Genomic DNA, 114,142 nt, shown 5'->3' on the forward strand with positions numbered 1-114,142 from the left:
CAAAGACAAAGGAAGACTGGGATAACTCGAAAGAAAAAGACAGAAGAAGAAAACAAGAAACAAAAGCAAAAAAGAACGCAAACGCCAGTAGAACCCAGCGACCTCTCATGGCGCAGACAGAAAAAGTCTCGAGGAACCAGAACGGAGAAGCATAAAAGAAAGAATGATAACAAGTGGCTTTCAAAATGGCAGAATAGGATTCCGCCTAGATGGGAAAGAAAAGGGAAAAGTGGAAAACGCCAGAAACGGGGATGCCGAGAAGGGCATACCTTAGCACATCCCAAAGAAGATGGCCAACCAGGAACTTTCAAAAGAATCAGAGCTGAAAGAAGGAAAGAATGAGAAAAAATGGAAATGGGACTTACCAAGATGATGGATACAGGACGTGCTCTGTTTGCAAAAGGGTAAAACAGGGGAACCAACGGTTCCCCGGGAAGACCAAAAACTCCATTATAAAAGGAGGGGATGGGTTGCGAAGAAAGAACAGCGGAAAAAAAAGAGAGAAACACAAAAAAGAAAGAAATTCTCTAGAAAAACTATCAGTAAAATCTGTGGTGAAGAGAAAATACTAAGGGAAAAACAAACATTGCTTCCCGGTATCCTGTAAAAGCCACTATTGCACATACTCGGATTCAACGAGAATCAAACTTTGCAAGTTTTGAAGGCTGAAATAGCCATTCAATGCTGTAATTTTTGAGCTTGATTGAACCTTGTATCACGTCTTAGTGAGCTTTCTGTAATCAAACAGACAATATTAATGAAATATACTTCGTATTTCTCAAGATCCTCTCAGCATTAATTTTTATCGCTTTGCTAATCCTGTTTCTTTCCTACTGAATTTACCTTGTTAATTTCTTTTGGCATTCCTCGATAAGAATATCCTTGCTTGTTTTTTTTTTTTTACATTGTCAGGAGCATCCCCCGTATTCCACTTGATTCTTAAACAGCTCATTAGCTGCGGTGAGTCAAGGCCCGGTTCACCAAATCCCCTTTTTTATTTAGGCCCGGGATCCTTGGGCCTGAGTGTCACAAAAAAGGCACTCTCACAACTTCTTATATCTATGCCCCCCGATAAAGTGTGAAGTGAACTGGGCGCTTAGGTCCTTGAAAGTGCTAATGGAGTTGGGCGTCAACTTACTGAACCAAATTCTCGCGGGACCCCTTAGTGTGGTAGGGAAGGCCCTACACATGATCTCGTCCGCTACTCCTTGAAGGTGCATTAGGGTCTTGAAGGATTCCAAGTGATCTAGAGGGTCCTTGGCTCCGTCGTAGCTTTCTATTTGCGGTATACGGAACTTCTGTGGTAGGGGAAAGGAGTTGACGGACACGATGAATGGTGAATCGATTCGGTGGACCAAATCGTTGAGGTCACTGGACACTCTCCCCCTAAGCATGTTCATCATAAAGTTCATCCGTTCTTTCATCATCTGCATCTCTACGACAATGTGGGGTTGGGCTGTATCAGTGATGGATGGACAGCTTATGTCTTGTCGTTCCAGTCTACTTAGGGCGTTACTACCCTTCAGCCCCCCTTGGTTTCTTCGTTCAGTACTAGTACCTTCTTGGTCTTCCTCTTGGGTACCCATCGCTACGTTCTTCTGCAGTAGCTGTTCCTCTAGGTCTTGGTTTTGTTTGGTGAGGCTGCTGTAAGGGTTTGGACCTGCCTCTCTAGGGCAGTGGGTCACGACTCGTCTCACTGAACGTTGTTGGTGGTCGCCATCGAGCAAGTAAGTACCATGCAACTCTTTGTCCGGGAAGCATTTGTATGGCTTACAAGTCACAGTTTTCCCCACAAACGACGCCCAACTGATGATGCCGAAAAATCACCAATGAGTCACACAGTCCTTGCACGCTCGAAACGATACCTGCACAATAAAAAGAGAAGACTTAACAGAGAGCACAGTGTGGTGTCGGCCAAATACCCTCCGAAAGTCAAGTTAGAACTTTTCACAACTCTAGAGTGCTAGAGCTGGGGTGAATTATTCATACTTGTTTTCTGAGGGTCTTTGGGTTTTTATAGTAGTGTAGAATCAAATCCTATGTTTACCCAACAAGTCTTTTCCATATAGGGAAGATCTTCATTAATGAGCGTATCTTCCTGAATCTTCTTCATATTAGAATTCTATTCATATTGGGATTCTATGGGTTAGGACTAATCGTGAGACGCAAGTCGTTTCCACTTAAGATTTCTTGGAGACCATATAATGACCAATTTAGCGCCACGTGGCCTTTTGGTCTGTACACCCAGTCCGTTCACATCGGATCCGTTCACTTTCAGCCCACTTATCTTGATCTATCAAGCCCATCCAAATGGATCCGTCACCTCTAAATTCCTTCCTCTTCACATATATAGAGGCTCAAATATATGAACATAAAGTAGTGTTTTTTTTTTGGCTGAATAAGTATAAAAAAAAAAAAAAAAAAAAAAAAAAAAAAAGAAGAAGCTAGAGGCACATCCCATCTACCTTCTCCGGTAGTAAAATATGGGCTGGAAGATTGACGATGGACAGAGCCCCAAAGGCTAAACAATTTGTAAATCTAATTACATGTGAAAATTAACAAAAATGAAAGGATTTGTCAGCTACATTAATTACCAATGATGGAGGATAATATTGTAGGGTAGTGTATGTTATTGTATTACACAATTTGGTTTTTGAACTGAAATCGTAACTTCAAAACATGATTTTTTTTTTCAGTTTAAAAAATAATTTGTGTATGGTATGTGCAACAAAATATGTGTAAGAGACATTATCTAATATTGTATGAATTACTTTCAAAGATAATATAGCCTAATCCCAAAGCCTGTGTAGAGGTAACATCTAGAAGTCCGACTCCAGCTTCAACCCATAAAGGATCGGCGTGAACGTCAACACCAATCCATTATCCAAGCATGTGTGCTCTTTTCCAAATGATTTCGACAAACAACAACAAAGTAAACATTGTTGGGCTTCACAACAACATCAAAATTAATCTTGAACCAAGCACATGGAGGGGGGATCAGGTTGGGGTGAAAGGAGGATGTAGTGTTGGTTAGTGAACTCCCAAGCTTGTTGGTGAAACAAAGAAAAATAAATAAAAATCCGTTCATTTTATGAACAAGCATAGAAGTTGGTGGTGAAATGAAGGAGATGGATGCGGTGGTGGGAGGGGAACTCTTGAGTCTTGAGCAATTTGTTTTTATAAAACCATAATTGGTGGCATAGAATAGTGTGAGGTTTTGAGTTCAAGACTTGTTGAACGCATGTATAACTTACCAATAAAAATAAATATTAAGCAATATTAATATAAGACATTTTAAACCTTTTTTTTTCAGGTGTTAGTACAAAAAATATTGAAAATTGTGTATGAGCATAGGTAAAATTTTGCTTTTTACCCATTTCACCTCTTAAACTTGATACACAATGCTAAATGCTTGAAGATGTGTATAAAATCCCATGATTAAGTAGTACATAACATACTCTATGCTAAATAAAAAAATTAAAAAAAAAAAAAAAGTAGATAAAAGGGCAAAAATTGGGAAAAAGAAACAGGCAACCTCTACAAGTGATTAATTCAGCCTATAACTGTAATAAAAAATTAAACCCAAACCATTCCTATTTTCAATCATAAAAAAGAAATTTATTAAAAAGCTCAAAAACAAACCAAAACCTCTCTAGTCTAATGATAACGTTGAGCTCTCAAATTGAGTATGTGATTCTGACAAAGTACTGAAATAGGATGTTTGATCATTTCTTGAAGATGGGGAATGCAATAATCTGTGGTGACGAGAGGAAACTCAAGAAGACAAATAAATTATAGTAAATGATAAAGAACATTATAAGTTAACATGCAAAGCCTAAAGTAATTTTTTTTTATAAAGAACCATATCAAACTCCATTTTACATAGACATATCCTGTGATCTAATGAAGACTGCTCGCTGTCATGAGAGATCTCATCCCCAACATTCTCATCACTCTACAGTTCGATCCCACTTGAAGAGTAATATAATTCAATATACCTGATCCTCCAGCAGGCTAACATGATACATACAAATGCCTACCTATAGTATCCATACAATGCAGATAAATGGAATGGCAAACTAGTCCATGCATAATAATGACAGTTGCACATTCTGTTTGAAAAAGAAGTTGCCTCTTCAGTCAAAAACTTACAAAATTAACCTGCATGCCAACTGTAATTGATACAATGGCAACGCTGGTTAGAACTGATTGCAACATAAGTTAGATAGCAGTGATATATGAAGGCATTCCCTAGTCTCTAAAACAGATTCCCTTCTGTCAATCAAACAAAATCTTCCAATTAAGGGTATCAATCAGTCATCATAATCAAACACTTCCATTTGGGCAAGCACCTTGGCTTTTGATTGGAACCTCTACTTAGGTATAGGTCATAGCAGAGATATTTTATCCATTCAAACCGAAAAATCTGTACCCATATCACACATTTCTGACCTCAACCAAACTGTGAGCAGCTGTTTTTCTTAATCCTATCTCATTCATCATATGTCTCACATTCTCGGCATCTTTCCACCTTCCTGCTGTAGCATAAATTTTTGCCATCAATATGTAATTTCCTGTGTTCTCTGGTTCAAGCTCAAAAAGCCACTTTGCAGCCACTTTTCCTAGCTCAACATTCTCATGTATCACACAAGCACCGAGCAGTGCACCCCAAACAGCATAGTTAGGCTTAAATGGCATTGTCTTGATTAGATCATGAGCTTCATCCAGTCGACCAGCACGACCAAGAAGATCGACAAGGCAAGTGTAGTGATCTGGACGAGGACTCATTTTGTGATTTTCAAGCATGAATTTGAACAAATTAAAACCCTTATCCACCAAACCAGCATGGCTGCATGCGTGCAAAACAGAGGTGAAAGTGACTTCGTTTGGTTTCACCCCAGATTGAACCATCTGATTGAAAAGTGAAACAGCAATCTCACCATGACCATGAACTCCGTAACAAGCTATTATTACACTCCATAGGATAATGTCCTTTTCCTTTTCAGGAACTCCACTAAAAACTTTGTGAGCAGATTCTAAACTTCCACATTTTGAGTATATATCTATCAAACCAGTAGCAACTTCGGTGCTTGAAAGAAACCCAGATATTACTAGGTAACAGTGTATGTTTGTTGCTTGCTGCAAATCTGCAAGAATAGAATATGCAGGAAGGAGACTATTTAAGGTTGCATCATTGGGTTGTAATGCTTCCATTAGCATTTGTTTGAAATATTCTATTGCTTCTCTTGCAAGCCCATTGTGAATACACCCAGAAAGAATTGCATTCCAAGGGACTGTTCGTTTTTTAGTAGTTTTAGCAAACACTCGAAGGCTGAGGTAAATATTTTTGCATTTTGCGTACATGTTAATCAATGCAGTTTCCACAATAACGTCAGACTCAACTCTTTGCCTTATTGCCCACCCGTGGAAGCACCTACCATACTCCAGAGAACACAAACTACCACATGCCGAAAGAAGAGAAGCTATACTCACTGAATTGGGTCTTACCCCATCAAACTGCATCAGCTGACAAAGTGCCAAAGCACTTCTTGCATCACCATTCAAAATGTACCCATTGATCATGGTTGTCCATGTAACCACATCCCTCTCACCCATCTTATCAACAACTAATCGCGCTTCATCCATACTACCACACTTAGCATACATGTCTACCAACGCATTCTTCGCTGCTATCTTCTTCCCCAAACCCTTCTCTTCTACTAACACGTGAACCTTTCTTCCCGATACCAAATCCTTCAAGTAACCACAAGCTGGTAACACTGAAACCACGGTGGCACAATCAGGCTCAACACCCACATCCATCATCCAACTAAAAACCATCATAGCCTCCTTTGCACACCCATTCCGAACATACCCATTAATCATTGTATTCCAAGACACAACGCTCCGTTCCCACTTTGCATCGAAAACCCGTCTCGCCTCCTCCTTCTCACCACAATTCATATACATTGCCAGCAAAGAGTTCTGCACAAACGTGTCCAAATCAAGCCCAGCCATCAGTGTTTTCCCGTGAACTACAAGCCCCACATTAAGCAACAACAAGTCACCGCAAGCCTTGATAACAAAAGGGTACGTAAAGTTATCAGGCCGGCACTGCCCCGAGCTGAGCATTTCAACAAACACGCTAAGTGCATCAAAGGGAACACCTTTTTGTATGTACATTCTTATGAAGATGTTATACAAAAATGAGGTTCGGTGAGGCATTTCGTCGAACAGTTTACGCGCATGGGGGACGTAGCCACATAGAGCATAGGCCGTGGATAGGTTTGAGCGAAGGTGGGTGGAAAGTAGGCCAGAGGTGATGGTGTGGGCATGGAGTTGTTTGGTTTTTGTGAGTGAGCGAATGGCCGCATAGCTTCGCAAGAGTGACTCGCACTGGGCTGCTGCGGTAATAGTGAGAAGGTGTTTGGTTTTTGAGAGAGCTTGAGATGTCATGTGCCATTCATCAATTCAAATTATGATTATGAGCCACTTTAACTTTAAAAATGATAGAATCAAAGTTTTGAACTCCGTTCCGGAACAACAGACCCCTTTGTTCCGTATCGCTCCAGTGCCGGCCTAAACCGCCATTCCGGTGATCTGATCTTTGACGATGAAACAATAAATTTAATGAGCCACCGGCCGCGCCGCTTGGCTCGGTGAGATTAAAAACAAAGAAGAAAGAAGATTAAGGGTCCGTTTGGATACAGCTGAAAACTGAAAATTGAAACTGAAAACTGAAAAACACTGTAGCGAAATAATTTTTAAATATATGAATAGTATCGTGGGACCTATTTTTAATGAAAAAGTTGCTGAAAAATGAAATTTGTGGGTCCGTGAACAGTACACGATGTGCTGTGATTGGTCCAAAAAAATTTGAAAAGTCAAAGTTTGTGACTACTGTTCATTGAACAGTGCATAAACAGTAGCCATAACACCCAAAACGCTCCAAAACGCGTGAAAAAAAAAAAAAAAGTAGACAAAACGCAAACGCAGTTTTTTTCAGCCGAATCCAAACGCTCTCTAAAAATGAGGTGAAGAAGGAGAAGCAATGCTAGTAGCGAGGGAGTGAACGCATAAAGAAGAATGCAATGAAATCACGCTACTGGTTCAGGTATTTGAAATAGGATAAAAAAGGACATTAAAGTCAACAGTGAGATCAAAGTTTGAAACTTGAAAATTATGGCCAAAATTGGAATTTAACCATGATTTCTCAACTATTAGTTAGTAGGCATGGTTTTAAAAGTATATTACTTACTAAATATCTTGAGTCTAAAAGACTCGATTTTGGGTTTATAAACCGAGTCTCAAAGACTCGGTTTTTTATGATCTGATCAGATCCGATGTGGCTTTTTTCCCACGTGGCGTCCACCTGGAAATCGAGTCTCTAAAACTCGATTTATAAGCTGTCCCTTTAAGCATTGATTTGTATGTGACGTGGTGGTCTGGGTGTGACGTGGTTGATTCACGTGGAAGACTTGGAAACCGAGTCTCTAAAACTTGATTTTAAATAGGGGTTTTTTCAAAATTAATGCCTCTCACCCTAACTCTCCACTCTCACTCACTCTCTCTCTCACATAGACCAGTCTCACACTCTCACTCACCCTTTCACTCTCACACAGAACCTCTGAGCGCCTCTCTCACTCACCCTCTCCACTTTCACTCACCCTCTTCTCTCACTCAGTCTCCACTCTCAGTCTCCACTATTTCACATTCATCATTACATTCATCACAGCGAGGTGTACAGAGCTTTGATAAAGTCTCCACTCTCACTCACAGAGTTTTGAGTTCCTTCAGTCTACGCAATCTCTCAAAACTTAAAAAAAAAAAAAAAGGTAAGTTGCTTTATGCAAAGTGTGTTTCACTGTTTGGTTGCCGAGAAACAGTGGGAAAAATCAAAGAAACTTTGGTTTCAATTCGTTTTTTTCTATTTTGGTTTCTGTATTGAATTTCTAATAGAACTGTTAAAAAAGATCGAAGCTTTATCATTTTTTGAGATTGAATTGGTTTGTGGAATCAGATTATGTTTCTGGGTTTGTTTATATTTGCTGAGGATTTAATTTTAGTGCTTTGTTGATCAAAATTTACTTTGATCTAAGTTTGATTTGGCCAATTATGGTAAATTGTTACTAAGAATGGAGAAATTGGATATATATAAATATATATATATATATATATATAATATTTATATACTTGTTGGGCTGCTGAGGATTTAATTTTTAGTTGTTTTTTGGAAAAAAATTTACTCTGATTTAGTGCTCTTTCTCTAAACTTTGCTAGTGTGGACAAAATGCTTTGGGTGTTTTTACTTTTAATTCTTTGTTAAATAGTTGTAATTTCTTTGCTTTATGGTTTTTTCTGTTTTTTTTTTTAATCCCTTAGTACACTGCCTGTGTGCTTTGGTTTCCCTTTTTTTTTTTTTTTTTTAACAATTACAGTAACATTGGCCTGCTAGGTTACTAAGGATTTAATTTTAGTCCTTTGTTGGAGAAAATATACTTTGATTTAGTGATTTTAGAGATGTTAGTAATATATACTTTCTTTCTAAAATCATTAATGTCTAACATGAATGTAAATCATGTCATGTTCAGCTGAACGAAAAAAAAAAGAAAAAAAGAAAGGTGAACTTAATTTGTAGTACAACTATACAGATAAATGATTATTAGTCAAGAATATTGAAAATAAACTTAATTTAAACAGCAGAAAGACAAAGTACATTTTGTGAAGGTTACGTTTGTAGTTTGTACAACTAATACAGATAAGACCAAAAGGGATAATAATTTTGTATCTGTTTTTGACCCAACCACACCTAGCTCGAATCTTTGAGGAAGTAGGGTCCAATGAATGTATCCCAGAGAGAAAAATAGGAAATAGAAATGGTCAATGGTTGTAGTTTTATATACTTAATGTGTGTCTTTAGTCATCAATTGTCTCAACTACTCTTAATTCTTTATTCTATTAGAACATATTTTAGCAACCTCAACCTGAAGCCTTCTTTATTGTTTGGTTTTTTGAAAATTTCTTCTAGTGGGAGCAAGTGAAGTAAATGCCTTAACCAAGTCCAGGAGTTTACCAAGTCTTATGCATGGATTATAGACATTGCCATGCCGATCTTTAATAGTGATGCCTTAACATTCACTTTAGTAATAGAATATATCAAAACTATGCATATCCCTTGTATTGTTATATTGCATTAATGCACCAATGGCCAACAAGACTTTTACCTGGTAAAATGATTAGGAGTCCCGAATTGTATTGGTGTTTTTGGATTTTGAACCATTAAGCACTTATCATTAACTACTAGATGTTATGTATCTAACTAACTCTCACATGGAAGTATAGGTCACTGAGAATTAGTCCCTCTTATTGAGTTTTCATCACCACATTTTGCAACTAGAACTTTCTTTTTTATGGTTTTGTTTTGTTTTGTTTTGTTTTGTTGAATAAGTAAGACCAAACAACAAAGCTACAACAAAACTACATCTTATAAAAAATAAAAAATAAAGACAAAGGTACTCCCCCACAAACTACACAACACTCTGTTTTTAATACTATCTCTTACATTCTTACACAAGAACAATCGATATCCAACATCTCAAGTATTAGCATAAATGATCTCATCCTCTGACCAAGCCTTTCCTCCATGAATTTTCACAGTATGATCAATTCTAATATGATAAAATGACTGTATGTAAACTAGATTAATGAATTTTCTTTTTCTTTGCCACCTATTGAATGCAAATATTGATGGTTCAAGTTTGTGCTTTGCTTTTCTCTTGTGTAAGCTCTCTAAGTGCAAATTAGGCCTTCATTCAAAGTGAAAAAGGATTAGTATTTATTTAAAGTTGTGAAGTACTCATCTTTCATTTGGCTCACTCATTATGTAAGCCACATTTACATGGTAGCTACTACAAGTTGCTTCAAACTTTTCTCCTCATTGTCAAAAAAGCTACAAAAAAATTAGTTTTCTTTCCTTTCTAATGGTTTTTCCCTTCCCCAGAACAAATGATTGTCCATTTTAACCTTGAGCAAGGTGTTTTTAAAATTTTGGAAGTTGTCTTGTTCTTCTGTTTGGTGTGAGCAGAACAGTATTACCGTCTCTATAGGTGTCATCATTCAAAAGTTATTTCTATTAATGTTTCTTTGTTAAGTTGGCTTTCTTAGTTTTAAGGCCTTTAAAAAGTATTCTGACCTGTGGTTGACAATTGTTCAAATTTTGGCTTCAATGTCATTTGTACTAATCTTAGTTGCACTCTTGGATCATTGAAAGTAGATTTTTGACAAAAGAGAGCTGCGGTGTTTTTGCATTTATACTCCTTACTTTGAAACACTAGCCTTCTTGCAAAGGAGAATCAAATGGCAGATTTTAATTAGTATAATTTACTAATTAGCCATGATCATTTACTTGGATCCATTGAGAGTGCTTCAAAAATTGGCAGTAAATTTATGATTTGCAAAGTCTTATTGAAATGTCTTTTTTAACCTTGTAAATTTGTAATTAAACTCCTGACACTTAGATTTCCAAGAACAAATTTTTATTTAAATTAGAAAGGAATCCCAGAATGATTATCTTGTGGAACTTTATCATGTTCTGAAGAATAACTATCTAGAAACTCTTTGAATAACTTTTGCCTCATTTTGCCATCAATTGTCTCTACTCTGATAACCATTGGATACAACGCGGTTTTTTGTTTTTTGAGAATATTTCTTAAATTGTTTTTGTTTTTGTTTTCAATAATGTCTATTACACGCTAATTGCTTATCATTCTTGTGCAATATGGCTGCTCCAAATGCTAGACAGATTGACCACGCACAGCCTAGCCCCATTGACCAGTCGGTGTTGACCTTACAGGCCAAGCATTGGTCAAAAGCTATTTGGAATGGGCAAGTAAAACACAGCACTAAAGATTTAACGAATGTACACGCATTTAATTCATACAATGTACAGGCACTTGCTGTCTTATGTTAATCCATGGTTTTGTTTTGTGCAGGATCCAGGGTCCCTTACCTACCATAGCCATAGTGAAGAGTTGTCCAATCGAGAGCTAATGGTGGACGATCGAGTTGTTGACATCATTAAGGCACTTGGTTTGGAAGGACTCCTTAGGACCCCGGGTAGAGAGATTGACCATGGCCTGATAACGGCCTTAGTGGAGCGATGGTGGCCCAAGACTCACACCTTCCACATGCCACATGGTGAGGTCACCATCACATTGCAGGATGTGAAGGTTCTTCTCGGGCTTCCTATTGATGGTGACGCTATAATAGGGAGCACGCAAAAAGTTTGGGCAAATGTGTGCCAGGAGTTCCTTGGCTTTCAACTTATAAATCAAGAGCATAAGCAACTTACCGGCCAAAGGTTTCTCATCAAATGGCTTTTGGAGCAAGTTGCTGATCCATTGCTGCCTAATACTGAAGAGGATCAGTTGCATAAGTACGCACGATGCTACATCCTAGCACTACTGGGGGACACAATATTCATGGACAAATCCGACGATAGGGTGCATCTAATGTGGGTGCAGCAGTTGGAAGACCTTCGCAACCCATGAAGGTACAGTTGGGGAAATGCTTGCCTTGCATGGTTGTACAGAGATTTATGCAGGGCAAGCGATAAGGATGCTAGTCAGATTGGTGGGTGCTAGGTTCCCCTATTTATGCTCGGTAGTTGAACGTGGCCTGCCAATGGGTGCTTATGATCCTCCAGTGTGTGGTCCATTGTCCCTGAAGAAAGTCTCTACCTCATACACGTCATATACATTATGTGATCAGTATGGAAGCCCACAATCATGTAACTTGATTCTATTTATTTATTTTAAAGGCTTCTAGGAATTATTTATGTCATCATTAAAAAATTTTAAACAGAGGTTCAATATATATGATTACGTTAATATACTCTAATTTTGTGACTGTCATGTGGCTTGTATGTGCTCTGTTTTTTATAAGGACTGTTTCTTATTCTAGTGATATTATTAATTGAGTAAATATCTATAAGATTATCTTAATAGTTATATGTGATTACATTATAATTTTAATCATAACATTATCTTAGTAGGAAAGTTCTAAATATTGATCCCTTGTTCTTGATTATTGTAGGCGGTTGTGGGTCCCAAAAAAGAAAAACAGGCCTGCCCATATCTTCAGGGACAGGTATCACGAGCAAATAGCTTCAATGTTGTCAGGGTAGGTATGAAAATGCCTTGTTTAACATGTTTAGGAACAAGATATACGTTTGGTGAACTTTGAAATATATACGTAATTGCCTAATGTGTTGTGTATTTGTTTTTGAGCTGTTATAGGTGGTGTGGCAGCCGTATGAAGCTGAATTAGAGGACCTTCCGCCGTGGTGTGTTGCAAGGAGGGCCATGTGGACGGCAATGGTGCCGCTTGTAAGTTTCCACCTAGTAGAGAAATATACACCGAATTGTGTCGTTCGTCAATTTGGGATGATCCAAGAAATTCCCCGCAATGTTGACATTGACACAGTGCTTAATGCCATTGATTTGAGGGGGAAGGTCGATGTTGATTGGAGGCGGAAACATGTTGTGTATATCATGGAGTGGGGTAATTGCCTTCAACGGAGTTGTGAAGCAGTGCTTGGTGATATGCCTCCACAGCATGAGTACTTCGACTGGTTCAGAAGGGTAACTCGGAGATTCATCGATGTCCCCGATGCTAGAATGATTCTAATGGTAACTTCTTCATGTCTTCTACATCTTACCGTACTTCTTAGCATGAAACCACTATTTAGAGAACATGATATATGTGGTCCAATGTCTGCTTAGCATCAAACCTCCCTTTTAAAGTTATTGTTTGCTTAAGATTCCTTATAGAGAATTTTGTTGATTTACCTTATAGAGAACTTTGTTGATTTAAAAATCTAATTTGAGATGCTCTAAGGTCATATTTCCTATTTCAGCCTTTAGAGTTATGGTACACATTCTTCTTTCCATTTTTATTATTTTTAATTTTCTGCTTATTTGAATTTTTAATTAGCATTTTTGTCTACACTATCCGCTAGCTACATCTTTAATAGAAAAGATAATTTAAATTTAGTCAAAAGTAACACTTGGTCTCCTTATAACTCAACGATTATTACTAGCAGAACCAATTCAGAACCAACATTTATTTTATTATTGATTGGCATTGTTGATTTGGTATTGCATTACTAATATACTTGGTTTTTCCATGTGCAGATTGAAGGATACGTCCGTTTGTTGAGGTGTCACCCAGTGGGCATGGAGGACCACAAGGACATTACTGATGTGCTGAAGGCAATGCAGGAGATTGGCCGTGTACAATCTCCAGACCCTGAGGCCTCGAATGAGGAGGCAGCTACTCCTACAGCAGCGGCTACTCAGATGCCAAGCACTACTGAGAGCCCAAGCATGAGCACAACTCCTACTGAATGTCCGCCTGTTGCTACCCCTTGGGTGGTCCCTACCCCCGATCCCTCTCCATCCACCCCACACCTATCCCTTAGCCCCACCATCCCTTCAACCACCCCACATCCACCCCCTAGCCCCACCATCCCTCCACCCACCCCACATTCATGTCCTGGGTCTGACATCCATCCACCCACCCCACGGTCTTTTCCTGAGCTGTCACCTATTTCATCCTTTAACCTGGGTATTGATCCAACCCCTCTTAACATGCAGCAGGAGCCACCCTCCCACAATACGTCTACTGGCCCTTCTTCGGGCATCAACCCACCCCATGTTCAGGCTAAGTAAGTTGTTGGGTTACCTGCAGTGGCAGAAGGTCGGCTGAAATGCATATCAAAGGCACCTCCTTGTAGGACAGGGGGCACAAACATGGGCACAAAGCTGGGCTCAAGGCATCTAACAAAGGACATGCAAGACTTCCTCCTCATTATACGAGACAGCGTAAGGTTCAAAAAAGGTAACTCAAATGATACCTTATTCCTTTTTCATATTTCAATCTGCTGTTGAATACTTCATGATATTATTTTTGTTTTCAATACGGTTTTAATGCACATTATTGGAACTAGGTGAATGATATAATTGGGACATTAGTTGGAGGTAGCTATTCCAACAAGGATATTGTTGCTGCTAAAAGGTACCTTGTCAATGACACATGCGTCATTGAAGCTGAGATTGTTGTTCACAAGGTTTTGGATTACTGGTCTTATGACTCAAAGAAGGAGACTGGTTATGTTGGACTTAAGAACCAAGGAGCAACATGTTACATGAACTCTCTTCTTCAGACTCTCTACCATATTCCTTACTTTAGAAAGGTCAAAATGTGTTTCATGTTTCCCTAAGTCACTGTGAATTATGTAAATTTTATATAGATGGAAATACCTTATTTTTGGAATGTTGACATTAGGCTATGTACCATATGCCAACAACTGAAAATGACATGCCCTCAGGAAGCATTCCTTTGGCGTTATTAAGTTTATTCTATAAGCTTCAATATAATAATAGCAGTGTTGCAACTAAAGAATTGACCAAGTCTTTTGGATGGGATACATATGATTCTTTCATGCAACAGATGTGCAAGAACTTAATAGAGTCCTGTGTGAAAAGCTTGAAGACAAAATGAAGGTATATGAGGTTTAACAAGTTCTGCCATAAACATTTATGTTTGTTTCGCTCTTTTAATCCTTGCCCTGTTGGTCCAGGGGACTGTTGTGGAGGGGACAATACAGCAATTATTTTAAGAGTTCATAGATATTTACTCAAGACAAGAAGTAAGCAATTTCAAAATAAACTACTTTGTTTGTAAATGATGAAAAAGATTCTGAGAATTGTTTGTTGTGGTTTCTTTGAAGGTTTTAGGTGCACTAGTTACTCATGTTGGATCTGGTGTTACTTCCAAAGTTTAGTCTGCTTTGGAGACTATGACTCTGCTGGCCTCCAAATTTGCACAAGATTTGATTCCTCTTTCTTCTCATATAACTCGTGCCTTGTTTTTTCTAGATTCATGTGCATTTTCTGAAGTGATCTGTTTCCAAGATTTCTTGATGTCTTCTTTGTTCTGAAATTCAGGTATTTTGAATTACTTGGATGGATTTAGTGTTGAAAATCTGCAGAAGGTATTTTATAGTATTGTGTACTTTCTTATGTAAGTGGTCTACATGACATTGTCTCACTGGCTTTCCTGTTTGTGCAGGTTTATGAGGCTTTTAGCCATTTGGCTTGTTGTATGTTCGATCAAGTGCAGATTCATATGGATCTTCCATTGCAAATAAACTATTGATGATAATAAGGAAGCAGGTACTGTAAAATCCTTTTTGGTATGGAATGTATACATTAATTTTTTTGATCATTTTGTTGAATTTTGGTATCTTTGTTTTGGTTGTATTCATTGTCTTTATACTGTTACTGTTATGTGTTAAGATAAATTCATTGTTCTGCCCCTCCCACTAGGTAGGTTAGCAATCCAAATCTGAAGTACAAGAAGATGGGCTTAATCAGAACTCTATAGATAGTTTCCTGCTTTGGAAATGAAAATAGTGTTTGCCGTGCATCTGCATCTCAAGTTGGACCTAGTAGTAATTCAATTAGAGATATAGAGAGTGTTTGCATCCAATTGATGTTGTTTTCAGTGCTAAAATATTCCAATGACCTAATGATACCTTAATGTTTTTGTTTGTGAATGATTTCTTTGAGATGCAATTAGCATTAGTTTCTTTGGTTTTGTCATGTTCTATATCTTACCAATATATTCTAGATTGTGCATTCACCATTCTTGAACATCATTTCGCACAGAAGTCAAACTGTGAAGAGGCTTTGGAACTCTTGAATACATCTTTGGACTCTTGCAAACAATCGCCCTTACCTTTGATTTTGTTTTATGATGAATTGAATCTAATGTTGGCCAATAGAACTCTTCATCCATCAATTATGGAATAGTTAGTTTAAGTTTAACAACCTGATGCTGGTAATTTAATGCTATATAGCTGTGGGTACCTGCCCCCCATTAATCGGTGTTTGTCCGCTTTGGGGAGCCAGTCCCTCACGGTTTTGTCACAAAGGGGTGGGAGCATAGGATTTTTGCCAGCTGAGTAGTGGTACACTCATGGTTGCTCCAAAAGCTTATAAACCATGAGTGGGAGGGTTACCTAGGCGATGTGGGACTCAGGTGAGCCTAGGTGTCAATCACTTCATGGCAAAAATCCTGTGCTCCCAACCCTTCGTGACAAAACCGTGAGGGATTGGCTCCCTAAAGCGGACAAACACCGATTAATGGGGGCAGGTACCCACAATAGCAATATGGGAAAATAATCTTGTAATTTTGTTTTACTCTTTAAAACTTGTTTGTATGTAGTAGGGTTGGGAAACAAGTAGGAGAGTTCGAATTTGTTTTTTTGTCTGATCTTGAAGTGGAAAATTGCCTTTTAAGGAACCATATTTTGGTTTAGAAGGTGAGTTTTGTGTTGTGATGCAGTGTAATCCTCTTTAACTTGTAAAAAAATTGTGCTGGGCTACTGATTCAAGTATCTTTTCTTGTTCTTTTTTGCAGGTGACTTGTGGATGAATTTGGATAGTGATATAGCTCCTGTTTGTTTGAACATTTTGCCTCTGGCTTCCTCTTCGATGCAGTAATATTTTGGCCATATTCTTCCATGTATTGTACCATTCAAAACTTGTCTAAATGACTGAATGCTAAAGTTGAAATATTGTTGAATGCAAGTCATCTTCTTTACAGATTCTTCCTGCTAACTTCCTTATACTATCCACTATAAGTGCATGGTCCTTTTGGAAGTGGGAACTAACTAGAGTGCTGAACTGCAACATTTCTTTAATTGCTTTCACACTTTGCACTCACAATAAAATTTTTTTAAGAAATGTTGTAAAAGAGTTGGCGGATGTGATTTGTGGTAAAACCAGTAACCCTTGGTTGAAGTATTTGTTGTCATCATGGTTCATCTAAAATGGTTCGGTGGTAGTATAGATGATTCCAGTACTTGTTTCTCACTATTTAAATTTTTTGTACTATATACACTTTGCATTCACCGTGTGCATGCTTCTTTCAATTGTACTCTAGCTTTTACTTAATATTAAGTGATGAGGATATGCTAAGTTTGTTAAGTTACTGAAAACTGGGAAGTTTTTTTTCTTTTTTTGAGAAGTGAAACTTGGGAAGTTGGGAATATATTAGTTCAGCTTTTCCTTTTTATTATATTGTCAAGTTTACTAAGATATCCTTAGTCTTTTATTTTTGTAAAGTTTAAAAAATGAAGGACACTGCCTTGTTTTTTTTTTTTTTTTTGTTAACATCTTATAGAGATGCAAATTTAAGCCTTATAAATCTTTGACTAGTGTAGTGACTAACTGTCTTAGACTAAAAAATAGTTTGAGGGCAAATACGTAAGTACTGATATTTTACTCCCATTGAGGTTAGTTGTAGTTCTATTGAGATTTGCACTATCATATTTGAGAGAGACAGATAGAGATAGTCACATAAAGACTACCGTGTTTTTGTTGTGAAGAAAACAAGATGGCAATGGGAAAAGAAATCACGGGTTGTTCTATAATTCCCTTGGTCTTCATTTGTTTCATCAACAAAAGTGTTTTTGAATCATGGTAAGAACAACAACATGTTCTTGGTTAAACCTTTGCAGAAAAGGATGGTATTGGTGCCTTGAGGAAGGTTATGAAGCATCCTGTGGTGGCTGTTGTGAGTGAAGATTTGGTCAAAGCTGTGCTTATTGTGTCTGTGCCTGCAGAGAAGTTCAAGGTGAGAACTATGGTCACAATGAAGAATAGGAACAAGGAGTAGTTTAAAGATAAATTTGCGAAGCATTTGGATGCTTTCACTGACAAGATTGGAAGGAATATTGTTCTGCAACTTGTCAGCATAGAAATTGATCCAAGTAAGCCTATTTTAGTATTTCTTCTTCTGGGTGTTATCATTTGAGCAATTCTTGATTCAATGTATGGTAATAGTGAAGTGCATATTGGAATGTAAAGAATACAAGCCTAGTCTCAGTGGTCGGGTGATGGATGAAAATCAGATTACACAAGAGCAAATAAAGAAAAACATTTCAAATGCTGTTGGTCGTGTATTGACTTTGCTTCTGCCCAAAAAAAGATTTCAAGTACTCTTATGTAATGTATTGATATTCGAGCCCGACTATACACCTGCGAGAGACTGTGATTCTATTAGCAAATATTTTTCATCATGAGATTGTAATTTAATTAAAGGGCGTAGAAGTACAAGCCCGATTGAGATGTAATCATTTAATATGTTACTATATTTTTGGACTTTCATATTCAAATGCAATTTTACATTTGCAATTATTTACCTGATAGTGACCAAACATATAACAACTTTTCTATTTTAGTAAGATCCATTCATGAAAAGTTATTAAATTTTATATTGGCTGCCAACTTAATTTGCTAGGTTCTATTTTCATGTTTTTACAGTTAGGTTGTATTTTCATAGTTTGGTTTACTGCAAAAAAAAAAAAAAAAAAAAAAAAAAAAACCTCATTGAAACTGGAGTCTTTTACACTCGAGTTCCACAATTAAAAAAAAGAGTAAATCAAGCATTAGAAGCTTGAGTTCCATTTACTACTCGAGCTCACTAGCAACGAGTACGCCAAGCATAGAGTTTAAAATTATTTACGGCCAAATGCCATTAGAAAAATTCCCAGTGGAAATTGTGTCTGAAACTTGATTTACATTTCAGTGGCTTTTTGGTAAATAAGACCACTATAAAATCGAGCCTTTGAAACTCGATTTGTGTTGGTAGGTGTTTTTTATTTTTATTTTTTATTTTTTATTTTTTTTAATTTTAAATATTGGCAGTAATTTACGAATATGCCACCCGAATGGAAATCAAGTTTCAAAGACTCGATTTCCATTGGGATTTTCCCCCTTCCCCCACTTGCAGCAGTAAACCAGTTTTTTTTTTCCTTCCTCTGCAGCAGTAAACCAGATCCAAAACACATCAAATGGGCAATAGTAAACAACTAGACAAGTTGAATGTGATACCAGTGAAAGGGAGAGTACGTCAGATGCAAAAAACTGGATTAAAATAGTTATTGTTCCATGCATTATAGTTCCCCTCTTAGCTACAGACCAGACAAATTTAACCACTACATGAGGCACACAAAAAACATTACTAGCTATCATTGCTTCAAACAAAGCCCCTATGGTTGAACTTGCCAAAGTACTAGCTACTAATGCCAAAGCATTGCTGGTATTATAGGCAAAAGCTGCACAATGGATAGCGAATAGTTCAATTACAACAACATTCAAGTATAAACAAAATAACAACTGAGTTGATACAACATAGTCTACATAGTTGCCTAGCACTACCGATACAACATAGTCTACGTAGTCGCCTAGCACTTGTCCATACCGAAGATAACCACAACTCCCACGTACAATGCCATTCCAAAATCGAGTCTCCGCTCACCTGAAAAACATTAAAATACGGTTGTTAGTTTCCAAATGCAAAGAACAAAAAGCAAAAGAAATTTTGAGCATATTATTGACTAACAACGACAGCATTTGCCTAGTCTGTAGTATTACCGCTTGTCGAAGCCCCACGGGAATTAGGGCATCTTCTGCAGTTATGCCCCTCTTCATGACACACTGCATCGCTGCCTCGGTTGAATCTCTCTTAAGTCTGAATCTTCCCTCCGGCTTCCCGGTTCTCACCGTACCCCATCCATCATTCCTTATTCTTGACTTCACAGGACGACCTTTGGCCCGCAACAGCTATGGGTTAGGCACCCACCGTGGTCCGCGAACGTCCCTCCACAACTTTGACTTTGGCACCACAAATTAATGTGCATATGTATGAATAGTGTTGTCCAAACTGTAACATGGGTCAATATAGCTGGTCGCATCGAGGTGCAGACCTTGAAGAACTTTAATTGCATGTGAACAAGGGATCTTAATGTTTTGCCACTTTCCACAACCACATGTTCTAGCAAATACGTGCACTTCATGACTATGGTTTCCCCTTTCACCTCTATGGTTGTTGTACGGGGTAACCACTTGATATACACCAGTTTCATGATTAAAATTCCTCAGAGTGTGTCCTACAATTTTCTGCGCATTTTTGGTATAGATCCCTATTGCATAATCACTCCACACCTTACCTCGAGAGAGATCAAAAGTAATTTCTTTATGTCGATCGTGGAAATATACAATAAGTTTGCACCAAGTGAACTCAACTATTGCAGCAATGAGCAACCGTGGGCACCTTTAAGTACCCCATTAAAGCACTCGGCGATATTGGTTGTCATTGCCCCGTAACGTCTTCCACCATCATGTGATATTTGTCCAGATCCTCACTTATTAGATATGTGTATGGCATATAGAGTGCAACATGGGGATCATCAGGGTCTACACTCCTCAGTGCATTAATCTCGACATCCTTAATGATTTGCATTATGGACTCAAATTTAGCTTCATGAGTCGCATATCCAGCTTTCAAGGCCAATGCCTTTAAAGTCAGGTCATCAAAGTGTGTGTTGAAATTGCTAGCAACATGTCGAAGGCAATATCGGTGAAATACCCGTAAGCTTCCATCATCACCTCTAAGCCACTCTGCAATGGCGCATTTAATACCTTTATGTCGGTCAAAAATAATGCAAATGCCCTCGTCAGGTATCACATGCCCTATCGAAATCCTGAGACACTCTAAAAACTACCCCTAACTAGGCCCTAACTCCTTGTCCACAACAGTAAAGGTGAGAGGCAAAACCTTTTAGTTAGCATTGGTTGTCATTGCAATCATCAACATCCCTCGATATTTACCATACAAATGAGTCCATCAATATTGATCACTGGCCTGCAATATCTGAATGCAGCAATGCATGGAATGAATGCCCAAAATACATAGTGCAGTAACATAGTACCAACTAGGGGTGTTTGCGGTGCGGTGCAGTGCGGAGTGGTGCAGTTTTGGGTCATTTTTAGCACCGCACCTTATTTTTACGGTCACAAGTGCGGTGCGGTTTAAAGTTTAGCCAAAATCATAACTGCACCGTACGTCATTTTTGCAGTTACATATGCGATGCGGTGTATAAGATGCGGTTTGAATGATTTGAAATTGGTATATATTTCAAAATTTGGGCTTTTTCTACCCAGTCCAAAACTAAATTTTCCTTTGGTCCAAGTTTTAAACTATTGAGCTAGTTTTTCTTTATTTGTGCTGGCTTTCTTAATCAACACTTGCTAGGGTTATCAATTTTTTTTTTAGGTGAAAACTAGGGCTATTAAACTATTAATAATATATTTAATATTAAAATAATTAAATATATTAATATATAGAGAGAGTATGGTGCGGTTTGTGCGGTTTTCTTATTATAAAACCGCAAACCACATTGCACCATATGGTGTGGTGCGGTACGGTGCACTATTACTTGCAGTGCGGTGCGGTTATGCTATTTTGCGGGCGGTTTTAGTGCGATTTGTGTGGTTTATACGGTTTGGTAAACACCCTTAGTACCAACTATGTCCCTAAGTATGGTGTAATAGTTGTACTGAGTATCCGAATCTTGATCCAAGTATGCCAACAACAACTTTCGCAACCTTTTGTAAGACTCATCCCAGTCCCCAAATATCTTAGCAATTGCCTTTTGTTTTGCATCTCATACCTTATAGTAAGAAAGGTCATGATTATACTTAGTATGTATGATCTCCCAGAGTTCATCAATACGAGCAGTGTGATTTTGTCGCAATTTTCCCACAATTTTTGATGCAACAAAATTAGAATCCATCATTTTACCGTCTCTTCATAGGCCAAAGGGTATACAACTGTGTGGACCCACATAAGACATGACTATCCACAGATCATTAAGTTTAGCCTTCATGAATGCCCCAACGTACCACTTGCAGTTGGTGTCAATGCATGTGACGCACAATTTAGTTTTGGTCGACCTCTGAATAGGGGTGTCCAGTGACCAGCCCACCCGAACCCACCCGAACCGAAGGTCCACGGGCGGCTCCGAATCCACTCTACGGTCGGTCACAGATTGGCAAGTGAAAAATCCAAATAGTTCAGTTTGGATTCGGGTTCCAAAATATTTCACCCGAAAAACCCGAACTGACCAAATTATTTATAATAAAAAAAAGAGGATTTGACATCAGTACATCACATGCTAGAACAGCCCATGCCCAGCAATGCCAGCCCGAGACTCAAAGCAAGATTTTCCCACACACCTTCCCAACATGAATATCAGCCGTTCATCTCAAATTAAAATTTAAAATTAATGGTGTTGATGAGAGTAAAACTGAGCTGATATGACCGGTTACAATGACACAATAACCCATTCTAAATCAACAGTTATAATCCAAGATGAAGAGCCAATCTAACGGTGAGAATTAAATACGAAAGATCTGATATCTCTCACTTCCTCTCACGAGTCTCTTCACTCTTCAGTTTTCACTTCAGAGACAGAGTTCAGGTCAGGGGCATGGCTTCCCATTCACGCCTCCTCCTCCCCTTTTCACTCTTCCTCACCTCTTCAGTCTCAGACTCTCAGTTCTTTACTTGCTCTCTCAAACTCTCACAATCTCACACTCTATAAAGTCTAAACCGTTTCTCCAAATCCAAATTCTAAAGAACAAACCCTAGCCGCCTCCAATGCCATTACCCAGTCCCCTCTTTGCCTCCAATGCCTAGCACCGCCGCCGCTGTCCACTCCTCTCTCCATAGCTACCGCCGGAGTCCTCACCCCGTGTACTCTTCATTGAGTCAGTAAGGTAATTTTTCTTTGTTTGTCATCTTTCTTTTCTGTTAGTCTCGTTGGTTTCATTTGTTATGGAAATTAAATGTTAAAATCAAATAAACCCAAAGATTCATACTATGAAACCCTAACTAAAAAAAACTTAGAAACCCTAACTATTTTACTTTTGTTCTTTGTTCTTTTCTTTAATCAATTTTGATCCTGTTTTAATTTTATACAGGATTGAAAACTGACTCCAAGTATCATTATTTGCCCTCAAGTTTGAAACCCATACACCCACGGTTTTCTTCAAGGTATGGTTTTTGCTTTCCTTTGTGTTTAGTAAAAAAAAAAAAATGCAGTGACTGTGCTGATTGTTTGATGTTTCTTTTTACAAAAGGGGCAGAGTAATTTAAATGATAAATAGAATGTTGAAAGGGAAACTATTGAATGTAATTCATGAGAGTTGCATTAATGTGGATTGCAAATGCTTTTGATTTTGCTTTTCTATTAGTTTGTAGCTTTGTATGTTCTATATTGCCCAAATTAGTCAAGGTTTATTTAACATTTTGGTTATAGCATCTTATGGAAGTTTTAGTTTACCTTGCTTTGTTTTTAACACATTTAACACCTGGAAGTTGATTATATGAGAAGATTGTTATGATGTGAACAAGGTTTATTTAACATTTTGGTTATAGCATCTTATGGAAGTTTTAGTTTACTTTGCTTTGTTTTTAACATATTTAACACAAGTTTTAGAACATTTACCTTGCTTTGTATGAGAAGATTGTTATGATGTGATTAGTAGAATGTTGAAAGGGAAACTATTGAATTTAATTCATGAGAGTTGCATTAATGTGGCTTGTAGATGCTTTTGATTTTGCTTTTCTCTTAGTTTGTAGCTTTGTATGTTCTGTATTGCCCAAATTAGACAAGGTTTATTTAACATTTTGGTCATAGCATCTTATGGAAGTTTTAGTTTACCTTGCTTTGTTTTTAACACATTTAACACCTAGAAGTTGATTATAGGAGAAGATTGTTATGATGTGAACAACGTTTATTTAACATTTTGGTTATAGCATCTTATGGAAGTTTTAGTTTACTTTGCTTTGTTTTTAACACATTTAACACAAGTTTAAGAACATTTACTTTGCTTTGTATGAGAAGATTGTTATGATGTGATTAGTATGATCATGCAATTTGTCACTGCTAAGAAGAGATCTGTGATCTTGCATGTCCCTAATTAATTTACTTCACTGAGTTATCTGTGATCTTGCTAAGAAGGGATCTGTGATCTTTCTTTCTAATAATCTCTTTTGATTATATTTATTAAAATGTGTGGTTCCAAGATACTGGTTTTCCTTTTTGGTGTGTGTGGTTATTATTTATTATTATTATTAAAGCTATTAATTATACTTGTTACTCTAGTTTGCTAATATGTATCTTTGTTTTTTTAGGTCATGGAAACCCCCAGTAATGAACCCTCTGTCCAAACACCAGCTACTACAGAAGATGATGGTGTTATTCCCACCCAAGTTGAAGATTCTGCTACCCAAGCTTTTGCTGCTACCCAAGTTGAAGCAGCTGCTGCTTCTGAGTTGCCCCCAGTTCCACCATGCCAAGTGAGTATGACAGCTCCTGTTAGTGGTGCTTGTAGTGGTAGGAAAAAGTCTGTTGTTTAGGGTCACTTTGAAAAAGTAAAGATAGGTGAGGGTGATACTAGTAAAACTAAGGCTATCTGTAATTATTGTCAAAAATCTTATAATGCTGATAGTAAGAGTTGTGGTACTAGTAATTTGTTAGCTCATGTGCCAATATGTCCCAAGAACCCTAATAGAGAAGATCTAGTTAAAGGGCAGAAAACATTAGCTTTTGTACCCAAAAAGGATGGAGAAGACGGATTCCACCTTGTGCCAACATCCTTTTCTGTTGAGGCTTCTAGAAAGGCATTGGCCGAAATGGTTATAATTGATGAGTTGCCTTTTAGGTATGTCGAGGGGTATGAGTTTAAGAAATTTGTAAGTACCTTACAACCTAAGCTTCGATTAAAGGATATCCCATACGTCAAACTGTGGCTAGGGATGTGATTGGCATTTATAATAGTAAGAGAGAGAAGCTAAGGAAATCCTTGAAGAGTTGTAGGGTGTGTCTTACTACGGACACATGGACTTCTATTCAAAATTTAAATTATATGTGTCTGACATGTCACTTTATTGATGATGCTTGGAAATTGCATAAGAGAATTTTAAATTTTTGTCAAGTTGAAGACCACAATGGGGGGACTATAGGTAGAAAGATTGAGATGTCATTGCATGAGTGGGGTATTGATGGGATATTCACCTTGACAGTGGATAATGCTAGCTCAAATTTAACAACAGTTAAATTTTTGCAAAGGGTGACTAAAGATTGGAATGGGGCAGTTTTAGGAAATGAGTACATGCACATGAGGTGTTGTGCCCATATCCTAAATCTCATTGTTGGGGAGGGTTTGAAAGAGATAGATGCATCTATTGCTAAGGTTCGTAAATTTGTGAGGTATGTGAAGTCCTCACCCAATAGAAGTCAAACTTTTAGGAGTTTTATGGAGAGGTTAGGTATGGAGTCCAAGAGTCTTCTTAGTCTAGTTGTACCTACTAGGTGGAACTCAACCTATATCACGTTAGAAACTGCTGAAAAATTTGAGAAAGTGTTCCTTTGAATGGATTTTGAAGATGATGGTTATTCGTCGTACTTTAGGACCAAGGAAGATAGTGGTGGTTTGGGGTCTCCGTGTATGACTGATTTCCAAAATTGTAGGGCATTTGTGACTTTCTTAAGGCTGTTTTATAATGCAACAAAGAAATTTTCTGGTTCATTGTACGTTACTTCAAATGCCTTCTATGATGAGATCTTTGTCATTCAGGAGAGTATTTCCAATTTAGTTAAATCCCAAAACACTCTCTTGAAAAGCACAGCCACAAACATGCAAACTAAGTTTGAGAAGTATTGGGGGGAAAGGGAGAAAATTAATCCTCTTTTGTATGTGGCTGTGGTCTTTGATCCACGAAAAAAATTGAGGTTTTTGAAGTTTTCATTTTCTGAAATTTATGGGAATGCAGTTGTAGAAGTGATGGTTGATAAGGTGAAAGATCTTTTGTTTAAGTTGTATAATTTTTACACTTCTATTCATTCACCAAATGTGCAAGATCAAAGTGGGAGTGAGAGGACAGAATTGGAAAGTGATGCTAGTGATCCATATGTGATGGTTCACTCGCGATATGAACGATTTTTGCAAGTTGAGCAATCTGTAGGTTGTAGTAATGAGCTTGAGAGGTATTTGGCTGAAAACTGTGATGGTAGAAAGGATGCGAATTTTGAGATATTGGAGTGGTGGAGGGACAATTGTAATCGGTACCAAGTGTTGTCTAAAGTTGTTAAGGATGTGCTGGCTGTACCAGTTTCCACTATTGCATCTGAGTTAGCATTTAGCACTGGAGGTCGAATTGTTGATCCATTTCAAAGTTCACTATCTCCTCTCATGGTTCAAAACCTTGTATGTTCACAAAATTGGCTTCAAGCCACAATTCCGATTACTCATCGCCAGTCAAGGGATGATGTAGAGGCATTAGAGGAGGAGTTACTTGACTTAGGTAATATGCTTAAATTCTGAAACTTAGTCTATTAATTTTATTGAATGTCTCATGTATTCAAGCAAAATTTAATTTATTGTGTTTATTTCCTATTCTTTTCTAGTTTTAAATCAACAACCAACAACAAGTACAACAGCAAATACCAGCTCAAGCAAGGGTTCCACTTCAGGCAAACGACCCTTGATTAGCATTGATGATTAATCACTGACTTGGTATGATTCTGCCTTTATAGCCCCCTACTATTATAAACTTGGTTTCCTTACTAGTTGGTCTTGTACTTGTACTAATGTATTGTTTGTTGAATATTTTTTTTTCTATTGTAGGAGGATGGTAATTTATTTTGTAAAGAAGGCAGCATTTTGGGAATATTTTGGAAGCTTTTTTGGCCATATCGCTTTTCTAACTTGTAACAATACTCAACTGTCAATGCTTATAGAAAAGAAATCTTAGTTCATAGGTTTTCTTTTCTATTAGTTATAGACTTATAAACTATAGAGTAGTCATTCAATGTTTTGGAAAAGCTATTTTATGGAAATACCTATGGTATTTGATTGTTGTAATTAATTATATAACTTGGAACATTGTATAACTAGCAAGCTTTCTGCCTTATGGTTTACTGCCCAAAAAACTTGCAGTGACTGCCTCTATGTTACTAAGCATATATATCTGTTGGAATATTGCAGTATAGTATTATTTGTTGTGATTTATTTTATTGCTGGAAATATTATTTGTTGTGGTTTGCAAGTTTTATAGGTGTTGAGCAGTTTACTACCTAGGTGCTTATTGTGTTATTTAACAGATTACATATTATTTTTTGTGTTTATTTTTTGTTGTTAATGTGGGAAAGATTATGTATTGGGATTGATAGGTGCTTCTTGTTTCAGATCACAAGTGATTAAAGAAGAAGAAAGACTTTTTGGTGTGTTGTGTTGATCATAGGTGATAAAAAGAATAGGCCTTATTTGGGCCTTTTTGATTTGTCCTAATTGAAGGCCCAATAGGCCTAGTATAATTAAGCTGGAAGCCTTATTTTAAAATAAATTAAGTAAAAAGGCCCAAAAAAATGAATTTTCCGTAATTTTAACTATGGCAAAAAGTCCGGCCCAATCTGAGGCCCAGACCCGTGAAACCGATGACTCCGACCCGGACAACCCGATCACCTGAAATGTCGGATCCGACCCGATATTCGATCGAATACGGATCCCAAATTAAGGAAACCGATCCAACTGGGTCGAGTTCGGTTTGGGCCCAAAACCGACCCGGCCCGACTAGTGGACAGCCCTACCTCTGAATAATAAAATTTCTATTATCCTTTGTTGCGTATACTATCAATATACGCTTCACCGCCTTTTTATTTGCAAAAGTCAACCATTTACTAAAATGCGTCTCATCTGCACAAATAGAAACAAATGGTATTTGAAGACGTGAAAGATCAACCATATTTTCCCAAGTATTTGTGTAGAATGACTCGACAGGAGGTGTGTAGACAGTGGTTGTATTTGTATCATGCTGGACGCCAATATCATCGTTTGCGTCACCTTCATCATGGTACTCCATATTTTCCTCTTCAAAATTGGGAACGAGTTCATGGTCATCCACATCCCTGTCAAAGTCGCCTTGCTCAATCCTCTCTTCGTACTCATCCATATCATCAAGATTTTCACCATTATTCATAGCATGATCTTCATCTTTGTCTTCCTCCCCTAAATGTGTCTCTTGAGGTTGGAGTGTTTCATCAGTATTAGCGACATGATCTTGAGATGGGAGCGTATAACTTCCCATTGTATACCCTCCCATTGTAGTGCATCCATCATCTAGGGCTGTAAATTGTAAAGATGTAGTTGTTTGTTGCACCTCCTCAGTATCAACTTCTGCAAGCGGCTCCGAACTTACGTACAACTCAGCAGCATTTACTTAGGGCATTTTATGGATCATATTAAACATGATCTGTACATGTTTGTCTTCTTTGATCGTCATATACTCGTAATTTATCCGTTTATGAAGGACTTCTTGTGGATAACGATAAATAATCTTTATGTCATAACAAGCAGGGTTCAAATTCAATTCTTCCATTATTTTCATCTTCAAATCATTCAACGTCTTCAACTTACAACGTATCATCATGTAGTAGCATTCGATATCCGACCCTCTAAATGAGAATTTGTCAATCTCTCCAGGATTGACAAGGGGTCCACCATAGTATACATTTATATCAATATTCTTCAAAGATTGTGAACCTATTAGAGTGTAATATGTTAGTGACATATTTTATCTCTTTCATTTAACATCAATTGCAAAACCTTTTCTATCTACTCAAAGTTCAAAAATTACAACTTGTCACCCCACATTTGCATATACTCACCCCACATCTGCATATACTCACCCCACATCACATACAAACATACAATCATTATCATTTCATACTCAAACAAAAAAAATCTAAAAACAAAACTCACCCTATTACAAAATTTCAAATCAGCTCTAACAAAAATATAAATAAAAATATCAAACCAAACAACAATACAATCATTAAAAACCTAACAATACAATTATACCAACGATACATCTTAAATATATCAATCATTATTTCATACTCAAGCAAAAAAAAATTAAAGACAAATATCAAACCAAACAGCAAAAGAAATTCATGATACATACCCATGATAAAAACCTAACAATACAAATATATCAAAGATTATAATTTCATACTCAAGCAAAAAAAAAAAAAAAAAAAACTAAAGACAAATATCAAACCAAACAACAAAAGTCATGATACATACCCATGATACAAATATATCTTAACACTATATACACTAACACTAGCAAAATCCATTAACACTATATACACTAAACAACCAACAGACCTTTACCTGACATGAGGATGTGCAAATGTGCTGGGATTGTATGAGTGAGAGAGGGAAGACTACAATGAGTGTTAGGATTGTATGAGATAGAGAGGGAGTGAGAGAGAGGGAAGACCTGCTGAATGTGTATGACCCGAGAGACCCAGACAAAAAACCAGATCTGATATAGGGACCTAGACATGATAGCCACCTGGAGTAATATTTCACCACAATTTAAAAATCCAGTTTTTGAGACTCGGTTTCACTTTTAGCAAACCTAGCCTCTAAGGCTCGATTTCCAAGAGGCGTCTATGTGGAATCTTAGAGCATAGAAATTGAGTTTCTAATGGTCGGTATGAAAATCGTGTCTCTAAGACTCGATTTCCAGGTGGACAAAAGTGCCAACTCAGACCTGATCAGAACATGAAAACCGACCCTCTAAGACTCGATTTATAGCCCAAAATTGACTCTTTTAAACTTGAGATGTTATTAAAAAATATAATTTCAAAATCGTGCCTACTAACTAAATAGTTAGGAAAATGGGCTTAATTCCCAATTTTGGCCTGAAAATTAGCCTTCTTGGAAGGGCAACCTTCATGTTTTGCAAATAACCCAAACCAAGTTTATTTTTTTACAAAATATTTGAGTTATTTTTATTATAAAAAATAATATCTCTCATCTCTTATTTAATTTTTTAAAGAATAATAAAAATATGTAATATATATCTGGTGCGGAATTCCAAAATAGTGCACCGATAAACACCAACACCAAAATATTTTGTTCTTTAAAACATTGGATAGAATAACATAAACATCATAATTAAGTCTTTCATGTTCTTAGTATGTAACAAGTATTTATTTTTTATTGTTTTTCATAGTACTTAATGAGTTATTAGATCGATTACATCAACAAATACTTATCATCAATTTTTTTTTTTTTTTGGGAATAGGGACTTGGCACAAGTTTCTTATTCGACGATACAACACTTTATCACTTAAAATTAACTAAATCACACATAAAACAAATGAAATTTATTGGTTTTTTTATTTGATAATAAAGTGTAATTATCATGAAGTGAACGAAAAAGTATTTTGTATCAAATGATACCATGTCATCTGTATCAAAATCCAATAAACGAGAAACGTGTGCAAAAATAACTACCCACTAACACATTTCTTTCAATTGTTAGTGGATTAGTTATTTTTTACTACACATCTCACATTTATTAGATTTTGATACTACTAATATGGTATCATTTGACACCAAATATCTTCTCAAAGTGAACACCATAAATTCAAACTAACCTCATTACATGCGCTTCGCGCTTGCGAAGAAGATTTTTTTTGTCATAATTTTTCATTCATTCCAATTTGCAGTTTACATGTTTTCTTATTAATATTACGTATTTAGACTAAGACAACCAAGCTTCAAAAAATGAACAAATATTACACGTTTATTTTGTAGAAAAAAAAAAAACCTATGTTTTTATTTTATATATATAATTTTTATTTTGAAAATTTAATTTATAAGTGAATAAAGTAATTTGAAAATCAATAGAAGAGTGACCCTACTTTTTAGATAATGTTTGAGTTAGAGTTGTAATTTTACTGTAGTGGCCCTATTTTTTAGGTAATATTTTAGTGGAAGTTAGAGTTGTATTTTTACTGGATTGTCCTTTAGTTTTGTCTCTACTTAAACATAAGAATGTAGAGGCATTTTTGAACAAAAAAAATGAGGATTTCAAATAGGGGAAGCCCCCTTCATTTGGGAGTTCATAAGAGAATGAAATAGAATGGAGTGGAATGATTATAAGAGAATGGAAAAGAATGGAATGGAATGAAATGTGTAAGGACATGATTCGTAACGAACCGTAGCCGTGTTGGGTTCGCACGTAAAAAGGCCCAAACAATATCATTTGTAGAGCATGGGTTTGAAAGGCTAGGCCTTAGTCACCAGGTGATGGGTTTTTCGTGGTGTTCATGCGTGGTTAAGTTTTCTTCACCTCTGGAATCTTTCTCCTGGAGGTGGGCTGGGAGGCTCTGGTTTTTGGCCATTTTTCCCAGCCCCTTCCCTAGGACACTTACTTTCCCTTTTATACTGGCCTGTGTTTGCTGTCCTTCGTCCACGTGTAGGGTCAAACTTTCCTAGACTGATACTTGTCCCATCAGCCCATACCCAAAGTCGTTGGGGGTGGTGGTAAAAGCCAAAGAATGCGGCTCTGTCAGGTGCAGAGCATTGAATGGCAGTAAGGGCAGCTTTCCCCGGATATTTTAGATTTCCTTTCAAACTTAGTCCTATACCGTTTTTGCCCCTCTCTTCGGTGGGACTTTGGGTTTGCCGAGGACTAAGCGGTTCTCGGCGGTATCTTAAGGCTATCCTATACTCTACATTATTGGCCTTGGGCCATAGCTTTCTTCGGCTTGGGCCTTTGGACTCCCTACGAGTAAACGGGCCCGGCCCATAAACTATTGGGCCCCACAATAGCCCCTCAAAACCCTACTGTCCGACCTTTGAGTTGGAAAGGTGGGTTTTGGTAATACCGAGCCGTTATTATGGCTCATTTAATTTAGCCCTTCATTGATGCTGGCGGTTCTCCACCTGCCCAGAAAATATATCGGTTTACAGGGTGTTCCCCTTAATTTACTCTCGACATGCTCCCGCCGTTTGGCTGTCCAAGACGTGCTTTTAATGACTTCCCTTTACGAGACTCATTTACATTCGACGATTCGTCTGATGAGGTGGGGAAGCGGAACGGACACATCTTTGTTTTCAGATTCTTTTGGAAACCCGAACGAATTTAATACCTTCTGTTTTGCCCTTCCTATAAGAAGACAAGTAGGAGGCTATCACTTTCGTACAGAGACTCTTTTATCTTTCTGAGATCTGAAACCCTTAGCCTCCCTTAGCGTTTACTTAACCCAACAGTTATACACCAAATCATAATACGTTCACTATAACGAGTGATGAAGGAACCATACCCCTCCTCAAAGCATCATGTTCTAATAAAGCTCGTAATGGCTCGGTCAGGGCAAGGATGGCGGAGACTTAAGACTTGTCTCACCTTCCTTTCAGCCAAAATCCGAAGCAGAGACTCGTCACGTCAAACTTCCGACTTGACTGAGTCGAGGACACCCATTATCAGTACCAACCGCTCTCTCATGAGCATACCTAACATGGTACCAGTGTGCTAGGAGTCAGGACTGAGGCAGGGACCAAGTGCCCCTGCTTCTTTCTCTCTTCATTCACTGGTGTCTCCTTTCGCCTCTCTTTCTTAGTCTTTCCAGCACCAGATCCATCCTGGCGCTTTTCCTTCTCCCTCTTTTGCTCATTCTTCTTTCTTTTCATCTCTTCCCTCTTCTTCTCCTCCTTCTTTTCATTCATCTCCTCCATCTTCTTCATTTATCTCCTCCATCTTCTTCTGAGGAAGGTCCTTCTCTTGATATGGGCGCTACTGAGGCAGAGTTAGGAAAGACTTCGGAAACGAGTTTAAAAAGAGATCTGACTGTTTACCCAATGTATTGCTTTTTTTATGATTTTGGTAATCTATATTTTGTATAGGCTTGTTTAAGCCCCTCTTTGTACGTTGTAATACATCTTTACATTAATAAAAATTGCTATCATTTTGCTTTACATGTTCTATCTCTATATTCTCGAAATAATAACGCAATGCAAAGATATACCCCCTTGTGAATTCTTTTTATTTTTAAACCGTGACCGACGTCTAGGACCAAAGTCCCAGTTAAATAAAAAAGGTCTTGCTCGGCGTTTATAAAAACAGTCCGGTTTAATAATACTGAATCGAACGAATGATACTTAGGGTTGAAATTCCCATTAGTCAGGAAAAGAAAGGGCATTATGATGAGCTTACTAAGTCGGCCCGGCACAATACCGCCTACCTTAGAATACACTACTTGGGGCCCTAATCTTTTATTGAAGAAAAGTGCGTTATTATGAATTTGCAAGTGCTGTTCGGCGCAAGAATATAGCATTTGAATCGATGACACTTAGGGCCAAAATGCTTGCTAAGAAAAAGATATCACCATAACCTTAATAGAGTTGTTTGGTACAACAATGCCGACCTGTAAAAAACGATACTTACCCCAAAATTGGCCGAGATGGTAGCTCAATGCACGATGCAGTGTAGGAAGTAACCATCTGAGGACATATCACCCACAAAATGAACAGCCCCCTAGGCTACTCAATAGTGACGCGTTTCAACATTTTCTTAACACTCCTATTGGCATTAACCTTTTACAGTTTTTGAGCCGAGGACTGAGCAACTTAGAATTGTTATTAAGTAGCCAACCTTACAAAAACTCAATCTTCTTCTCATCCAAGAAATTGGCTGCCCAGGTAGTTGGTTTCCCCATAGGCTTGAGTCCGAGGACTAAGCAATACCTTGGTTCTGTCCAAAACCTAGTTTTCCTCATCCAGGTAGTTGGTTTTCCCATAGGCTTGAGTCCGAGGACTATGCAATACCTTGGTTCTGTCCAAAACCTAGTTTTCCTCATCCAGGTAGTTGGTTTTCCCATAGGCTTGAGTCCGAGGACTATGCAATGCCTTGGTTCTGTCCAAAACCTAGTTTCTCATCCAGGTAGTTGGTTTTCCCATAGGCTGAGTCCGAGGACTATGCAATGCCTTGGTTCTGTCCAAAACCTAGTTTTCCTCATCCAGGTAGTTGGTTTCCCAGAGGCTTGAGTCCGAGGACATGCAAGCCTTGGTCGTCCAAAACCTAGTTTCCTCATCCATGTAGTTGGTTTCCCATATGGTTGAGTCCGAGAACTATGCAATACCTTGGTTATGTCCAAAACCTAGTTCCCATCCAGGTAGTTGGTTTTCCCATTAGGCTTGAAGTCGAGGACTATGGAATGCCTTGGTCTGTCCAAAAACCCTATTCCTCCATCCAGTAGTGGTTTCGCATAGACTGAGTCCGAGGACATGTCCAAGCCCTTGGTTCTGCCAAAAACCAGTTCCTCATCCAAGTGTTGGTTTTCCCATTGGCTTGAGTCCAAGGAACTATGCAGAACCTGTTCTATCCAAAACCAGTTTTTCCTCCCAGTAGTGGTTTTCCCATAGGCTGAGTCCCGAGAACTATGGAATGCCTTGGTTCTGTCCAAACCTAGTTGTCCTCATCCAATCCAGGTAAGTGTTTCCCCATAGGCTTGAGTCCGAGGACTATGCAATGCCTTGGTTCTGTCCAAAAACCTAGTTTTCCTACATCCAAGTAGTTGGTTTCCCCTAGGCTTGAGTCCGAGGACTATGCAATGCCTTGGTTCTGTCCAAAACCTAGTTTTCCTCATCCAGGTAGTTGGTTTTCCCATAGGCTTGAGTCCGAGGACCATGCAATGCCTTGGTTCTGTCCAAAACCTAGTTTTCCTCATCCAGGTAGTTGGTTTCCCCATAGGCTTGAGTCCGAGGACCATGCAATGCCTTGGTTCTGTCCAAAACCTAGTTTTCCTCATCCAGGTAGTTGGTTTCCCCAGAGGCTTGAGTCCAGTCTGTCCAAAACCTAGTCCAGGTGAGTGTTCCCATAGGTTTGAGTCGAGGACTATGCAATGCCTTGTTCTGTCCAAAACCTAGTTTTCCTCATCCAGGTAGTTGGTTTTCCCATAGGCTTGAGTCCGAGGACTATGCAATGCCTTGGTTCTGTCCAAAACCTAGCTTTCCTCATCCAGGTAGTTGGTTTTCCCATAGGCTTGAGTCCGAGGACTATGCAATGCCTTGGTTCTGTCCAAAACCTAGTTTTCCTCATCCAAGTAGTTGGTTTTCCCATAGGCTTGAGTCCGAGGACTATCCAATACCTTGGTTCTGTCCAAAACCTAGTTTTCCTCATCTAGGTAGTTGGTTTTCCCATAGGCTTGAGTCTGAGGACTATCCAATACCTTGGTTCTGTCCAAAACCTAGTTTTCTTTTGGCGCTGGACCTTGGCTTTAGGGGAGTTAGCTCCCCAGCCAAGCCCCTAGAATTATCCGTGCGATTAACGCTACCAAGCGTAGCCCCTAGAAAAGAAGCATAGCCCCTAGCGGAACTTTACTCTAAAACTCTACAACCAGTTGTCAGAGATGACAAGGGAACTCTCTCGACCCACCGCCTATGCCAACACACAAGCCTTCCCCACAGACGGCGCCAATTGTAAGGACACAATTCGTAACGAACCGTAGCAGTGTTGGGTTCGCACGTAAAAAGGCCCAAACAATATCATTTGTAGAGCATGGGTTTGAAAGGCTAGGCCTTAGTCACCAGGTGATGGGTTTTTCGTGATGTTCATGTGTGGTTAAGTTTTCTTCACCCCTGGAATCTTTCTCCTGGAGGTGGGCTGGGAGGCTCTGGTTTTTGGCCATTTTTTCCAGCCCCTTCCCTAGGACACTTACTTTCCCTTTTATACTGGCCTGTGTTCGCTGTCCTTCGTCCACGTGTAGGGTCAAACTTTCCTAGACTGATACTTGTCCCATCAGCCCATACCCAAAGTCGTTGGGGGTGGTGGTAAAAGTCAAAGAATGCGGCTCTGTCAGGTGCAGAGCATTGAATGGCAGTAAGGGCAGCTTTCCCCGGATATTTTAGATTTCCTTTCAAACTTAGTCCTATACCGTTTTTGCCCCTCTCTTCGGTGGGACTTTGGGTTTGCCGAGGATTGAGCGGTTCTCGGCGGTATCTTAAGGCTATCCTATACTCTACATTATTGGCCTTGGGCCATAGCTTTCTTCGGCTTGGGCCTTTGGAATCCCTACGAGTAAACGGGCCCGGCCCATAAACTATTATGCCCCACAGATTTCATTCCATTCTATTCCCTTCATGTTATTCTTAAACAAGATTACTTACATTCCATTCATTTTCATTCCTTTATTTTAGAATATTTAATCAAGGTTACTTAATTTCATTTCATTCCATTCTTTTCCATTCATTTCCCTTACTTAAATACATTCTATTAAATTCCATTTCCTTATGATCATTCATTTCCATTCCATTCCATTCCCTTATGAACTCCCAAACGAAGCCTAAGGAAATGAATGGAAAAAAAAGAAAAAAAAAGAATGAAATTGAATTAAGTAACCTTAATTGAATGTTTTAAAATAAAGAAATGGAAAGAAATAAAAATGAATGGAATGTAAGTAATCTTATTTGGGAGTAACATAGAGGGAATGAAATAGATTCATTTTATGACAATATTACTATTAGACTCTTATTTTAAAATAAATGGTTGAATATATAAGGGTATTTTTGGAGTTTTAATAAAGAATTCATTAAATCTAATTTCATTCCCTCTTATTCCCCCCAATTTCGGGGAGAATGAAAATTTGAGGTTTTAAGGGAATAGAGAGGAATGAGTATTCCCTCATACTCATTTCATTCCCTCCCACTTAAACTTCCAAACAAGGGAATGAACTTTTCATTCCTTTAATTAAAACTCTCAAATAAGGGAAGGGAAGAATATTCTAGAATTATGTTTTTCATTCCTTTCCATTCCATTCCATTCACTCCTCTCAAACGAGGGCTAAATAGTAGTATAGAGAAGGTCAAATTATATTATATCTATAAAATAATTATAAAACAAAGAATTAGCAAAAAAAAAAATCACTTCATTAAATTAATTTTAATAAGAAATTTCATATTATTATAGATTTTTTGTAACTTTAATTGAAACTAATATCATTTTTTACTTATTAGTTTTATTGCTCCAATTGGGAAGATTGCTGCATGCAATCATGTCTTCCACTGTATCTTTCCCTCTTTCTCTCTAAACTATATATATATATATATATATATATTTTTTTTTTTTTCTAACTCTTTTATTTGGTTGGGTTAGGATGGTGGGTCGGAGGCTAAATGGTTGAGGCAATTGGAGTCATTGATGGTGGCAGCTGAAAATAGCGGTGGCAATGGTAAAAAGGGTGATGAATTTTTTTTTTTTTTTGAGAAAAAAAAGGGCGATGAATTGAATAGTGTTTTTTCAAGATTTCCCTTTTATTTTTTTGAAAAATAGATAGGATTTTGGTCTTTTAAAAAAAGAAAAGATGAAATGTACACGTATTGATTGGATTGGATTGACTATTGTAACGACCCAAAATGATATTGGGTTCGCACGTAAAAAGGCCCAAACAATATCATTTGTAGAGCATGGGTTTGAAAGGCTAGGCCTTGGTCACCGAACGGTGGTTAGTCGTGGTGTTCATACAGAATTAAACTGTGTTCGCTCGAGGAGTCTTTCTCCTTGAGGCGGTCTAGGAGGCTCTGGTTCTTGGCCTTTTTTCCCAGCCCCTTTCTTGGCGCATCAACCTTCACATTATATAGCCCTTCTTGGTTGATCCTAGCCATCCACTTGTTGATCAGGTAGGTGTCTACTTAAGTACTCGTCCCATCAGCTGCCTCCCCTTGCTTTTTGTTAGTTGCGATGACCGAAACCACCCTGTTCAGGCGTCTTTTTTCATTAATATGGTTAGGACGTTTGCGGGCGCATTTAATGCGGAGAGGACGTATTTACCTTGAACCAGTTCCACACCGTACCCCCACGTGGGTCCCACTCTACTCGCCTCTTCTTCAGGGGGCTTTTTGGGGGCAGCCTTCAACGAGATGTTGCTCTTCCATTTGAAGTTTTGGAATGTCGAGGACAGGGTCATCTTCGGCTGTGCCCCCAGGCATTTCGGCCTTTCCCTATTCGTCCTCGGCAAATACCTTCCTCGGCACGGGCCCTAGGCCCTAGTAGAGCATGGACCGGATCATAAGTTCTCTGGCCCCACAACTATCACATATGCTATACCTTTTTTTTTTATAGCTAACAGATAGACATATGCTATACTTGGAATTAAGATTTGGCTTTTTTTATAAATATTTTATTCGAAGATTTGGTTTATATTTAAGGACATGTCAAATAATGAATATGGATGGAAAGGCTAAAACTTGTATCAAACATTAGAGATGAAAATGAAAAATTATAAATATGAAGAAGAAAAATGAAAACATCCTTAAATAAAATGGGTCAAAACTGTAGTTTTAGTCTTTGAAAAATAGTAATATACCAGGTATAACTTTTTTTTTTTAAGAGGAAGAAAAAGGTTTTTTTTATTATTTATTATTAATAAAAAGAAGGGAAAAAGAGAGAGAGTATAATTTAGTAAAACTTTTATCTCATCAAAGCTCGACTTGGATTGGATTTGGTATCCTTTTCAAAAAAAAATAAAAAATAAAAATAAAAATTGGATTTAGTATCTGTAGTACACGGACGTAACCAATAGTGAACACATGTAACGATGGTAACGTGTGCTTTGATAGGACCCAATCTTTGGCCATCAAACACACTTGTACCGAAACTTAAGTTGAGCTTACACACGAAACATGAACCGTTAGATGTCCGAAGATTTAAGCATCGCACGGTCCATAATTGGCGGTATAGGTTTCCCATCCGGAAAAAAGAGCGCAAGCAGAGCGTTATTGGTGTCCTCCCATTGCCTTTGGTCCGCGGCAACACAGACTACACTGACACTACTCTGAACTCTCATTCTTTTTCTCACTCTCTGCTCTCTGCTTAGCAAAGGTAAACTTGAACAGCTTGAATTGAACAACCCAAAATATATATTGTATTTATATTTCTCTTCCATTTGTCACCAACAAAAAAAAAAAGAACTGACTATAATTTTTGGGTTTCCTTTGAATGGTTTTCTCTTGCTCTTTAATGGCAATTATGGTCATTGGTATATCCTTTTGTATTAAGATGAATTCTCTATACAACCATCTGTGAAGAACTGTTTAAGTTTTGGTACCCTATTTTTACCATTGTTATTTTGCTTCTAATTCTTCTTTGCTCAAAGAATTATGACTATTTTTGATTGCCAACCACTTCATTGAATATGAAAGCTTATGACTTTTTTCTTTTTAAATTTATATTCTTCAAATATGGTGTTGTTTTGTAAATGGGTTTTTTTTTTTAATGTATCTATGTCGATAAGTTGTTTGTTCAACACACCAAAGCAAAAGAATGTTATGTGCACTGAAAAATCATGTATGGTATATTCTGTACCTTGTTTTGAGAAACATAATGCGTGTGAATGAAAATTAAAGGGTATCCACTACTATTAGTGTATGATTTATATATGCAACAGGTTTAACAATATAAAATTGAGGAAGAGCCTTCTAGTGAAGCTAAAGAATTGGTGGACTCTTTTGTGGCTTTGGAAGAAGAAGGTGATGAATGTTGTGTTGTTGAGGATGTTGAAGCTCCAATGGTATTGGATGCTGCAAGCGGGCACGATGTGAATCTTGAGTATTCTGAGAGTTTTGTAGGTGGGGTTGTAGAGCCCACATTGGGGATGGAGTTTACTTCAGAGGATGATGCGAGGAACTTTTACAATGCGTATGCTAAGCAAACCGGTTTTAGTATTCGTGTGAACTCATACTATCGTTCAAAGAAAGATAATTTGATTATATCTCGAGAGTTTTGTTGTTCTAAAGAAGGGTTTCGTCGAGAGAGGTGTGGTAAAAGGATAGATTCAGGTGATGACATGAAAAGGAGGCGTGCTAGACCTATCACAAGGGAAGGTTGTAAAGCTTTGATGACTGTGAGAAAACGAGATAATGGGAAATGGTTTGTGGCAAAACTAGAGAAGAACCACAATCATGAGCTAGTGACTCCAGCAATGCGGCATTTTCTTCGGTCGCATAAGCAGGATTTTGATCCCAGCAAATGTTTGAGTCACTCTTGCAGTTCCCCTGGAATGGGTCTAAGTGATCCCGTTAATGTCTTGATTAACGATTCCAACGGTTTTGATAAATTGGTCTTTACTGCACAGAATAGTGTCAATTACATCGGAAGGGGAAGGCTGAGCACTTTTGGGATAGATGCTCAAAGTCTGCTCAGGTTTTTTAAGGTTATGCAAGCTAGTGATCCTGCATTTTTTTATGCGATACAGTTTAATGAAGAAGATCGGTTAAGTAGTGTTTTCTGGGTTGACACAAGATCCAGAATTACTTATAATCGTTTCTCTGATTTTGTAGCCTTTGATACTACTTATCAGGTGAATCAGTATAAAATGCCATTTGCACCTTTTACTGGAGTAAATCACCATAAACAATCAGTGCTGTTTGGTTGCACATTGCTTGCAGATGAGACTGAATCCACATTCATCTGGCTTTTCACAACATGGCTTGAGGCAATGTCTGGACAGCAACCTGGCTTAATCATAACTGACTACGATTCAGCCATAGGTAGAGCAGTCGAACATGTTTTTCCCCAGTCAAGGCATCGATATTGCAAGTGGCATATCATGAGCAAAATGCCTAGGGAAATGGGTGATACATATAGCTCTCTACCAAGAACATTTCAAGTAGAATTTGATAGGTGCATTAATAAGAGTGAGACACCTGATGAATTTGAATCTGCTTGGCCAGTGCTTCTTGATAAGTACAACCTTAGAGGAAATGAATGGCTTCAATCACTTTATCTTGACCGCAAATTGTGGGTGCCAACATATGTAAGAGACACATTCTTTGCTGGAATGTATGCTACCCAGCAAAGCACAAGTGTAAACTCACTTTTTGATGGCAATGTGAATGCAAGGACTACCTTAGAAGATTTTGCAGAGCAATATGAAAAGGCTTTAGACGATCGATATGAGAAAGAAGCAAGGGCAGAGTTTGAAACCTTTTATACGAAACCAGTTTTGAAGACACCACTTCCTATGGAAAAGCAAGCAGCAGACATTTACACAAGAAAATTCTTCATAATATTTCAGGAAGAAGTTTTTGAATCTCTTGCACTTGCTGTCAAATTCACTGGAGAGGATGGAGGAAGGGGCACATATAAGGTAGCAAGATTTGATGAAGAACATAAATGTTTCTTTGTTTGTTTCAATATAGCTGAACAAATTGCTAGCTGTAGCTGCAAGATGTTTGAGTTTGAAGGTGTTCTTTGCCGACATGTGCTTGCAGTGTTTAAAGCAAAGAATGTCTCTATGCTTCCACACCATTATATCTTAAAGCGATGGACAAGAAATGCCAAGGATGAGGCCATTTTGGATGTACAGGGCCATGGTGAAATGCAAGGCAATTCTCAGAAAGGCACGAAGTTGCAGTACAATATTTTGTGTCAGGAAGGCATTAAATGTGCGGAGGAAGGGATGACATCTGACCATAGTTTTAGATTGGCATTAAATGCATTAAGAGAGGCCAGGATTAAGATCGTTGATGCAAAGAAAGATGCCATCAATCCAAAGAAACTTGAAACCATGGCCAGCACGAGTTATCAAGATGAGAACACCACTACTGCCAGTCACGTGGACAGTTCATCAGCACCAATAAATCCCCTTGAATACCTGAAAACTTAAACAAGAGACTCTTCAAGAGAAAATAATATATTAGCACCAGAGCAATCATCAAGCAGGGTCACGCTTTGCACTAGTTGTAAGTGCCCTGGCCATGATAGCAGTACTTGCTTGTGGTTAAAGGGTTCAAGCCAACACACTTCCCTGGTAAGATTATTTTATTCCAATAGAATTTGCTCCATGTTGAATGTGGTATCTGCTCAAATCGTTTACAAGCTAGTTTTTTTTTGGTTGTAGGATAACCAAAATCAGAAAATTGCTTACCAACCAGCCCATGCGGATAGGAGAAGATATTCCTCTGAATTGAAGGTTTATTTATTTTCCCTAATTGTCTAACATGTCAGCCTCATTCCGCTTCATATATTTAATAAAGGTAAAAGATCTTTACGAAAAATTAGCATTGTAGTCTAACTTTTGTAACTTTATTCTTTCAAGTATATGTAACATTCCTATATATAAAAAAAAGGTATATGTAACATTTTTGCCTGTGTTCTGAACTCAAATGCCACTTTCTCTTCCTTAAATAATGGATGGAGGATAAAGTTGTAGATTCAAGATCGATAGGGTACTTGTCTAACTTACCAATAAATAGAAAAGGTATTTGAAGTATCTATTATTGTTTCTTCTGCCCCTGTAGTATGTGTTTTTTTGTGTAAAAAATAAGTAAGGTTTTGGTGATTCTTCTTTACTTTGCAGAGGTCATGGTTTCAGAGTTGGTTTTTTGAGTAGCCAATTGCTTGTAGAATAAGCTCTTCAGATTTTCGCCATTTTTTTTTTTTTTTTTTTGCCATTGTTAGTATCGGATAAGTCTGCTATATTAAAGATGACTTTGTGATTTGACTTGGGTGCTTTTAAATTTAAGCTATTTTTAATCACTAAAAGGTCATACTCCGAAAATAGAACTCTCACTTGTTTAAAAGGTCATACTCTGAACACTGAACTCTCACTTGTATAAGGGCAAAGATAAATAATGGGTGGCAAACTTACTTTAAATTTTTTCAGAGACCAATTTTCAAACTTCGAATCACATCACTTGCCCTGATTTATCCCAAATATTTAGCAAAATAGAGTTGTATATAGTGACTTGATTTATCCTCCCTCAACGATTTAGAATACGTTGTGACCATTGTATTGAATTCTGCACCATCATATACAGAACAAGTGCTCTGCAACCCAGGCCTAAATGAGGTCTTATTTGGTCTTATGTCATGTATTTATTTCTTAATGACGCGTTTATGATATGGCCTCTGCTAGAGGGCATAAATTTGAAGAGACTGTCTTGGGTCTATTATCCTTCGCTGGCAACAGTTCATTCCGTAAGTAAATGTAATACAGGCAGGAAAAAACAATGATAGACTAAAAAAATTGGAGTTAGCTTTTTACATCAATAGTACAAGGAGAATGTAATGAATGACTTGAAATAATGACGGTGTGAGAGAATTGAATTAGTAGACATTACAATTTCAGGGGCAGGTTAGTCACATTGACCAACCTCGGACCCTATTTTTCACAGCAACGGCTATAATAAACGCACAAGCAAAGCCCCAGTTACATGCATCTCTTTCACAATGGCTATTTGATCAATTCTAAACTAACAATTAGGATATGTGTGGAACGCAAAAACCACAAATGTCCACTCAACAGTCACAAAAAACATTGAACCTAACTCCCATAGTTGCCATTTATTTCTCAATTTTCATGGCCCTTTTCTTTTTCATCTGATCAGCTTTTGCCTCCATCTTCACTGGAAAAGGAGCAGAGAATACGAAGTCACCATTTTGATCATTAAAATGCCCTCTAATTTCGTAATCACCTCCGTTTCTTATAAACCTTGCACTGTTTCTTTCCCCATCACTGGTCTGTGGTGATCCTCCATTCTCCGAGTGTGCCTCATCATCATCCTCAGCCCCCTGAGGAAAACCTTTAACTTCTTCAAGTTCACTGCAAAGATTTCCGTCAAGCTCTCCCTGATCATCACTGGAAACACTCTCATCCAAGCTAGCAGAACCATTCTTCCTTGAAATAGGCTCATGGGTGTCGCTAAAAACCCTATACACATTCCCGTTCTCTGCAAAACTCACACTCTTCTTCACCCTAGATTGAACCCCATTTCTTTTCACCAAAACCCCATTTCTAATTTGCCCATTCTTTCCACTAATGACAACTCTAGGGCTTTCCTCCTCTTCCTCCTCCTCCTCATCATCAAAAGCTTGCTGGAACCCCTCAAACTCCACATCATCCTCATCATTTTGATAAGCCCTAGAAAAGCCACCAATCTTTTCAGCTCTAGCCCTCATATTCTGTGTCACTTCCCTCTGCCCACCCGAACTTCTAATCTTAGTGCCCAAAACGCTACCTTTGTTACAATTTGGATGACCAAACCTCATATTCTTCATTGCTTTGAAGGAAAGTCCAGTCCTTTTCACAGCAACCCCATCTATGAACTCCAAGAACCTCACCAAATCTCTGCTAATCGACCTCTTCCCATTCCTAATCATTGAATCCCTACCCTGAAAACAAAACCCACATACTTAAAAAACAAAAAGAGAGGAACTTTGAACAGAATATCAAACAACCAAGAATGATTTACCTGAATGGAGTCAAGCTTGAGAAGCAAATCCATGGCTTTTTGAGAAAGAGTGTCATAATCGAAGTGGGTCTTGCTGGAAATCGAGGACTTGAGAGAGTTGAAGGCAGACTTGATGAGAGCAAGGTCTTTGAGGTGTCTAAGGGTTCTTGATCTACGAACAAGGAAGGCACGGAAATGGGTTTGGATAACACGAGCGGCTAAGTCCCTGAGAGAGTGTGGAAGAGAGTAATGAGAAGAAGAAATGGAAAAATGGTGGAGAGAGGACTCAAGGGCATCGATGCGTTGATGCAGAGAGGAGAGAAGGGGATAATGGGTTGTATCTGGGATTTCTTGGAATTTTTGATGATGTTGGTGTTGGTTTTGAGGATGGAGTTTGTGGGGGTTGAGTTTCATAGATTGATGAGAGTAAGGATCGTGATGGGGATGATGTTGATGTTGATGTTGATGTTGGTGATGGTTTGGTGGGGTTGATTGAAGAATGTGAGCAGCGAGGGCTTGGAGAAGTGGGTCTGGTGATGATGGAGAAAGATGGGGTTGGCTGTAGAAGCAACAAGAGTTGCAGCAACAGGGGGCGGTGGTTGTGGTGGTGGGGGAAGAGTAGCTTTGGTGGTGGAGGTGGTGGAAGTGAGAGGCCATTTGGGTGGTGAGCTAGACAGAGATTTGGGGGGTTTGAGGGTTTTGGTGAATTTGAGGCTAGTGTCTGTCGCGCCGTGCTGTCACTGTGGTGTCCTTGTCTATCTATAAATGTTAAAAGTTAAGGAATAAAGTCATTTGGATTGATCCCAGGGTAAAGGGTCTTTTGGTACAAAATGATCTGATAACTTTGCTGAGATTGCCTTTAAGAGCATTTTCAGCATTTTCATCAGGTGTGTCAAATACTAAATATTTGACATTTGACACATCAAATACCATTATTCAAATCTCATCAGCTATTCTATATGTTTCAAAAATTTGAAACATGCTACAGTACCGTCTGAAACGGTATGGACAACAATGCCAAAATTTTTTATTATTTGTTTATTCATTGGATTCTCTCCCATATATTCACTCTGGCTTTCTCTCTCTCTCTTTTATCTCATCTTTTCTCTCTGCATCTAAGTTCTTCTCTCTTATCAATCTCGTCGAAGCTGCCAATCTCACCGCCAATCTCGCCATTGATCTCGCCGAAGCCGTTGATCTCGTCGGAGCCATAATCGTCCTCCACAGCTCCTTCTTCACTCTCATTCTCTTCCTCTCTCATCCTCAAGCCGCCTGAAGCTGATCTCGCCTAAAGCCACCTCAAGCCACTGAAATCGATCTCGCCTAAAGCTGATCTCGCCGCTGACGTCTCCTACCTGAAGCCGATCTCGCCGCCTGAACTGTGGGTTGTTTGATTTGGGATGGGTTTTGAGGTTTGTGAATGTGGTAGGTTGTGGGTTAGTTGTGGCAGTGGTACTGTGGTTGTAGCGGCAATTTGGTGGTTGTGGTGGTGATTATTGGGTAGTTGTGGTGGTTATTTTTTGGATTGTTGTGGATTTTTTTTTTTTTTTTTTTAAGGTGCCGTTAATGGATGTGGGTTTGTACTGGTGGTGGCTGTCGGTGTTGTTGCGGCAGTGGTTGTTGGTGGCCATTATTGCGGCAATGTGGAGGAGTTGTTGTTGGAGGAATTTAATATATTATTTTAATGTGGTGTAAATATTATTTTAATGTATAGAAGGAAAGAATAAAACATCTGATAAATGAGATATTGTAAAATGATGTGCTAAAATGATAAAGTAGGTTTTTGGTGTGTTAAAATGACATTTTTTATGAGAGAGCTGATGAGAATACTCTAAGGATACTAAAAGTACCATATGTTAAATTTTAGCACCAATACACCCAAAAACCAACTCCATCAAACATTTCAAATCTCAAAAATTTTGAGATACTGCTACAGTGAGATTGTATTAATACAACCTCACTGTAGCACAAATCCTAAACCAAATTTTTTTATTTATTATTCCAACGGTAACTGTGCATGTATTTGTTTTTTATTTTTCCCTTCTTTCTTCTCTCTCCTCTCTCACTTTCCTCTTCCTCTTTCTTGTAGCTTCTCTATTTCTCTCGGGTTCACGGTTTAAGCTCCTCCCCTCTAAGGTTCGTCAGTCAGGAACTTCAAAGCCCAAACGCCTTCGGAGTGTTGCTGTCGATATGGAGTAGAGCTTGACGGCGGGGTGATTTGATTTTGTGGGTTGTAAATTTGTGATTTCGAGTTGTGATCGGCGTGGGTCTGGTTGTGGGTTTGTGATCGGCGTGGGCGTGGGTCTCTGGGTTGTGGGTTTGTGATTTCGGATTGTGATCGGCGTGGGCGTGGGTCTCTGGGTTGTGGGTTTGTGACTTCGGATTGTGATTGGCGTGGGTCTCTGGGTTGTGGGTCTGGGTTGTAGTGGGTCGTGGTGTAGTGGATCGGCGTGATGGGTTTGCTTTTGTGGAGGTTTGCCGTGGTGGGTTTGTGTGTGTGTATGTGTGTGTTTTGCTCGTCGGCGTGATGGGTTTGCCTCTCTGTCTTTCTTCTTTCTTCTCATTGATCTGGGTTTTGTGATTGTGATGGTGATTGATTTGTGATTTGGAAGAGGAAGGTAGTGGCTGGAACCTTTTTTTTTTTCCAGTGGTGGTGGCTGGGATGGATATGAGTTTGCTAGATTGAGATGGAAGAGTGTGAGTTTGTTGGATAGATAGGTGGGTATGGGTGGTTGGTGTTTTTTTCTGGTGGTGGTGGATGGGGTGGGTATGGGTTTGTTGCTTTGAGATTGTCAAGTTGGCTGGATAGAGAGTGACAGAGAGGAAGAGAGAGAAAGAAATATAATTGAAGAATAAAGAAATAAAAAAAAAAGAATATTTAAATGAAATGGTAAAAAATATAGAATTTTTGATGTTGGGTGAATTGTAAAATAAGTTGCTACTCACCTTGATAAGAATGCTCTAACATCATGTGAACAACAGGGAAGACCGATCTGATTCAATAATGATTGGACCTTTGTATAGTCAATGGTTTGATGATCTTACCATTAATGGGTTTTGACCATAAATTAGTTGTGGAAAAATTATTCTAACACTTTGCATTTTTAGATAGGTAGATTGCATAATGAGGGAGTTGGGAATTGTGATTTGAATTACAAAAATATAACATAAAAAAAAAAAAAAAAAGAAGAAGATATTATTAGCATTGAGCTATCGCTATGAGCTAATCTCACTTGTGCCCAAATTATTCTAACATTCTTGAAAGTTGAAACAATGTTCTCTCGTACAAAAGTATATAGGGCCATAAATTGAATTCGTATATGACTTATTATTATTATTATTATGTAATAGGGAGAAGCATTTCTTTTTAGTAATTATTTTGAATTATGTACCTTTAGAATGAGTTAAGAAATATGTTATTAGAGGAGGTAGAGTAAGCTTGACCTGGGTAAGTCATTCCTCTGTACAAGTTGAGGAATATATTTGACACATCATGTGCCTTTTTATCACAAGTGGTTAAGGTTGAATGATAGAAGTCATCCTTTCCGATTATCCCCCTTCACTTAAGAGATGATAATACACAGAAACTGACACTAAGAATTAAACTCAGTCAATGGCTTCCAACCCGATTAAGACCTACTCTATTCCCATTATCTTTTTGTTGCGAATTCTAGTAATTAAATTTGTCTAAAATGTCTCAATTGAAAATACCATAAATTAAGTTACAAGATTTTTAACAATATTAGTTGAATGACAAACAGGAACCATCCTGACTTAGCATCATTCCATTAACACATCCAACTAGTAATGTGTGAAGTGTAGATCAATCACCGTTCATATGTGAACATAAATTTCACAGGCGCGATGCACTTGAACAAACACCTCTCTTAGATCGCCGTCACTCACCAAGTAACATGGTTACAAGTGTGCGGTGTACATGCAGTAAATTAGTTTTTGAGCAAATTGCAAGTACATCTCTTAGATCACCATCAGTCCATCACCGTCACCATCACCAAGTAACATGGTTACAAGTGTGCGGTGTACATGCAGTAAAAATAGTTTTGGAGCAAATTGCAAGTACCTCTCTTAAGATCACATCACCACGTAACATGGGTACAAGTGTGCGGTGTACATGCAGAAAGTACTTTTTGAGCAAATTGCAAGTACCTCGAAGAAATAAACAATGTTCCACTTGTGTTAAGCATACTACGAGTCACCCACAATGGAAATGGATTCCCTGCACCCAAAACTATCATAAAACGCTGCAATAGAGCAATGAGTAATACATAGTATAACTCATATGACACGTGCAGGCCAAATCGGTGGTTGCTGTATGAATTGGATGGTACACAGTTTTGAGTTGCATGGAATCCAAAATACAATAGCGGGGCTCGTGATTTATCAATTTTTCCAAAAGGATAAGAAGTCACTCAGAGAGTGTCTCTCTCAAATAAACAGTCTCTCAGAGTCTCTCTCTCTTTTTCTTCGAGTCAGTGATCTATAAGTGAGAGCGAGTGAAAAAGAAAGAGGAGAGAACAGATATAGCAAATTCGCAATGGCTGTTTCGCAATTCTCAGCAGCAACTTCGACCGGACGATCAGAGGCATTACTAACTCGGTCTGGATTACTCGGTGGTGGTTTGGGTTCAAGAGGCAGCAAATCCAAGGTGTTGTTGATGAGGACATGGATTTCACGGCCTGTCACTGTCAGGCGGTGTTTCTCTGTCAACAGCGTCTCCAGCGACTCCAACCAAACACTGAAGGATCCGATCACTCAAGAAGGTCTCTTTTCTCTCATCTTCAGCTTTCATTTATTAAAACTTTTATGCTTTTCAGTTTCAGATCCTTTTTTATTTGGTTGTGTTTCAGTATTTAGTATTATTTTTAAGAGAGAGAGAGAGAAAGAGAGTGTGTGTGTGTGTGAAGGAAAGGAATAAAAGTGGCGTACACACACTTTAATCATACAACAATGCTAGTAAAGACAGTAAGGCCGTTTGGTACGCTTGTTTAAACAACGGTTTTCAGTTTTTTTGAAAATAGGCGTGGGTGAAAAAGTGTAAAAAATTGCGTAGAAATTCATGTAATACTGTTTAAAAATTGAAATCATGAGTTTAAATACATGTACCAAACACGCCCTAAATTTCACAATTTGTTGACGTGTCAAATTGTAATGAGTGCAACATCATTTTCACAGGATCATCACTGACATCGACATCACTTTTATTGTATAGTAATCGCAACTTGACACATTAGCAGCTGTGAAATTTGCAGAATCTTTAGACTTATCATTAAGAGTAATGCTACATGAGCTGAGTTGATGATTTTTTATTCATTCTTATCTAGACTTATCTAGACCCATCATTGACATCAATTTATTACCTATCATTGACATCTTGCCACCTCGGTAATTATGAAATATTTTTTGAAATTGTTGTGACTCTAGACTCTAGTTACTCTAATTTTAATCATGCATTTGATTTTGATTCAACTTGAGGTGGAAAGCTGTCTTTTGCTTGGCAATAAAAGTGGTGTTAGTGGGTTAATGTGAAAGTGATTGTTCACCAAATACAACTTACCACCACAACAAATTTGTGAACAAAAAGTGCGCCCCTATAGACTTTAGTCATTATTAGGTACTCGTGGAGCAATGCTACCTTTTCCATCACATGAATAATGGGTCCCATGGATTATAGATGAGAACCACTTTTATGTGATAGGAAAAAGGAGGAGTATGCTATGGCGTAACTAATAATATCTAGTGATGGTGGTTAATTTTTGTTTATGAACAGAGACACGCATTCCATACAAGTTTACAAGGTCAGGTGGATAAGTAAATAGCTGCAGAGTAGTGCTCCTACCTCTCACATAATGGTGGGTCCTATGACGCAAAGGGTTTTTAGGTAGGACCCACTTTTGTGTGAGAGGAAGGAGTATGCTTTTGTTGACCTAATAATTTATCATGATGGTGCTTAATTTACTATGATGTAAATGATGGCAGCAACCTTGCTTACTTGTATAAGGCATTTCTCTCATGAAAGTATCTGTGAATTTTGTTTCCTCTACGAAGCTATGCTTGGTATGTCATGTATGGTCATTTACATTTTACCTTGTTAGCATTAAGAAAGGATTGGGACTCACCAGTTGTTGGGTTAGTACCTCAAATCTATAGAAAAATAAAAAGTAAAAAATCATGCTATTTGATGATCTCAATTATCTCATTCCGATCAAACTCATTTGATGTGTCTATTCAATTGACGATGTTTGGGAAAAGGAGTTTACGGGTTAAATGAGTGAAAAATCAACTAATTAAGTTGAATCATTGTTATGTTGAGCTACTAAATGGTGCACATTAATTGGTGCGTTCGGATCCTTTTTTGATGCTGACATGGAAATACGTGATTGGTTGTTGGAAATGTGACATACCTCGTGTGTGTGGTGTCCGCTGGAGAGAGAGAGAGAGAGAGAGAGAGATTTGGAAGGAGATTCCTCTATGGTTTTTATGTATTATATTATAGTAGTTTTGGCATTCTACAGCATAATTAATGGTTGGCATTTGTATTTTGGTTTAGAGGCTTCGACTGCTCACAGTTCATTCACACTAGATGCTGCATCCATTGCCTCAAGTATCAAATACCATGCAGAGTTCACTCCATTATTTTCTCCTGAGCGGTTTGAGCTTCCGAAGGCTTTCTTTGCAACTGCACAAAGTGTTCGTGATGCTCTCATTATAAATTGGAATGCAACATATGATTATTATGAAAAATTGAATGTAAAGCAGGCATATTATTTGTCAATGGAATTTCTACAGGTTTGTTATGTGTCTTCTGCATTGATTCCCACAATTTATTATTCATTTTTATCATTTTTTTTGCTCCCTAACATTTTATTTTTGCAGGGTAGAGCACTGTTAAACGCAATTGGTAACTTAGAGCTCACTGGTGCTTATGCAGAGGCTTTGAGAAACCTAGGACACAAATTAGAACATGTGGCTATCCAGGTCAGGTGCTTTTTTATGGAATTTCCTTTCACTTTAAAATACTTTGTTATGGATTGTTCATTGTCGATTCTGCATAAGTTAAATTCTGTGTTTTTCCACGGTGTTTTTGGTTTTCTGTTTTAAATCTGATTCTAACCAACTTATTTGTCAGGGTCAGGAAAAGCCAATATATGCAACAAAATTAAATGGGTATTTGAAAGTTATGGTGAATCACAGCCATAATTAAATGAAGTAAAACAATAAAGCGAGTTACTAAAATTACTATGCCTAAGTACTCTAATGTAATGGAAACCAGGACTATATATCAACTATCATTTTACATGATTAAAATTAATGGGGTCTAACAAAGTCTTTGTAGACAAGCTTAAGATCACAAAGTGTAAATATAATGATAACTTCTGGGATTAAACCTCTAATTTCATTGCCTGGAAGTGTGATTTCAGCAAAAGAAATTTCGTATTAGTTTAGATGTTTGTTTAAGTTTGATTTCACCAATTCTTGTTAATCAATACCAGACTGAAACCAACCAAAGAGAATCTGAAATTTTAGCAACGGGCTCCTTAATCCTGGATTCCCAGTATTAGAAAATAGATGATGATTATAGCAAAAGAACAATTCTATTTTCTAATAAAACTTGCAGGTGTAGTTGTTTAAAATAGGAATATAGTCTTGGTGATGATTTTTAAAATTGTTTACCTTATCAATTAGAAAGTTCATGGATAATTTTTAATGAATGTGATTTTGATTCTAAGCCTTGTTCCTGTCCTACAAGATTTTCTTGCATTTGCAAAGCATTCCCTAATTGCTTTGAAGACTCTACCACCTACCATAGCTACTAATCTTGAATATTACCTTGTCTGTCATTATTTATCTAAAAGCATTTTCATGAAAACCAGTGAATCTTTGTGTTTGTGTCATGTCAGCTAATTTTCTTTGGTTGACTAATTGTAGGAGCCTGATGCTGCACTTGGTAATGGGGGTCTTGGGCGTCTTGCCTCCTGTTTTCTGGACTCGTTGGCAACATTAAATTACCCAGCCTGGGGTTATGGACTTAGATACAAGTATGGTTTGTTTAAGCAGCGAATTACAAAAGATGGGCAGGAGGAAGTTGCTGAAGATTGGCTTGAGGTATGCTGAATACCCTTTCTTTTCTTCCCCTTCCAAGTGCTTAATTTAGCACATTAGCATTATGTCTTACTGGTTCATTATTTTAATGTGGTTTCTCCTTGTAGATGGGCAACCCTTGGGAAATTGTGAGAAATGATGTCTCATATCCTGTCAAATTCTATGGCAAGGTTGCTTCTGGATCAGATGGAAAAAGACACTGGATTGGAGGAGAAGATATAAAGGCTGTTGCTTGTGATGTTCCCATTCCAGGATATAAAACTAAAACCACTATCAATCTGCGACTTTGGTCAACCAAAGCTCTGTCAGAAGATTTTGACTTATATGCTTTTAATGCTGGGGAGCACACCAAAGCATATGAGGCCCTAGCAAATGCTGAGAAGGTCTGGTTGGATAGTCATCATTGCATAAACATTTTCCTTGATTTTTTGACTACTATAAGTTCACGTCTCTTACATTTTAACATAAAAAATAGTTTGGGGCCATACATGTGCTGGAGATTCTGAAATTTGGGTGATAGCATTTGCAGTGGAAAATGTTAGGTTTTATCTTATTACCAACCTGATACCCAGCATCCCTATGCTGTGTCTCTTTTCAAATTGTGGGTGACTTGACCACCAGTAATGCCTATTTTTGGATGCTTTCTTTAATTTCTTTAATTTTTTGTTTACTACTATGTTAAGTGATGATTGTAGAAAGATGTTCTGTGTAATGATTTTTTTCAACATCAGATTTGTTATATACTCTACCCTGGGGATGAATCAATGGAGGGCAAGGTCCTTCGCTTGAAGCAACAATACACTTTATGTTCAGCTTCTCTCCAAGACATCATTGCACGTTTTGAGAGAAGATCTGGAGCAAATGTAAGATGGGAAGAGTTTCCTGAGAAGGTTGCAGTACAGATGAATGATACACACCCAACTCTCTGCATCCCAGAGCTGATGAGAATTTTGATAGATTTGAAGGGTTTAAGCTGGAAGGAGGCCTGGAATATCACTCAAAGGTACATTCAATGACTGTTCTACATGCACACACTTTGCTATGTTGATTGTGCACTGTACCAGTGGTGGTAATTAGAGGAATTATATACTAGTAAATATTTTTTATGGTAATGAAGTGAATGAGGGATACCAGATCATAATTAGTGGAAAATTTTCCAATTGGTAGTTTTGGGGATTGCTTCACTTTTTATTTTATTTTTTTAAAATAAAAAAATTGCGATAGCTGAAAACTAATGCAGATCAGATTATATAAGAATAGACTTTTTTTTTTTTTTCCTAGTCTACGTGCATGCTGTACAAGCATGTCTACGTGCACACACATGCACTCCTGGATCCCAGTTGGTTGTCTTAACCCATGTTTCCATCCCAATTAGAGAAAAAAAAAAAAAAAAAAAAAATCACAGTCTACGAGATTCTTTGAATGTTTTCTAACTCTCTATTTAGTTTTTGATGCATGACTGAATATCTTTGCTTAATACAGTTTCAAATTTAGTGACTTCTGTTTCTCACATTCTGCAACCTGTTTTCTAGAACTGTAGCCTATACAAATCATACTGTTCTTCCTGAGGCATTGGAGAAATGGAGTTTAGAACTTATGCAGAAACTGCTTCCTCGACATGTTGAGATTATAGAAATGATTGATGAGGAGGTAATGCTGGAATATATACACAATTAAAACCTTTTTTACCTTTGAAACTTATTTATGTTTTTCCTAATTCCTACCATTCCATATTTTCCAGCTTATTCACACCATAGTATCGGAGTATGGTACAGAAGATTATGAATTGTTGGAGAAAAAATTGAAGGAGATGAGAATATTAGAAAATGTTGATTTGCCTTCAGCCTTTGCAGATTTATTTGTTAAACTTAAACCCAAGGAAAGCCCTGTTGTTGTTCCCAGTGAGGAACTTGAAAATTCGGAAGACGCAGTTGACCCTGTTGTTGTTCCCAGTGAGGAACTTGAAAATTCGGAAGACGCAGTTGACCCTGTTGTTGTTCCCAGTGAGGAACTTGAAATTTCGGAAGACGCAGTTGAACCTATTGATGAAGAAGATGGATCTGAAAAGACAGTCAATCAGGAAACAAAAATGGAGTTGCCAGAACCAGTACCAGAACCCCCAAAGAGGGTTCATATGGCTAATCTCTGTGTAGTGGGTGGTCATGCAGTAAATGGTGTTGCTGAGATACATAGTGAAATAGTAAAGGATGAAGTATTTAATGCATTTTTTAAGGTACATATATCAATAGCTTTTTCCCCCCCTTTCTTTGATCACAATGCAATACAGTTGAATGATTCTAGAAAAAAAATGTGGTTATTTTTAGCCAATGTCTACAATATTGTGAAACATGCTCATGTCATTGATCTCTACCCTACAATTTTGGCAGTTGTGGCCTGAGAAATTTCAAAATAAAACAAATGGGGTGACACCAAGAAGGTGGATCCACTTCTGCAATCCAGAATTAAGTAAAATTATAACTGACTGGATTGGCTCTGAAGACTGGGTCTTGAATGCTGAAAAACTGGCAGAGTTACGAAAGGTAATCCACCATAACCAAATTTCTTGCTTGTAGATATGTCTCATCAATGGATCATAAGTCTTGACAGCACTTGGGCCAACTGGCCTTGCTTTGTCTATGTCTTTCCTAATCTTAATTTAGCTCAACTAGGCTCTATGTCTTTTCTTATCTGCCTTAGTAAATGTTGCTTGTAAGACTTTTAAGTCTCTATAATCTAACATTTCATGCTTTTGGAGTAAAGTCATCTTCTTTGTTTATTCATGGGAACTCTCCAGAATATAAACCCTGGATTTTAAATTTCCAACCATATTCTCTATATATTTTGCTATATATGAATGCATAAATAATAAGTGTATGGTTAATTGTTTTCATCTTGCTGCTCCCATGGTACCTATAGTTCCTACTAATCTGAGTACTGTGACCATAATAGTTTACAGATAATGAAGATCTCCAAACCCAGTGGAGGGCAGCAAAAAGGAACAATAAGTTGAAAGTTGTATCATTCCTCAAAGAGAGAACAGGATATTCTGTCAGCCCTGATGCAATGTTTGATATCCAGGTTATTTGCTTGCCCTTGAATTCTTCTCTTACTCAGATTGTGATGAAATTGTGGGAATAAAAAAGATCAGACTAGATGAAAGTAAGAAAATTCAGGAAATGAGTATAAGTTATGTAAACTTCCATAGGCCGACTGTAGATGAAATCTCAAGAAGATTAATGATGAGATACATCAGAGATTATATCCAAATGCTCCAACCAATGCTTTAGCTCAAGGTTCATGTTGTTAACTTTTTTTTCATGGACCGTATTAAAGTCTTGCAATTTTTTTTTTTTTTTCCTTTTTTTGGCTAATTTATTGCCTTGCAAAATAATGTGTGCTTATGAAGGCTTGAAGTTAACCTAAGACTTGCCAACTTCTAAGTCAGCTTGGTGCATGGTTACTAGTTTGTTACTACCACCAAATTTCCTTCCCCAAGTTTCTTAATTTAGTGTCTTTTCTTTTGTTTTTTTAATAACTAAAAAATTCATTTAAAAGGGAAGAAACAAACACAGGCTGCTACCCAAGTACACAGGAAGTATATAATATAAGGAGAAGGCAGAAATCTTTTTTTTCTTCACCCATCCTATAGGTCACTTTTTATTGATGAACCATAAAATGCATTTTATTATTCTTAGGTGAAGCGCATCCATGAATACAAGAGACAACTCTTGAATATCTTGGGGATTGTTTACCGCTACAAGAAGATGAAAGAAATGAGTGTAGCTGAAAGGAAATCAAAGTTTGTTCCACGAGTTTGTATATTTGGCGGCAAAGCATTTTCTACATATGTGCAAGCCAAGAGAATTGTGAAATTTATCACCGATGTTGGAGCTACAGTCAACCATGATCCTGAAATAGGTGATTTACTGAAGGTATGGGTGGTTTGATGCTAAATCTTGTTAAAGTATTTTGTGAACAGTCTTCATACATTAGATTTCTGTCAAAACGTTAGCTGTAACAATTCATGCTTAAGAACTTGGTAGACTCTTAATTACCACAATTCTTACATCATGTAGTTATCATTGTTTAACTGGTAAGTTCGCTTGCTTTTTTGACATTGATCAATATATAGAAATTTCCTACCTTAGCTTCCTTGGTGCTTTGGTGTCTGGGTAATCAGTTATGGTATCAACGGGATACAAGTGAGTTGCTGCAATGCCATGTTATAAAAAGGTATTTAAAGAAAAAGAGACCTGAGGGTTTAGAATAAGTTAAAGATGTAACAACATGTGCTGGAATGAGAGCATGGGGAAATATAATGTTCTTGGATTTTCAGTTTCAAATAATTGATGCTTTCCTGAAAGTACTAATATTTAATGTTAAGATGTTGAGCATTGTTTTCTTCAAAAAATATCTTCTCTACAATCTTTGATTAATTAGAAAATTTTCACAAGACTGATTATTAGGTCAGCTAGAGAATCCATCTTTCTTCGTTCTTCCCTTGTTGGGTGGAAAGGATAGTACTTTGGCTAGTACTAAGGTATCCTTTTTTAATCATTGGTGGACCATAATGAAATAAAAGAAGGATTCTTTTGATGCTTGAGAGGTGAGGTACTATGTGTGGTCAGGTTGAACCCTACCTGCAGCTACATATATGCACATAATCGAATTTTATTGATTTAATTGGATGTTTAGGAAAAAATTACTTTTTTGAAATGTTTGTTAGTTTCTCCCTAATTACAATGTCACAATTGCTGTGTCACTAACCCAAATACTATTTTTTGTTTATATTAGGTTGTTTTTGTCCCTGATTACAATGTCAGTGCTGCTGAGTTGCTTATTCCTGCAAGTGAGCTATCACAGCATATAAGGTACTTCACTTTTCATTCTTAATATGATTATGTAGCTTTGTCTCTTGGTTGTGTAATTTTACTTTTGCTGCATATGGTAAATGATGGAATAGAATGGGGAGTCGGTCTCAAACTTTTTTCCATTTTGTGTTTGAAGCAGATCATTAATGTTATTAATTTTGAGTTAGGCTGGCCAGAATATGGCCTGTTTTTAGTAGCCTATGCTTTATTTAGCGTAGTCAAATCTCTCTAAAATTTGGGCCCTGAAATTGATTTTGGGATGAGCCTAAAGCTAAAGTTATCAGCACTTTACTGACCTGGCAGTTGAACTGGCTGAAGTACGAACTCACTGTCTTTTCAGTTTAATATTTTTATTTAACTAGATATACAATAAATCTGGTTGTAGAACTGGATTTTAGCAACATGCTTTTGTGTTTTGTTTGTTTTGTTTTGTTTTGTTTTGTTTTTATTTTTTATTTTTTTTTGTTTGTTTATTTGTTTGTTTGTTTTTTATTTTATTTTTATTTTTATTTTTAAGAATATTGTCAATTAAACCAGTTGTTGAACTGGATTGAACTGATCACATTGAAAATTATAATTTGTCTGGGATAGAGCAAAGGACTCCTCTATAGTCTGCTCTACCTGAATTGGGCAAATTGGATGTAGTAATTTTCGTGGTGATTTGAACTTGAACCTCATGATTGAATTAGATGAGGCAGTATCTCTAAGTCATAAGAGCTTCCTTAGTAAGATATGATATCTTTTTGTTGAGATGGGTTCAAGTTACACCTGGTATAACTTCATAAGAATTACACTTTTTTAGACCTCATCAAATTATTAATTTCTATCTGCCTTCACTAATCCTGGAATTCTTCACATTCTCTCTCTAAACTCCACCGCCTCCTTCTCCACTGTAAAAATAGGAACTGGGTTTTACTTGTTACATTTGATTGAACTGAACTTGAATTGCTTTAAGAGATTCTGAACAAAATGTTTCGCCTTTTTCATGGCTTTATCTGGTTCCCAGAACTAGTTCATGAAAGAAGACTTTTCTTTTTTGAGTTATATGGAATTATGTTTTCCAGTGGAATTGATTTCGTGGATTATGAGAATTTGTAGGAATTGTTGTCCTGCGTGAAAGAAGGTGGAGGTAAAACAAAAGTTTTGTTTTTTTCGGGTTTTTCAATGATAGTGAATTATATATTTTTCTGAATTCTATGTATTGTATTGTATGGGAACAGAAATGATTATTTGAAAAAAAAAAAAAAAAAAAAATCCCCATGACATGAGAGAAATAGATATGGAAAATTTGGGTTTTATCAACTCTTTGTAGTCAATCTTTGCATCTCAAAGACATTTCTCCACAGGTTCTATATACTTTCTGAATGGATTCCACCTTCTAGCATCACCGACTGCCTGGGCCAAATTATTAACTATTTAATTTGGATTGCTAAACACCCCATAGATCCAAAAAATGGTTTCTAAAAGGCCGTAAAATTACAATTTGGGGAGGATTCTGACATATTAGAATTTTTATGTGCTTAATTCTACCCAACCTTTAAAGTCTCTTGATAAAAGTTGTCCAAATACAATGTTGAAAGACTAGCATGTATACAGTTCTTATTCAAGGAAGAAAAAAAAAAGAGGACGTTACCATCAAAATCATAGATATAATATGGACAAAAAAAGGGCTGAAATGGTGGAGCTACCACCTACCACAATGAACTTTCTATTTTATGCAACACCCGCTATGGCTTATGTTTCTCTTCTGTGATCATCGTCTGCAAATAACATTGGTTTGTTTAGAAAGTGTACAGAACCTGTGGAGAAGAAGATGAATATTGATATGTCCAAGAATTAGGTAATGTGTGAAATAATAACTATTTATTGCTGGCATGTGTTTTTGACCATTAGATCTAATGGTAATCTATGGTCTAAAAAAGGTGTAACTCTTGTGAAATTACATCAGGTGTAACTTGAACTCATCTCCTTTTTATTTATTAATTTTTGCATATACTAATAATTATTGATACTTTGTAATAGAGATTTGTTATATTTAAAAAATCAGTGGCTCAATTGGTGATGCAAAGGTTGAACTGGTTGTACTGAAAACTGACCCTTTCTCAGGTTGATGCTCGATGCGATTATGATAACTATTGCTTAAGGTGGTCCTGATATTTGTTGAAGCTGGGTTTTGATTGAAGTGCAATGAAGCTATCTATACTTTTTCTTTATCAATGTTGTATGTTATGTTTGAAAGGTATAGATGAAATGTAGGAAGCACGGGTAATGAGTACTAAGGGTTTGGGTTTCTAAGATTTTGTGAAATGTTTATTCAAGGTATTCATCAGACTGATTCCAGTTCTATGCTACTGATGCAGAGTATAGTTCTTTCTTCCGTCAAAACCTAATATGTTCAGCACTTCAGTCGTAACAGCAAAACAAAGCCAATGAATAGGAGGCCTGTGGGTTTATTTCTAGAAGTATTGCTTAGTACTGTTTGGAAGTTCCAGTTGCAACAATGCCAATTCTGTACAATTAGAATACAGCCTTGGAATATGTACTGTAACATCTACAATATTTCTTTGTAGTTGCTGGAAATAATTATTTGATAGACCTTTTTTTCAGAACCAGAAGTATATGTGGTACAGATTCTCAAGCACCTTGTTTGTTATTAGTTTTCATATTTTTCCATTGTAAAGTGACTTCTATAAAAGCGTAGTGAGCATGTGTGTGTGTGTGTGTATGAAAGCAAAGAACAAATTTTCAAAGTCTTATGTATTAGTTAGCTGTGTTAGATAAAAATCTCAGAAAACTGACTCTTCTCTTTTTTCTCTTTCCTCTGCGTAGTACTGCTGGGATGGAAGCCAGTGGAACTAGCAACATGAAGTTTGCAATGAATGGTTGCATTCTGATTGGGACCTTGGATGGGGCGAATGTTGAAATAAGACAAGAGGTTGGAGTTGAGAACTTTTTCCTCTTTGGTGCTAAAGCTCATGAGATTGCTGGGCTCAGGAAACAAAGAGCTGAGGGGAAGGTATGTCCCTATAATTACAACTGAATCATTACTTTTGTTGTTTTGGTACTGAACCTGTCATATTGTTTCTACCACATAATAATGATTGCTGGGCTGGTGGGTTAGTTGGTGAAAATTTCACCACTTTTCCTGATTTTAAAAAGAAATGAAGTATCGAAATGAGAAAAAAAGAATTGTTACTTCAGTTGTTCCTGTCTTGGGCACCCTCATTGATATTTGACCTTGCTGAACTCTTGATATAGTTTGTTCCAGACCCACGTTTTGAGGAAGTCAAGGAATTTGTCCGAAGTGGTGTTTTCGGATCTTACAATTATGATGAGCTGATTGGATCTTTGGAAGGAAATGAAGGTTTTGGCTGTGCTGATTATTTCCTTGTTGGCAAGGACTTCCCCAGTTACATGGAATGCCAAGAGAAGGTTGACGAGGCATATGGAGATCAAAAGGTGAGTTATATTTGCAGTTATATGTGCATGACTATATGGTGTGGTGCAGAAATCTATGTGAGCACCATTCATGAAGGACGTTTTTCATTCACTGGGCTCATTTGAATATGTATTAGCTTCCATCTTTGGTATTAAATGACTTTTTTGAATGTCAAATGCTTGTGTGACTCATCTGTCAATTATATTTAACTAAAATTGTTTTATACGTACAATTGTAGAATATTCACAGAAAATTATTGCAAATATTTGGTGGTTGTTCATGTTGCTTTTGGTAATATAAGAAATGCAACAGGCATTTGTGTATAATCTGAAGGCATTTATTATTATTATTATTATTTTCATTCTAATTTGGTTTATGTTATTTGTGCCTAATATCTGTGAATGGTGTTGATTCAGAGGTGGACAAGAATGTCAATCTTGAATACGGCGGGTTCATACAAGTTCAGCAGTGATAGAACAATCCATGAATATGCCAAGGACATATGGAACATTGAACCCGTAAAATTGCTGTAGAAGTGATATATTTATACCATGGTAGAGAGGGTCTTCGCACAGTGATGATGGAGTAAGGTGTAATTCAAATAAATGTGTTATGTAATAAAAAAAAACGAAGTATTTGGTTTTACTTTTGTGCATAAAAGTGGTTCTAGTCGAAGAGATATATTTATACCATGGTAGAGATGGTCTTCGCACAGTGATGATGGAGTAAGGTGTAATTCAAATAAATGTGTTATGTAATAAAAAAAAAAAAACGAAGTATTTGGTTTTACTTTTGTGCATAAAAGTGGTTCTTGTTTACATTGCAACTTTGCCATTGCTCAGCAATATGTTAAACAACTTGATCCTCTGTCTTGACATGGACATGCTGTGAATTTCTTGTATAAAGGTACAAACTTCAAAGCCTACCAACTAGTTGACAGTCATGCCTAGACTAACAAGCTGACATCGGTTGTATTTTAAAATCTTATCGTTGTAATTTTATTGAAGATTTAGATCTTTCTGAGTCTTCTAATATGAGGTTGATGTTGCAATTGCATTAGCTTACAGGTCAGGGAAACTTGTCCCGCCCCTTCTCTGTCTTGCAGAGCTCTTGTTCTTTTGGAGAACACACACAAGTAAGAGGGAATGAAGTTTTAACACAAAGATCCATCACAAATTCAACTCAAAAGTCATGATTAAAAAAAAAAAAAAAAATCAAACAAAGTCCTTATAACAAGACAATAATACAACAATAATACAAAGTCCTAATGTATCAGTAGAATTTTTAATTTCATGAATCGGTAGAATTTTGTTAAATGCAGAAAACATGAACATGAGCAAGGAGCATACGAGGCCCTACAACCAACAAAACTGGAGCTGCTGTTACTCTGCAGAGCTGAACAACAGAACAACCTCCTTGGAACATCTGTGCATCATTTCCAACTTGGACCATCCTAACATAGAATGAGCTAACCCGATTACAACAATATGCCTACTGCTACTCTGTAGAATTACACGTCATAATAAATATTTCCGAGGTACAACCATGCACCATGTACAACACAACATAGAAAAATTAAATTGCCACTTACAACACAACATTCGATTGATTAACTGACTCACAGCTCTTGCATTTAGTCTCCACTCTACTTTTGATATCCTTCTTAATAAGAATCATTATCTGTTCTTCAGAGTAGACCCTTCCTGCATGTAGATCCGGCTGAGAATCAACTCTTGTATCTTCAGTCCCCATGGATTCCCAACTAGCAGCTCTTGCTTTCTCACTTCCATTTTTGACCGTCCCACCTGCTTTCAACCACTCGCCATATTGTCGACCAAAGCATTGTTTTGGAGAACCTGATGAGCAGTGTTTTTCGTCATGCCCAAGCTTTCCACGGTTATAGCAAAAAATGGGAAGCCTTTCATACCGAAAAGTAACCCAACACCCCTCACCTTCTCCGTTTGCCACATACTGTCCTTTACGGATAGGTTTATTGATGGGTATCTCATGAACTTGGCCTGATCTATTTGCATTGATCGCTTGTCTATTTCGATTATGAAAGCTCGAATATGTGTGAATACATGAGCTTGTTTAGACCCCCAATTAAAAGTTACGACTCGGTAACTTTTACACTAACTTAAACTAAGTGCGGAATAAGAGTAAATGCATGCGAACAAACGATAAAACTATTCTAAGTCATATTCATCAAATATCAACAATAGAATGAAAGCTAAAAGAGTAAGGAAGAATGATGCAAACACAAGATAACACCGAGACATGTTATTGAAGGGGAAACCAAAGAACTCGGCGAAAAACCTTTCCGTCGCCCTCCAAGCGGTAAATTGATCCATTACAGAATAAGTTGAAGTACACAAATAACAAAAGACCCTCCAACCTTAGTTTACCCCATGTACTTGAGCCCTCTAAGCTCCTGCTACCAACTGGTTTGACGAAACCTTGTCTTCTCTAACTTTCTCGGATCACGCAATTCAGCTCAATTGCATCTACCAATGATTGGCTTCTTCCAATACTTCCCAGCAGCACGAAAACCTCACTTTACACTCAGATTGGGTGTGGTAAGTGTTTGAACTATTAACCTCTCAAGGATTTGGATATGGAAAGGTAAGAATAGAGGAAAACCACAAGGAAATGTGTAGATGATTGTGGATATAACAATCTCTAACTCTCAAGTGTGTATGCTAGAATTTTCTTTCTGAAAAACACTCCTTACAATATGTGGGTAATGAGGGTATATATAGTGTGGGTAAAGACTTGGTAGAGTAGGAATGACAAAATAGTAAAACAGAATGTTTCGCGAGTATTTTGCAGGAAGGCCTTGTTGATGGCTCATTTTGGGAAGCCCAGTAAAAGGGAGAAGCCCAGCAACATGGGTGGAAATGAGTTGGTAATTGGATAGAAAAGTCATTAAACCTAAGCGGTAGGAATAAAGGATCATAGGGCCATAAAATAAACAAATGGTCCTTAAGAAAGGAAACGAGCCTAAAGGAGCTCGGAAAGAGAGAAGTAGCAAACTCATGGGCAGTATATGATGTAGAAAAGTGAGAATGGGCCACAGTAGATCCGAAGTAATGAAAGTAAAGAAAGTAAGGGATTGACGGAAACTCTATGAGCCCCAAGGATGAAGGATAAAGTAATTGGGCCAGGAAAGCCCAAAGGAGTTAGTAAAATCCCATGGGAACACAAGATTAGAAAGGGTCGAGGATGCCCAAAGAAACTAAATGGGCCAAAGATGCCCAAAATGAAAATGGGACACAGGAGCCTACAAGCAATGTAACCAAAAAGCCCAAGTGACTATACTGAGTCATTTAGAGAAGAATAAACAACAAGCCCAAAAAGGCCCAACAGGCTTGGGTCAAATAATATCACAGCAAGAATAGTAGAGCAGTACGGTAGGAAATGCAAAGACTGCAGAAAAGAGTAAGAGAATAGGCTAAAGGAGGAAAAGCACACAATCAAGTAAAAGCCCAACCCCTGAAGGGAGCGGGCCCTAAAGAATGAGAAGCTAGAAAATGGCTCACGCCATAAGAAGCCAAGGATGGGCGGTAGAATGTGCAGACAAGCCTCTAGACCACGACGAACGCATAAACAGCAGGCATATTTTGGACATACATGGAAGTGAAGTACACATGAGGCCCAGACATCACCAGCCTGTACCCAGCCAATACAGAAGGTGGTAAGGTCATGGGTCAGAGGTAAGAGGGTATGGTCTGGCGGTGAGGAGAGGGAAAAACCTATTATAGGGTTCCTGCTCAGGCTCTTTTGGGTGAAATGTCCTGTTGGGATGACATACCACCCAAAGGAAATAAGGATGAGCCGGGACTACTAAGTGCATGCCATGAGGGACAAGAAGAGAGAGAGAGAGCACCCACACCATAGTAGATAAGAGTGTCACAGCCAGCAAACAAACAAAATAGTCTTCTTTGTCTGGTGGCACGGCCAGTACAGGTAAGTGGTGGTGGCTGAACGACTGGCAAACCAATAAGTGGTCGGCAAGGACACCCAGACCAGACAAAGGTTGTTAAAAGCTAAAATAGTAAAATCTAGTCATAGTAGGCATTATATAAAGGACCATTACCATGCACAGCAGGGAGAGGCAGGATCACAATCACGAACACGGTAATAGCAACCTCTAGGAGAGAATCGCAACAAACAAGTAAACACTGAGAAAGAAATGGAAAAGAAAAGAAAGAAAGGAAAAAACTAGAAAGAATAGAAAACGGAGAGTATAGAATGGCAAGCATGCACCAATAGGTTGTCCTCTCTCTCCCTCTAACAGTCTTGCTCTCTGCCAAAAGCTAAGGATTCTTTTGGGCACAAGCCATTCAGGCCCGTTTCCCTCAAAATGATTAATTTCCACAGCAGGATTTTCCCTGAGAGATTATTCGCATTGAGGAAAAATGGTTTTCCCTCTTTGGTCTTGGTCCTGTGACATAACTCGACACATCAGATTAATCTTTTTCCTTTCTTTTGCTAACTCGTGCCTTACCCATTTATTCCCACTATTTTCTTTACAAGGTGTTCCTTATTATTGTGATTATCATTTAAATTAGGGATTATTTGTTCACTTTATCTAAAGGGAAAAAGTACTTTATTTTATTATTATTATCATGTCTGCTTGCTATAACCTATTCGAAGTAGCTCTACCTGCCATGGACATGTTCTTGGCAAACGAGGCATAGTTTGTGCACAAGTCGGACCAAAGTGAGTTGTAATTAGACCGGTCTCAACTCCCTAATCCAAAATACTTGGGCCCAGTACTGCAGGAGGCAGCCTAGCCCATCATTACAAAAAGGCCCACCACAAGCCTTACCCACGAGACACTCGTGAAAACTCCAGGCTGTCATAACTCTTCGCATTTCAGTCATGTGCTCTACATGTGGGTACTTCGCGGGTTAGCTTTTCGCGAAATCCACTTGATCTTAAATATAAACTTGAGTCTTCACACTCTCTCACGCACAACCCTTACAATTAAAATCCCACATAAATATGGGGAAAAAAAATGATTAAATGGAATTGCAATCAAATTTGGTATGGAATAAAGACCAACACAAAATAGTTGTAAATAACAACTTTACAAATTACCTTGCCTCCAATACCGTGTCCAATTTCTTCTAACATGAGCTCAAAAGGCAATCCCCATAACTGTACCCAAAATGGAGAATGGGTGAAGGCAATATTGTTTTCTACCATCAGCATAGCAGGAGAAGATTGTTGTCGAAGTTCCATGGACCACTTCTTTCAACCCACTCCCCAACTAATAATTAGAGCTAAATTTAAACTGCAGGACGTTATTTCCAACTTCCACAATCCTTAGATCGATCAGATTCCTATTTTCCATGTAGATCTTTGAAGGCCATTTGATTCTGGCTTTGATCAATAAGGAGACGCCCAAATAAGCTTAAAGAGCATTCTTCGTTTATTTCTGGTTTACCGACTTTGGTGATGACGATATCTTCCTCTTCTTCCTTTGTAAGCTTCAATTTGTGTAGGTTGTTCTGTCCACCACTTCTTGTTCCATCTCTAAACCTAGTTACTTTACTACCTATCCAAAAAGATGATTGATTATGATAGGAAAGACCCTTAATTAGGGAGTGAGTGAGGGAGAAAGAGGCTCGCACCATGTCGATTGTTGAGAGCTAACTAAGTAGTGTATTTATTATATTATATTATATATATATATATATAGCATGAAAATATATAGGCGATAAGAAAGTACGAAAGCATTTCGCAGGACCTCAGAACGACGTCGTTTGTAAGCATTTAGCAATTGGAAAATGCTCTCGCTCATGCTCATTCTCATTGTTGAAGTTGAACTTGTAGTAACTGCCAATATTCTCATTCATTCTCACTGTAACTGCCGATTAACCAACCACCTAAACTGCCAAAATCCTTCACCTACTCACTCAAAAAATTACCATAAAAACCAAACACACTCCACACCACAAAATTGAGCAATGGAGAGTAGAATAGAGAAGCGGAGAATAGAGAGAGCAGAAAGAAATGGCGGTGACATTATCAGCACTCTACCAGACTTTCTCCTCATCCACATCCTCTCTTTTCTCCCAACCCCCATTCTCACAAGCATTTTGTCGAGCAGGTGGAAGCCTCTCTGGACTCTCCTCCCAATTCTCAACTTGGACCAGCGCACACTTCTAAGGAATGAACATACTTTCAGCTTTGTGGATAGAGTGTCAAGAATCTGGACTCTTTGCAACGCCATTCCCCTACACACATTGCGCATCCGATGGACCGCTAATTGTCAGCTTTTCTATGTTGAAACATGGCTACGAGCCACCATTCATCTTGCCGTGTTGCAAGAACTCGATCTATTCATATATACATATACGTATTATCAAGCTTTGGAGTTGCCCCGTACTCTCTTCTTTTCTACTACATTAGTAGTTCTCAAATTCAAAGATCAGATTTTTCTCAATCCTCCTCATGATTGTAGCTTACCAAGTCTCAGGATTCTGCAACTCAGCTATGTTAAGTATGCGAACCACAACTCTCTCTCCACATTCCTCCAAGATTTGACCCTCAAGATGTCTGTATCAGATTTGAAATATTAGGACAAAAATGCTGCCAAGTTCAATATCATTGTACTCATAGCTCCGCTCAAAAGATTGCTTTTCAGTTCCATTGCTGACTGTTCGTCATACAAACTCCAAATAAACACCCCAGCTCGAGTACTTTAATTTCTTAGCTGATTTGGGCGGACACATTGTGTTGGAAAACCAAAACCTCCCCAACTTGTTTGAATTAGTGAATGAGTATTCAAAATTATGCAAACAGGATATGGGATTTCATGGGACCCCTCTATAACGTTGCATCCATGGATATGTGGATATCAGCCGCACACGTAAGGGAACATTATATTTTCCGTGCTCTTAACTCTCAATCATTAGTTAAATTGCCAAATACTTAATGATAATATTGTTGTGAGTGAGTTGTGACTATGTGATTCTTACGTTGTCCATGCAGATCCTCTCCCATGCTTGTAATCATGAGGATCTTCCCTAGTTTCATAATTTGTCTTTCTTGAAGTTTCATGGTTTGCTTGAGCCTAACTAGCATGGATGGCCTGCAGTACGACTCTTACTTTCTCGGGCTCCAAAGCTACAAATACTTGTCTTTCAATTGACAGTCATAAATCACTTTCATAGTTTCACACCTTACTGTGGCTTGAAGGAGCCAACAGATGTTCCTGAATGTCTGTCATCACAACTTAAAACTTGTCATTTTAAAGGATTTTCAGGGTGTGAGGTTGAGATGGAACTTCTTAGCCAGATCCTGAAGGAGGCCAAAGTGTTAAAGACAATGAAAATCACTGTTGAAAGTCATTTAAAGTCAAAGGAGAAGCTTCTTATTCGCAAGGAATTAAGGAAGTTCCAGAGGAGCTTTTTGACTTGTCAAATTGCAATTGACGAAGGTCATTTCGAATTTATTAGTCTCTCTCTCTTAATTGGCAAGAAGCAATAGTTTTATGGGAATGCCCATTGTTCTTTGCATCTTTCATTTGAAACTTTAGTGGATTCAAGATAATGAAATACTCCTTTAATTGTGAACTTTGCTCTCTCTCTCTCTCTCTCTCTCTCTCTCTCTCTCTCTCTCTCTCTCTCTCTCTCAAAAAAGAAATGCATAAATTATATGGTTCTTGCTATATCCACTAAAATGCTTTAATTTGGAATGCCCCTATTCAGCTTATAGTTCTAAACTTTGTTGATGTTGAAATGAATCCAGCTGTCATCATAGGAACTCAATTTTGCTTGGGGGTTGTTGATGATCGTAGAGGAGGCTTCTTTTGTTAAGATTCCAATCTTTACTTCTGAATAATTTAGCAAAACGGGTTGGATCAAAAGCATGGGGAAATATAGAATCCTTGGGTTTACATTATCAAATAATTGAAACTAAACATTTAATGTAAGATGTTGAACATATTTTTCAAATAATTGATTAAATTAAACTTCGTTCTTTAAATGAGAGAGTTTTCGCAAGACTGTTTATTAGATCAGCCAGAGAATCCAACTTTCTGCTTATTCCCTTTGGTGGGTTGAAAGGATAGTACTTTTGCTAGTACTGAGCTATACTTATGTAATCATTGGCGGATTATAATGCAATAAAACAAGGTTTATTTTGATGCTTGAGAGGTGAAGTGACTTGTCTTCAACACCGTGTAGTTAGGTTGGACACTACATGCCACTACATATCAGTACATCGCTATCATTTCAATTTATAAATCAATTTACAATCACATTATTGACTTTAATTGATTTAGCTGGATTTTTTTTTGGTGAAAGTTTAGAATTCTTTCTTGAATTTTTTTTGTGTATTTGTCCTTTTTTACAATGTCAGAGTAGTTGTGTCACTAACCCAATACTATTAAATTGTTTGCTTATATTATGTTGTTTTGGTCCCTGATTACATTGTTAGTCAGTTAGTGTTGCTGAATTGCGTATTCCTTCAAGTGAAATACAGTGTGTGTGTGTATACATACTGTATTTCACTTTTCATTCTGGGTTATATAGTTTTACTGTTTCTGCATATGGTAAATGATATATGGAACCAGTAGTCAATCTCGAACCTTTTCCATTTCTTGTTTGAGGCAGATCCTTAATGCGATTCATTTTCAGTTAGCCAGATGACCTATTTACATTTACACGACCTTGACTATCAACTACAGACTGGTTGAATTGAAATCATTTAAGTTAAGTGGCCTATGCTTTATTCAGCATGGTTGAATACCTCTCAATTTTAAGGATGAGCCTAAAGCAACATTATCAGAATTGTACTGAGCTGGTGGTTGAGTATGAAGTGATTTTTTTTCAGTTTGATATTTTCATTTTAACCAGATATGCAATAAAACTGGGGTTCAAGACTACAAGTGATAGCCTAATGGTAATGGCATCCTTTGTGTTGCCTCATGTCTGTGGTTTGAATCCCACCTTCCATTCCCCTATTATCTACCTATCTCAAAAATAGAAAAAAGAAAAAAAGATATACAATATAACTGGTTGTGGAACTGAATTGAAGTGAGGTTTTGTTTTTGTTTTTGTTTTTTTCTTTTTTTAAGAATGCTATCAATAAGAACCAGTTGTTGAATTTTGTTGAATTGGATTGAACTAAGCACCTTGAAATTATAACTTTTCTGGGAAAAGAAAAAAGCAGATAGAGCAAAAGCCTCCCCTCCTCTTTTTGTCCACCCTACCTGAAGTGGACAAATCGCATGTAGTGATTATCATGGCGATTTGAACTTGGAACCTCAAGTTTGGATGAGATGCTGCAGTATTCTAACTCACGAGAGCTTCTTTAGTAAGATATCTTTCTAATACTTATTAATGTTTACTTATATTAATATTACATTTATTATGTGTTAGATATTTGTTATATTAAAAAAAGCAGCGGTGTGATTGTTAAAACTGGTTGTTCTGAAAGCTGATTTCTTCTCTGGTTGATGCTCGGTATGGTTATGAATGGCTTAACCACCACTTTTCCATCTTTTGTCTCAAAAACCCTTCTCAAATCCCTTTAGGAAGCTTGATATCAACATAATTTGCTTGTTAAATCCTTCACCCAATTAGGAAATCTTGAAAGAAGCCAAAAACTCCCTTTTGGTATGTGTGGGTTAGTTATACCTGGATAACTGACCTATTATCATTGTTAATTTTAAAATGGATTTATTATTTTTAGCTGAAGTGAATCAAAGAACACAAGAGGGAACTCTTGAATATCTTGGGAAATGTTGACTGCTCCAAGAAGATGAAAGAAATGAGAGAAGCAGAAAGGATATCAAAGTTTATTCCACGAGTTTGTATATTTAGGGGAAAGCATTTGCTACATTTGTGGAAGCCAACGGAGTTGTGAAATTTATCACTGATACTGGAGCTACAGTAAGCCATGATCCTTATACAGGTGGTTTGATGCTAAATCTTGTTAATGAATTTTGTGAAAAGTCCTCATACATTGGATTTTTGTTTAAGAGTTGCTCTAACAATTACATGATTAAGAACGTGGAAGACTCTTAATCATCACATGTCTCACTTCACATAGTTATTGTTGTTTAATTGGTTAGTTCTTGCGTTTCTTGGCATTGATCAAATATATATGAATTTCCTACCTTAGCAAAGCTCTTTGGTGCTTTGGCGTCTGGTATCAGTTATGGACTTATGGTATTGATGGGCCTTGATACAAGTGAGTCACTGCTATGCCTTGTTGTAAAAAAAGTATTGAAAGAATAAAGAAAATAGAAAGGTTTGAATAAGTTAAAGATGTAACAACAAATGCTGGAATGATAGTATGGGGAAATATACAGTTTTAGGACTTTCATTATTAAATAATTGATGCTTTGCCGAAAGTACTTATATTTGACAGGAAGATGTTGAACGTTGTTTTCATCAAAGAAATATCTTCTCTACAATCATTGATCAAGTAGTACAAGCTGCAATACAACGAGATTTCCTTTGATTCTTGAGAGGTGAGGTGACTTGTCTACAACACTGTGTAGTCAGGTTGGACCCAACCTACAGCTACATATTTGTACATCTCTATCGTATTCAATCTAGAAATCAATTTATGGCCACATTATTTACTTTACTTTATTTAATTAGATTTTTTTGGAAAAACTTAAAATTTATTCTTGAAATTTTTGTTTATTTGTCCCTGTTACAATCTCAGAGATGTGTCACTAACCCAAAGACTGCACTATTATTTGTTTATTTTAGGTTGTTTTCATCCCTGAATACAATGTCATTGTTGCTGGATTGTGCATTCTTGAAAGTGAGTTATCACAGTATATAAGATATTTCATTTTTCATTCTTAATAGGCGAAAAACACATTTTGGTCCCTACATTTTCACCCGATTTCCGTTTTAGTCCCTAAGTTTTTTTTTTACCGCTTTTAGTCCCTCTCCTGGAAAACGCTTCCATTTTAGTCCCTGCCGTTACATCAGAAACGAATATTGCAGACATGGCAAACGACAAAATTAAATAATAATAAACTAATGTCCACGTGGCCTAAATTAATAATAAAAAATATTTTTTAATGCCACATCAGCATCTAAATTAAAAAAATTAATTTATTAATTTTAACTAAATAAAAAAAATTAAAAACAGAATTAAAAACTAAAAATCTTATAAATTGAGATCTAAGTGTGTCTTGAACAAGAACAATAAGAACACAAACTCAGATCCAAGAACACAAACCCAGAAATTATTAAAAAAAAAAAAAAAAACTAACCAAAGCCAGAAATTCGGATCTCAAAGCCAACCCACAACCACCAAAATAAAACCCACAACAACCCAGGCCAAGAAAATCAACCCACAGCCACAAACCCACTAATCACTTTAATAAGCTCACCAAACAAAACAGTAACCCTGGTTAGAGATCAGAGAGACACAACAAATTCTACAAAACAAACAAACAAATAGAAAATAGAAAAAGCACGAAGAAAACGAGAGAGAGATCACGGAGAGAGAGAGACATTTTTTTTAAAAGTTAAAACTGTTGTTCACGCTTCCATTGTAGAGATCGATCGATCGAAGACACTTTGTTGTTTTTTTATTTTTCTTTGTCTTGGCTGGTTTCGGTTGAAAAAGAGAGAGCAAATCTGGGTTCGTGAGAGAGAAAGTGTGAAGGGAAAAATGGGTAGGGGGTTAGAGTGCTGGGTTGAGCGGCAGCGGTGGCGGAGCAACAGCAGCGAAGACTGAAGGCGACAGTGACGGCGGCTTGAAGATTGGTTGTTCTGGGTTTTGCTCGCTTGGGTATTGGATTTAGATAGATGCTTCTATGCTTGTTCTAGGTTATTCTGGGTTTTGAAAACCGATGCTTGAAGATTGGTTGTTTTGGGTTGGTTTAGAACCGATGCTCTAAGATTGGTTGCTCTGGATCTAAGAGGATGATGGTTGGGTCGCGATCTAGAAAGATGGTGGACGACGGTTTCTGGGTGCGATGCATGGTGGACGGCGGTTTCTGGGCGCGATGCATGGTGGTCGGCGGTTATAAGGTCACTGTCGAATGTGACTTTCCATCGTGGGTATAAGTTTTTTTTTTTTTTTTTTTTAATAATTTCTGGGTTTGTGTTCTTGGATCTGGGTTTGTGTTCTTGTTGTTCTTGTTCAAGGCACACTTAGATCTCAATTCATAAGATTTTTAGTTTTTAATTCTGTTTTTAATTTTTTTTATTCAGTTAAAATTAATAAATTAATTTTTTTTAATTTAGATGTTGATGTGGCATTAAAAAATATTTTTTATTATTAATTTAGGTCACGTGGACATTAGTTTATTATTATTTAATTTTGTCGTTTGCCACGTCTGCAATATCCGTTTCTGATGTAACGGCAAGGACTAAAATGGAAGCGTTTTCCAGGAGAGGGACTAAAAGCGGTAAAAAAAAAACTTAGGGACTAAAACGAAAATCGGGTGAAAATATAGGGACCAAAATGTGTTTTTCGCCTTCTTAATATGGTTATTTTGCAGAGTCTCTTGGTTGTGTAGTTTTACTTTTGCTGCTTATGGTAAATGAAGGGATGGCAGGATTCAGTTTCAAAGTTTTTCCATTACGTGTTTGAAGAAGATCATTAGCGTATTAAATTTGAGTTAGGCTAGCCTGATTATGTGCTGTTTGTCTAAAATTTGAGTTAGGCTAGCCTATACTTTATTTAGCATAGTTACAAATTGAGTTTTTAATGATTCATTTATATTAGACTCCTCATATGTTGCACTGTGCAAAAAATATTTATATTGGTCCATTTCTAAAAATATTTCCTAAAATAATACCCTAAATCTTGAATCCATTAAAGTTTCAAATAAAAGATGCAATTTACAATGGGCACTATTGCTTCTTGCCCATTAAGAGAGAATGTCTAAAAACAGAAATATCCTTCATCAAATGCAATTTGACAAGTCCGAGAGCTCCTTTGGAACTTCATTAATTCCTTGCGAATCTGAAGCTTCACCTTTGAGTCTGAATCACTTCAAACTTCATATTTGCTAGCTTTACTGGCTCATCCCAGCAATAGTACAGAGAGGTAGGAGGAAAAAGAGAAGGGGATCAGTTTTCAGAAAGCTTTATCTAACAGTCTACTAAGGCATAAACTTCGAAAATTGTTCTTTGCTTTCAGACACACTCATTGCACATAAAGTAGTCACTATTCGATGGAAAAGTCTGGGAAAATGATAACAAAGTTATTTTGTGTGTGGGTGTGTGTATCAAACAAAAATTCTTATGGTTCTGAAGCAAAAAGTATATTACAAAACTGTTTCCAACTACCACCAAAAAAAGTATATTGTAAATGTTACAGCACATATTCTAATGTTGTATTCTAATTGTATTGAATTGACATTGTTAGACCTGGAACTGTCGAACAGTACCGAGCAACACTTCCAGGAACAGTGTAGATTTTGTGGGAGCTAAGAAGAAAGAACCCAACCTATATTCCACACCAGTATTATAGAAACCTAAACCCTAAGTTAAAACCAATTACCCAAGCTTCCTTCCATTTAATCTAAACTTTTCAAGCATAACTTACATTGGTAAAGAAACAGTGTAGATAAATTCATTAAATCAAAGCCCAGCTTCAACTAATGTGAAGACCACCTTAAGCCATTGTTATCATAAGTCATAAACATACCAAGCTTTAACCCAATGAGAAAGGGTCAGCTTTCAGTACAAGTTTTAGTGTGAGATCACCATTTGAACCGCTATTTTTTTAATATAACAAATATCAAGAATATAATATCCATAATACATGATATAGGTAAAACTTATTGAGTAAGGAAAAAAACATATCTTACTAAAGAAGCTATTGAGCTAAAGCTGTGGTTAAAGCATCTAGATATGATTTCTTCTTATTTGTCAACCACGCCTATCTTGTTTGTAATTAAGCTAAAGCTGTGGTTAAAGCATCTAGATATGATTTCTTCTTATTTGTCAACCACGCCTATCTTGTTTGTAATTTTCCTGAGATTTCATCTAGAGGTGGTCTCTAGAAATTAACATAACATATTGTACGAGTATGATCTCGGGCCCATTGAACTTTGGGCCCTGGCCTTATGGTATAGTACGTGATCCTATGCCCATTGGACCTTTGACCTCGGTCTAGGCACGCTTTAAAGCCCAATTGGGGCCCAAATGATGTAATTGGTCCATCTTGTTCCGAACATATTAGAAACGAGCCCATGCCGATCAAGAATAACCTGATCGGGAGTGTAATTGTCGAGAACATCCAATATTCTCAGCATCCCAGTATTGCCTTAGGGAATATCGTTGCCAAACATTCTTTTGGAGGTTGGAACCAGTTTCAATGCCATTACCACCATTCCCAACAAAGCATCTTCTTATCAGAAATGATGAGACTGGACCCCACCCACACAAGTGAGATCAAGAAGTAATCATAACACCTCCACCCATCTCAAGCTATAAATAGGAGAATAGAATGAGAAGGGTGGGGTTGGCATTTCTGGAGAGAAAGAAGTAAGAAAGTAAGAGAGAGAGAGAAAGCAAATAAATGATACCCAGGAGTGAGTAACACAGAAAGGAGAGTAAGGGTGTTCATTGGGATTAAAGGAAACAATAGAGTGATTTGAGGTGGAACTGCCCTTAGTAGGAAATACTTGGCCCACTATACAAGTAAATTGTGAGCCCAATTCTAAGCCCGGTCCACATAGTAGAATTTGGGTATGCACAATTGGCGCCGTCTGTGGGAATCTCCTATGAAGTTGTGGTTCTGTTGAGACATGCACGGGGAAAATGTCCGGAGGTCAATCAGGGAATTATGTTGAAAGTGGTTTTAGGAGGTCTTCTCGGGGATCCACTTGGTGGGAAAGAAGGCAGAATAGGCACGAAGATAGGGAGTATGAGCAGGAGGAAGGGCAGTCCGGCCTTCGAGAAGGGTCGTTTCAAACATACTGGACAATGTCAGGCGCTTCGGGGCACGATTGTTTTGATAGAAGGGACGAGGAACTTGAACGTTTGTGTAGGTTGGTAAGGGATTTGGAGTTGGAAGCAGGAGGTAGGCGTCAGAGAAGAGACCGTGAGGAACATGAAGAAGGGTTAGCTAGTGTGGAAGGTCGCTATGGAGCGGGGTCCCATCAATCCGGTTCCCATCGACACTGGAATCATTCACAGGAGTATGCAGATCAGGACTTGATTTCCCCATAAGAGAGACGACCCCAGAATGCCGCCATGGACGCTATGAGCCGAGCATTATGCAGAGTTGCTCGATTGCCGTTCTTGGGGGACATTGAACGGGCCCCTATGTCGAGCAGATTTATGCAACTACCATTCAACTCTTATGATGGGAAAATGAACCCGGTAGAACACGTAAGTCATTATATCCAGATGATGTCTTTGCACACTCATAACGATGCACTAATGTGTAAGGTATTTCCTTCGAGTCTCTAGCCCACCACTTTGAGGTGGTTCAATGGATTAAGGAGAAGCCAATGCACAGTTTTGCCAAGCTGATTCAAGAGTTTGGTGTTCTGTTTATGACCTGCAGCTGGGTGCCGCAACTAGTGGACGCACTGCTATCTATGAAAATGGGAGTCAGGGAAACCCTTCGCAGCTACACTAGTCGATATTAGGAGCTGTACAACAAGATTGGCGGGGGCAACGAAAAAATTACAACCAGTACTTTTCAGTTGGGATTGCCTAAGGATTTCGAACTGCAAGATTCGTTGACAAGGAGGCACCCGAGGACGTGAGGCAGTTGATGAGGCATATCAAAGAATATAAAAGCTTAGAGGATGACCAACAGTAGAACAAATGCAAGGCTCTGGTCATAAGCCATCCTTGGCAAGGGCGTTTTTAGTCAAGGCTCCGGAAGGATTTGAGGATTCAAGAGCCGAGTGCACAAGTGGGGGAAGTGAATGTAACGTTCAAGGAGCCGGTGCATAGGATCGTGGATCAAATCAAGAATGAGCCGTACTTTCAGTGGCCAAAAAAGATGGGGGGTGATTCATCGAGGAGAAATCAGAACCTGTACTGTACTTACCACAGAGACAAGGGGCATGCCACCGAACAATGCAGGGTGTTAAAAGATCATTTAGAGTAGTTGGTGAAGGCGGGGTATTTGAAAGAGTTTGTGGTGAACTCAAGAAATTAGGAGGCCAGGTAGGGTACCCGACCTTGGGGGAATCCTCTCCCACCCCCATTGGGAGTGATAGAAGTCATCAATGTAGCTTCAAGGGGTACCATAGTGACCAAGAGGAGAGGGGCACTTGCCATGTTTCCAGTAGAGTGCTGCCCAAATGAGAAACCCTCTAGGAAGAAGTTGAAGCTCACTCGGGAGCCCATTGCCTTCAATAACGACGATCTAGAAGGAATGATCTAGTTGCACGACGATGCTTTGGTGGTCACAGCCTAGATAAATGGTTTTATAGTGAAAAGGGTATTGATAGATCAGGGGAGTGGTGTTGAAGTGATGTATCCTAACCTATTCAGGGGGCTTGGCTTGAAGAATGAGGATCTCTATAAGTACAACACACCCCTGGTGGGGTTTGATGGCCTGATGGTGATCCTAGAAGGGCAGATTTCACTTCCCGTAAATATGGAAGGCAAGGAAGTAATGGTGACATTTATAGTGGTAGCCTCATTTTCACCATATACAGCGATTCTTGGAAGGCCATGGATTCATGCAATGGGAGCAGTCCCGTCCACCCTGCATGTTAAGGTTAAATTCTGCATCAAGCAAGGTATTGCTATAGTAAGGGGAAGCCAGCAAGTGGCTAAACAGTGCTTGGTGGTCGCTGTTAACTGGGAGATCAAACAAAAGGAACCAGTCGATGAGGTCCCCTTATAACAATTACAGGAACCCCAGGAGGGAACGGGGGCTAGTTATGCCGAGGACCTAATAAGAGTAAAGATATTACCGGACGATGATAGGAGTTTCCATATAGAAGTAGGTATGAAGGACGAGGATAGGGTGGAGATGCTGCTATTTCTTGTACAGAACGTAAACGTATTTACTTGGAGCCCGTACGAGGTGCCCGGGGTAGACCCCGAGTTCATAGTTCATAAGCTTAACGTAGACCCATTGTTCCCTCCCAAGAAGCAGAGGCTGAGGAGATCAGCTAACGAGCACGTTGAAGGTCAAGAGGTTGAAAGAGGTAGGGGCAATAAAGGAGGTTTTCCTTCCGGAGTGGTTTGCGAATACCGTGGTGGTAAAACAGAAGAATGGTAAATATAGGGTCTGTGTAGATTTTACTAATTTGAACCGAGTATGTCCAAAAAACCCATTCCCCATGTCGAAGATCAACCAACTAGTCGATACCATGTATGGTCACCCGAGGATAAACTTTCTAGACACTTTCCAAGGTTATCATCAGATTGCCCTAGCCGTCGAGGACTAGGAGAAAACGGCGTTCATCTCCCCTGATGCCAATTACCACTATATCATGATGTCTTTTGGACTAAAGAATGCTAGAGCCACTTATCAGCGGATGATGACGAGAATGTTCAGAGATAAGATTGGGTGTACGGTTGAGGTGTACATTGATGATATGGTGGTTAAAAGAAAATGGGAGGTGCAGCATATTGATGATCTTAAAAAGGTGTTCGAAGTGCTCCGATGACATAAGCTGCGCCTCAATGCTGACAAGTGTGCTTTCGAAGTGGGGGCTGGCAAGTTCTTAGGGTATATGATCACTAACTGAGGAATAGAGGTCAACCCCGATCAGAGTGAAGTTGTAAAGCACCTTAAGTCGCCGAGTAATCCAAAGGAAGTCCAAGTACTGACCGGCATGTTAGTTGCCCTCAACCGATTTATTTCCAAGTTTGCCGACCGATGCCGTCCATTTTACCAGCTTTTGAAAAAGTGGAAGGAATTCTAGTGGAATGAGGAGTGTGAAAAGGCTTTTCAGAATTTGAAGGAATATTTAGTATGAGCACCTATGTTGACAGCCCCAGAACCCGGTGAGGATTTATTCATGTATCTCTCGGTGTCCGAGCATGCTGTGAGTGCTGTGCTGCTAAGGGATCAAGGAGTGAAACAAACTATATATTATGTCAGCAAAACTTTGGTCGATGCCGAGACGAGGTATTTGCCTTTAGAGAAGTTAATATTAGCACTAGTACACACTACAAGAAAGTTGCCCCATTATTTCCAAGCTCATATCGTCTATGTGTTAACTGAATACCCTTTGCAGTCGTTGTTGAAGAAATTTGATTTCACAAGCAGAATAGCTAAGTGAGGGACTCAGTTAGGCTCTTTTGACATTAGGTACCGACCTAGAAGTTCGGTGAAAGGTCAGGTTCTTACTAATTTTGTTGCAGAATTTTCCCCGAGAAGGGAGTTGGAAATAGTTTGTCATGTAGAAGCCCACCTGTGGAGGGTATTTGTAGACGATGCTTCCAGCGCACTGGGAGCCGAGGTTGGAATCGTAATCATCACCCCGGAAGGAATAAAATTGGAGCATTCTTTTAGGCTGGGGTTAGAGCTTCTAATAACGAAGCCGAGTATAAAGCCCTGCTTGCTAGATTGAGAGCTGTTTCGGACCTAAGTGCTAGGGAGCTAGAGGTCTACTTGGACTCTCGATTGGTAGTTAATTAGGTGTAGGGAAGCTTTGAGACCAAAGACCCCCGGATGATGGAGTACTTACGGTTAGTGAAGCAGACTATGGACCACTTTCTGAATGTGAGGGTGGTTCAAGAGGTAAGAGGAAAAAATCGGCACGCTGACTCTTTGACCACATTGGTGTCATCATTGACCGAAGAAGTACCTCGATTAATCAAAGTAGAGCTGGTGGAAGAATCGGGCATCAATGCGGGGGTAGGTGTTTCACTGGTAACAACAGCCGAGCCATGTTGGATGGATCCAATCATCAACTTTTTGGCCGAGAATCGAGTGCTAGCTGATGAAAAAGAAGTAGAAAAAGTACGTCGGGTAGCCACTCGGTATTGGTTGTCAACTGACCATAAGCTATACCAGAGGTCTTTCGAGGGGCCTTGCCTACAGTGTTTGCACCCTAGCAAGATTGAAGAACTCCTAACCGAACTTCATGAGAGAGTGTGCGGTAGTCACATAGGGGGACGTTTATTAGCTCACTGAGCAATGACTCAGGTATTTTGGTGGCCGCGAATGCAAAAGGATGCTACTGGATATGCACGGAAGTGTGAGCAATGCCAAAAGCACTCCACGATGATCCACCAGCCGACTGGGAGCCTAAATCCTATTAGTAACCCATGGCCCTTTGTATAGCAGGGGCTAAACATTGTTGGTCCATTCCCTCGTGCTACAGGAAACTGAAGGTTCGTTTTAGTAGCCGTGGACTATTTCACCAAGTGGGTAGAGGCGAAGGCATTGGCAAATATCCGAGATGTGGATGTTAAGAAGTTTATATAGAGAAACATAGTAAAGAGGTTCGGGGTACCAGAGTCTCTAGTATTGGATAATGGGTTACAATTTGATAGCAAAGCTTTCCACGAGTTTTGTAGCAGTCTCGGCATCAAGAATATGTATTCTAACCCGGCATATCCGTAGAGTAACGGTCAAGCTGAGACCACCAACAAAGCCATTGTGAAAGGGTTGAAGAAAAGATTAGAGGGTGCTAAGGGTAGATGGGTCGAGAAGCTGCCCAACATTCTGTGGGCATACTGTACAACTCCTAGGAGGTCCACGGGAGAAACTCCATTTTCTTTAACATATGGAGCGGAAGCAGTCATACTAGCCAAGATAAATTTGTGTAGTGCCCGGGTTTCAGGATTCGTCCTTATTGAGAATGCAGAATTAATGGTGAGACAGCTAAACTTGTTGGAGGAACACTGGGAATCAGCGACCATACGACTGGCAGAATATTAACAAAAATTGCCTGGAGATACAACAGGGACGTGAGGAGGAGGGAGTTTAGTGTTGGAGATTTGGTGTTTCGATGCAGGAAAGTTAGCCCCGACCTAGGAAGGACCTTATAGAGTTACCGCCATTGCTAGCGTGGAAGCATACTATCTGGAAGACTTGGATGAAAGACAACTTCCCCAGCCATGGAATGTTCACAATTTGAAGAAGTTTTACCACTGACCATTAGTGCGCAGGAGTATGGGTTGAGTATAATGTATTATGTGTATAATATTAAGTAATATGGGGGCAATGTTTGTCCATACAGGTGTATTCATACTTTTGGTTCCGTCATTATTAATTTATTAACCCCGGTCAACAAATGCGAAGAAAACCAAATCTCTATCTATTCTAAAGACTGAAGCCTATTCCCAGTTCGATCTTAATCACCGAGCAGGTGGAAACCTTACATCAAATTATTTTAAGGACTAAAGCCTGTTCCCAGTTCGATCCTAATCACTGAGCAGGTGAAAACCTTTCATCAAATTATTCTAAGGACTGAAGTCTATTCCCCGTTAGATCCTAATCACCAAGCAGGTGGAAACTTTACTTCAAATTATTCTAAGGATTGAAGCCTGTTCCCGGTTCGATCCTAATCATTGAGCAAATGGAAACCTTACATTTCCCGGTTCGATCCTAATTACCGAGCAAGTGGAAACCTTACATCAAATTGTTCTAAGGACTGAAGCCTGTTCCCGATTCGATCCTAATCTCCGAGCAGGTGGAAGCTCCTAATCACCAAGCAAGTGGAAACCTTACATCAAATTGTTCTAAGGATTGAAGCCTGTTCCTAGTTCGATCCTAATCTCCAAACAGGTGGAAGCCTTACATCAAACTGTTCTAAGGACAGAAGCCTGTTCCTAGTTCGATCCTAATTACCAAACATGTGGAAACCTTATAGTAAATTTTTCTAAGGATAGAAGCCTGTTCCCGGTTCAAACCTAATTATCGAACAGGTGGAAACCTTATAGTAAATTTTCCTAAGGACAGAATCCTATTCCTAGTTTGATCCTAATCACCGAATAGGTGGAAACCTAATAGTAAATTTACATATGGACAGAAGCCTGTTCCCGATTAGATCCCGACCATTAAACGGGCGGGACATAGACCCCTATTTCTTCCTAAGGAGAAAATGAATCACTAGGAGAGGTGAAGCCTTTACTCACGCCAACTACACTTGGTCAAGGCCAATTGCCTCCTAGGGGTGAATCTCATTTCCGTTTTATAGTCACTATAAATAAAGATACGGGAAAATTAAATAACATTGCAGAAATTATTCATAAAAATCACCAAATGAATGTCCTGCCATCGTGTCGTGGTGACTAAGTAAACTAAAATAAACATTGATTAAAAGAAAATCATTGTTCTGTCACCACAACTTGGTGACGATGGGCTAACTAAACAAATAAAAAGTATAAAGAATCAAAATAAAAGTAAAAGGGCAAAGGCAAGTTAAACTTCGAAAATCAAACTGCAGGATCAGTGGGCGGGAGTTGGGATGCGCCTTGGCGGGCGGTTTTGGTGCATCCTCGGCTGGTTGAGTAGTTGGAGGTGGCTAAGTTTGGACGTCCTCGGTAGACTAGTCACTAGCGCGAAGGTTGCTAGTGACTTCCAAATCAACTAACTCCACATGGAAGTCAATTGCCTGCACCAACTCCCTTATGCTGGAAGTCTCCTCTTCATCAGCAGGACCGGAGGGATTCTGGACAAGGGAAGAGGGGTTCAGGAAGGGAACTTGGTCGAGATTCCTTAAAGGAGAATCGTTAGGAATCCCAAAAGCTTGCAGGGTGACATCCATCCCTCCCCGAACCCATGTTTCCGAGCTTGGTAAACAATGGGCTCCACAGAGTTTTTAGCATCCGCAAAACCTTCATTGTACCATTTTTCTTCACAAGCTTCCAGAGCCACATTCAGGTCAGCAATTTCATCAGCCTATGCAAGGTTCAAGCTCTCCGCCTCCGCCAGTTTGAGCTCAGTCCCACCCAGCTTCACCTCCATCTTCGTCAACCTCTTCTCTGCTAACACTCTAGCTTTCTCAAATGCATGAGCCTTCTTTTCTGCAGCCTTGGCAGCTTTGCCCTTCTCTTCCACAGTGGCCACAACGACGTCTTTGAGGGCTTTCTCCTAATCAGCATCTTCGGTAGCTTCCTTCAGCCGATCATCCATCACATAAGCTAGTTGGGCGGCCTACAATATAACAGTGATATATGTAAAATAAAAAATAAAAATAATAAAATAAAAATATGTGCAAGTACATTAATGCATGCAAGTGGGAATAAAGTGCGTTACCACAATAGTGTGCCACTGCAGCCGAGTAACCAATGACTCGTCAATGTCGCTCGAAAGAAATGCATATCCTCGAGCAAAAGAAGGCCTTGCACCAAACTCTGAGCAACTTTTCCACCCTCACCCTGCGCCCAAGTTCTGACGCTGGCTGTCATAGGAAGGGGCTCATTGCCGAGCTTGAAAGTGGTTTGCCAACCCACTTCCGGCCTAGAAGAAGATGCGATGTGAGACCCAACCTATACAGTAGGCTGAACATTGCCACCGGGCTCTTGAATGGTGATTACCCCAGACACTCGAGGGGGAGTTCTTGAAGGCGCATCCCCCGAGCCCGAAAGAGGTTGCTCGGCGGTGAGCTGTCTCTTCCAAGAGTGGTGGGGGGGAGGAGGAGGAGGATTTGGGTTTCTTCCTTGGGATTCTTACTGTTGCACTGCTGGACAAGGGCCGGGCACAAAGCGGTTAATAGTCATTGCTCGTTTGGTCACCATTTCGTCCTCTCCGAGATCAGATTTTGCTTTTGAGGAATTTACTGATTCGGCCGCTATTGACTCGGCTGCTTGAACGGGGGATGGATCTTGAGGTCTTTCGACGAGTCGATGGACGGCTCGGTTTCTGGAGACTGTCTTTGCTGAAGTGTCTTTGAGGGGTACTAATGATTCTGCTCTAACTATACGAGGACCAAGGTCCTGAGCTTCACCAACCGTTAAAGGGGGGGAGAAAATTGGGATGCCGTACGTCGATGTGCGATAGGAGAGGGCTGTCCACCAGTAAAGCCTGGCTGAACAACTTCCAGGTAAAATATACTAGATTACAGTCGAGTATTAGGTGGGACGCCCAAAGCTGCCCGTCTGTGTGCACAAATATCTTCTACCTGAGCACAAAATTGAGGTCCCTCACGTGCACAACTTTAAGGTCCAGTTTAAATCTTTTCCCTTCTGCACCAAAACAACAAAAAGACCAGTTAGTATATGTGTAAGTGAAATAAGGAAAAGCATCAAATTTAAAGCAAATAAAAGTACTCGGTATCATCCAACGTCACATGGCGAAATTGGGCAGGAGAGCTCATCGACAAGCCAATTGCCGCTCACCCGGAGGAATTCTCTTATCGAGTTTCTGTTAGAATTGGGAAGGCATGATATGAGCTTTTAAATAGTAATCAGACCTACTATTGTTGCATAAACTATACATAAATTTTATGTCATGGTGGTTTAGCTGCAACCAGTATATTTGGTTCAGTCTACTGACAAAACTTACAACTCAGTAAAAATTGGGGGGAAGTTGGTCGGGGCATAGGCCATAAAACCTAAGGGTATCGAGTATGAGAGGGTTTACGGGAAACCTAACCCCACCCTCTAAAATAGCCATCAAAGGAAAAAAATACTATGTTAGGATTAGAGCGTCTCTGGAGAGCAATATCACCCTCGTGACAGTAGGCAATATCAACATCTCCAAGAACGCCATAAACTGCTCTAAAATTAGCCAAAGACGCTTCGGAAGCGAGGAGATAAGAATAATCCATTCTTAAACTCTAGAGTGAAGAAAAGTCGAAAGAAGAGGAAAGAGTAAAGAAAACTTACTGTAGGCTATAGGAAATGATAATCTGGATTGGAGAATTTATGCACGAGAGAAGTATGCTCAGCAGAGAGGAAGTTGAAGGAGAAAGGATGTAAAGATTAGTATGAGAAATCAAGAGAGACTATTTATAGGACTAAATCATTTAATGAAGAGGAAGGCGGGAAAATTTTTCTGACTTCTTTTTGTAACCCCCACACACGTGGGCTCGGTGACAACCTGGTGTAGCGCTCTTTTTGAGAAACCATTGATGGCCATCTTGTTAGTTTAATAATTGACGATAGGGCTTCCCGAGGAATCACTAGCGCCATCCAAATTGTCCTTGATTCGCTCTCGGTAGCTGGGCATGAATTAAGGGGGGGCTATTGTACGAGTATGATCTCAGACTCATTGAACTTTGGGCCCTGACCTTATGGTATAGTACGTGATCCCATACCCATTGGACCTTTGACCTCGGTCCAGGCACGCTTTAAAGTCCAATTGGGGCCCAAATGACATAATAGGTCCATCTTGTTCCGAACATATCAGAAACGAGCCCATGCCGATCAAGAATAACTTGATAGGGAGTGTAATTGCCGAGAACATCCAATGTTCTCGACATCCCAGTATTGCCTTAGGGAATATCGTTGCTGAACATTCTTTTGGAGGCTAGAACCAATTCCAATGCCATTACCACCGTTCCCAATAGAGCATCTTCTTATCAGAAATGATGAGACTAGACCCCACCCATACAAGTGAGATCAAGAAGTAATCATAACGCCTCCACCCCTCTCAAGTTATAAATAGGAGAAGAGAATGAGAAGGGTGGGGTTGGCATTTCTGGAGAAAAAGAAGTAAGAAAGTAAGAGAGAGAGAGAGAGCAAATAAACGATACCTGGGAGTGAGTAACACAGAGAGGAGAGTAAGGGTGTTCATTGGGATTAAAGGAAGTAATAGTGTGATTTGAGGTGGAACTACCCTTAGTAGGAAATACTAGGCCAACTATACAAGTAGATTGTGAGCCAATTCTATCCCGGTCCACGTAGTAGAATTTGGGTACGCACACCTATATTTCTTGAATATTTCTTACTTTCATTTGATGCTTAACATTTTTATCCCTTCAATTTGGTCACATTCTGAGAAAGATAAGAATTCAAAGGTAAGCAAAACAGCTGGATATCAAACATTTCATCAGGGCTGACAAGATACCTCATTTTCTCTTTGAGGAATGATACAACTTTCATCTTAATTCTTATTGTTCCTTTTTGCTGCCCTCTACTAGGTTTGGAGATTTTTATTATCTGAAAACTATGGATGGTCACATTACTCAAAATAGTAGGTACCATGTGAGCAGCAAAATGAAATCGATTAACCATATAGCGATTATGTTTTTGCCACCAAATAGCTCAAACTGAAAACAACTAAAGAAGTATAGATTGAAATCTCAACAAAGAAGCCCCCTCTAGCACTATCAACAACTCTCATAAAAAATATAAAAAATAAAAATAAAAAAAAAGTACCCACCATGACAGCTGGACTTACTTCAGCATCAACAAAGTTTAGAACTATAACCTGAATGGGGGCTGTGAAAGCAGAAAATTAAACCGAGCTTAATAACTTGGCTAAGAACACAATTAATTTAGATTATGGGCTTATAACAATTCGCAATGGGAAGTTTGAACAAGAATCCAAAATTTATCTCATTCTCACGCAATTATGTTCAAAAAGAAAACTCTTATTCATTTTGTCCTCCTTTTGTTACAATTTTCTACTCTTAATCTTTTAGATGTAGTATTTTCTGTGTGTCTCCCCTTTCTTCTCTCTCTTCCTTTATATGAGTCATCTCCTTCTTTTTTACGTTTTTGTCATTGTCCACCTGGATAACTTCTAGTCATATCGAGCTCTTCTTTCTTGGTTTTTCATCATGAACAAAGCTTTCTAGGGCTTCTTCTTACTATTCAAGCGTTCATTTGAATAACTTCTGATCTTATCGGTCTCTCCTTTTTTGGTTATTCATCATGGCTGGAGACTTCTAGGGTCTTTTTACTTTCAGGCTTGTCCCTCTGCATTAAATGTGGTGATGCCAAGCATGTGACCTTCATTTAATGCGGGGGTTGTTATGGAAGTATCTGGAAATCTCAGACAGCTTCCTTGGTGAAGTTGATCTTCTTTGGTTCTTACCTTGGTAGTTCAAACACTACCTCTAAACTAGGCTAGGACTTACCTTGGTAGTTTGGACACTACCTTGGAAGTAGGCTAGGAAGGGGACTGGGCCTGATCAGTAGGCCGAGGCTCAATATCTATTGTTAGAATGGGCCGATCCATGTTGGATTTGTTTCCTGCTATTGGGCCACCACTTGAAATAGGCCTAATATTCATCCTATTATAATAAGGCCCAATGTTTACCCCAATACTGGGGCCTTCCACGTTATTTCCAATTATAAATAAAAAAGATCAATTCCAATTTTAAACTTCCTTCTTATTTCCTTTTTCAACTTAAAACCTGACCTAATTTCCTCAGTTAAGACTTAAGACGATCATCTTTTATATATTCCATATTATATTTTCAATTGAAAATTTAAATAAACCTTAAAAGAAAATCTCTTGACATTAATGATCCAATTTATTTGAGAAAAGATTTAACCACATATAAAAAACTTTCCCAATAGAAATGCTAACTTTTTTTTTTAAGAGAGTTACAACTTATGGCGTCGCTCCTGGTGATAGCTCTTTATCATTAAACTAAGACACCAATCAGTTTTTAGTATAGGCCAACTTAAATTTGAATTTAAAACCTTAATTCAAATGGAAAGATTTTATCTATAGTCACCCCATTAAAACCTATGCAATTTTCAAATTGAATTTTAAGAATTCAACATTGACTAACCCAATCGTATTTGGAAGTACATTATAAATTTATCAAATGAATTGAAAATAACTAATTAATTTCCCAATACAAATCAAAGCAAACTCCAGATAGAAGGGACACAATCAATACCCAACCCGAACTGAATGTTCAGGTTTCGTTCAACTATGTCTAGTTGGATATCAGGTGGGGACACATACGCTACAATTGCTATTCACTTTTTATAATTCTCCCGCTTCTCTTTTTTTTTACTCTCTCACACGCAAACATTCATATGTCTCAATCTCTCTCTCTCTCTCTCTCTCTCTCTCTCTCTCTCTCTCTCTCTCTCTCAAATTTGAGAGCTGTAGATTGATCTTCAGTTCAAGGTTACTACACATTTCGATCTTTGCAATTCTTTGATTTTGTTCTTTGCAATTCTTTGGTTTTATAATTTAGGGTTTAATTTCATCGACTGTCTATCTAATAGAATTTTATTGATTCTCATATATTGATTTTGGATTTTTTTTTTTTTTTTTTTACATGCAAACACTCATATCTCTCATACTCTCTCTCTCTCTCTCTCTCAAATCTGAGAGCTCCAGATTGATCTTCAATTCAAGGTTAGTACACATTTCGATCTTTGTAATACTTTGATTTTGTTCTTTGCAATTCTTTGGTTTTATAATTTAGGGTTTAATTTCATTGACTGTCTGTCTAATCCAATTTTATTAATTCTCATATATTGATTTTGAGTTTTTTTTCTTTCACTCTCTCATACGCAAACACTCATATCTCTCAGTCTCTCTTTCTCTCTCTCTCAAATCTGAGAGCTCCAGATTGATCTTCAATTCAAGATTAGTACACATTTTGATCTTTACAATTCTTTGACACAGCAGTACAACAGTAGCTGCTGCAGCTGACAGCTACACAGCAATAGCTGTCTTTACATAGCTGGATAATGTCAGCTGTATGATGTCATCTGCTGGAGGAAATATTTAGCAATAAATTCATGGGTTTGGTTGAAAATGGTAAGATATCTTTTATGGGATCTTCCTACTTCTGGTACTGAAACTGGAGCCTAAGGATTTGGGTTAAAATGGTAAGATTTCTTTTATGGGATCTTTGCTACTTTATGTATGGCAACAAGCTGCTGGGATTGAGCATTAATGGGTTAATGATAGCATTTTGGACATGTGTCAATTGCTGGAGCTACTGCTGGTACCTTTTGGCTAAGTTTCCTCTTTAGGAAATATATTTAGTCCATGGTTTTATTACAATACATTTTTAGTATGTAATAAATTAATTGGTTGATACTTGATGAAGCTTTAGAGGTTTAGTTTATGGTCTCTTTATATTATAATCAAATCTTGGAGAGCAAGGCTGACACTTAATGCTAGATGATATATTAAATAGATTTCTTATATTTAGAGATAGCCAATAAGATTTAGCCATGCGCTTGGGCTAGATTTAGATGAAAAAAGTAATATAATTTATATGAAATAATATAATTAGATTATATGATGAACATTAAGTTTTAGGTAAAGAGCAATGAGGAGTTTTATCATTTTAAGTGTTACGTGATATGAGAGACTTACCAGATGTTACCTATTGCATACTAACTTGTCAGAGTTCAGGGAATGGGGAAGACATGCCAAGCAACATGTTTCCTTTATCAACTTTGAACCGCTAGAGTTTTACTGAATATACTTCTTGGCCCTCCAAACCATGACTCCCAAAGTTCCCCCAATGAGACTCATGAGCTTGGATCATGAGTAGAAAATTAGATGATGTTCCATGAGCTTGAACCTTGGGTTTTGATGAGATAATATCGCCATGGGTTTTGGACCATGGGCTTTGGCGTCGTTTTATGTAAAAATTGGGTTTTGAAATAGATTTAACCAAAATCCATGATAATATTGATGTGGTGTGGGTTGCCAATGAAATAAAGCCATGTGGCGTGACAATTTTGTCCTCATCACAAGTCAATTGTGGAAATGGTGATAGTAGATTCAAAAGACTTCTACTTCGTGGAGATGGGAGCCATTGGTTAGATATTCTCAGTTTGAAAAAGTGCAGCAGTTGTAATGGAAACAACTAATTTGTTGCAACGATAGCAAGTCTTAATACTATGGTCAAAATGTTTGCAAAAATTGTAAAATCGTTTGTTGAATTTTCAACAACGATTGTTGCAATAAGAAGACATATCCTTATTCTTCATTTAGAAGCAAAATATGCAGAAATAGATTGCAAAAATGGAATCTATGTGAAAAAACTGGGTAAGGAACACCATGGTTTTAAAAACCGATACGGTGAAAGAACCAGAAAAGGGACTAGTTACCAGTTTTCTGTTGGATTGGGGTCTAACTGGTGGTCAAACCGGTGACATAATAAATAATTTAATTAATAATTTTAAAATTATATATATATATATATATATAATTTAAAAAGATGAAAACCACATTTTCGTCCTTACATTTTCACGCGATTCTACTTTGGTCCCTAACTTTTTTTTTTCACCGCTTTTAGTCCCTATCTTGGAAAAAGCGTCTCGTTTTTGCCCCTACCGTTACATCAGAGATGAAAATTGCACATGTGGCAAACGGCATAAGTTAAAAATATTAAAATAATGTCCATATAAACCACGTGGCTTTCTACGTCAGCATCTAAATTTAAAAAAAAATTAAAAACAGAAATAAAAACCAAAAATTACATTAATTGAGATCTAAGTGTGTCTTGAACAAGAACATAAACCCAGATCTAAGAACACAAAATTAAAATCCAAAAATCACAAACCCAAACACACAAACACAAACCCAGCAACAGATCCGTCAATGCGTCCTTTTTCCTAGGAAAACCACCGCTTTCTAGAAGGTTCACCAAGAGCGAAATCACTCCTAACCGTCCGATTGCGAATTAGTTCTCGTCTACTTGAAAGAGTCGAAGCAGAGCGCATGCCAAGTTCTCTTTCGCCATTGGAGTTCCCAGTCTCAAAGGTTGAACCAGTGGCTTAATCGCGCCGGAGGAGGCTATGAACTCCTTGTTCTCGTCACAAAGCGAGAGATTCAAAATCGCCATGACGCCATACTCTTAGAGCTGAGGATCGGCTGAGGAAATCAATGAGATTAACAACTTAACCGCGTCGGCTTTCACGATTTTTAGCCGATTTTTCGGCTTGTTCTTCGTGATGAGTTTGATCTCCATGGCCGCTTGCTTTTGCTCCTCAATCAAACAGGACTAGAGGTCAGAGACGAGTTGTTGGAAACTTGCTGGATCTATCTCTGTTAAGAAAAATCAGTTGCTGGGTTTGTGTTTGTTGCTTTTGTGTTTGGTTGACAAGGAAGATCTGTTGCTGGGTTTGTGTTTGTGTTTCTGGGTTTGTGATTTTTGGATTTTAATTTTGTGTTCTTAGATCTGGGTTTGTGTTCTTGTTCAAGACACACTTAGATCTCAATTAATGTCATTTTTTGTTTTTATTTCTGTTTTTAATTTTTTTTAATTTAGATGCTGACGTGGAAAGCCATGTGGTTTATGTGGACATTATTTTAATATTTTTAACTTATGCCGTTTGCCACATGTGCAATTTCCGTCTCTGATGTAACGGCAGGGACAAAAACGAGACACTTTTTCCAAGATAGGGACTAAAAGCGGTGGAAAAAAAAAAAGTTAGGGACCAAAGTGAAAATCGCATGAAAATGTAGGGACGAAAATCGGGTTTTCGCCTTTAAAAAATAATGTGAGTTTAGTTTTCGTGTATTAAATTTAGGAAATAAAAATAACAAAATCCACAGCCCATATATAAAATTTTATAACTGTGAAGAATCAAATTAACAATGTATAATATATATTTATTATTATTATTATATATTTAATATTTATATATATATATATATATATATACTAAGTATTGACATGACAAGGCTTTTTGTTTTTACCCTTCCCTAACCTTTATTGAGTTGTCTTGTAAAAGTTTGCTCCTTTTAAGAACTTGTAACGTGGCTCTAGGAGGTATGAGTCAGATAAGACATAGAAAAAAACAAAAACAACAAAAGTGATTCACCTTCCCCTTCTTTTCATTAGTACTTCACCTACCCATTCTTTCAAACTTCCATTTCACCTTTCAAACTTAGTCCCATCCAAAAGCTAAAGCCATTCTTCTCTTTTGTTTTAACTTTGAAGTCTCTTACATTACAGTCTCACACTCTCACTCTCTTGATCTCAGAGTATTTTTGCTGCAAAATAAAAAATTTTAGAAAGTTGATGCTACCAAGGTAATTCATATTCTCCTAAAAAAAAAATCAAAAATCACATTTTAATTTTTAGTAGATTGGTTCTTTACCTCTCTCTTTTCATTGAGTTTTTCTTCCTTCCCACAGTTTTGGATCATCATTCTTATGGGTTTTAGGCTAGATTTGAAGGGAAAAAAAATGCAACTTTTTGAAAAAAAATTGTGTAGTTTTAGCTTTCAACACAACCAGTCAATAACAGGTTCAACCATACCGGTTCCCTGTTTTACAGTTGAACCGGCCGGTTCTCAATTATTTTCTATTTTTTGGTGTTTTTCAGTTTTTAGTCATAACCAGACCGAGTTAGTGGCCAGTTCTTGGTTGAATTGGTTGGACCGGCCGGTCCGGCCCAATTTTTAAAACTATGAGGAACACCTGTATTGCAAAAAGTCAAACATGTGAAAAGTCAACGGTCAACACTAGTCAAAGTCAATGGTCAATTGTCAACTAGAGGCTATCAGTCAACGCTGATGTAGGCGTGCTGACGTAAGCGATGATATTGGCGTGATGACGTAAGCAATGATGTAGTGTATGACGTCAACTAGGGCTTACATGGAGGCTGACGTGGTAGTAATGACGTTATAGATGACGTCAGCATGATACCAAGCGTCGCGTGAGACGCGTGGAGGGAATTTGCCGAAATTTTTACCAACATGTGGAGGTGCGTGGTTGTTCCAATGGTAACGATTCTAGCAGCGTTGAGTAGATTGGTTGACGATCTACATGATGATATGTCTTGTGTCTTAATCGGAGGTCAGATGTGACAGATTCGACTAAAACAATGGTTTTGGCTGAGGAGAGTGAGTTTGTGGCTGCGGAGATTAAACCTTGAGGACCTCTGACGACGGTGGAATAGTTGGGAAAGGGCACTGAAAAGGCTTACTGACTAGAGAAGTTAAGGCAACGAAGAATACCGACAAAGACAAGACTGCAGGACAAAAGAAAGTTAGAGCAGTGGCTCTGATACCATGATAGAAATACTGAATTAATAGTATTGTATTTCACAAGTAATAAAATATACATGAGTGCCTTCATATAGGAGGCAGAGTGTGCAGTACAAGACAGCCCAAGTTTTAGGTTGCGTTTGGCAACATGTAAAATATTTTCCAAGTGTAAAATTTTTCAAGGAAAAATATTTTTGGGAAAGGAAAATATTTTCAAGTGTTTGGCTGCATTATGAAAATTGTTTTGGAAAATGTTTTCAGGTGTTTGGTTGCATTCTGAAAATGCTATTTTTATACTAGTTTCTCACATTTTCTCAACTTCAAAACAAAATTTATAATAGAAAATTTCAATATATAAACTTAAAGAAACAAAAATCAAAACAAAATCATTCGTTAAACTAAAAAATTTGGTCAAATTGAGAGAAGGAGGAAGAGAGAGTGATCGAAAATTGAAGGAAAGAGAGAGGTAGATCAAGAAAGAGAGAGATCGGTCATAGGTGGGTCATGGGTGATTCGATCAAGCAACGGCAGGCTTCAGGTGGCAACGAGATTGAGACGACAAGAGTTTGATCTAAAGGGTGGTGGGGGTGCGATCTCAGCGATGTGATCTGGGGTGCGATCTGGGGTTGGGGCAATGCTATCTGGGCGGTGGTCTGGTGGCTTGGCTTCTCTTCTAGCTCACTGTCTCTACTCTCTCTTCTTGCTCTTTCTCTTCAAGTGTCTGAGTCCAAAAAAGCATTTGAAGGTGAATGAGATGTGTAAATGATTTTCTGGGTCAATAGGCTTATTTAACGGTCAAAGTTTAAGATTTTCAGTTTGACTTTATTTTACATGTGCACCCAAACACGCATCTAGGTATAAAATATTTTCCCAATTTCATTTACTCCCAAAACAAACACAGCCTTAATCTTTAACCATTTCAATCCAAAAAGCAAGGCATCCAAACTTCAATCAACAAAGAAACGCAAAGATAAGAACAGTAAGTTTAGAGGTATAACCAACACTCCTTGGATGAGTTTGGTGATGACCCTCACGGATCACCGTGATTTACGGCAACGACAACCAAGATCTTCCCAAGGACAGTCCTCCCACCATGTGATGTCTCAACGAAAACTGCTGATGAAGACACTTTGAACTAGTTGTGTATAGCTAACAACATAGACTTGAATATTGGATTTGTTAATTTGGGGTCAGATTTGTCCCCCCGCAAGATTGGATTTTCTCCCAAGATGTTTCAATCTCTCTCTAGTATTTTGGAAAGCTTTGGAAAATTAGAAACAAGGCTGTTGGTACATGTGTTTAAACACATGTTTTCAGTGTTTAAAAAATATTACACGTATTTCCAAAAAAACTGAAAATTGTTATTTAAACACACGTACCAAACGGCCAAAAATGTAGTGAAATGATTTTAAGAGATGAAAACTATAAGGTAAATCTTAGTTGTGAAATCAAACGGAGATGGACTCCATACTTTCCTTCCCCTTATTTTATTTTTTTTTTAAAATAGCTTTTCAGACTCTCTTCAGTCCTTGTCAATTTTGAAAAACCTGTTGCACTTGCTGTTTTGTTCGTTTTAAAGCCAACGGCACAATGCAAATAGAGCATGCCCTTCTTTTGTTTGATTTGGCAGGTGAGGTACACTTAGCACAGTGCACGCCTCACACACCAAAACTTTATTTTCGCTGCTACTCAGAAGGTAAAAGTTGGACAAAAGTCACGAAACAGTAAAAAATTCATTTGTGATAAAAACACAGTTGGTTAAAATAAAAATACAAGACTTGGATAATAAATGAAGTAAGAATTTTTGTACGCTTTTTGAAATTGAAATCGAGAACTTGATAAGATAGAGGTGAAGAATAATTGAAAACATGAATAAAAGTAAAATTAAAAGCAAAGTTAAAACAACAAAATGAGAAAGAGACATATGAGAGTTTATGCTCGTTCACTTTATTATTGGGGGATGCATGTGCAAAAAGTATACATTATAATTGAGGAATGAACCAAGGTGTCTAAATAATGGAATTGAATGTAGTGAAGAAAATGAATAAAATGTAAGTAATCTTATTTGGGAGTAACATAAAGAGAAATAAATAGAATCATTTTATCACAATATTACTATTAGTCCTCATCATTTATAATAAAGTGTTGAAAATCTAGGGGTATTTTGAGATTTTTAGTGAAATTTTCATTAAATATAATTTCATTCTCTCTGACTCTAATTCCTCCCAATTTTTAAGGGAATAAAAATATGAGATTTTAAGGTAATAGAGATGAATAAGTGTTTTTTCCCACTTATTCATTCCATTCCATTTAAAAACTTCCAAATAAGAGAATGATGCTTCCATTTTCTCCATTAAAAACTCCTAAAACAAGGGAATGGATGAACTATTCCAAAATGATTCATTTGATTCTTTTTTCATTTAACATTTAGGAAACATATTTAAATTGGACTTGCGCGTTCTCTTCACAACTATAAAACGCAACTTTTTCCAAAAAGTTGCATTTTATACTCACCAAACAGACTTTTGGGCTGGCTGTTGTCAAAACGTGACTTTTTGGACCCAAAAAGTTGAAACAAATGGGCACTTAACCTTTCAACTTTTTTATTTTTTTTGGAGAAACAACCTTTCAACTTTTTTATTCCGTTAACATTTACATCTTTGGTCAAAGTGGTAATTGCACATCTAAATCCAAAAAATAACAGGAACCCTCTCCAACCAGCCCCACGCCAGGATTTGATTTTTAGACTAAGCAAAAACAACACAACATTTTTTATGTCTAAGAGCATTCGCATCAGCTATTTCATAAATATGCCATTTTAACAAATCAAAAAACTTACTTTTTTATTTTAACACACTATTTTACAATTCACTGTTCATCACATCTAAACCCATCACCATACACAAACACAAGCACAGTAATAAACCCACCACCACACACAAGCACAGAACAGTAATAAACCCACCACCACACACAAGCACAGCCTGCCACCACCACCCACAGGTACAACCCGCCACCACCAACAACAATCCACCAGCTACCACCAACTCCCAATACTACTTTAAAAAATAAATAAATAAAAAAAATAAAAATCCCCAAAATCAACACAAATCTCTCAAAAAAAAAAAATGAAGAGATGAATCAACTCCATTTATACAACCCAAATTACATGGAATCAACCCAACTCCACCACCACCCATAATCACATGGAATCCACAACCAAAAAAAAAAAAAAAGGGCCAAACTTACCTACATCTCCACTAGTCGACCTCATCGGTGAGGCCAAACTCCACGACAACGGCCGATCTCAGTGGCAACGATCTACGTAGAGAAAAAAGTAGAGAGAGAGAGAGAGAGAGAGAGAGAGAGGAAAAAAAATAAAAAGAGAGAGAAAGAGGCGTAGAGAAAGTGACAAAAAAAAAAAAAAAAAAAGGAGAGGTTTGAAACTACAATACTCCAACTGGGTTTTTGTTCAAAGAGAAAGTGTGAAACAAAATGGTAGTAAAATGAACACATGAAAGTGGAAAAAAAAAATGAAAAAAGAAAAAAAGAAAAGGGAGAGGTGAAGATACTGGAGAAGAAAGAAGAAGAAAAAGGGAAGAAGGAGTGACAGAAGATAAGGAACAGGCGGAGAAAGAAAGAAGAAAAAAGCGAGAGAGAAGAAAGAAAAGTCATAAAAGAAGAGGGAAAATGAATAAATTTTTTCTTTTTAGCATATTTGTCCGTACCGTTCCAAAGACGGAACGATATTGTTCATGTGTGTCAAATTTTATAGCATTTAGAACATCTTATGAAAGGGGTTTTCTGGCGTTCGGTGTGTCAAATGCCAAATATTTAGCATTTAGCACACCTAGGAATGCTCATCCTAAGTACTTTAGCAATCTACAAAATAGCCTATCCCCTAGATTGCAAGGCTATCCCGTAGATTGCAAAACCAAATTCCAAGTACTTTAGCAGTCTACACGATAGGAACGTAGTACATTTTTTTTTTTTCTTTCAGTACCTTTCCTCCTGCTTCTCGAATTATGGTTGAAGGATGAATGAACAATTCCCGTATTAAAGTGAGCTCTACTCAACAACAACAGGGCCAATGGGACAGATCTCCCTTCCTATCCCATTGTTGCATGCACCAAACCCAGGGATTGGGATTCTTGGGAACCCCACCCCCTCCCCTCCCCCCCTTGCCCTTCACAGGGAACAGTGCCATTAGACAAAATCGATCATTTGCGATAAGCTCCACTCCTAAATTATCATAATTCCGCACATTACTAATCAGGAAACTCTCCATCCAATCAGCAAAGAAAATGCAATTGCCCTTATCAGAACTGAAACCTGGCAAAACCAAATTCTAAAGGAAGCATTTTGATAAAATGAATAATTGAATTCCATTTCTGGAATATTACCATTTGCCAAAATAGGTGGAAAGATAACTCCAATACCTGGAATTCTAATGAGTTCTTCAATCTTTAATTGGTCACCAAATCCTTTTTTACCATAAGAATACTTCATATCTCCGTTTTGAGTTGGATCTATTAATCTGAGTCCTCAAATTGAAACGCCTTCCCTGGTAATAAAATCCCAGACACTACTGAATTAGGTTGAGTAGCAATCTCCCCACTGTTTAACCAGCATTGTTCATTTGTTTGGTCAAGTAAATGAAAGCCCTCCCTCAGAGCTAAACCACCAGCACCTTAGTTACAAGGTAATTTACTCTAAACAATTGGCTTGTTCCTACTCAGAACCAAATCCTAGTCTTTTGAGCATTGAGAATTTGAGATAAGTCTGCTTGAGCTATTGGAATTTTGTACACGGACTGGATTCGCACAGATAAGACACCACCAAGTTTAAGTAGAGCAAACTTCACAAACTCTGGCAGCAAAGAATAGATTGTCTACACAAGACCTAGAAGATATAAGATATTGGCCAATTTCTTGAAAGTATGTGACAGACCTTCATATTATAAAAACAAATGCATTGTTGTTATATCTTTCTTGCACCATCTCTAATTGTTCTAGGAAGCCTCTATCTGAAGGGATCTATGATTATGCTTAATCTTTTCTTTACAGAAATTTTAACTCTCAACATTTGCTCTACAGTGGCTGTAAACTAGGCCGTTTCCTTGACTGCATAGTTTCACTACATAAAATTTGTGTGACGCTACAAATCTAAGAAGAATACAAACTAATTTCCTGTGATGATGCCAACAAAAAAAAAAAAAAAACTCTCAAATATGTGTAACACAATGTTACAACAGAAATTTTGAGCTGGTGTAACAATGATTCAGGATTCAGCTACAAAAACTTGAACAATTCCATACTATAGATTGGGAAACCGACCAGAGCCAGATCCTTTCCTTCGTCGACGTCGCTTCTGTCGAATTCGCCAGAAGCTCAACAATAACAGAAGACCTAACAAGCAACAGCAAAGCAATTAAAAATGACAAAAACATGAAAATATCAAAATTCGGAAATCATAAGTCAATAATGATCACTGACCAGTAACAGCAACTACTGCAGGAACAAGCCAATGACTAGCAACTAGCACAGGCATGTCAAGCTGCAAGAAGGAAAATGAGTTAATCATGTGTATGTAAATAAACAGAACTAAATAGAAAGATAAAAGAGCATCTGACCAATGTATTTGTTTCTTACCTCGCTCTTATTTTTCACAGATGGCTTGGGTCGCCTCAAATTGGAATTGCCAACTGTAGAATTTAAACCTCTCCCCAAATCAAAGACTGGATAACCAGGCAATCTTCTGTTTCTTCCTCTAACCTGTAAGTTGTAGCCCTTTGTCCCCCATATTTCATATCTGGAGTCACTCCTACAGACCAATTCCTTTCCCACAACAGCAGAATATGTTGAGAAATTTACATCAGTTCTGCGAGAAGGTAATTGGTGGTCTTCTACATAGAGGGCAGCATCTTTTTTAACTGAATCAGCGAAAAGCACCGAATCTCTGATGTTCCCACTAGTGTAGTCTAATATTTTTCTCAGAAGCCAATAACAATTAGTAACCATATGACTGCTGTCCAAACAATTGGAGTCTCCATATACTGCAATGCGACCTTCACCAACATCTAGAAGGCCAAGAATGGGAGAGTCCGCCTGCCATTGATAGACACCACATGTTAGTAATGCATATAACATATATATATTCACAAAAATATAAATTGATGCCTGTATGATGGAGAAATTCCATGGACTTTTTGAAATGATCAAATCAAATATTGGCTCAAAGCCAGCTGAACTTAATTTTAAATTTATTTTATATCTGACCCTAGATTTTAAGAAACCAAATAGCAAAATTTCTTATTGTACATGTGTGTGTGAGAGAGAGTCTTTTGGAGCATAACACTCCATCCATTCAAGTCAATACATGTGGCAGAATAATGTGTCCATACATTTCTGTAAAACAAATTTTAAAAAGAAAAAATAAAAGGGAGGGGGAGGATCATACAGCATTTCTTCATTTTAATGGCACTAGCCTTTGTGCTCCATAATGGAGTGTTTTCTGTTAATTCATCATTATTATTGTCCCACTGTTTTCAACTATTGCATTAAGACTGAAACACTGCATTAATAAAATGGTTCGACAGCTAGTGACTTGAAGAAATATAAGCTTTAAAACTTCAATTCAAGTTTCTACCACCAACATCTTTCCACTCTTTTCCATCAATGAGAGTGGAGATGAAAATAGAAGCTACTTGCATGCTCACCTTGGTCATGCCAGAAGTCAACAATACATTTTGAGTGGCCCCACTCTCCGAGCTATCCAGGAAAGGAAAGCTGTGCACAAAACCACCTGCAGGAAACCTCGCAATATCTGTTCCAGATGCATATCGACTTTGCTCACCGTCAATAGAAAAATCACCATTCAGAATCTTATCTCCAAAAGCAATCCCGAATGGAGCCAAAAGATCATTCAATGCTGGAACATTTGCACCTCCAGTAACTGGAGTCCACCAGCTGCGTGTGTTATCATCAAAAAATCTCATTTTGACCATTGTGTCCACATTATACCACTCAGCAAACACAGCCAGCCCCAACCCAGTATTAATGACATCATCCCTCAGTTTTTCAATCTCCTCCTCAAAGTACTCATCTTCAAGGTCTACCATCAGAAGTGTTCCATATTGGCTAGCATCAAAGCATGTAAGAGGAGAACCAAGAGTTTCAACATGGTATCCCGCATCTCGTAACATGTTGAACATAATGTGAAAATTTGTATGCAGGTGATCTCCATGCCAGTCGAGAATGTCATTACGAACATCTAGAGAGTCTCTTGGTATGTAACCAGGAGGATACTTGATACTGTGGAACTGATCCCATAAAATTCGTTTGGATCTTGGTGGTGTTGGAACCACTTTCAACTTTAAATGAAGCACACATGTACTGATTCGAGGGCTCTTCTCTCCTTGAGGTGGACTGTAAACCTGAAGAGTGACATTGCCTTCAATCTCTCCAGAAAACTGGGAACCTTCCTCCTTAATTTGCATGTGAAGTGCTAGATAACCAGTCCAAGGCCAGATGACCTCCGAATATGCGAAGTGAATGCTTAAAAGATTCCCTTCATCATTGGAAGGATGCCACATTGGGGGGCTTTCAACATAGCCAATTACACCCATCCCATTAAGAATAGTGGCATTAAAGATGACAGGCATGGCACCTGCATAGAGTGGTTGACGACAAAAAGGCCAGGAGTACGGGCAATCTGTATAATCCAGAACACCAGGAAAGATGCTTGCCCGCGGTTGGTAGTTCTTAAGGATTTCAAATGATTCTAACCTGACACAAGTTAAGAACTAGAACTTACAACAAGAAGACAAGATATATTGATACTTCTGTAAGCACACATATATATAAGAAATGAAAAGAATATATATAAATGATAACACATGCACAGCAACAACTACTAGCCAAGAAACAAATCTGCACATAAAACAAAGGGTCCAGCTAACTAGGAAAACTTACAGATCAACTCTGCCTGCACCTTGCTCATACATATTGGGACCTGATAGCTTCGCAGCTCCCTCAACCAATGCTTGTTTCATGCTGGCTGGATTTAAAATGTCTTGCCGACTGCTTTCAGGGATGACACTAACAAGCAAGCATACAACACCAGCAACCACAGGACTTGCCACACTAGTGCCTGATAAACTCTTACAGCCAGTACTAATCTTGGATCCCATAATCTCCCGTCCATATGCAACAACATCTGGCTTCACACGACCATAACTGTAAAGGCAAAAGTTACATAGTTAAAGCTTTGCACACTCATCAGCATAAACAAAGCAAACACATACAGCAATGAACTAGACTGAAGTTCCAAATATAAAATTGCAAGTCTTGTTAAGAGAAGCACCAAGGACAAGGGACAAGTTATGGCAAGAACAGTCAGTATCAGCTGAACAATCAGTATCAACTTAAAAAATTAAAAAAAAAAAAAAAGGGGGGGGGGGGGGGGTGGCTGGCACAAGGAATATTTTCTATGAGTAAGCAAGGACTGAACCAGTTAACAAGCAGGAATCTAATTAAGATGTGTTACATAACCAAGAAACCTGATGAAAAGAATGAAAAAATATTTGATTAAAAAAGGTCATGAGTGGGTGAAAATGCAACTCTCCATTTTAGGAGAGTATCATTAATTTGTCAAAAGGCCCAGCATGTCTGTGTCGGACACAGACATGAATGAGACATGCCTGCCCATGTGTCCATGGAGTGTTTGGCAAAAAAAAATTTAATTGGACAAGGCTGGGACATGGCATTGAACAAAATTGAATAAGAAAAAGGATTTTTGACATCCTAGCAAGATCTGAGACATCAATAGCCTTTGGGGTTGTAAACAATTGATATTTCTCTATTTTTGTCACTCTAGAATGATCATCTCTATTTTAGAAATATTTTCAAATGTTTTAATAGCTATTACTTATTTTAAAAAGCTAAAATAAACATAAAATATACCTAAAAATTTATAAAATATACATAAATATATAATATTTATTTATTTATTAATTACCCTACCCCTGATGTCTCGCATCCTAGTTTTTCAAAATTTGCCGTGTCACCTCATGTTTGTGTTCATGACTGTGCTTTCTTTTATAAGTTTCTATCATGTCCGTTCCAATAAGCTACCATACAATATAACATGGACCCGCTCACTAATATGGAACCCCTATATGGATGGTGTTGGAGGATGATGGAACAGCACAAAAACTAGAAGTTCTTTTAAAATGAAGAGGGGATCCTCACACTAAAATTGGTTTTTCACTTTTTCTTAACTGGGTAAAATTTAGAATAAGTTACCTGAGCTACAAAAGCTTAAATCCTTCAATAAAGTTTAGGTCCGATAGATGTACAAATTTTCACCAATAGATAATAAAATAATAAATGCTAAATCAGAAAGCAATTTAGAGGAAGATAGTACCAGCACAGCTTTCAAAAATTTAACTTTTGCTTGCATAATTGGCAGGATGTCCTTTGCATGCAATGTCAAGTCACTCTAAAATCCAGACAGGAAGAAGGGAGGAAAGGGGAGGAAACCAAAATGATTCCTGGACGCGGGATGGCTAACAGTAAGATAATCAGTAAAAGATTAAAGAGGCAACCTAATCTATATGTATGTCCAGTATATGAGCAGCTAAGCTGCAACCACATAGGTTTATAGGCTTGGTTCAGGAGCAAGTCTGTTGTCAAATACATGCAACAACCCCAGTCATTATACATAAAAGACTAGATTGTCTGATCCAGTCCGTATACATCACATACTTGATTGTGTAAGTTTACATTATATCTTCCTCCATAACTAGAAGCAGAAGAAATACTACGTTCAACCATGTAGACCCAATATAAATTTACCCCATAGGCCATAGCTGCCAAATACTTTTAGTATTGCTAAACAGGACAGAACACACACACACAAATAAAGAAAAGGGAAAATAAAAAAGAGCAGCGACATTTATTTTAACCACCCAACAAAAAAGAAATAATATTCCAGACACATTTAAGTTCTAAGAAATGAATTATTATACAGTACCCATGAGGAATCTCCCAAGTACTCATGCCACGTGAGGAAAATGAGGCTATGTGGTCACTGTAGTCAATGCCACCAACACCAATGACATCGCTTTGGTCTGCTGGATTGTTTAAAGTGCCATAAAGTGGTCCATCATTTCCAATTGCCGAGACCATAATTATGTTATTTGCTGTTATTTCCCAAACCTAGAGAGCAAAGTACCACATAGCCATGTGAAGGGAAAATAAAAGTGAGTCACAACGATAAGTTTTAACAACCAAACAATGATTTGAAAATTGAGTGGTTCCAGCATTTTGATGGAAGCAAGTGAATTAGCAGGAATTACTTTGGCACAGAACAAGGCATGTAAAAAATAACAAGTTTTTTTTTATAAGTGATGAAGATGATATGATTCTGAAATTCTTCAACAGTAGGGCAAATTATGAATTCCATATTACCTCAAACAGAGTAAATAAACCATGCAGAAAATAGGCAGAACCAATTATTAAAATATTTTCCATTACCTTACAAAACAAAGTAATATATCCCCCCCCCCCCCCCCCCCCGCGACCCTTTTTTTTTTCTCCTGAAACCTATTATGTCTATTAAGTCATACAAATTCAATAAGCCAATGATGTCTTACCTTCTCCACAAAAGGGAGATCCAAGTAATCAGGTCCACCTATGCTCAAATTTAGTACGTCCATATTGGTTGCAATAGCATAGTTGAACGCATCAAGGAACCATGATGTGTATGATACCTGCAATAGGCTGAATAAAAGTTTCTCATAGTCTTGCCAAATTTTCTTGAATAAATCAAATGTCAGACAAAAAAAATATAGTTAAAAATAGAGCCCAATACACATATGAAAGATTTCTCAATTTTGTAAGCATTTCAAAATCCAACGGATGAACTACAAAGCAGAATGTGCATGATAAATATGCATCTTGAAACCAAATATAGAGGATAGAAAGTGAAATGTAAATGCAGCTTCAAGTCACAACAGTGTAGATGGAACACTAAATATAAGAGCACAAAAGCAGTAACATATGTCCAATTTGCATTACCTGTGCATCAGTAAACACGCGAAAAGCATAAATCTCTGTATCTGGAGCAAAACCGAGACACTCTGCATCTCCACCAGCAATAACACCAGCAACAAATGTCCCATGTCCAAGATTGTCATTTAGCGTATCCTCATTGGTCCAATTTGTTCGCTCCTAAATACAACCTCAAAATTTAGTAATCAACTCCCCTAAAGCCTCATTAAGAAGAAGTACATTTAAAGTTTCTAGCAAAAAAAAAAAAAGAAAACTACGAAACACTAGATATGGAAATGCAGAAACACAAGAATACTCCCAACACATTCATCCAACTGGCAAATGGCAATACCTTGATATTACGAAAATGTGGGTGATTAGCTCGAATGCCAGTGTCAAATATGGCCATTTTAACCTTAGCACCAGTATACCCTTTTGACCAAAGGGCATCCGCTCCAAACAAGGAAGTGACTTGAGATCTCTACAACAATAAAATGGATCACAGAACATTAAAAAAAAAAAAATCAGAATTTGAATAGAACATATATCTTTCTTCCACATTAAAATTTAGAAGCTCATGCATCCACACATATAAACGCCACAACATATAAACTTTTACGAAGTTGATCGGTGTCGCTCTGGAAATACAATATCGATTGCACATACCAGAACCATATAAACTATCAGAAGAATAGAACGAATGCTCCATATCAAATTTCAGACTCTTCATATCTTACAACCAAAATATCGTTTTAAAAATAAATAAATTTTTTGAAAATTTTATTTCTTCCCTTTCCCTCAATTTTCCCACGAACCAAACAGAAACCAAAAAACGAGGATAGGACAAGAATTACCTGCATAAAAAGCTGGCGTCCCCATCTAATCGAAGAATTGCTAAACGGGGAATGATACTCGCCCTCGCTAAACGACATCGCTGTGAAAATTTTCCCTGGTCGCTTCTTCCCATCCACGAAAGCACCAACTCTAGCACTAGCCCCAGCCCTAGACCTAGACCTAGACGTAGACTTCGTCTTCTTCGCAAGCAAATCCCTCCTCCTGTAGCTAAAATCCGCATTCACATCCTTCACCAGCCCCAACCTCTGAATCTCCCCGATCACACTCTCTCTCGCGGACTCCTGGATCGAGACCAAGCCGAAATCGGTGGGGTACTTGGCGGCCGGGTTGTTCCGCTCGATCCATTTCCAGCGGTCGGATCGGATCTTGGACTCGAGATAAGCCCTGTGCTCCTCCGCGGGCTTGTATTGGAGGAACCGAACGATGTAATTGTTTCGAATCGGAGGGGATGAAATTGAATCGGATTGTGAGGAATTTAGGGTTAGGGTTTGAGATAGGAAAATGGAGGGTTTAAAATGGAGGAGAGAGAGAGAGATTGAGATGAAGAGGAAGAGGAAAGAGAGTGAGAAGGTAGAGGAAGAAATTGGGTGAGCGATCATGGCGGAGAAAGTGTTATGGATTATTCATGCATTGATTTATTTTTGGCGGGAAACAATATCCCACATCGAAGATTTTTAGGGTGGTATGGTATGGAATGGGAATTCATAAACTGGTTGGTTAACTCTTTATAGAAACAGAAACAGCTCCAAGAAACAAGACCCTATTTTTGCGCGAAGCTTTGGGATAACGGGAAAGAAAACGTTGACTCAAAAGAGCTTTAGGATGAGTCCCGGCCCTGCCACTGGGCCAATTGGGCCATTGCCTAAGCCCCCAAGTGGAAGGGGCCCAAAATTTTGAAAAAGAAGGGGTTGAAAAAAAAAAAAAATATATATATATATATATATATATATAGTTTCAGATGAAATTTTCAAAAATTTGATATATCTTTGTGACCAAGAACAAATTGGAACATTCTTGTAGACATTGGTACCCCAAAACATTCTTTGGTCTAAACAAAGTCAACCATCCCAAAAATATCATCATTAACCTCCATACGAATAAAAAATCAATTGGATAAAATGTAAATCCGGTCTAAAAAATTACCCACAAAACAATCTCAAATCAAAATGAATCAAAAATCTCAAATCCCTAAAATTTACTCATACATTTTCTCTCTCTCACTCTTGCTTTCCGCCTCTCTCTCTCTCAGCTAGATGATGATAGTTTGCAAAAATACTATCTTAAACTTGAATCTTTTCTCAAACATGATGTTTATTATGATATTGATGGTTTAGATTTATTTTCAAAGTTAAAAGTTTTAAAAGAAATTTTACAAATAAAATCATATACTCCAATTGACATACTAAATTATATAAAAATGTTAGATTCATTTCCAAAAACATGCATTGCTTATAAGATTTAACTAATAATACATGTTACAGTTGCTTTTGCAGGAAAAAGTTTTTCAAAATTAAAATTAATAAAGTCATATCTAAGATCGACAATATCTCAAGAAAGATTAAGTAGATTAGCTATACTATCGATTAAAAATGAGATGTTAGAAGAACTTGAATACAAAAATTTAATTAGTCAATTTGCATCTCAAAAGGCTAGAAAAATAGATTTTAAATAAAATATATTATAATATAAAAATATTAAATAAATATTAATTTAATTAATACATAAATATAATAAAAAAAGCATCGTTTTAGTTCTTGCCTAAGGCCCCAAAATGTTTAGGGCCGGCCCTGGGATGAGACTCGAGAGACAAATATATAGAGATAAAGAGGAGAAGTTTCGAGTGTGCCAAGACGTGGTTGAACGGCATTAAATACATTATGTTATGCTTATGACGGAACCTGGAGGTACTGCTTATTAGCATTCAAGTGAGTGTTGTGGGAGCTAACGCCTTATAACTGAATTGACACTTCTATGCATGGGAAGAAGGTTTGAGTTATAGGTTAGCAACATATTGTAATTATCTTAAAAAAAAAGTGTAACCCATATATTGTAATTATCTCTCAAAAAAAAAAGTGAGTGTCTCGGGAGGTTTTTTTTTCATTTATTATCATTTTCAGAACAATTTCGTTAGATAGCATGCTTATGAAACATATTTGTAAATTAGTATTTCAAGACTAAAATCTCCTATCTAAGGCTTGAGTTCCAAAAAAAAAAAAAAATTCTCAATCTTAGCAAAAAACAAACCCAATCTCAGCTAGTAGCCGACAAATGCTACTCACCGTTGAGATCGAATCCCTCAAAAAAGGTTCACCACCATTGGTTTGTGTTTTGATTTAGGTATGAAGAAATGGGCATTTTTTTATTTTTGGGTTTAAGTGTTCGAGAAATGTATTTGGATGCTTAAGAAAGGGGAAGAAGAGATTTGTAGAAAGAAGGAAGAAGAAAGCTAGAGAAAGAAGGAAGAAAAGAAAGAAGGAAAAGCTAAGAAGGAAGAAAGCAAGGGACTCGAGTTCCTTCAAGCAACTCGAGTCCCACAAACTCTAGGTGCTACTTTGCAAAATAGTTTGCAATACCTGTTAATTAACGAAATTATTAGTAATTTTATGTTAAATGGCAAAAAAACCTGAGTGTCAAGATTGGATGGTGTTTTAATTAGAACCACAATTTTTATCACAACTTTTGACATAACTTACTCACGTGGCAAGTCATTAGTAGTGGAGTTGTGGACTTACTCCGACACTTACAGCTTGCCACATGAACATGTTGTAGTAAAACTAAAAAATTATGGTCCTAGCATTTTCCTTTTAACAGTTAACACTATTTAAAAACTAGTGATGCTTAAATTTTGGAGAAATAGTATGTACACAACATTTTTACAATAAATCATAAGTAGCAGGATGTTATTGAATGTCACTAATGGATAACAAAGTAATTTTGGAGGTAAGTTCAAATTAGAACTAATAACAATTTGCTAACTAGAATTTGTAGTGAAAGCATTATGAAAATGTTGTGCAGGTAGCACTTGTCTAAATTTTGTAATGTTAAAGAAATTTGTTCACTTTTAAGTATAAAATAACTCATTTAAATTTTCTTTTTATTTATGAGTTTGAGTTTGGTGAGGATGGAGTGTAAAATCCATATTTTACATCATCCAATAAAGATTGCCACATAAGCATTTTTACTTAACACTCTGTTTGTTTTGGCATTAATATTTTTTGGAAAATGATTCATTTTTCATAGAGCATTTTCTGGAAAACTATCTCATTTTCCGGTGTTTGGTAACAACTTTAAAAATGGGCATGAGAATGTTTTCTTTTGTTTGGTATCCACATTTTTTATAACATTTCTTGTATAATTTAAAACATGTATAATATGAGTATTGTGTAAACTCATCTAATGTAATCGATATAAACAAATAATAATAAAAAATCAAGAATGAATTTGGTTTTCAAACTAAAATTTTGACAACGAATACAATCAAAATTAGCTATCCTATTTTCATGATTTCAAATACTCATCTTGCTCATGTATATGAACAGTAACGTAAATAATATATATAAACCATACTTCTCATAATTCAAAATAACCATTATAACCTTAAGTTCAATTTTAAATAGTTCAAAATGCAACATAAGCCAAATAATTTTATTGGCAAACTAATCTAGTACAAATAGTTTGATAAATATACCAAAAATTGTTATAGAAGCGTTGACCGATCTTTGAGGAGAAAAAAATAAATAAAAACCTTATTAAAGAACGGTGTTATAGAGGGGAGAAGAAATAGGCAGAAAAAAGAGAAGAGAGGCAGATAGAGAGAGAAATCTATGGGAAGAGAAGAGGCCAAAAGGGGTGATAGTGAGGGTGTGAGAAGAGAGAAAAAACAAAAGGAGGAGAAGAAGTGAGAAAGTTTATTGTGAGAAAGGCTGAATGAGTGAAAGAAAATATTTTTTCCTAGGTCAGAAAAAGATAATATTTATAGGAGCTATACACTGCGTGAGAGAGATTGTTTTCCAATTTTTTTTTTTGGAAAACAACCTATAGAAAATAAGCCTTATTTTTATAAGAGTTTTCCATTAACTAAATATAGTTTTTCATTAACCGATTTTTTTTTTTTTCTCTACCAAACACTGGAAAATATAAAAAAAACTATATTTATAGAAGATTTTCCAACGAAACAAACAGAGTGTAAAACTCAATAGTTTCTACCATAACTAATAATACCACATCAACCTTTCCTTTTTTTGTGTCCGCTTCTAATAATTGTTCTTTATTATAAAATCAAGACACTTCTTTATCATTAGACTAAGACACCAATTGGTTTTTGGTACATTCTATCACATTTAATAACACCACATCAACTTTTTACTTTTTTTGAGAGAGAGAGAGAGAAAGTTTCAACCTATAGCATTCGCTTTTAATGATTACTCTTTATTATCAAACCACCTAATAAAACCACATCAACTTTTTACCTTTTTTTAGAGCACCACATCAACATTTTAATTTTTTTTAGAGAGAGAGTTTCAACCTATGCCGCTTCGAATGATTGCTCTTTATCATTAGACCAATATGCCAATTGGATCGAACATCAGATCTTTTATTCGACTACAGAAGATTTTACCTGTTGAGCTAACATCCTACGACATTAACTCTTTAACTCTTTAAAGGCCAAGAGCAATACAAGATGAAGGATTAGATCTGCAAAATACATCAAAAGAGCAATATTTCAACATTAACTCTTTAAGGCTCCATTTGGTTGGAGTTAAAATGAAAGGGATAGAAATGGAAGAGAAAATGTTGTTTTCTCTTGTTTCGTTCAAGAGAGAAAACATGAAGGAAAGAAAACAAAGTGGAAGAAAATCACTCCGAGCCCACAAATTTTTATCCTTCCGATTTGGAAGGAAAACTGAGGAGAGAAGGAGAAAACACGCTCCAAATATTGAATTACTCATTTATCCCTCAAAGTTGCTATCCAAGTTGTTTCCTCAAAAAGAAAAAAAAAATTGCTATCCAAGTCAAGTAGGTCATGATTACTTGATTAGCTTTTGGGCAGAGGGCATCCTATACTATATGTGCTAGTCCTAGATCAACAGGTAGAGGATGAAACCCAGTCAACGTGTTTTGGTTTTTATTTTATTTTTTTTATGGATCAAATTGTTTTGTTTTTCTTATTTATGAAACCTAATCGGTGTATTTTCTTTTTTTATTTATGTTTGGGTTTTTTTATGAGAAATAATCCTTGTAATTAAACAAAAAAGTAGAGTTATATACTTATAAATGTATTTAATATATTTGTGGGAAATATAAAAAAATATAAAGTTTTAATAGTTTTATTATTTTATATAATAAGGGCATGAGAGTAAATTTATCTGAATTACATTTTCCATTCTCTCATTTTTCTTCTCAAACAAACAAATGAGTTTTCCATCTCTCCACTTTTTCATCCCTCTAGGCTCCAGCCAAATACATATGAGAGAAAACTAAATCTCTTCTATCCTCTCACTTTTCTACTCTCCACCTTTTCCCCCTCCAACCAAATGGACCCTAAAGACCACCAAGCTTTACAAGATGCTAGGACTATGTTACAAGCACTCTTGAGAAATAATGGGCAGCCAAAGTGGTGATAGCATTATAAAGTTATTTTCATGGATGAGAGTCTCTTGAGAGAGCTCAATTACTCTTATCTAGTACTAATCCCCAAGGTACAAGATGCTTAGAATTCAATTTAGATCAATAAGCAAGTGTAACATGAGATACACAAGGGTGGAACTAGTAATTCATGTTTTTTTTTGGATTCACAATTCCAACCAAAAAAAAAAAGACTTGGAGTATTCTATAATATTGTATACAAAAAGTAATCCAGCTACAAAATTATCTAACATGTAAAAGTTTTCTAGTTGTTACATATATGTGTGTGTGTATATATTTAATACTTAGCATCCTCAATTAAAGTTAGCATTCAAAGTACATCAATTTATAGATTTACTTCTCCAAATGTCAAACATGGAGAAATTTAAGTGAAAACTAGAATGGATTAATGGAATTCTAGACAAAAATAGTGAATAAAGCTTATCAAATGGTTAAATAAATTAAAGGGAAAAAAACACAAAGCATAATTCAAATAAATAAAAATGAAAAAAGATGAAGAATTTTGTACCTATCATTATCTTAAAGCCATTTTCAAGTAGATTCAAACAAAGAAATAAAAACTCTGAGAAATTTGAGTGGCTAAAAAGAAAGTGAAATGTTTAAAAATATTTTGGAAGACTATGAATGAAACACTTGAAGGAAGCTAAGCTAAAATTACTAGCCAATAAAACTTTTGGTTCATCGTTGGGACATAGAAAAGGTGTTTTGGGAGAGGGAGAGAAACAAACAGATGGGGTAGGGGGAGGGGGGGGGGGCAAATATTTTTCTTGGGGGGATCAGCTCATGGAAATAAGGAAATGATGGGGCCTAATTTTTACCCATAAAGTAAAGGAGAAATTTATTATTATTATTATTATTATTTTTATGAGAGAGGGAGCCATGGCATGTTAGAAAAATAGAGTACATACCTCTATACTTTATAGGATTATATATTTGCTTGTTTCACGTTGTAAACCATGCTCTATAACTTGAATGGTTTGTTGCTTATGGTGATGCTTGCTATTAGAGCCAGTCACACAATATCCACGACCTAAAAACCATAGGATAAAATCTAAAACTAGAGATAATGGTGGAGAGGAAGAGATGTTCTATTTCCACAAGTTACACAAATGAGAGAGATTACACCCTTTTGTAGGCTGAGACTGTTATTTCATAAAATGGTTGATCCAATATAAGTGTTGTCCATGCCAAAAAGAAGCATCTCAAATAACATTGTCTCAACTTATGAAATCATACATTGTCTTAAAGGGGAAAAAAAAATGAAGAAAAGAATGGTGGGTATGCAAGATCAACTTTGAACAAAAGCCTATAATAAGGTAGAATGAAGCCTTATGCTGGTGATTCATAAAGTTTTTGGTTTCAAAGGAAAAATTTTCAGCGAGATTAAACAATATATAACAACAATCTAGTTTACTTTGCTAGTGAATGGAGAAAATTTTGCAAGCTATACTCTGTATAGATGACTAAGGCAAGGTGACCCATTATCACTGCCTATGTGTTCGTCTTATATAGTGAAGTTTTATCCCCACTTAGTAACAAATAGGTAAGGATATAGGGTTCCTCAAACTTTGCATATGCTGTGTGTAGTGGGTCTAGCACACGTAACAAGCTTTTAATGAGCTTGTTGTCCAAGTCCAAGATATGAAGACTACTATTTCAACTTTATTTTAGAGAGAAAAAAAGCAGTGGTGCACATGACTTATTACTTTTATAACATTCATGTGTGATTAGGAGAAGTAATAGGCAGCTAGGTTAATATATATAAACAAGGTTGATGTGGTTTCTGGGTGCGCCGCATATAAAGAGCTAGTAGTGTAAAAAAAATAAAATAAAAAATAAAAAAAGAGAAAAAAATGTGGTCATGTGAGAACCACAGCGACAATAAGAAAAATAAACTCACAAGTAAGTTCAATGAGAGAAAATATTGTGCGTGTGAGAGCAAAGAAGATAAGGGGATTTTCTCTAACCATGAGATATAAATGTGAGGATTAATTTGGAATTCTCTAGGGATAAGTTTGGGTACTACAACCATAGGTAGTTGTTGTATTCAAAGTGTGACTGAAGAATTTAGATGACTTTATTCCTAGATAAAGATATAATAGTATTGAGAAACTGTACTACTTGCCTCTATACTTCTCTCTGAAATAGTGAAATTGTTACAATTTTGTGAAAATAGGCAAATTGCCAAACAACATAAATCTTGTGTCGTGTTATTGCATTTATATGTTATTTTTGCTCTATTTTTTTCCTCTCTCGCATATCTAGGAATTGGGTTAGTTCATAACACATCAGTGTGCTACTAATCTTCAGAGTAAAATTTATTGAAGTGGAAATGGAATGTTTAAACCTATATTGCTCTTGGTCTAAGAAGATAATAAACATAAGCAAATTTGGGTGCTTTGCATCCTATAGAGTCCCTATCCAATTTCTCAAATACAAAATAATTTGTCTTTGGCTTAAACAACTACCAATATATTTCATATACTTGGTAGTAACCTTTTGCTAACTAGCAATATAAAGAGATTTTAACTATTTGAAGGAAAATAGTGACTAATGGATGGAGATTCAAATCCCTTTCATGGGACAAGACATCTTGACAAAATTGGTGGCTTATAGAAGTTTTCACATACACAGTGTCAGTATTTATAATACCAAGAATGCTATGCAAGCAAATGGACTTTTTGTTAAAACGATTATCATGGAATACTAAACATGAATAAGGAAACTTCCTAGCCTTGAAATATTGGAATGCCTTATGTCAACCAATGAAAGAAGGGGGAGTTAGGGTTTCTAGGGTTTCAAGATTTCAACAACAACATGCTTTCTAAGATGGCCTGGTCATTTCTCACCAACAAGGAAAGCACTAGTGTAAAAAAATGTTGAAAGAAATACAAGGTGCCAAATGAATGGTTATTGGGCAACATAGTTGCAAAAGGATCCTGACCTAATGGAGCATTATTTCCACTAAGCCTATCTTCGTAAAAGGGGTTTGCATACAAATGGGAAGTGATGTCAATGTGGATATGTGGGGGGGATCCTTGGATATTAGGTGTCGAAAACTTCAGAGTTACACCAAGAGCAAGAACATAATGCCGTAGGGATCAAGTGGTGGCTAAGCTAATAGAAGGAAATAGGGATGGGTGGAATATTCCTTTGTTACATCAAATGTTTGGTGATGCTACATGTGAAGTAACAAGAAAAAACTCTAATTACTTGATGACCATATGAAGATAAAATGGACGTGGATAGCAATTAAATGTGGGGAAAGCACTGTAACGTTAAAGCTTAGATGTGCTCTAGCCATAAACCAACATATTGAGAATAAAAATTTATGGGAAAAAAAGTATGGAACTTAAGAATCCACAAAAGATTAAAAATGCAAGCATTAAGGATTATGGTGGAGGTACTGGCCCTAAACTTGAATTTACAAGACAAGGAAATCTTAAATGTTAATAGATGCCAATTTTGTGATGAAGAAGTGGAAAACATCACCCATCTATTTTAAAACTCTAAGGCCTCTAGGATCATATGACTTGGAAGTTGTGAATATATGGAATTGGGGATGACAACGGAATAGAATGACTTGGGTGTTCCCTACCCTGCCTTGTAGGATGGTTTCTCTCCCTTACCCCACATGTTAGGGCAAGCTTCCTTGCCTTGTCCCTATCCCATGGGTCTAGTGAGGCCTCACCCTAGGATGTATGACAAATATCTCACCCCATCCCTGCCCCGCTACCTTTACATGGTGGGTTAGGACGAGGCAAAGCAAAATTGTCATCTCTAAAGTATATACAATGAATCTTTAAGGTTGAGGAATGAATTATGTTACCTTTCTATAATTATGCATGGTACCAAATGAATGGTTATTGGGCAAGTCATGGCTACAGATTAGGGCCTAAGCTTTATGGGCTCGCTAATGTAATTTTTTAGCTTGTATATATTACTAGATTAAGCATTTTTCTTGTAACTTATTTAAATTGAATTTTTAAGTTAAGCTTGTCACTACACTATTTTTACATCTCTTATGCCTTCCGGCTATATCAATCCTATTATACTTTTTCCAACATATTTAAAAAAAAAAAAAAAAAAAAAAAAAAAAAAAAAAAAACAACCATACAAGATGGCTTGGTAAACCCAGAAAAAATAGCAAAATAAAAAACACACATTAAACTTGGCATAAGTAATAAGCCTTCTTTTTTTTATAGAGTTTCAACTTATAGCGTCCACTCCTAATGATAGCTTTTTATCATCAGATCAAAACACCAATTAGTTTTTGGTGTAGGCGGAGATTGAATCTCATATCTCTTATACAACCATCAGAGATTTTTCCAGTTGAGTTAACTGGAACCCATTACCTAAGCAATAAGCTAGTAGCTTAAAAAGTAACAATAAA

At 37.5% G+C, this 114,142-nt stretch overlaps 6 protein-coding genes across 13 annotated transcripts; 3 read left to right on the forward strand and 3 right to left on the reverse strand.

Annotated features, from left to right (window-relative positions):
- Window positions 1-4,156: 4,156 nt before the first annotated feature.
- LOC115977891 (pentatricopeptide repeat-containing protein At5g39350-like) lies at window positions 4,157-6,520 on the reverse strand. Its single transcript, XM_031099919.1, has one exon. The coding sequence runs from the start codon at window positions 6,454-6,456 to the stop codon at window positions 4,438-4,440; it is 2,019 nt and encodes a 672-aa protein (XP_030955779.1). The 5' UTR covers window positions 6,457-6,520; the 3' UTR covers window positions 4,157-4,437.
- Window positions 6,521-38,733: 32,213 nt separating this feature from the next.
- LOC115975590 (protein FAR1-RELATED SEQUENCE 5-like) lies at window positions 38,734-42,046 on the forward strand. 2 transcript variants are annotated; one of them, XM_031096432.1, is made up of 2 exons: window positions 38,734-41,584; window positions 41,675-42,046. In XM_031096432.1, the coding sequence occupies exon 1, from the start codon at window positions 39,341-39,343 to the stop codon at window positions 41,438-41,440; it is 2,100 nt and encodes a 699-aa protein (XP_030952292.1). In that variant the 5' UTR covers window positions 38,734-39,340; the 3' UTR covers window positions 41,441-41,584; window positions 41,675-42,046. The 2 variants fall into 2 exon arrangements, with proteins under 2 accessions (XP_030952292.1, XP_030952293.1); XM_031096433.1 differs by lacking the exon at window positions 41,675-42,046 and having other exon boundaries at window positions 38,734-40,921; window positions 41,046-41,127.
- Window positions 42,047-42,844: 798 nt separating this feature from the next.
- Window positions 42,845-44,783, reverse strand: LOC115975591 (BAG family molecular chaperone regulator 8, chloroplastic). The gene is made up of 2 exons (XM_031096434.1): window positions 44,028-44,783; window positions 42,845-43,947 (listed from the first exon to the last, which is right to left on the reverse strand). Exons 1-2 carry the CDS (start codon window positions 44,661-44,663, stop codon window positions 43,120-43,122), a joined length of 1,464 nt encoding a protein of 487 aa, XP_030952294.1. The 5' UTR covers window positions 44,664-44,783; the 3' UTR covers window positions 42,845-43,119.
- A 3,637-nt stretch (window positions 44,784-48,420) lies between these two features.
- Window positions 48,421-61,241, forward strand: LOC115975593 (alpha-1,4 glucan phosphorylase L isozyme, chloroplastic/amyloplastic). 5 transcript variants are annotated; one of them, XM_031096436.1, is made up of 16 exons: window positions 48,433-48,787; window positions 50,575-50,813; window positions 50,901-51,002; window positions 51,954-52,130; window positions 52,235-52,510; window positions 52,859-53,130; window positions 53,660-53,777; window positions 53,869-54,033; window positions 54,085-54,360; window positions 54,515-54,667; window positions 55,077-55,205; window positions 55,823-56,059; window positions 56,922-56,998; window positions 59,828-60,014; window positions 60,257-60,457; window positions 60,854-61,241. In XM_031096436.1, exons 1-16 carry the CDS (start codon window positions 48,562-48,564, stop codon window positions 60,968-60,970), a joined length of 2,952 nt encoding a protein of 983 aa, XP_030952296.1. In that variant the 5' UTR covers window positions 48,433-48,561; the 3' UTR covers window positions 60,971-61,241. The 5 variants fall into 5 exon arrangements, 4 of the variants coding, with proteins under 4 accessions (XP_030952297.1, XP_030952298.1, XP_030952296.1 ...); XM_031096435.1 differs by having other exon boundaries at window positions 48,436-48,787; window positions 53,869-54,360; XR_004088133.1 differs by lacking the exons at window positions 59,828-60,014; window positions 60,257-60,457; window positions 60,854-61,241 and adding exons at window positions 59,105-59,237; window positions 59,359-59,604 and having other exon boundaries at window positions 48,421-48,787; window positions 53,869-54,360.
- A 5,157-nt stretch (window positions 61,242-66,398) lies between these two features.
- On the forward strand, window positions 66,399-67,159 carry LOC115966996 (F-box/LRR-repeat protein At1g55660-like). The gene has a single exon (XM_031086118.1). The coding sequence runs from the start codon at window positions 66,413-66,415 to the stop codon at window positions 67,025-67,027; it is 615 nt and encodes a 204-aa protein (XP_030941978.1). The 5' UTR covers window positions 66,399-66,412; the 3' UTR covers window positions 67,028-67,159.
- Window positions 67,160-97,111: 29,952 nt separating this feature from the next.
- Window positions 97,112-104,868, reverse strand: LOC115975594 (subtilisin-like protease SBT6.1). 3 transcript variants are annotated; one of them, XM_031096440.1, is made up of 10 exons: window positions 104,103-104,868; window positions 103,601-103,729; window positions 103,276-103,428; window positions 102,852-102,968; window positions 102,230-102,414; window positions 100,168-100,431; window positions 98,913-99,981; window positions 97,846-98,301; window positions 97,690-97,750; window positions 97,112-97,602 (listed from the first exon to the last, which is right to left on the reverse strand). In XM_031096440.1, the coding sequence occupies exons 1-10, from the start codon at window positions 104,700-104,702 to the stop codon at window positions 97,511-97,513; spliced, it is 3,126 nt and encodes a 1,041-aa protein (XP_030952300.1). In that variant the 5' UTR covers window positions 104,703-104,868; the 3' UTR covers window positions 97,112-97,510. The 3 variants fall into 3 exon arrangements, with proteins under 3 accessions (XP_030952300.1, XP_030952302.1, XP_030952301.1); XM_031096442.1 differs by having other exon boundaries at window positions 97,686-97,754; window positions 97,805-98,301; XM_031096441.1 differs by having other exon boundaries at window positions 102,852-102,978; window positions 104,103-104,382.
- Window positions 104,869-114,142: the final 9,274 nt, after the last annotated feature.

The sequence above is a fragment of the Quercus lobata genome, chromosome 2 (genome assembly GCF_001633185.2).
Source record: "Quercus lobata isolate SW786 chromosome 2, ValleyOak3.0 Primary Assembly, whole genome shotgun sequence".
NCBI lineage: Eukaryota > Viridiplantae > Streptophyta > Magnoliopsida > Fagales > Fagaceae > Quercus > Quercus lobata.

Excerpts from the sequence above, each read along its gene's own strand:
- LOC115977891 (XM_031099919.1), bottom strand. The coding sequence starts at position 6,456 with ATGACATCTCAAGCTCTCTCAAAAACCAAACACCTTCTCACTATTACC.
- LOC115975590 (XM_031096432.1), top strand. The coding sequence starts at position 39,341 with ATGGTATTGGATGCTGCAAGCGGGCACGATGTGAATCTTGAGTATTCT.
- LOC115975591 (XM_031096434.1), bottom strand. The coding sequence starts at position 44,663 with ATGGCCTCTCACTTCCACCACCTCCACCACCAAAGCTACTCTTCCCCC. Across the intron at positions 43,948-44,027 it reads TCAAGCTTGACTCCATTCAG|GGTAGGGATTCAATGATTAG; the intron begins GTAAATCATTCT and ends TTTTGTTTTCAG.
- LOC115975593 (XM_031096435.1), top strand. The coding sequence starts at position 48,562 with ATGGCTGTTTCGCAATTCTCAGCAGCAACTTCGACCGGACGATCAGAG. Across the intron at positions 51,003-51,953 it reads TAGAACATGTGGCTATCCAG|GAGCCTGATGCTGCACTTGG; the intron begins GTCAGGTGCTTT and ends GACTAATTGTAG. Across the intron at positions 60,015-60,256 it reads AACAAAGAGCTGAGGGGAAG|TTTGTTCCAGACCCACGTTT; the intron begins GTATGTCCCTAT and ends CTCTTGATATAG.
- LOC115966996 (XM_031086118.1), top strand. The coding sequence starts at position 66,413 with ATGGAGAGTAGAATAGAGAAGCGGAGAATAGAGAGAGCAGAAAGAAAT.
- LOC115975594 (XM_031096442.1), bottom strand. The coding sequence starts at position 104,702 with ATGATCGCTCACCCAATTTCTTCCTCTACCTTCTCACTCTCTTTCCTC. Across the intron at positions 99,982-100,167 it reads GGTGCAGGCAGAGTTGATCT|GTTAGAATCATTTGAAATCC; the intron begins GTAAGTTTTCCT and ends AACTTGTGTCAG. Across the intron at positions 98,302-98,912 it reads TGACTTCTGGCATGACCAAG|GCGGACTCTCCCATTCTTGG; the intron begins GTGAGCATGCAA and ends TATCAATGGCAG.